At 46.7% G+C, this 138,152-nt stretch overlaps 2 protein-coding genes across 6 annotated transcripts; both read left to right on the forward strand.

Annotated features, from left to right (window-relative positions):
- The first annotated feature begins 9,597 nt into the window (after positions 1–9,597).
- ACVR1 (activin A receptor type 1) lies at positions 9,598–79,390 on the forward strand. Its single transcript, XM_059820694.1, has 10 exons — positions 9,598–9,609; positions 43,280–43,353; positions 52,526–52,792; positions 53,311–53,528; positions 59,816–59,915; positions 62,190–62,336; positions 64,860–65,135; positions 68,724–68,921; positions 75,332–75,462; positions 76,522–79,390. The coding sequence occupies exons 1-10, from the start codon at positions 9,602–9,604 to the stop codon at positions 76,654–76,656; spliced, it is 1,554 nt and encodes a 517-aa protein (XP_059676677.1). The 5' UTR covers positions 9,598–9,601; the 3' UTR covers positions 76,657–79,390.
- Positions 79,391–105,897: 26,507 nt separating this feature from the next.
- ACVR1C (activin A receptor type 1C) lies at positions 105,898–128,465 on the forward strand. Of its 5 annotated transcripts, XM_059820731.1 has the most exons (12): positions 105,898–105,907; positions 107,299–107,336; positions 108,604–108,613; positions 110,469–110,703; positions 111,419–111,429; positions 122,823–123,047; positions 125,664–125,894; positions 126,126–126,293; positions 126,824–126,980; positions 127,491–127,615; positions 127,881–128,011; positions 128,340–128,465. In XM_059820731.1, the coding sequence occupies exons 4-12, from the start codon at positions 110,546–110,548 to the stop codon at positions 128,463–128,465; spliced, it is 1,332 nt and encodes a 443-aa protein (XP_059676714.1). In that variant the 5' UTR covers positions 105,898–105,907; positions 107,299–107,336; positions 108,604–108,613; positions 110,469–110,545. The 5 variants fall into 5 exon arrangements, with proteins under 5 accessions (XP_059676714.1, XP_059676719.1, XP_059676720.1 ...); XM_059820732.1 differs by lacking the exons at positions 105,898–105,907; positions 107,299–107,336; positions 108,604–108,613; positions 111,419–111,429 and adding an exon at positions 122,400–122,406 and having other exon boundaries at positions 110,477–110,695; positions 122,802–123,047; XM_059820735.1 differs by lacking the exons at positions 105,898–105,907; positions 107,299–107,336; positions 108,604–108,613; positions 111,419–111,429 and having other exon boundaries at positions 110,477–110,699; positions 122,802–123,047.
- Positions 128,466–138,152: the final 9,687 nt, after the last annotated feature.

Consider the following 138,152-nt stretch of genomic DNA (forward strand, 5'->3'; position numbering starts at 1 on the left):
GCCTGTTGGTAAACGCCCAGCCTTCTCGCGTTTAGACCAGTTTCATTGCTTTGGGCAGTAACGCGTGTTCCTAAATGCCAGCACTGCTACGTTTGTGTCTTTGCAGAGCGATGGCTCTGGTGTCTTTTTCATGGAGGAGACAAGTCAAAGAAGGCAAAACTAAGGAAGATTGATGAAAGAGGCTCGTTCTGCCCATTTGTTCACCAGCAAAGGCGATGCACCCTGGCCGTGCCCCTGGGTTTAAGGTGCTCCCCTCCGCTGCCCTCCCGCCTGCTCAGCCCTACGCCTGGTACAACTCTGCTGGCTCATTTCCCGTCTCGGGGAATGAGAAAAAGGCAATTTAATTAAGTACGCTAGAGTGGACAGCCTACAAATCGATCCACGGAGGAGCCTGATTTCAGCACTCACAACTTCAGGGCAGTTTATACATGAGCTGTTAACTCCTCTAATTCCCAAATATCCAACTACACAGGATTATAATGTGGCAAGAGAGTCAGGCGTGCACGTAGGATATTTTCTGTGTAGCTGTTCTTTGGTTTCATATACCTCTCACTTTGCTAAAGTCTGAAAGCACTTCCTTTATTTGGCCAGCAATTGTGATTCTGTTATTTAGATGAGTCTCAGATTATCACCAAAGCTATAAAGTTCCCTTATTGCTCTGCAAAAAGAAGCCTAAACCAAATAAATCACGTTAAGGCCAGCAGAGTGAAGCATCCTTTTTACAGCGACAGGCTGGCTTTATTTCTTATTTCGTGCTGGCACTCCTATCTGCGGAAAGCAGCTGCTCTGGGGAGGAGATGTTATACAACTGTTTATGACTGCTCCCCGTCCCCTCCACCCGGCTCACCCAAGCACTATCTGTCTGCAGCTGAGCTATGGCCGCGACACTTTGCTGTGGACCACAGTATGTTTCAGCCATGTTTCATCATGCATGTGACAACTGTGCTCCCCAGAAAGGACCCTGCAGATTAGAATCCAGCTAGATCGCTTTGAGCTTGTCCAAGAGAGGAGGACATATGTCAGGCTGTAGCCTCATCCATGCCAGTCACAGAAGATCTGAAGAAATCTGGGACCTTCCAAAGTGCTTTATTTAAAATATAATGGTATCTCACAGCACACGCTGCCCTTAACTGCGTTAGGCTGTCTGCCCTGGGATATATTGACGGGTTATTTCTGTTATGTCCACTATTAACAGACGTTCTCCCTCTTTCCCTTTCCAGCTGTTCAGAAGCATCACAGCGAGCGGAATTCGGTTCCTTGTCCTGAGTCAGACGATGAATTACACGTCTTCCCTTCACCAGCTACTTAATCAGCTGTTGGAGAGGAAAATAAAAATGGTGCCTGGCTTTATGAGAATTGATTTATGAGAAATATCTTCATACTGAGGCTGCCACCCCTTTTAGCCTTTACTTCAGAGGAGCTGCGGAGGACCTACCCTTTGCTGCTCTGACCTCATGCCCCGTGCTTTGGAAGCATTTGAATCACGGTCTGTGCTTGGCAGATGTTGTGAAAGGGTGGGCCAAGACCTCACATCCAGTACCTCCTCTCACTCCTAGGTATAAATTTGGCGACTGCAGTCCGCTTCTCTTTCCTGCGTCTACTCTTTGAACGGAAGAGCACGTGTCAAGAGCTGCTCCGAAATACTCGGTCTGGTTTTCCAGCACAGAGCCTGGCCACGACCTCCAAGCAGAAGGCTGAAGAAATGTGTCACAGAGTGGGTCTGTAAGGGGCGGGGCAGGCGACAAGACCTTTGGGGGATTCCTTAGCCCACGGTGAGGTGGGAAGGTCTGAAAAAGGTGAGTGAGGGCAGAGGACACCGGTGGCCAAGACGGCTGCTGTCCGCCTGTTTGGCTCCTGCAGAGGCAAGGGCTCCCTTGATTCGACCCCAGAGCTTCAGACCGCAAGGAGACAGATCTGCAGCCTGGATCAAAAATCTGGCGGCTTAAAAAGGGGTTTTTTTTCTGTATTGTCTGACTGAGCCTTTGGGGTGTACACCTCAAGCTCCTTGCTGTGACCATGAGGATCCGACGCCTATCTTCTTATTCTTCACAGCCCCTGAGGTCCCCAGGGTGTCCAGGACCTGTGGCTTTGGGACAATCCCAAACCACTGCCGGGATGGGCCAGTGAGCGATGGCCAGGAGCCACCACCGTCCCTCGCCCGCTGCAGCGCGGCGGTGCCCAGCAGCACCTGCGCACGAGGGAGAAACACCTGCGCACGCAGTGCCCCAGTGCAGACTGCTCAAGACCAGATTTCAAAGCTCGGAGGTTATCAGAGCAAGGCATAAAACCGGCGCAGGAAGAAGAGACTCTTTGGTAATGTTTGATGTTGCTTTAGGCTTCTTCAAAAGCCAGGAACATCTTTATTAGACAACTGTGGGACCGAGGCATCGCTTTCTGCTTGCCTCTGTGCTTCTGCCCAGCTCCCCTCCTGCAATGCACCGGTGCTGGGGAGGCAGGAGCGTCTCGCTGGGCAGCCTGGCACTGCGGGCTGCATGGAGAGGTGAGGAGGGAGCGAGGGACGGGAGGCCACGTGCCAGCTCCACACGCGCAGACCGTGCCGTGCTTGCTCTCCGCCTTGCCTTTTCCAGGCGGTTTTTGCAGACTGACTGCCCGGGCTGCAGTGGGAGCGGTGGGAGCATTTAAATACATGCCCTGGCACACGCATTACTAAATCAGGCACATTAAAGCACTTTCTTTCGTTACTGCCTTTGATTGAAGTCGTGGCAGGCTGATGACTGCAACTTGTCCATCTCGTGCTTCCTCCTCAGCCCCATTGCATGGACCCATTGGACGAACCCTACCTCACCCTTCACGTGCCGGCACTTTCTGGGTGCCAGCAGCACCTGGAGCTGGCTCCGGCAGCGAGCCGAGGCCCCAGCCAGAGGCAGAGGCGACGACCGCTCTGAGCTCGCCGCCACCTCCCGCCCAGCCGGAACGTGGCGGTGCCGGCGAGCTTGACGCCCGCTGGCAGCGGGTGGGGGAAGCCCTGCAAGGCTATGCTCAGAGGCAGCTGCTGCCGCCACGCTGCTGCTGCGGGGTCCGGCAGCCCCTCACGCGCGGGCGTTACCCTGGGGGAGTGCAGGTGGTCCTTTCCTCTCCCTCCTGGCACCACGAGTGCGCCCGGGGCTCCAGTGCCACCTCGGGGTGTGCTGGTGCCGGCGGCGGTCACTGGTCACCCCCGGCGGCTCCCGCTCACCGGATGCCGCGCAGCCAGGGGCGACGGCCGTTTGCTGGCACGCACCCAGAGCGAGCGCAGAGAAGGGTTTGGGGAGCCTTCAGCTGGGCTTGGCAACGGGACATTAATAACATGTGTTACAAGCCCTGGAACTTAAATATTTTGCTGCTATAAATGTTAGCAACGAGAGATCTCGTTACATTTAAATGCCAGATGACAGAAGAAGAGGCCAAAAAAAGCACCCTCCCCAGCCAAGCGGGAAGAGAAGGGGGCGACTGCGCCAGCGGGGCCGTCGGGGCGCAGGGCTGGCACTGGGCGCGCTGGGGACACCCGTGCCAGGCAGGAGCAGGCGGGGGGACAGCCTGGCCGCGGGCCCTGGGCGCTGGGGGCGAAGGGGCCAGTGCGTCGCCCAGCAAAACCCCGCCGAGCTGTGCCGAGCGGGGCACTGAGCCGAGGCGTGCCAGCGCCCAGCGCCCGCAGAGACGTGCCAGTGGCTGCAGGGGAGAGCTCGCCCGTCTGACCGTCTTGGCGTTTGAAATGGTTTGAAATGGTAAAGAGCTTGCTGGCTTTTCCGCCCCGACCTCCTGCGCTCAGCCGTGTGCCCCCTGACTCCGTTGCGAGAGTTCTCATGGGCTGAAACTTGGCACGCAAGGTCTCCCACCCAGCTGGGGAGCAATTTTAATCATTTATTTTTTTGACATAATTTCAATAAATTCCAGTTGGCTGTTCCTAAATAACACCCAGAGCAGAAAGAAGTTGCACGGCCGTGTGAAGTGAATCTTTGCCGTTAGAGAACTTGAACACTTTTTGGTGGGTGTTTTGGTAAAAACAAAACGTTGCATGTGATCGGTTTGGAAAGCAAGGAGGACTAATTACAAGTGCTATTTTAAAAAACAGAATGAAAATGAGTTATGCTGCTAATGCTCAGATGCAAGAACATGGTTTGCTTAATATACTAATACTGTGTAATTTGTGTAAAACTGAATTAATAGCAATTATATGTTATTGTTAATTACTTGGAGTTGGTTCTCCTCTCCGTGCTCATATTGAATCACACCTGGCTCTCCGATGCACCGCAGTCCGTGGGATTTACGACGTAAAGGTGCACGTGCAATGCAAGGACTTGAACAAGGAGAAACAAAGAAGGTGCTTGGGGTCAGGCCCTTTCCCGAGCAGCTGGGACAGCGCGCCTGTCCTCCGTCCTGTCCTCCCACTAATTAAATCTCCTCAGAGGAATTAATGGGAGTTTTGCACGCACGCACTGGAACTGTTAGGACAGGCCTCGCTGGCTGTCTTCAGCAGCCCGAGCACGGCTCCTTTCGTGACTCACGCGCCTGACTCACAGACGCCTGATGAAATACATGTACTCTCAGTCAAATTTATCACAGCTAAATATTAAAACAAGCTCTTTAATTTCAAACCCAAGTACTTCCCGGGGTTTTCTCAGCAGCTGTACTCAGAATGACGCTGTTCTCTACACTTGGGAAGGGGCAGTGATGTAACCGTCGTTACAACTGAAAGATTTGCTTATTTGCATGTATATATATATATTTTTAGAAATTTCCCCAAGGCAAAAGAAAATAATTCATGACAAGCAGCAGCTTGGAAGGTCATCTGGATTATTATTTCTGTACCGCAGCTCACCTCCAACACATAAGCAAAGTCTTTATGTACTGATTGTAATAATGCTAAAAGAGTTTAAAACCTTAGCAATACTCCAAGTAATTATTAGGTAGGCTTTTTCATGTACGGCCTTATTTCATGCACTTGAACAAAAATATCTTCTACTGTCTATTTTAGAAGGAATAATAGTGCTGGTTTGTGGGGTTTTTTTGCTGAACAGGCCTCGCTGTTCAGCTCCATACTGACCCTGCGCCATCCCACTGGGCTTCTGCTGGCAGCGGTGCCCGTCCCGGCAGCCCGGACCCGGGCAGGTTCCTCCAGCCCTGCCTGCTCCTCTCCTGCGGCGGGAGGGGAACGGTGCTCACCACTCCCCAGCGTCGCTGCCGCGCTGCCGGCGAAGCCTCCCGCACCTTGCCCGCCGGGTCGTGTGGAGCTGCGTCGGCAAAGGAAAATTCCCACAAACTTTCTTGAAGCAGATATGCTTCGAGAGCGCCGAGTAATCTGGCTAATTTCTGCGTGTGCCAAGTCGGGGCCGCGCTCGTGAGAATGGCAAACCTCCCATGCAATTGAAAAGACACAGGAGTCTAAAGGGAGATCATTTTACTAAATGAGGTGACTGGTCGGGGGTCCAACCAACAACTCCTTAGTCTTCCAAAAATCTCCTCTATGTCATCTTTAAACTGTGTGAGCTGTTTCTACACTCACAAAGCATTGCTAAGGGGTCTTACTTGAAATTTCAGCTGCTCCAGAGAGAGGCAGAATTTATGACGTACAAAGGGGTTTCAGGTTAGCATGGTAATCATTTCAAAACAGAGGAGCCTGATTTTGCTATACTTGCTGTCTTGTTGGGAGGGTTTTCTACGTGGAAGGATGACAGGGCGAACCTGCTCTACAGCAAAAGGTGTGCTCTGCTTCCAATTGTTTTCTGGGGCCCACATGCTTCTAAAGAGCATGATATTTGCATTAACATTAATGGATTTATTCTAATGTCTGTGCGTGGCAATTTATGCGCATAGTACTCCTTTCACATGGACATGGCATTATTACACCTTGATTAATACAAACATTATCCAGGAAAAAGTTACAAGCTGTACGCTGGCATGGAAAGAGTAGCTACAGGAGGTACTCTGCCGTGAACTGGAGGACCCCAGATTTAATCATGCTCTGCTCCTTGCACAGCTGTGCAAAGTTAGCTACGTATGAATACGCTCATTATATCCATAACACCCTTCCTTGGGGGACTGTAAAATACTTGAAAAGCTAGGTGTTGTACTGTCCTCACTGTGCCATCACGGCAACTGAGGCACGGAGAGACGGCCCTGCAATCCTCCCCAAATCACTGGTCAGCAGCAGAACCAGTGGTCCTGATTCTGAGACACCCCTGCCAGCCATTAAACGAAACTCCTTGTCACGGTATTTGTTTTAGACTTCAGCCCTGTTTTTCTCCCCAAATAACGTTATTACAGATAAAATTCTACTTACAGCTGGGATTTCCTAGCAACACTTCTGATACTGATAGAAAAGATAACTGAAAAAAGCCTGCACCTTTTGGAAAGCAAATTTATTTGTAAGGATGCTTATGATGATGAATAAGAAGTGGTATTCAAAAGGACAGAAAAATAGTCATGTTTACAGAATTTGCTGAGATTACTTCACTAACCTAATTCTTCCCTCATCTTCACTATTAACTAAAAATCAGCTGCATGTAAGCGGTACATGATCCAGTTACATGAGGCTGTGGGCAGGAGCTGCTGAGTCCTAATTCCAGTTTCTAGCACTGGTTCCTTCTGTGGCTTTGAGCAAGCACTTAGCAACAGCTGTCCCTTAGCAAGCCATGTGTGGGTTACTTAGCAAATGAATTTCCAAAACTACGTTGTTCTACCAAAAGTGAAGTAGAAACTTTTTCATGCAAAGTGTTTCTAACCCGTGCAGTTTCTCATGTCGCTTGGAAATCCTGCAACCTGTCATTAGTTAAGAGATGGCTTTTAATCCAACAATGTCATCCTTTGTTATGAGCTCCATTAACCACGTGGGCTACTATTTTCCAAAGTGCTTTAGGCTGCAAATAAGCAGCTAGATTTTCAGAAGTGTTGGCTGTCAGCACCACCTGTGGAGCCTCAAGGGAAGCTTGGCATTTCTGGAAATTTAGCTGTTTACTTAGATTCTGTAAAATCACATTTAGATACCCAACCTTTAGTCTTCTCTTTTGGAAAACGGTCCTTGTTGGAGCTGTATTTTCTCCTGAGGAACACCTACACATGAGCTACTTGAATGTCACATTCAGTTATTTGGCAGTACGCTGTGGAAAATTACTGGCCTTGGACCGTTGAGCCAAATGTGGACCTATCTGTATTTTTAAGGGAATTAGTATTCTTTTCTCTGTTTAAAACATTCCTATTACTCATAATGAGTCAAATCCCGGCCCCATTCGGAGAGTGGTGCATAAATGGGATACGCATAAAGAAGCTTCTGAGGGAGCACTTCCCAAACCCGCCGCACCTGCCTTTTCTCACGGGAACCAGCATTCGCTTCCCACCCCGACACCACCGCTGTGATCATTACCCATATTGTCCCAGCCTGATGTATGCTACGTCTCCATGTCTTCTGTTTTCACTCCTCCCAGTCCCTCACTTCCTGTCTCACACATGCTCATGTCACTGCTTGGAAAGTGCGGTATGTGTGGAGAAAAAGAACAAAATACGTCCTCTGTCATATAGGAGACATGACTCTCCTCCGGCCTGAAATCTTTCCCTGCCGCCTCCATCCACAGCTGCAGGCGGCGGTTCAGCCAGCCTCAGGGTCTCGTTACCGTCACAAGAACACGGTTTGCTGTTGTCCTTGCGCAGCCCTTTGGTGTCTACCTCCCCTGGATCAGGAAGGAAACCTCTGCGGTTCGCCCACTGGTATGTGCTGTGGGTTGTTAAAGCCCGCTGGGCTCCACGTCCATCAGCAGCAGAGCTGTGCATGGTGGCGTTGCCTGGGAAAACAAACACGGTCTAGCTCAGCCGTAAGCGCAGAATGACGCTCCCGGGTGGCTGAGAGCGTACCACGGGGCGGTGATGGCAGCCCCATGTTGATTGCAGAGGGACATATAATAGCTGATAAAGTCCGAAGTCTTTGGGAACAAAGTGGACTGTTTCAGACAGGGTTTGATAAACGAGACCTGACAGAATGGTTTCACGCAGCCTGAGCTGTTGGTGTCGTGGGACTCGCCTTCCTCACTGCCTACTGAGCGCTCTGCCGTCGTGTCACTGTCTTGAGGCAACACGGAGCATCACAGGGAAGCCCTGTATCATGGGACTGAAGTCAGGAAGGTATGCGGAGCATCAGAAGGTCAATATTATTTGGGAATTTCTGATGTAGTCGGTCTGCTCAGAATTGTTCAGGCTTGTTTAAAACGTAGGTTTCCATGTCCTTAATTCACCACGTGATAATTTAAGTGCTCTGTTGATGGTACTTAGGTGCAATGATTCTGGAAATCTGCTTCATTATCCCCCTTAGAAAGAGGCCTGTGCTTTTTTGGGAACTTCCAGCGATGTTTACTTAGTGCACCTGGCACAGCGACCACGGCTCAACCCAAACCAATCAAACTAAGGGTGTTTATGTCATGGCAGCATTAACGTACCCTAAAGTGGTGCAAAACGTGCCCGTAGTCCAATTCTTGTTGCGTGCTTTTCTCTTCCTTCAGGTTTCATGTTCTTTAGAGCACGCCGAGGACTGGCGAGGACAGGACAAGAGGAACGGCCTCAGGTTGTGCCAGGGGAGGTTCAGGCTGGGTATCAGGAAAAATGTCTTTCCTGAGAGAGTGGAGAAGCACTGGAAGAGGCTGCCCAGGGAGGTGGTGGAGTCCCCATCCCTGGAGGTGTTCAAGGAAGGTGTGGACGTGGCACTGCAGGACATGGTTTAGTGGGCATGGTGGGGTTGGGGTGGTGGTTGGACTTGATGATCTTACAGGTCTTTTCCAGCCGTAGGGATTCTGTGGTTCCCTGACTGTGCCTAAGCGTGTGCCCGGCGACCTCCCCCGCGGCCCCTGTCCCAGGCTGCGCCGTTCCGGGGGCGGTGTGCTCCCCCCGCCCGGTGAGCGGGCCCGCCGCCTCCCCCCGCCAGCGAGGGCCTCCTGCCCCCCGCACAGCCGGGGGCGGCCTCCCCTCCGCCTGGGAGGAGGCGCGCGAGGCCCGGCGCTCAGGCCCGGCTCGGAGCGACCCCGTTACTGAGGGAGGAAGCCACCGGACCGTGCTGCCGGTGGGCACCGCGGGTGCTCCCCGTGCGGGGGTCGCAGCGTGGGCACCACCCTGCCTCTGGCAAGGGCACGGCGTTCCCCTCGCTGATGGCTAGTGCGGCTCACGTTGCCCCACGGGACCGGGACCGGGACCGGGACCGGGACCGGCGGTGCCGTTGGCGGAGGTTCCTCTTGGGCCAGCGGACTGTTCCCACGACAACCGAACCGCGCGCGCCCCCGCACCCGCCCGCACACGCTCGTGCCGCGGCCGGAGGGGCCCCGCGCGCCGCCGCCAGGGGGCGCCGCGCGGCGCCGCGCGGCGGGCGGAAGTGACGCAGCGGGCCGGGAGTGACGGCTGCCGGCGGCCATTGGCGGGGCGGGGCGCTGCCGCCGCCCCCGCCCCCGCCGCCCCGCCCGCCGCGCCGTCCCCTTTGTCAGCGCTCCGCCGCCGCTCGGCGCCGCGGGCATGCGGGCGGGCCGCGGGCAGGGCGAGCGCCGGGCCTAGAGCGCGGCGGCCGCGCCGCCCCCGCCGCCCATGGCCAGCCCGCCGCGGCCCTAGCGCGACCGCCGCCGCCGCCGCCGCGATGAGGAGGTGAGTGCAGCCGGGGCGGGGGCCGGGCCGGGGCGGGTGGCGCGGGAGGAGCCGCCGCCTTGGGCCGCGGCCCGCCGGCGGCGCCGGTGCCCGGCCGCGGGGAGCCGCAGCGTGGGAGCGGGGCTGGGGTCCCGGCGGCGGAGCCGGGGCCCTGCGCCGCGGCGGGGAGCGCCGCCAGCCGGGACGGGCGCTCCGGGCGAGGGGCTCTGCCCGCCCCTCCTGCCGCGGCCGGCCCTGTCCGTGCTCCGCCGGCCCAGCGCCTGCCTCCGCCGCGGTCCCTGCCCGGCGGGGGGGGCGGAGGAGGGCGCGTCGTAAAGTCCGGGAGGGGGGATTCCCGCGGAGGGGCGCGCCCCGGCACCGGGACGGTGAACTAACCGCTGGCGGGGAGCAGCGCTGGGGGCGCCGCGCTCCTCGGCGCCCGGCCCCCGCTTCGCCCTGCGCGGGGTCGCGCCTCAGCTGCGGGAAGGGGCGCGAGGGGCTCCGGGTCCCTGCGATGTCGCGAAGTGCGCGTGTAGCGGCGAGCGGTATCGCTCCGCTCTCCGGCGCAGGCGGCTGCCGCGCCTGCGGAGAGGGGCAGTGAGTGGGTCTCTTTTTTTTTAAACTACATAAAGTTAAGCAAATTGGAGGTGCAGAGCTGTGCCGCACCAGTTAAGCGTGACTGTGCTGGCGCTACTAACGTCGCTCTGCCGAGGGTCCGTGCTTTGATAGGAGAAAGCGAGTTACAGGCCAAAGTCCCTTGTGCGTGTTAGTCTGTTAAAGGCGCTTCTCCCTCCCTCTGCCAAATACGATGGCGTTTTGCACAGTGAGTCAGTAGGAGTCTGAATCGGCCTGCTTATTTACACTCCCGCAGCTCTGCATTTCAGGAGGAGACGACGGGGCCGTCGCCTGAACCCCTGTCGGGGCTCTGCTGGGGCAGGACGGTCACTAGCAGCCGCCGGTCGTTTCAGCCTCCTCGGATCTGCGCGTTGGCCTCGAGGCTTTTAAAACCACACGCTGGTCTGTGAAGTCTGGGGCGTGAATATAGTAGGGGAGGCTGCCTGGGCAGTCTTTCCAACTCTGTTAGTCTAGAAGAATGTGTTCCAGCAGTACTTCTACAGTAAACTGGGACTAAACCCGTTTATTTTCCCAAAATTGAGAGAGAAACTCTTCTTCAGCAGGTTTTGAAAGAGTAAGGGTTTATGTAGGTGTGCTGGAGGGACTAATTCATCAAAACGGTGTTGTTGCTGGTGGCATCACGGGGTGGAGACTTTCGCATTCTGGACTGAGCTGCAGAACTGGCACTTCAGTATAAAAACACACTTTTAGAAATGATGCATTGAGCTTTCAGAATTGAACAGGTTCTTTTCCCAAATCTCACGTGTTTTTATGGTATGCATTGAAGCTTATTTATCACGGATCTCAGCCTTTCATTTAAGAAAACTCCAGTGGCTGTAGCAGTTTGCTGTGGGCGATGACAGGTCTATTTTTAAATCTTCGGTTTTCTTTTGTTTCCTGCAAGAGGATCTTTACTATGATCCTTATACTTCAGAGAAATGGTAGTGACCTGGCATGCAGCAGATGCTTTGTAAATACTCTGCAAGTTCTGTCCTTGAAGGTCCAGTACTGTTTGAAGAGTACTGGGGTGCCTTGAAATTGAAATCCTGGATGTGGAAAGCTCTCAAGTGCATGTCTGGTTCCTTTGATGACCGTAACTTTTTTGGAGGAGGTGTTAGAGATCTGTTTTAGGGGAACAAAAAGTTCCTGTGTGCACTGTGCTCTCCCTGGGAGGTGTTAAGTGTGTGCAATGTTTTGAGAGGTTTGCTTTCCATCTCAGTATTTTGTTTGCTGGGATAAGACCTGCATTCCTCTGCTTTGTTTTGGGGGTGGGGGTGCTGTTCCTTGCCCAATGGCACAGGACCTGGGAGTAGTTACTGATTGTATGTAAATCTCTGTTTATTTGTTTTCTCCTGCTGCAATGGCAGGTGTGTTTCACTTTGTCTGCTTCTGTCTCCATTTCAGGACAAACCTTAAGGTCTGTTGCTGTGACTTGGATCACCCCTAACCGTTTCAGTTTGTAAATAATCAGCTTTTACAGGCCTAATTCATAGCTGGGCCAACACTAGAGAAGGTGAGGCTGTTATTTAAATGAAACAGCCTGGGGGAAGAAAACCATTGTATATTTTTAGTTTTAAGTCTTGTAACACATTTCAAAGTTGCAACCTGAGAAAGGGAAATCCTACTGACCTGGTACTGATGGTGTTTCCAGAGACCTCGACAGTCTCTGCGTAAGTTCCACTGCACAATAACTGTTGCTAAGTCACTTTCGCATGACTTACTTTTATATGTACATTAGGAAACTGGAAATATTTTGGTTGTGTAGCTGTTGAGATTGTTACTTAATGTTTATACTCTCTCTAGAGAATACTATGGCTGCTTTAGTTACTTAAAAAGTATTTGTGAAGACCTGAATGGTGCATGCAGAAGTTCAGCCTCACCCTCCACAGACTTAAGTCATAAAGTAACTTTAGCTGTATTATCTTCTGGAGCTTGCATTTTTAACATACTTTGAGACATGAGAAATTTTTTTATGCCTTAGTAGCTGGACATTTGATATTCTGATGATTGTTTACACTCTTCTGTATCAAGATATATTAAGTTGGTTGCATTTTTTTTTTCTGCTGAGGTGACCTGCTAAAGCCCACCTCTAACACCATTTAGAAAGGTTCTTCCGCAGGAGAATGCAAATGTGTTGAGGAGCTGAGGTGAAAGGGGAGGGCTAAATATAGCCATTTCCTGCAAAACTTACCCATTTTGAGGCTAGTTCTTCAAATGAAATTTATGTCTTCCCAAGCCTAGAGAGAGGATTTCTTTTCCTGCTTTACTCTTCACAGATAACACTGTAGCTGTGCACAGCCTGACTGCGGTCAGCAAGTCCCAGTGCAGGCGCAAGGGAAAACAAAGGGATTGGTGGCCGGGGCTGGGGAGAGGGGAGGGCGTGTGGCAATGTAACTTGACAAGGTATCTTTTGCCTGTCTTCAGTCTGTGTCCATCAGGGAAGCAATGGAGACTTGCATCATCTTGCCAAAACTGCCAGACATGGCGACAGCAAAAGCATCAAATAGCTTATTAGGGAGGGATGCAAATGAGTCTGGCAGAAGGATAAAAATAATTTAGAGAAACACCCTCTCTCTCTCTCAACCCCTGCTCTGTCCTTGCGTTGCTCTTTCACAAGCTGCATGCTTCTTGGGAAGGGAGAAAGCAGTGGGCTCTTTAGCAGCGAAGAAGCTCTTGGGGTAGGAAGAGAACATAGGCGGGAGAAGGAACATTAGTGGGGTGTTGTGGGTGGGCTGTGTTTGTGTGTGTTGTTGTTTTTTGGTTTTTTAGCCAGCTGGTACTCTGAAGTCATGCTTAAATTTGATGAAAGCCTGATGCTAAAATAGGCTCTAGGGACAGCCGTTGTAAAATAATTAGGCACCCTTTTAGCCCCCTCGTCCCTGCCAAAAAAAAAAGCTGCTTGAATTCACTTGCTTCTTAGGTATTTGAACTCTCATATGGGCATCTCCATATCTGCTCTTGTATCTTTTATCTCTTCTACTGTGTATAAACAGGTTAAAAACTTAGCCCGTTCACCTGTGCAGCTATATGGAGCTATACAAGATTACAGTGATGGTGTTGAATGCAGTAGGTTTTTCGAGTGATAATTGCTCTCTTCCAGCCTCCCTGTGTGTGAGAATTCATGGAGATCCATTGAGGTGGATTCAGGTTGGCCTTGATGAGGGTATGCATGTGTATTAGGGGATAGTTTATTTGCTTTGAGGCCTGAGGGTAGTCAAGACTGAGACAGTTTAAGAGCATGTTAGTTAGAAAGGTATCCAACTGTCTAAAACGCACCTTTTAAATGCTGCTGTAGACAAGTTCAGCGACTACACATGAAGGATGTAAGTCGTTTACATCTTTTACGTATCTGTGAAGTAAGGAATGATAGTATTTCTTAGCAGTGTTGGAAAGCTGAATTCACATAAGTTTACAAAGTGTTTTGGGATCACGAATTTAGAAAATGCTATTGACTATGAAAGGTACGGAATTCCACGGGAATGCTTTCAAGAAATTAATTTTTTCTTTGCTATGTTTGCAGCCAAAACCCAGTTTTAGACTAATGCTTTCAAAAGCATAAAAGTGTAGTCAAATAGCAGTAAGGAGTTGTAATGAAATAGTTGTCTTTGTTATATTGGACCATGAGTATGCACGTGACCCAGTTTCAGCAGATGGGTAATCCCTTCCTTAAAATGTGGTCTGTTGCAATTACGTGTGTACAGCTCAGTGTTGACAGGTTCCTATTTCAAAGTCATTTGCATTTGTAGATCTTACTGGTATTCAGTACGTGCTCTCAAAATTTTACTCTCATAGCAAGCTCTACAGTGAACTATGATTATAAAGTAGCATTGACTCTAGCCTTGGACGTTAATTCCGTGGGATGCTAACCATTTTCTAGAAGGAACATCAAGAGTGTGCCGATATTCCTAGTGGAATAAACACATCACTACTTCTTTATGTGAAAGAAAGTACTAATGTATTTTAGAAATGTTACGGTGTTCTTTGCTAGCAGTTCAGTTGCTGACTTTCCCCTGGAAGGCCAGAACTGATTCATCTGCCGGTGAATAGTCAACATCAGGTGCTGCATCATGGTCTTTGCCAGTTATTACATGATCCCGTCTTTAAACAGGGTTCTTTTGATCTGCTCTTTCATTTCGTGCTGAATTCATCCTGGTTGTCAGTGCTCCACCTTGTTTGCTGAACCAGTACTGGCCGTGAATATTGCTCTGTGGCATGGTGGCTGTGCCGGGCAGGCCAGGCAGTGTGCTGGATCCCTGGGCCTGCTGGACGGAGGATTCTGCCCAGTTCTGGTTAGAACACATTTTCCATTCTTTGTGCCTGCAAATTAGTGTGCCACCAGCTCTTAAACACCTCTAAAGCCCCCAAGATCAACGTCCCTCATCTCAAGTGACTGTGCTCTGTTCTGTTTAAGTACAAAGGCAGCATAAGCCTTTAAGCAATGAGGATAACTCATTGTCCTGCAGATCAGCAGTGTCTTTATGCTCAGGACCTGTTGTTTTAGTTTTACTTGGGGTTGGCTCAGTCTTGTTCTACAAAGCTTTGCGAGACAGTGTAGATGCAGCATGTCTAAATAAACTGACTCTCTTGCTGAGGAGAGAAAAGTTTGAAAGGAAATATTATAGAGGTCTTAAAGTCATGATTGAAATGCAAGTAAATGGGAAGTGATAATTTTACATTTGCTATGATGTAAGAAGTGGGGAATACCATGTGTAGTCAATAGTCAGCAGTTTTAAAATTAAAAAAAGGTAGTTTTTGTGTAGTGCCTGTTTAAGTTATAGAATGATTGCAGTGGGGTATTCAATTTTTTTTAAGAAAGGAATTGGGTATGTTCATAGGTCTGTGGTTGGACCATTAAATGTAGTGGTCCAGAAGCAGTTTTGGGCTTGGGAATTTACCTCTGACTGGGAAGCATGGGGTTGAGGGGCAGAGGAGGGTGGAAGAATAACCTTTGCATGCTATATCTTTATGCTGCTTCTCAAGCATCTGCTAGTAGCCTCTTCTGGAGTCCTGAAAAGGTAGCTAAACGGTTGCTCATCCACAGAAGTAATTTTTGTCAGTGCATCTCCCACTTTTGAAATGCTCCTGGCAGTGTTAAACCGTGTTACTGTTAGCTACCTGTAGTGCTTCTGAAAAGATGCATATGGAAGTGTCTGTAGCTCGTTGTAAATGAACTCAAGTCTATTTTAGGAAAAGGAAGACTACGGCTTGATTAGGAAAAGCTTATTAAAACAGAAGACCTCCAGTTTGGTGATTGTCCAAGGTAGACTTTGGACTCTTCAGCAGCCTTGTCTGAAATGAAGGATGGAGGTAGGAGATGGTGGAGGGGAACACCAAGGACTGTTATCTGGGCCTTTTTACAGAAGAGGAGACAATGCTGCAACTCCTAACCTTCTGTCCTAAGTACCTGGAACATTCCTTCTCAGCATGCTGAAGCCACAGGTTGTCCTCAGTTGAATGGAAACTGGTAGGAGGACCTCTTCCTCGTCTTCCAGAGCATTTGTAACTAGTTGTGCTCACTGGAGGTCAGGCATTTCTTGTTCTGACTACAAGCCTTACCTCTCTGCTAATAAGCTGCAGAAGAGAGGCCATCAAACACCTCTCCTAATTGCAGGTCTGCTGTTTGTCTGGCAAGTATCCTGTAACAGTAGGAGCAGGTTGGCAGCTTTTCGACAGCTGCCTTTGGCTGGGCGGATAGCTTGGAGGCTAGAAGTGGCTTCCTTTTGAAGTCCTGCAAGCTGCTGATCTCCGCTTTCATGCGTCGGTGTGCCTCAGCAGGCCCTTCCAACCTTCCTCTCCGAATGGCCTGGGGTTCCTGGCTGAGCAGTTTTAGGCAGTCGGTGCTGTGGTTGCGCAAGCCTTTTCACTGGCTACTAATGCCAGGAAAATAAGTAGTCGTGCTTGTCCCTCTCCATGTGCTGTTCTTTCTCCTGTTCTGACATCTCTGTGGCCATGTGGTGAACTGGGTGAGGCATTAATTTGCTTAAAACTTAGCCTGTCTTTGCCAGATTAGTTCTAACCCAGATTAATTCCTAGGGTTTTTTGTGCTGGTGCTAAGGAGGGATCTCTGAGGGTGTGAGTGGTTGGGCAGACATGGAGGACTGTGTGTGCTACCTTGACATGTTTGTGAAAACCGCTGCCTTACCTGAGTGCGTCACGGGTGTGTTGAGTTTGCTGGCTGTGACCAAGGCTGTGTGCAGAGTGCCTTGGCCTGGGTTGTCAGTGCCGGGGTGGACCTGGTGTGGTCCACTCCCCGGAAGAGTTCCTGCAGGTTTCTTTGCTGCCGGCTTGCTCTTGGCCCCGGTTGTTAAACCGGGGCGTGCTCGGACACACATTTCTGGAAGTTGTGCATGCCACGGCTTTTGTGCCATGGCTCTAACGCCTGCCTGTCCTTTCTTCTTATAAGGATTGTGACTAGCATGGCGGCCAGCCTGTGCTCGGTGAGACGCTGCGCACGATGGCAGATCTGCCTGCGTTACTTATCCCTTTAGGGGTGGATAATTTCCTACAGTGTCAGTTAGTATTGAATTGGAGGTAGAAGAGATGAGATCTAAATCTCCCTAGGAACAAATGTAAAATTAAACAAAATGCGTGTTTGTATTAGTCAGCCTAAACCAGACTGTGCTATTTAGGGCTCTCCATTGCAATAAAGTTGTCTCATGTGTTTGTGTGGGTGGACTGCAACAATTAAGTCTTTTTAAGGTTAAGGCTGAATCTTAAAAGAGAAAATAAAATTAAAAGATAATGGTTTGGTTTAGGAGAATAAATTAATTGTATCATGTTACGTTAGAGAAAAGACAGATGGTACCTTGCAGGTTTATTATTGGTAAAAATCATGTCCATGTTGCATGTTGAAACTCTTCTTGACTTCGTAAGCAGTCGTGTTTTTTTGTTTTCTTTAATCCGTTAAATTACACTCTTCACTGATGCTCGAGTGTAACTGCCTGTTGAAGCTGCAGTTCTGTGTAGCACCCTACTAAAACACTGATTTTGATTGCATGGGCTGGACAAATCCTAGGCTTTAAGCAATGAGGATAACTCATTGTCCTGCAGATCAGCAGTGTCTTTATGCTCAGGACCTGTTGTTTTAGTTTTACTTGGGGTTGGCTCAGTCTTGTTCTACAAAGCTTTGCGAGACAGTGTAGATGCAGCATGTCTAAATAAACTGACTCTCTTGCTGAGGAGAGAAAAGTTTGAAAGGAAATATTATAGAGGTCTTAAAGTCATGATTGAAATGCAAGTAAATGGGAAGTGATAATTTTGATGATTTGGCAATGGATTTTTATGTGGCAGTCAATCTTGTAGTATTATAATGTGTGCGACTCCTTATTTTCTGTTGTCAGCATGAAAAGATATATGACTTGTAGTGCACTAGTCTGAGTGTTAAATTAGCTAATTCATATCTACTTAGGAGTGGAATTAAAATAAGCTGTGTGTTTTAAAAAAAGCTATTTTCAATTTGACTTTTAAATACTGGCTCGAGTTAAATGATAATAAAGTATTTTAGATGTACTCTTAGCTCATGGAAAAAGTGTTGATGCTCATGAACTAAAAAAGAAACGGGGAGGTGTGCTTTTGGTGATTGTGATTACAATAGAAAAGTAAGGCTGAAATTCTTTTCTGGACATTCATTCTTGCTTATTGGGCATTGATCCAAGTAATTTTTATTCCACTTGACCTTTTTGGACTGAACTGTAAAACCTGTGTGCGTCCTGAGTCTAAAGGAAATCATGATGATAAAAGATGCTTGCATGTCAATTTTCACTCTGCCTGCTTTTCATCTCAAGAGTAACTAGGTGTAAATGTGGTGTGGAACCATCTCTGCCTATCTTGATTCAGGAGCTGTCCTCACTGAAGAGGTAGCATAGGGTCTTACTTTGATGCAGTTCTTCCTCTCTCTCAGGCAGAATCCTTTTGCTGCAGTTGAGAAGCCCTTTCTGTCCAGACTAGCTAACTGAACACAAGTCTGTGTAAGAGCAGAGGTACGTCTTTACTTTGTGGTTGTGATGAAGGTTAAATCATTTGAGTATTGGCTATCCTCCAACATCTTTGTGTAATTTGAACCCTTCTCCGTCCAGAAAGAAACATGGAAGTTATTTCAAGTCACTGGGATAGAAGAAAAAGCTCCACCTGAAAGATTGCAAAGAAACTTGGGATATGTTGCTGCTGCCTGCAAATTCCTGCATCATGCACGTGCAGCACCAGTAAAGGCACAGCTTGGAGCATGGCTGGTGGCTTCCTATTTTTCAAATGTGTCATAACTTGGTCTTTCCTCCATGTCTCTTCTCATGGATCCTGCCCCTTGGCTTTTGTTGTCGGGATTGTGCACTTGTTAAATTCTTGAACAACTCCTTGGCTTTGCTTTTACTAGCACTCTTAACTTCACATTAGTTAATTGTCAATTAGGCCTTTACAAATGTGCCAGAAATGCCATGTAGACCCTTCTGTGTGTGTTTGTGGACCCGGCGTGTTTGCATCAGCCTTTAGTAGAGACTAATCTAGGTGAGTAGCGTGTTCCAACTTGCCTAAACAATAGGGTGGCTTTTCTGTCTTTGTGTAGGCACTTTACACATTTGTAAGATTCATGTCCATATCTCTGAAGCAAACTTGTGCATAATTGTTCTGCAAAACCCATTCTAAAATCTGAAGCTATTTAGACCCTTCCCTCCATACACGTTCCTTATGATATAAATAATATTTTGAAGAATGAGTACATCAGTATGACTGTTCCTAAATTATGGAAATAAAAACCTAAGCACCGTTAAAGTACCGTTTGAAAGAAATACGGTATTTCCATGCCTTGTGCAAAAGTGGCATTTTTTAATGAGTGAAAAAGTCTTTGACTTCCTCTTTTTAGTTGGGATTTGATCCTGAATGTTGGTTAGACATTCAAGTAAAACATTTATTGGACTCTAGCGTACAACAACGTCCAGGATTTTGAGGGAACTTTATCTTCTCCATTAGGAAGGCCAAAATAACATTCAGTCAGGAGCCAGAAGACTGAACTCGCTTTTTATGCAGTTACTGGAGTCTCTGGTGACAAATCGGTGTTTCTGAGTCTGCAGTGCGGTTTTATGCCTTTCTTAACAAAGGGTCCGTTAGGAGTAAAACTCTCTTTATTCCCAGTCTGGTGATTTGCAAGACTTTGACGTGTAGATCAGTTATAATTATGTTGGTTTAGTTCCCAAAGTGGATGCTCTTTATTCTAAAAGAGGTCCTACTGCATGCAAGCAAGAGTATTGAAGGCCCTGAAATGTTAGCATTTGAATGGTTTTGGCTTAGCTTTAAAATAAATATCTACTGGATATAGAGCTCTGGGGAGTGGACTAAAGCAAATGGAAAAGGTGAATTAACTTGAAGTTGTTCCGCAAGGCTGGGTTAATAGAGCCACAGCCACAATGCAGTGGCAGATGAAGACAAAAAGGGATTTGGAGAGCTTGTTTATATTTTGAGGCTCTCCAGAAGTAAAGTAGATGCAATTCAGAGGCTACCGTTCCTCTGCACAGAGTCCTCTTGTCATTCTTGCTCTGCAGCATCAGTCCTTTTATAGCCTAAGTGAGTTTCCTGCGAGTGCCCACACTATTCCCACAAGGAATAGTGAGGAACATTCCTGGCTGTTTTCTGATGTAGGGAAGCCTTTAACGTGCAGCTTTTGAAAGGCTGCAGTGTTTGTCTCATGGTACTTGATGGTTCTTTTGAGATCTGGTTGAAGAAATCAGCAGGTTCCCCCTTTGAAGAGGGAGACCTACAGTTTTTCCTGGCTGTGATGGAAACTCGGGAAAGCGAAGCAAGTGTACTTCAGGCATGTGTGTGCCACAAGATGACCCAAAGCAAAACAAATTGGCAAACCCCCCTTTTTCTGGGGAGGGAAGGAGCCTAACTCGCAGCTTTCAGCTGCCTTCTGGTAGGAATGCTGGGGTTTGATAGTTTAGGGTGAGTGGAGAAGGCTCTTTTTTCCTGATGCTGCCTAGTTGAGAGTAGCACACGGTCCTTTCCCTGAAGAGTACTCTCTGTGCTCTTTTTGCTCCTGGAAGATTCGTAACAGGATGGACTTCTTTGTAGGACTATGTGATTGTGGGACTTCACAGCAGTTGGGGAAATTGGAAGACGTTGCGGGGCATCTGGGAGAGCAAAGGAGCCTCCTTCAACAAGCTTTGGAGGAGACCTGAGGGAATATTAGGCAAAGAGGACCACAGAATTTAGGTGTAGGTAACTGCCTGTAGAATTGAGACCGAAACCAGCCTGGAACTTGGAGAACCTATGTGACTTGCTTTGTGTAGGGTCTTCAGCTTGGAATTCCAATGCCTGCAAACTGGAAGCAGCCCTGGCACTGGGGTCACAAGGTTTACAGGGTGAAGAACCCATGTGCTGGGAGTGAAGGTCTCCTCTTCTGTCACGCCTCTTAAAGGAGAGTTCTGGAGAACTGAGATGGAGTTTGGTTCTCTTTACAGATACAAGTAATTGGTGGGGGTAGAAGGGAAAGAGGGACCCTCAGGCAGGCTTCATGGGACTCGTGTGTCACCATGAGAGGGGTTAATGGCAAAAGGCCAGGCATGTGGCTGAGTATCCATAACAAAATAAGTTATTGCTCATCAGCTGTTAATTGGTGCTGTTCAGCTCTGTGCATACACTTAGTGTTTTGTGAATATGGGTAAAACAGTAGCTGAAAACATTTCATTGAGATTTCAGGCGGTGTGTCTTGGTGTTCACCCCGCAGTTTCTGTGTCCTAGTCGATGCACTGGCTGCTACACCGTCGTACCGTGGTAAGGTTCTTGGTGGCAAGTCGGAAGAAATGTGATGGCATTGGATTGCATGATTGACTCGGGATTGTCTTACCTGAACATTTCCTAGTAGCATGTGTGACATCTCACAGGTGAGGACTGTGGTTTTTAACAGCTCTTTGTCAGTGGGAGGTGCGAGGGAGCTGCTCCGCATGGTGCGAAGGCTGGAGGCCTTGCAGTCCCCCTTGTGCGGACTGCGCTGGCCGTGACCCTCTGCAGGCTGAACTTCAGGGTCCCTGCTCAGTGAGCATCTGCTAAATTCTTGCATACTGACTAAGTGTGCATAGAAAAGGTTTCTTTCTAAAATGCTGACCAATGAACATGAAGAAAAAACCCAATCCCCAAACAAAACCGCAAACAGAAGTGAACAATTAGCTGTAAAATGCAATCTCCGAGGGTTTGGTGTGCCAATGGTGTGAAAGGATATGAAATGTATTTTTTTTCCCCTCAAAGTTCTGAAATATTCTTCCAAAAATGTTAAGGCTTTTTGACGTGATTGATCTTGTTTCGGTCCCACAGGTGTGTTTGGTTGTATGTGAAGTGAGGGATTCTTCTGAAAATGAACACGTTGCAGCTGTAAAAGTTGGTGCATAAACATGCAGCGTACTGAAAATGTGTTTAGCTCTTGAAGGTGCTTTAAGAACAGCTCCTCCAGTCTCTCTGTAGCTCGTCTTTTGGAGTTACAGCCTTCCTGTAACAAGAGCATAAATCATGGTTCATTTGTTAGTTTAACGTTTGTCTTAGCTTTATATTGATGGTTTGCTTGTCCTTTGTGTGGTGCTCCAGGTGGCTCTGCACAGAGGTGTGCAAGTGCCTTAGGGTGGCTTGTGTGCGCTCTGTCGGCACTGCTGAACATCCCAGGAGGGTGAAGACTGTCTCAGATTCAGTTCGTAATGGCATATTAATTAAAAAAATGAACGTTGGACAAGCCAAAAATGTCTGATTTAACACTCTCAATTTAAATATCACAGTTGTATGAAAAAGATGGCTCTTAAACGTGTTAGTTGACAACTTGATGCAGCCTATAGTTTTTACCCAGATTGTTCTTACAATTGCAGCCGATATGCACTCATCTTTGGTTCTAACAACTGAAGAAAAAAGTATACTTAGTATGTTATCATCTTTTTGGGTAATGATTATTGGTCAGGAAGGCTACAGAAGCAAACCAACACCAAATGAAAGAAATTTGGCTTGTATGACTAACCATGAGTTATAGCTTAGTATTAAAGTGGGTTTTCTCACATAGTAAAAAAAAAAAAGTAGTACATTGGGTTTTCTGACATAGTATTCGATTAGTTTCTTGAGACACCAAGGAAATAATTAAGTATCTGAATGTTAAAAGGAGATTCTGTTGATTCTCTGGTCTTGAAAGGCCACTTTCTTAAAAAACAAACCAACCTGCAAAAACATGTCTTCTCTGTTGCAAGTAATTTAAAATGTTTAAATAAAATTAACATAATAGAGATTTTCATGTAAAATACGCAAAAAAAAAAAGCATTTTATTTTACTCTGAACAGAGTTAAAAACTAGAAAGCTAAAACTTAGACCTCTGTGGAAGAATTTGAGGAAATAATGAGATTTTAATCCCTGAGCTGACCCACCTCTGAGGCGGTACTGAGGCTGAGGTCCTGAAGAAATAGACTTCACCTTTGCTGTTGTGTGTCTAAAGTATAAAAGTTAATTTTAACTTAAATGGTTGAACTGTTTTGGATTAACTTAACTTGTGTTTTTGTTTGCTTATTCTTTTTCATACAAGAACACAGTAAATGCTAAAAAAAGTTTATTAAACGCTCGCCCCAGCTGCATAATGAAGATGATTTAAAGGTGATTAAACACTCCCTCCCAATCTAAGACACTTCAGCAATTCCCGAAAACTTCTTCAAATCTTTCACTTCAAGATGGTATGCGGGCTGATAGGTGCTTGCTGCCGAAGGGGATGGGAGCAGGCAGGCGGCCGAGCACCCACCGCCGGGTACGGCGGCAGGCAGGCTGCGTGGGTGCTGGTCCCGCTGCCTGGCCGGGCGGGTGGCACCTCTGCCTGCGCTCCGCTGGCCGGGTGGATTCGGAGCTGGGAAGTCAGCTGGGGCTTCTGAAAGCAGGAAAGCGTGCTTCCTTCTGATCTGGGAACTGGGAAACGGGGCAATCTTATCCCCCCCACACCCCCAGGTCACCCAGACAAGATCAACTGGCTGGTTTTGGTGAATTTAGTTCAGTAACTGCAGGTACAGTGTGCTTTATCTAATAAAAGGGCTTAATAGCAAAACATTTTGATAATTTTTCTTGCATAATTAGCACAGTCAAGCTGTTGTAAGCGTGTTTTCCAATTAAAAGTAAACTTTTGAAATGTTCTATTTGTAGGAGAGTGAATAATCAAAATAAATGTATGGCTTTCTATTATGGTAGAACATGAACTATAAAATCAAGGGACCTGGGCTCCTGGGTGTTCAAGTAGAGGCATGGAGCTGCTTTGGTTAAGGCTTGGTTAATGAAATATGCCAAATGCAGTGTAAAGCAGACTGTCCAAAGCAGCTGTGACTTACGCTGCCCTTTCGTGTGAACTGCCGTTTGCGCTCCCTCCTTCCTGTGCTGTATGCTTCCTTCGCAGCATGCTTGCTCTGTTTCTCTCTCTCACTGTCTATTACTCCACACACTTCTTGCATCTCTTGCCTGAATTCTTGCTTGGGGTAAGCAAAGATTTGCAGCAGAAACTTTAAGGGCTGTCCCTCCCCATTACTGCAAGCCAGCACAGCATGCTGTCAGTAATGGTCAAAAGTCATCCTCTTCCCTTCCGTCCCCTGTTATTCTTAACAAGACTGCCTTTTTTCCCTGGGAAATGGTCTTTAAAGTCTGTATTTAGTTAGACTTAACAATATGTTCATTTGTGTTGGACAATAATTAACCTTTCTTTAGAAAAGAACAAAAAATAAGTGCAAAATCAGATGTAAAATTGGTTATTTAAATTGTGACTCAACGTGGTAATGTAAATCACCTTGATCAACTTTGAAGTATTTAAATACTTCCCTAAACCTGTGCAAATATAAAATGTGGTTTTGAAAATTTCAGAAAACCAAGCAAAATTCCAAACGGTATGGATTTTTCATTTTTTTAACCTTGAATTTTGCTTAGCTTTTTGAATCATTATGCTCACACAATTACTCAGTAGGGTTTATTTTGCATTTCTGTAGCTATTTTTTTCCTGGTGGTAGTCCAGAGAAACTTCCATCCCGTGCATCCATCCTGAGTGCAGAACTGTCTGTTCAAGCAAAGTGGCTGTAGCAGAAGGGGGAGTGTGGCTGTATTCAGGGGTGTTGGATATTCATTCTGTGGATTTATCCAGCGTGAGCTGAGAAGGGTTGGGGGTCTGAAGTGCTTTGAAATAGTGTCACTGTCATTTTATGCATTTCTAAGAATAAGATACTGAATTTGAGGGAGAAGACAGGAGGAAGGGGATGAAGATGGAGTGAAGTCTTAAAGCAGTGTGGAAGGTCCAAAGAAGCCTTTACCCGTCTATAAGAAAATTTCTCTAATGCCAGTGTGGCGTAACACAGCCCCTAGAGCTGTGGTGCAGAGAACTGGAGCAGTCTAGGAAGGATGGAAGTACTCTGTGTAGTGCTAAAGTAATTCTGGGCAGTGTTACTTGCCTGAAGCAGCTTGTGCAGACCGGCTGGATTTTCAGGTGGCCAGGGATTGTTTTCTCCTGGGGAGCCGTGCAGACCTGCAAAGATCCCTAGCTCATACAACCCTCCCTAGAATTGCTAGTTTGGCAACTCTGCCCCTAGGAAGTTTACCACAAAATTATTTTGAAGCTGTTTGATTTCTTTGCAGTCCTGCTTGTGGGAACCTCAGTGCTTTTGGGCTTTGTACCGTGGCTCAGCCTGCCTGCACTGAGCTGGCGCTGCTGCTGGTGCCCGGGTGGTGCGATGGCAGCGCAGGCTTTTGCACAGGTGATGACAGTGCTGTTCAAACATCTCTTACCCTCTTCTCCCCAGCTGGTGACAGGTGAGCTAAGGCTATGTTGATATGGTCAAATACCTACCATCGAGCAGAGCCTTTGCTCAGAATTCAGCAGTTTTTAGACAAGAACTGCCTTATGCTCTCTGGCTTGCATGTGATGCTAATATGAGATTGTCTACCTCTGGTCATACAGAGGTATAACTGTTGCAGGGCTTCAAAGAAAGAAAACACTCATGAGCGCAGCAGTGAGATGTATAGTTTAATCGCTGCTTGAGGAGAACTGGAAGGTAATGTACAGTTGCAAGTTCAGAAATACATGGCCCTCTAAACAGCTGCAGGTAAGAAGCCATCTCTTACAAGGGCTGTTATTTAAAGATCTGTTTTTAGTAGTTGTGTTTCTTGCAGCAGTGTTTTTATGTCTGTGGATCAGTGTTAACTTGTGTCCAGCAACACTTGTCTTCACCAAAACCCAGATGCTGTGTTGCTGAACGTTTAGTGTCATCGCTAAAGATCACAGCTGACTGGCACCCTGCCTGTGCCCGTCAGAACCTGATAGGAAAAAAGGGAACAAAAAAGGTGTTGATCCCAGCTAGAAAAAAGTAGTTTGAGGTCATGCACTGTGTGCAGTTATAAAAGCTACTTTAAAAATAAAAAAGTGTGAGGGTGGAAGAGGCAGTCAGTCGCCTCTCTCTTCCTACCCTTCTGCTGCTGAGGTGTCCTGAACAAGATTGACCCCTGTCAGCTACACGGCTGAAGGAGGAAGTATTTTGGGCACCGTGCATTATTGCCTCCCTTAACTTTGTTCTTTGACAGTAGCACGTGTTCAAGCTAATCCTTTTGTAAGCAAGGTGACAATGTTAAAAGATTATCTGCTATGTAGTATATGTGAAGTTCTTATAGTACAGGAGATAGCCAGAAGAGAAGGTACCCAGAAGGAGAGCGCATGGACTGGAAGGCGGATGTGAAGGTGAAGGATAGGAGAAATTCCAGGAAAGGGAGTGAAAATAATTACTTTGAAGGACTTGGAGTTAGTGAAAATGATCGTGGTGTTAGTAAGGGAACAGAAAAAGAGGAGAAATCAAAGTGCTTTTCTTAGTTAAATGATTTATGCCATGTAATTTTTGTAGGTAGCTAAATTTCAGTTTAATGCATTGTCATGAGCTAGGTGTTAAGAAAATGCTGCATTGCTCTTCTAATTCAGGAAAACTCTAGGCAGAGGGAACATTTTGTTTGGTTGTATAAATGGCTCTTTGTGGAAAACAAACCTGACCAACAAACAACTTCATGCAGAAGCAGTTCACTGGCTTGTTCGTTTCAAACTCTGCTAGCCCCGATCTAGATTATCTTTGCTCTGGGAATCCATGAGGAATATTAGATGATCTTTTCTGAAAACCACGAGCAGGACATGAAGGAAGTCCCTTCCATCAGGCAACAGTAAGACAGTTCAAGCCCAAAGCTCTAGTACAAATGAATGCAGTCTTACCCATGTCCATGGTGAATGTTACACAAACAAAAGGCAAATGGCTGTTGCACAAATCAGTAGGGACGACTTTCATTTTTACTAGCTCAAATTGTCAAGGAAGTTCATATTATTCAGTCAGTTCTGGGAGTTTTGTAGATGTTTTTGCAATTTCTGTGTTTATTCAGCCAACTGACATAGAAGAAGAATGTATTGAAAGCATTGATAAAGAATTCATTTATTCAGCTCTAATCTGCTTGTTTGCTCGCTGGTGCTTAGCTTTACGTGGAGCGCCAGGCTGCCTGCGGTGTGGGTTGGAGACCTGCAGTGGCACTGGGTGATGGCACGGTCCCGCTGTTAGCGGAGTTGGGTGTGCGGGGAAGCTGTTGCGATGTCGGTGCTTCTGAGTACCATCGCTTTTAGTTAATCCTCCTTTTCAAAAAGGAAATAGCTAATGGTGCCTTGGGAACAGGCAACAGCTGGGTGCAAAGCAAAAATCTGCTAAAACAGTAGTAATTTCTGAAGTGTTGCGTAAAGGGGTTTTTTGTATGTATTCAGTAGCAAATTACCATTTGAGCGTATGCTGTTGTTGCTTCACTGAAGTTGGCATGAGATGTCTATTTGAAGCTGATTGTCATTGCTATGAGACTTTGTTAAAACGGGTTGTTCAGTGTAGGGGTTGGCACTCTGTCCTTCCACTTGCAACACAATGGATTCTGTTTAACAGGAACTATTTTAATTGGTTTCCACTCTGTGTTGTGTTAGAACTCTGCTGCTAGATGTAGAAACCTGTGACGTATGTTTCATTTGTTCGTGAAAACATACACTTCATTCTGCTTTGGTCATCTAAATTCGTTTTATGTGATTGTCAGCTGAAAAACAACTGCATTTGGCAGCGCTTCAGCAGCAAGGCGGCTTCCTGCAGCCCAGGACTATAACTGTGTAATTTGTCGAGGGGGGTGGCCTGTGCATTACCAAATGAAAATTCCTTCTCTGACAGCACTCATCGCTTAGCAGACAGCAGCATGGCTGTCGGAAACAGCTGGCTCCGTGGGGAGGGACGGGAGGCAGCGCTGGCTCAACGCACCCACTGCTGCGAGGACCGAGGACGGGTTTCGCAGCGGGAGGCGGCTCTGGGCTCGGGCGCTGCCGGCGAGCGGCGGGTGGAAAACATGTCCGCTTTCCTGGGGAGCCCGGTTAGGCTGAAGGCCGCCGTGGCGGGGAGCTGTGCGTCGGGCTGGGAGCCAGGCCTTCGTCAAGGCTAGGTGTGCCGTCTGTCGGGGGGAGAAGGCAGGCTGGGGAGTGGGAGAGTATTTCTTCGGTGGTAAGCCTTCAGTTCGTAATTCTCTGCAGAGTGATTCTCTGCTGGTTAGAAAATAACCAGTAGTCATGACATCTGTTAATTAACTACGAAGAGTTAAATAAATGTTGTTGGAAAAACTAGTCTGTGTTTATTTGGCACTTCTTTCTCCACAAAAGGCTGGTGCTAGTTGGTACATGCTTGATTTCTGTGCGTGTCTACGGCATGGTTTTACGTTTTTTTTCACTGTATTGATTTTCGTGATTCATTGAACATGATCTAAGCAAAAAGCATACTTAAATGACACTGGAGACAGCTGTCTGTTAAAGCGGGACATTTATGTGTGCTGAAATGGCGCCATGTTTTTTTCCATTACTTTATCAAGTAACACACACCAGTAATATCTCTTTGTTTAATTTCCTTTTCTAGGTCACTGTTCTGTCACCTTTCTTTTGTTTAAAGAGCTATGGTAAATTTTTACTCTAAACTTTCGTATCAGTTTTGTTCCTGTTATTTTTCTGATAATCTTTCTTGCGGTTATTTTGAAGCGGAAAGGGCTTTACATTGTGTTTGGGAGTCTGTAAGAGGGACTCGGCTCTTCTCCCAGTAAGAGCTGTTTTGGAAGGTACATGTGGGAAATTTGGATAAAAGCAGAAACGTATAAAGCTCTGGAAGCTGATGTGTAGCTTTTTCCAGTTTTAATCTGTCTCTCTTCTTTGTATGGCAAGCTGAAGTTCCAGATGTTGTTTTGGCTTGGAGATAGTGAATGGGGGAAAAATAAGCATTCTTAATGTTAACAGAGTCAGACTGGCTGGTTCTGTACTGACAGGAAAATGGAGAGATAAAAACTCCATTAATGGTGCATGCGCTGCCTAAGTAGCCCATAAAACAATGCCGTCTTCACTGGAAATAAGTCCCAGATTGGCAATGATCAGTGCCAACTGCAAGAGGAGACAGCTGCAGAGGCTGAGAAGTATTAAAGTAAAACTAAACATTAACTTACGTGGATAGCAGTGGGGTTTTGTTCGGGTGTGCAAATCCCCCCCCTTTTTTTTCAGTTAAAAGTCAAGTCTTAGCTCCCTTTCTTCTCCAACCCCAACAGACATGTGAGAGTCCTGCTTGCTTACCTTCTGTAGCTGACCGTGGATGTTGGGCGGGTGCAAAGCTGGGGTGAAGGGATGTCAGTAAAACGTGTTTTCAGGGTCAGATGGCTTTATGGCTCTTAAGTACATCAGAGTTTTGTCTCAGAGCAGCAGTGTGGTTTTTGAAGCTCATCCCCCCCCGCCCCCGATGAGCTCCACTTCTTGCGAGTTGCTGAGCAGTTTGGGCATGCATGTGCTGGATTCCTTCTGGAGGAAACTAAGCTGAGAGCTCTGTCTCTGGTGTGTACCAAATGTGCTCCATCCCGAAATGTGGGCGTAAATGTCTTGGCCCCTCCTGGACGGCTTTGAGCCACGTGTGGTAGTGGCAGCTTTCAGTAAAGGGAGCAGGCTAAATCCACCCTGAAGTAAAACTGCTGAAAAGCTTGTTAGGTGTATATGTGGTGGCCAGGAATGCAATTTCCTGTACTGGTCTATAGGTTATATAATATAACGTGGAAAATGGATAGCCTATTATACATATTTAATATATAAATATGCTGTGTCCTGTGTCTTTTTCTGACGTGTTCCTCCTGTCATGCTTACTTCTAAAATGTATGAGCAGTTTATTTTTAAATGATTGCTGCAGTTCTGCTTATTTCCTCAATTTTTTTTCTTCATTTTCCCATTGTTGAGACTAGGAAATCGCGGTTTCTGGTCAGCAGCCTGCTTCCCCTGTTGCCTGTCCCTTCCAGTGTGTGGTTGTCCTTCAGGGTGTTTTTGACCTCAGTGAGCAGCTCTTGTAAGAACGCTCAGTTTGCTTGCCTTGTTTAATACTGTAAAGCTAAAAGTTAATAGTGCTGACACTGACTCATCTAAGTTACAGAGGGGCCAAGCTGTTAGAGCTCTTATGGTATCTGAAGTCTTGTCTGTTTGCTGCTTGGAATTGGGATAAACTTGTCCATGTCACAATTTGTATAACTTACTGAAACGAGGGTTTGGCTTTGTGTTTTGGGTAGGGAACCGGTGCATCTTGGTGTAACAGAGTAAGAGATACTTGGAGCGTGTACAGTCTTAGCCAGTTGGACGTGCATGTTAACATAGGCTAGGACTGTAATGATTTAACCCTTTTTGCCTTGTTTTTGCCACAGAGGTGGGAGTACGTGCCTGGAGCCGGCTGGCTGACCCGCCGTGGTTGCGTAAGCGTTGCTTGATGCCCCAGAAACGTGATCCTTAGAAATCCTACAGGACTGGGCTGTAGGAAGCGCTTCAGAATAAATGGGCTTGCTGGAGGAAGATACAAAGAAAATCTGGGTGTAAGAGACTTCTGCTGCCTACCTTTGTGCTGCTCTGCATTCCTTCGCTCGGCTGCCCGGAGGCAGCGGTGGGGTGTCTTGCTCATGTGGTTCATGATTCAAGCCAAGCCCAGATGTTTTCATGCCTAGTCTGGCCTATTTTCTGAGAATAATTTTGGATGCCTCAGTCCATTTTGTTGTGGTTTCCTTAGCGTCTAGTCCAGCTGAAGCTAAGATGATTCCTGACCTAATTGAATGCTCGCAGGCAGACATGGCAGCTACTGCTTTATCTCTGCAACCGTGTTCCTGCTGACTTCAGAGCACTCAGAATTAGATCCACACTGGTGAGAACCTGAGGTTGCTGTTTGTTGCTGTTTTTCTTTAAGTGGAAAGTTTTGTAGCGTGAAACTCAGAAGAGTCTACCTTGTGGCCAGGAGATAGGTGAGAACTCGACAGATTCCTGTGGAGGTAGATCTGGCCTTGCTGACTGATCTGGCTTTCCGTTTCCACTGAGCGGCAATAAGGACATGGAAACCTTTTCATACTGCCTGTTGCACCTCTTCATCAGTATTATCATCTGTGCTGACAGGTTGATGACAATAACTATCCAGGGCATCCAAAATTTAGTTCCTTGTGCCATTGACAATGCTGTTTGCCCCTTTTGTAGGAACAGTTTCCATAAAAGGTTATTTGTGGGAAGTATATTCACTCCTTTAACTTGTGCAATCTCATCTCGGAGGAGAATGGCTTTATGCCGAATACTTCCTGACATTGGAAAAAAGTGGCGTGTCACCTACTCTGTATGAACAAGTGCTGTCTTTTCTTGTATCCTATTCAGAATGGTCTCTTACGCCATCACTTCCCATTAGTGAGGAGGGCTCTTGACCCAAAGCATGTTTGGGCGCTTCCTTTTTCAGAAGCAGTTGGTGAAGGTTATCTTCGACTTGTTGTCTTCAGTCTGTTACATTGACAGTCAGGGCTGGATCCTCTCTGTGGAGGTGTTGAACCCTGGAAATCGCCGGTGGATGTATGTCATAAGCTCACTTTAATCAAGAGAGCGTGGCTTTGTTTCTACATGATCATAGATGAGTTGCTCTTAGGCGGTCCTTCATTCAGAGATCCAAAGCTAGACTGGTCTGTAAAGAGAGTTTTAGCTTGCATTTTACTTCACGTTTGCAGTTTGCTGCTAGGAGTATGCGTGAGGTCAGCCACGGTAATTTAGCTGTTAAATAGTAATTTGATTGACTGCTTTTGGCATCTGTAGCAGCAATTAAAACAAAAGTCTGGGTAAATATATGGAACAGTTTTCTGAAGATATACAAGTACAGTCAGGGTTGGCAGGGCCATGTGAGATGTGTGAATTTGAAAGCTTACAGCTAAATAGGTGGAAAGGGGCCACTTATAACAGCTCTGGAAAGAAGTGTTAGAATTGTGTATATTTGGAGTAAATTTGATGTGGGGAGAGGTGACAAGATGCCCGATTATTAGGCTGAGGGTTGCGTCGTATGGCAATGACAAATGTCAGTTGTGACTATGAAGGGGTAATTCTGTTACCAGGAGGGACACAGATGTTTGCCTCTGTGAGCAGATAGACATGGCTAAAACAGCAACTAAGGAATGTCAGGACAGAGTAATTTGGAAAGAAAGATCTCACGCTGTCTTAGCATACAGGTTTGAATGTTAGCTGGATTAGTGTTGGCAGGTGAGGCTGCCACAGGTATGACATGCGTGGAACAGAGACCTGCGGTGGTGAGAAAGGAGGACAGCTTGCGGGATGCATTCAGGGAGTTGGAGCAGAGCAAGAGGAAGGGAGCAAGACAGTCGTGGTGGAGGGTGAGATCAGAGGGCAAAGCTGTGGTGTGAACAGAGCACAAGTAACTCTGAGGTTAATGTCGCCGTTGTGGGGGTGGACAGAGATCTCACTGGAGAGTTCTAGGACGGAGGAAAAACCCCGACTGTTCTTCACCTTACTAGCTCCTTAAACTCGGCTTTGAGTTACATTCATCTCAGTGATGACTGACCTTCCGATGTTATGTTTCTAGATCTAATGAAGTTCTGTATGCCTCTGCAGGGTAGTGTCCAATTTGCATAATGTCAGTGGAAGAAGGGTTGCTGGGGCTGGGAAAGAACCCTGGGTAGTCCTGGGGCCAGTGTGCCTACCCGCTATGGCTTTGCTTTGAAGCAGAAAGGTGGACCACCATGCCTGTAATATAACTTGGTCTTGTCTGTAGTTCGTCTTTAAGAACAGAGTAATACGGCTCTGGCCTGTCCAAACAGGCGAGACCAAATTGTAGAACAATATTGTTAAAGTTCTGTGGCGGTGTAATATAATCGCTGAAGAATTTTACTTTCTTGTGCAGCAGGGTGTTTCCTTCTTTTCCAGATTGCTAATTGCATTCAGCTTTTTGGACTCCAAAGTAATAGTTAATGAAAGAATGTGATGAGATGAAAGGTCGTTCAGCAACGCGTGCCTATGGAGTGTTAGGAACTTTTGTTCTCAGTCTGATTGTTCTAAAAATATTTTGTTAATTTGTATTTGGCTTCCTTTGGCTCGCTGAAGTTTGGGAGCAGTTAAGCTTTAAGTGGTGCGCAAAACGAATTCCTGACTTTTCTGTGTCCCTTAACCTTTCCTACTTTGTAGCAAGCCATCACTCCTGAAGAATGCTGTTCTAATCCCGGCGTAATCCATGAGCAATGAGCCAGAGGTGTAAAGTCTGGCTCTCCCAGCATCCCTCCTCTCCTCCGTGCCCCTCGCCATCGAGCGGTGGTCACGCGTGGCGGGGCTGCGCCTGCCGTGCCGGCAGCCCTTCCCTCAGCAGAGACCCTCTGTGCATCGTGCCCTCCTGGCCTGCGCGTTTTGATAGATTTGGTGGCTTTATTTTAACAAGTGGCTGTGTGTTTGCTGTGTCACGTTGCAGTTACATTATTCTGCCAATGCAATGAAAAGCACTAAAAAAAGACGGTTTTTTAGCTAATTTTGATCAAAATACCACGCGTCACATTCTGGTTAGGATGCTCGGGCTGAGGGACGTAAGTAGAGTATTCTTGTAGTAACGTTATAGACCCTGTGAAAATAATTGTAGAGTTTCAGATTTACCCGGGCAGGCAAAATCCCGCTGGCATTATTGATGTGCAAATGAGGGTCTTACTGGTGCTGAAATACCGACACAGATAAGGGGTCACCCCGAGAGTCCTGCGGCTCCTTCAGCTCGCTCACTGAGTTTGGCTCTGAATGATCTGGCCTGATAACATCAGAGGCTGAAAATAAAAAGCATTTGCACCTCTTAAGGTCCCTGCATATGTGAAAACACAGAACTCGACTGTAATGAGACACTGCTTAATACATTTGTAGGAACTAGGCTACATTTTTATCTTTGAACAGGGCTTGCAGAGTGAGAGATGGTCTTTAAAGGCTGTTCGCATCAGGTAATCAGACCCTAGCTTCTCTACTAAAATTAAAAAAATAAATAAATCAGCAAACAAACCAAACAAAAAACCCCTACAAAAACATCCCAAGGTGAAGAAATGAGTATTTAAAATTTGTGTAAAGAAAAAACAGGGGAAAACCAGAAAAAAATTGAAAAACTTTGAGGGGAAAAATTAGGACTTTTGTAGGTGAGACTGAAGCTAAAGATTTGTTTTCAGAAATGTTTGTTTTGCGTTGGCTAGTGTTCTGCAAGAAACTTAACAGGCAATCTATGTAATATTTAAATAGTTAATAAAAAACATTTAAAAATCCTGATCTTACGTTAACAGCCATCTCGGGTTTTTGTTACGATTATAATGCAGTTCTCTTGAAGAGTTAAACAGACTGTAGGACAGGGCCATGTGGGGTACTCAGTATCTCAGTAGTGTACACAACCCGTGACACAGCCTTGGACTTCTGTAGGGCTTGACATAGGCGCAGTGGTTTTGATACCTGGTTTCAGTCCAACGTGATGATGTAACCTATTGACCATCTGGTAAAATTGCAGTGCAGAGAGATCTTCTGTCATCCTGTCTCACAGGCTGCCTTCTGAGACTTCCTGAGGTTGATTGGGGTGTTTAGGTTTTCAAGACCAAAACAGTATTTGAGGAGATACCAGTAGCTTTCCTGTAAATGGTCTCAGGAAATGGCAAGGACCAGCCTGCCAGGAGGGCTCTGCTGAACCAAGCCTCTATCAGGAGGGGCAGCTGGCAATTCCTTGATGAAAGGAAAGTGAAAGTGAGTAATAAAAATGGGAGCTTTGTTTTAGACTAAAAACAAAAAACCCCAGAGGAATGTTCTGATGAAAATATTTCTTGGCAGATTGTTAGGATTTTGCTCCAAAGTGTATTTTTTTTGGAGAGTTAGGGGGGCAATTGTTAAGACCCTGTTGTCTGTCTTGCCAGTTCTCTTGTAGGGACTGAAGGTGTGTTGTCGCTGTGATATTTTTTTTGGTTGGTTGGGTGTTTTGTGGGTTTTTTTCCCTTTAAAATCGACCTAAGATTTTGCTGCCGCTGAAGGGATGCCTGTCTCTGAGACCAGCCGTGTTCCCACCAGCTCTCCTGGGCTAGTACTGGCAACGCTGCACCTCTGGGCTGAGCCTCGCATGTTTAGTCGCAGTGAAGGCTAAACAGTGTGTGGTCTGATCAGTGGCCTGATCCGGCTTACCCCATGGCCTTGCAATCACTGCAGCCAAGAGGAGTGGTGCGAGCCTGCTTGGAGTGATGGCAGTGAGCTGACACGGTTGGACAGCCAGTTTTGGCACTGCTGTGTCTTAGATTGGTCCAAACTGGTTGTGAAACCACACCCTAATAAAACTTGACTCCGATCCTGTGTCAGACTACATGCCCTTTCTGTGCAGATATGAATTAAGCTCAGTGTTTCTGCCCATACTTCTGGTTTTGTCACCTGTCAAGACAGATGCGCCCAGGATGTGATACAAGTAGTGTTTGATAGGCAATTTTGAAACGTCTGCAAGCTGTGAAAGTGTGTTCCTCCCTGAGCTCCTTCCTCACATACTGCACAGATAAAATCTTTAATAAATAAAGTATTGCTAGCTGGATGAAAGCAGGCCAAGTCTCAAAGAGGTAGACTTTGAGTAAGTTTAAAAGTAGGTATCTGTTACTATGTGCATTTTGGGTTTGTGTGGTTATTTTTTCCTAAAGAATGCAGAAACAGCTTTTACAGGCAATTTCTGATAATTTGTCCGGTGAAAATATTTGTGTTTGGGTCTTATTCACAGCTGGTAGATAAATCCAGGTTTTCTGTTTAGATTAGGGGGACTTTATATCTTCATTGGAAGTTCTGCGCTGAGATCTGACAGCAGATACTGGCTTCTGAGAGAGAACAATTCTAGGGGAAAAAGTACCGTGTCTTGCAGCAGGATTTGTAAGGGTATTTTGCTTGCCTTTTATGCCCAAGGCCCCAGCACAAATTAAGGCGCCAGATGTTAAAGGAAATTGTCTCTGCTTTGTGTGGGCACTTGGAATGGCCTTAGCAAAGTGAGTGGTACCCAAGGTTGTCTATAATGCTGAATTGTTTCTATTAGGGAGAAGGTCCAAGAAGCTTTGTTGCAGCTGTGCAGTGGAGCTGCCTTCATGGCAATTACAGAATGCAGTGTTCCCCTCTGGTAGGAACTGTCTGTGTGCTGTGTAATAATACCTATGTAGCAATAAAATGTATGTAGTATGATAAAATAACGTATTTGTTTATATGTGAAATATGTGAGAAGCCACAGTAATTCATGTATATCTAACAGTGTCTTGAACTGATACCTACTCGATGCCTGAGGCATATATATTGTAAGATGAAGCTACTGCATGCTTGGCTGTTCACTTGACTTGTCTCATGAAACTGCTTGCAAATGCATATCTGTTAATTTGCCTGTATAAACAAAACCATGTGTAGTTGGTTCTTTGCACATGTGGAATTGCATACCTAACTTCCAAGATGCTCACAGCGATGACACGATCAGTGACCCACACGCAGTAACTTAGTGAGTGAGCATTTTTAAGAGATGTTGCTGTGTGCAGGCTCTGCAGAGGAAAGCTCTTCCATGGTGCAATGTTAATCCTCCTGATGAATTTATTTACCCTGCAAGGCAATAAATGATATGGAAGGATACACATGTGGCTTCAAAGGCACCAGGAAGTTGCAATATATATTGGGGTTTTCAGATCAATTTAAAAATGTCTGTGCTTACTTCAGCATTTGAGTAAGCCATCGGCCGTCGGGTTGCCTAACACACCCGTATTGATGCAATATCTACACACAACCTGAACTTTCACACTTGGGCTTTCTAATGACAAGCCTCTTCTGTCTCCTTCAACCATACTGAGATCTTCTGCTGCCCACACACAAGGTTGTGAGTCCACCTGCTCACCAGCTGACCTGCATGGGGAAGCTAGCACTATTTTTGGTCTCTTCTGTGCCCCTTGTGCATCCTGGGCCTTCAGCTGCTCTGCTTGTTCTCCGGGGATTACCCCTGTTCTGGGCACAAGAGAGGCCTGCCGTCCCCTCCGTTAGAGGAGAGGCTGTATGTGTGACTCGTGCCTTCCCCATCGCGCTCAGCAAGGGGCTGGTGGTGCTTCTGGTTCACTTCTTTGCCTAGGTGAGATTTTTTTTTTTCGCTTGGATAAGTGGTTGTGTTGTCCCTCTGTGTCGTCATGTGTCTGTCCCCCCATGCCGACGCTGTGAATGTTACTTATTTGTTGTCCCATGCTACGCCACTTCTGCAGTTGGTGTGTCAGCTGGAGCCTTTGGGTGACAGCATAGGCAATAAATGGACTCTTCCTTGCATATGCCAGGAGGGAGGCCGAACTAGATTTTATTTCTGTAAGTGAGGCTCGTGCTTTGTTACCTTTTCCTTTTCTTTTAAGAACCTAGGGAGCGGCTCTTCAGGGGCATATTCAGAGCTATTAACCTCATAAGGAGTAACTTTCATGACATTTTACATCGTATAGGTTGTTTTCTTCCTGGTGGTTTTTATTCTTACTCAGCAGTGTCATGATTTTGCTTTGTGTATGAGGAGTATAGGAGAACCAGTATCTTGCGCGCTTCACTCTCTTTTTGTGGTCACTTGAATCTGAGACGTTCAGCCTCTCGAGGTGGCGATCTTCTGCACATTTTCTTGCGCTGAAGTGTATTGATGTGTGCCTTGTGCACTCACAGGTGGATGCCAAATGGTGTTTGTGGCTGGCTTCCATCGTGCTGAATTTTGGCAAGAAAGTTTAGGCTTTAAGAAAGGAATACCCAAGGTTGCTGTTCTCTGACATTGGGAATGCCTTTGTGTGTGCGGTTCTGAGGACATTGGTTAGTTTGTGTGAGTTTCAATTAAAAAAGAAAGCTCTGAATTGTTGCTTTTAAATGCACATCTTTCCTTCTAAAGACACAGCTGTTGATGAATTTAGCTTGTGTGTGGCTAGTGTGGATGGTAGAATTACAATCTGGTATTATGGATGTTTTCTTTTGATACAAATCTGGTGAGGTACATGCAAAATATGTACAGCCCTTGGGCTCTTGGCAGGTTGCCGCCAGGACTGTCAGTGATAGTGTGGGTGCTCCTGATCTCATCAGAAAAGTCTGAACTCCTCTAATGGTTCGTGTTCCCATGTCTGTGTCATTGAGATGAAATGTAATCTTAAATTTCTTCACTAATTGGACTTGCCTCTTTGTCTGGCGCAGTCTTTGCTCTGTATCAGGGTGGTGGCAGTAGAGACTAAACGCAGTTTCCCAACAGCCGGTGCTGGTGTCGTGGTGTTTCATGTCCTCTTAACTCCTGGTTCTTCTCTCCCCTGTGGTGTGTTGCAGCAGTGCTCGTGACAGTCCCAGCTGTGGATCCGAGGTCTCCCTCACCCCCATGTTGCTGTCAGGTCGTAAAGGAATGATTTGGCAGGAGATGAATAGTTTTCTTAGGAAGAAAAGAGAAAGCAATTTATATTTGCTGCGAAAGTGGAAAAGGTATTGGTGTTTTCAGGATAGATTCTTTCAAGTGTTGGGACTTTATGAATACAAACCGTAAGAATTCTATAGCTTCTTTTCTCTAAAACACTTAATTGTGCATCTGTATGTTAAGCTGGGTATCCTAACCAAGTATTGTATCTGCCATGTGATATGCTTATTATTGTTCATTTAGGCCTCTGAAAACAGTTTAATTGATTCCTTCCTTGGAATCCAAAGCTGGCTTCTGAGTAGATACCGGCCTGCTCTGGAGCTAGGTTCACTTTGTCGTCTGCACTTCACAACAGGTTTGTTTGGAATTTGTTAGCTGCCTCTCTAAAAGAGACTTTTCCCTCGTGACCTATAGCAAGTTTCGGGTTTTCTAATTATATGCTTTTGTAGGAAGAAGTTAAAAGCAAATGATCTTCTTTCCACTCTACCTGGATGACACTTGCAGGTGCTGCATCCTGTCCAGCCCTGCCGTCCAGTGTCCGGCGTCCCCGTGCGCGGAGCGTGGCACGGAGTGCTCGTGTTGTGAATGCCCTCTAGTGTCTCCTGCCGCTGTCCCCGCTCTCCTGTGGGACGCGACGAAGCGTTGCAGCCAGCTAACTGAGGTGTCTGGAAAGGAAAATAAGTTTTGTGCATTATTGGCTGGTTGCTTTCCAGTTCCTCTTTCTTTACAAAGGGGAGGATTGGGACTTAATCCAGGTAAAAAGTGCTTGTGAATTCAAACAGCAGATAGTAATTTTATTAAAGAATGTTTTGTTCTTAATATTAAAACTTCTATTTTATTTCTCTCTAAACAAGTAGTAAGTGGAAGAGATGTGCTTGCTGGTGTCACTAGAACCAGATTTTGGTTCTTACAATGTGTATTATTAATTGCTTTTTAAAAAAAAGTCATTTTTTTAAGCAATGGATACAGGACTTTTAAACTTGTACCCTGCTGTGTCTGCAGCGTGCAACTGGGATAACCTGAAAGTGAAATAGAGCAAAAGCCTGGCTGCAGTGTTGTGTGTGGTTTTCGTGCCTTCACTTAAAAGGGTACTGTGGGAATGCAGATGACTCTGAAAACCAGAGCACTGTTTGGGAGCCGCAGGTCGCTGCGGCTCCATCCCTGCCCCAGCACCTGCGGTGGCTCTGAGTGGGGCCGGTGCCTGGTGGCAGCCCTGGAGAGGGGCTTCCTGGCCCCCCCAGCCCCGCGTCCCACAGCTGCCTTGCAAGTGGCGTGCTCTCCAGGCTTATTTTTAACTGCTGATTTAACAGGCGCGCGGCAGATATGGCGTACCCTGAGCAAAATGGCAACCAGCAAGGGATCGCGACACCTCTTCCAAGGCTCTGGCAGGATTTCAGCTGTCTAAACAGTGCGTCGGCCAGCACTGGGTAAGGACGTGGGCTGAGAGCAGACCTTGCCTGATCCCACCTGAAACGTTCCCTTCCCTTGGAGCAGGGATTAAGGACTTGATGTGGTCTTAATATAGTGAAGAGTTTTATTTGTCATTTTAAATTTTTAGAGTGGATGCACTTGCTCTCAAATAACTTTTGAAGGAAAAATCAGTATTTTGCAAAGGTCAGAGGCTCTCTCCCAACTCCTTCCCTCCTCTGGTCTCCCAACCCCAGCAGATCCAGTTGAGGCGGTGTAACTGGGCTGTGCCATGCTGAGGGCTGTGCAGGCAGCTTGCCAAAAGCCTGAGGGCTGTACCGAGTCTGCATATACACAGCACAGGATTTTAACTGGCGATAAGTACAGGCAGGGTGGGTTTTTTATAGGCTCTTGTAAGCATGCTCAGCACTTCTCAGCGGAAGCAGACAAAATATTCTTTGAGGCTTTTGGGAAAATGAATGTCTACAGGAACAAAGTTTCATAGAAGCAGGGCTTAAATTCTTAGTATTTGGCTTTTTTCTTTGAGAGGACCATGCATGCTGTGAAATGCATAAAGTCTGTTAATACTCAGATTTTGTTGTTGTTTGTGTTTGTAATAGGAAAAGCCTATTCATAAATGTAACCCTACCAAAGAGGCTTGCACAAACAGTCGCTTGCTAACACGGGGCTGAAGGCGGGCCATCCAGCAGACCTTTCCAAGGCACTGGGCAGGCCGTTCCTGGCCTGCGGGACCGGGATCCGGGCCGGAGCCGCCCCTGACCCAGCTCCTGTCCTCCCTGCTGGCGCTCGCCCGCTGAGTCACCGCGGGTGGCTTCACTTGGGCGGGCGTACCTCTCCTGCTCCTGGGAAGCCGGGCAGGGATGCCAGCCTCTTTTGTGCTAGGGATTTAAATGCATTTAACAGAAAAATTTGGTGTAACTTTGGGTGCATTACTCAATAAAGTCATCCTTGGGCTGTGTTGAAGAGGAACCTTGCACAGTGTTTTGGATGAGGGCTCAAGAATGACTGTTACTGTGGTTTCATGGCTTTTCTTCCTAATTTTGTCCCTATGGTGGCAAAAATCCTCCTATTTCTTGATGAACTGCTGTCTGTCTCAACCCATGCTGGCTTTGTCCTGAAGCACACATGTGGGCTGGGGATGTGGGGGCACGTGGAATCGGAGGATGAGGAGCTGATTTTAGCACCCCCAGTGTGTTGCAGCTCCCCTTCCTGAGATGGGAAGTAGTTGCCGCAGGCCAGCTCCCGTGGGAGGTTGTTTGCCTCTTCAGGGGGGTACAGTTTGGATTTCCTTCCTCCTCCCCCTGAGAAATACAGGGCAGGGGCGTGTGTGTGCGTATATTTCTTCTTTTTTGGGGGGGTAATTGAAATAAACTGTTTGAAAAGAGAACAAATAGGTACCTGCAACTTGCAGACTTTTCCTGGTTTCCATACTGTGGTCTGCTTCCTTTACCTTAAATTCCTTTGCTCTAGCCAGCGCACGTTTTTTGTGTTCAACCTCCTTCCCTGGCAGAGCTGAACCCCCCTCATGGCAGGTTCCTCGGCTGCTCCCCTGCTCCCGCCGGGTGTGCCAGGAGGAGGGGCTGAGAGGGCCCAGGGTGGGGGGACCTGCGGGTGGTGGGAGCGGGGATGGAGCCCCGCTGAGGGGAGGCTGCAGTGCGTGCGGGTCTCTGAGCCGGCCCGCAGCATCAGAGCCGGTGTGATGGCACCCCGCCAGCAGAAAACAACCCTTGTTGCTTTTTTAATTGGGCATGGAGGATGCAACCATGAATTACAGATCTGTAGAAAACCTGGCAACCGCTCTGTGTGTCGGCAGCATGCTACTGTTTAATGTCTTAACCCACTCCATCTTGTTAAATTCACTTTTGTCTCTGGTGAAGCCCTTTTCCTTGTGCTCGGTGTCCCCGCTGTCTGAGGGGCTCTCTGGGTGGACCGGCTGCCTGTCCCTGCCAGGCTCCCCCCGCTCCCCTCCGCTCAGCAGGCTCCAGGGCGGCTGGCTCGCCCCGCGCCGCTGCGGCTGCAGGCTGGCATCAGTAAAATCAAAGTCTTCTGCCTCTGCTCTTTGAACCATTGGTGTGTTGAAAGAAAGAGGGCACGTCTCATGAGCCACCTTTGTCTAGACTTGCAGAGTGTTACCCGGGTGTGATGCCGAGGAAAGCGCTGGTGTAAGCTCTTCAACCAAAGGAAGCGCGCGTGGTGGCTGAGGGGGACGGCATCGCTCCCGTGTCCTGCCGCCACCCCCACTTTGGAGCCCCCACTTTGGAGCAATGGACCGCTTTGGGCTGATCCGGAACATTAAGCTATTAATCGTTCCCTGGGATAGCTTGCTTCTACTTTAAACTTCCTATATTGGATTGCTCAATGATCATGCTATGTATGACTTTATTTCGTCGTGTTTGCGGCATAACTGTTGAAGGTTAAATATTGGCACATACTAAGAATGCATTGACGTGTATCACGAACAAGGAAGGCAAAGATACTTGGTGAATGGATGTTTGAAAGTGAGAGTTTCACTCCTGGAGGTTAAGTGGTGAGTGCTGCCTGATCTGTCCTGTGAGGGTGAAAACTCTGAATACTTGGGTTCAGAAATATTTAATCATCTTAACTGATGATGAAGCAATTACTGAAATGTTTCTTATATTCTGCAAAACAAATCCACGTCAGAAAATACAGAAGTAAATGGCTTGGCTTTCATCACCAAGCACTTAAGCCGCCTACTAATCATTTGAAAAGGCAGCAACAGAAGATATCTGGAAGAAAAATGGCAATACCAAATTTATTTTCAAGTTTCATCTGCTTCACTAGAATTAAATCTGAAAAACGAAGACAAACACTTACACATAAGAAAATGGTAATGACTCAGTGCCTTGGTCAAGGAGAGTAACTTTGTTTTGCATATACTTGCTGCTGCTTTTGACTGAAATTTTGTGGCCTGTGATTAGGCCAGAGAGTCTCTATAGGAACTGAGTAGCACAGGACAGACGAGCCCTTCAGAGTCATCCAGCCCTGCTTGTTGGGTTAAACCCCAGTGAAGATTGGTTGTAGTTAATATCTATTCCTTGGTAATAGTGATGATTTAAATGCAGAGTTTAAGAAACTGTGAAAAGTTCCTTTCAGAAGCCTGTTAAGCAATTCTTATTTCATAGTAAAAAGTGGAGCTCTTACTTCATTGCAAAGACCAAGTATCCTTGGGAAAGGTTTGAAACACACATGAGAATTCACTCCTTTATTTACTGTTTTAGAGGGAGCAGGTGCCTCTACTGATATGCTGGAAACAGCCTGAGTTTTCATGTAAGATGTAGTTACCTGTCTTCAACAGCAGGGAAATGAAGCTGGGCCACTGAAAGGAAAACCCTTGGAAAAGCAGCTTAAACTGGGAAATTGCTCTTCTGAGAGTGGTCTCTCCCTTAAATATATCTTGCTCTTTTTCTTGCCATCTAGCAATGCTTTCTGCTGGTTAAAGAAAGTTATTCAGAGTCTTCTGGCTGAGATCTTTTCTGTTTCCCCTCAAAGCCCAAATAATACACAATTTTATGGGCCGCCTTTTCAGTTCACAGTAGTTTAACTTCTTGATACCTGGTTGAGAGATCGTATCTTCTATTTTGCATGCCTGCTTGGTGCTGGAAGGGTTTGTGTTTTCCTACTACATGCTTCTAAATACGTGCTGTAGTTACACACAGTGTTTTCTATGACTCTAAAAAAAGAAACCAACCATATTTAAGAAATTGCTGTAAACTATGAATTTTATAAATGAAGGAAATTACTTAGGAAACAAGACACAGTAAAAAGGAGACCAATCAACCTTGGTGGTTGTGTGTTTTGTATAAGGAATTGATGAAAGATGTTGCTAAACACTGATTTTGGGGTGGTTACATTTTAAGACAACAGTGAAAGTGTACACAGCTCTCATGCCTCTTCTCTTTCTGCAGCTCTGCAATGGTAGATGGAGTTATGATTCTTCCCGTGCTGATCGTGATGGCGTTTCCCTCCCCGAGTTGGCAAGGTGAGTGAGGTGTGTGGCGGTGCAGTAGCAGTCGGCTGCTGGAGGAGCCGGGTTCCAGTGCCGGCTCGGCTGCTGGAGCCGCCTGGCACCGCTCTGTGGCACCCTGCTCGCTTCACGAGCTGACAGCATGAGCGATTCCTCTTGAGAATGAGGGGTTTGCTTTTCCATTTCAAGTTGCTTCTAACGATATCCATTGCCCGTTTACATGTAAAATTTATAGCATGTGTGATTGACATAGGTCTTGCCAGGGCCTGGGAGGGAAGTGGGAAACCTTACTTAATGTCAAATTATTGAGCTATGTAACGAGTATGCCTTTCTAGCCCATGGGCTGAGGTGCAGTTCTTGCTTGCATTCTTAAAAGCGAATTTTTTTCTCTGGGAAAACTCTTTGGAGTATTTAGTACGGTGTTAGGTAACTTTTCCATGATTGCTCCAGTAAGGTCTTTGGATATGGAAAATTACTTTCTCATAAATCATCTAGGCAGTTGTGTGCACATAAAGTTTTTATGACACACAGTGCATTTAAGATTTGTCTCAGCAAAATCAGAGAAGGGTATTTCCACTGCCATGGAGAGGCAGGAATGTTCATTTGAAGGTCTTCTGGTTGTTTTGGGAGATGACCTCCTGAAAGATGCGTACTTGCTACTTTGCAAACAGCCTTTTAAAAATGTTGAGTAAAGGTTTTCTGTGAGTAAGTTGGTTTTCTCAGTTCTAAATTTTAAGTGACTTGAGAAGTATCTAGTGTTTGTTATGGCATATCTATGTTCTTCTGTATTTACCATGTGAAATCTCTTTTCTGAAATACTCTGCTGAAATGCATTTATTTTCAAATGTTGATGCAAATAATATAAGGCAGAGTATATTAAATAGAATGTTAGAATGGATGATGGAAGGTGAAGACTTAAAATGCTCAGAGGTCTAGTGGTTGACTTTAGTCATGTCTGAATAGGAAATTGAGACAAAATTTAAAAAGGGAGGAACGCTGGGCAAATGTTAGTGGAAAAACATTAAACTGCCAATGTTACTGATACAGTATTATCTTGAAACAAAGTTTGGTAGCAGTTATCACACTATACCTTCTTACCACTCTTGAAGTGCAGCTATCTGCTTCTTGAAAATGTGTTTTCAGCTTTTGGAGCTGCTTATATTAAAAATCTTAAAAGTTAAACCACCTGCCTTTCACATCCTTAACATGAAGAACTGCCTGCTAGTCCAACCTATAGAGCAGTATTGTCAACCCACCCTACCCGTCCAAAGCTACCCTACAGGTGGTCAAATCTTAGTTATTTGACCTGACTCCACTTAAAAAAGGAAAGTAAGTTCTAGGGCTTGGAATGTATCTTTTTGTTAAAAAGATGCCAATAAGTCATCAGCAAGAGGAGAGTTACTAAATCCATGCCAAGACATTTTCTTTCTTTCCCTGGCTGGCTGTGATACTAAGACTGGAGGTACAGGATTGTGCCTCATCGGGGAGCAAAGGCAGAGCTGGACCAGATGTGCTGCTGGAATGGGCTTTGGACAGAGTTTGTGTGGGGGCAGGAGCGTGCGAGCAGAGATGTGCAGATGTTGTGTTCTTGCTGTCCGTCTGCCTGTGCCAACTGGACATCTATGAGGAACAGTTTCCTGTTCACGACATGGAACTGCTGTGCTGAGGGAGAGCTTGCCCAATACTACTTTGTCTTTGGGCCTGCATTTCTCTCCCACGGTGATAGAGCTCCTGTGAAAGACTTTGCAGAAGAGACGTGACAATCTTACTTTGCTTTTCTTGCTTTATTCCTTCCCTTCTCCTCCCCTCGTACTTTCTTTTTCTGTGAGCAACTACTTGTCTAATACACTTAAATAATAGTGCTCTTCCCTCTTTTCATGTTTGCTAGTAGTAATGCTGTTCTGTTTCCTTTCTAAATAGTTTCCTACTTCCAAGCTGGTGGTAGAGGAGTATTTGGGGAGGCAGAAGTACCTAGTGGACCCCTCAGCAAGTTTTCATTTACATCTCTTCACCAAGGTTTTGGCTGCTTCACCAACCAGACACGTAGTGGCGATGGGAGAACCCACCACTTTGTTCCTTGAGCGTCTAAGTGCTGCTCGGTGCTTACGAGCCAGCAGCCTACGCTGGGGCTAAGGTGGTAAGACCAGAAGCGCAGACTTGTGTTTGGAGTGTTTTTCAAGGAGGAGTGCACCTCTGGAGATCCTTTGAGGGAGTGGAAGTTGATCCTCTGCTGCCTGCTGACAGGCCATGGAGATGGGTCTGGTGTACCCTGTCCAGCATGCTTTCCCACGTGCTTTTTCTGAATTTTTAAAAAAGTTGATGTTTTGGGGGAGAACAGTTACATGATCTTCCCTTTGCACAAAATAACAAAAAAAAGCACAAAGCTTTCTGATATTCCCCCCCTGCCCCGTATTTTATCACAGGTCAGTCCATTTCCTTTCACTGGGATTTGTACTAGTTCTATTTTTTTGCATTTTTGATGAGTGAAAAATCTGGTCATATCTGTGGGTAGCATTCAGGGGCAGACTGACTATTTCTGCATTGCTACTAGGCTTCAGAAGATGAGATCAAACATGATTTAAAAAAAAAAGCAACCCCACAACCCAACCCAAAAAAACCCCAAACCACTGTGTAGAATTCTAACTGCAGAAACATGTCTCTTCCCTACTTGAGTGTCCGGAACATCCTTTTATTCTGAAGGTTTATTACAGCACTTACTTGTGCGTTACTACTTTATTAGCCCTGTGAAGTGGGGAAAGAGGCTTTTCTTCATTTCCCAAGAAGCTAAACCCTGACTAAATAATGTAATGCCCATGCTTGAGAGCGTGAGCTTTTTCACTTACTGGCGACCGTGCACAAATGCCATTTCCTGATCCCAATGGCAATGTTTGGAGCACGGGGCACGAAATGCTGCCGAAGCTTCTGCCCTCTCTAGTGACTGGCGGAAGGCGTCCGGGCTGTGTTCTGGCTGGAGCGGCTTCCCCACCAAACACAGCCTCCCTCCTGGCCGTGAGAGCTGGGCGGGCTGGAAAGGGTCTTGTGTCACACCATGGCCAGGAAGCGTTTGGGAGCTCCTGAAACTCCAGAAACTGCTGTCCAGCCTGCTGGAGCTGGCTCTGGGAGCAGCCTAACCCCCTCTCCAGCAGCTGGGCTGGGGGGAGGCTGCCCTTCTGCGGAGCCGGGCACCTCTGCCTGGCCTTGGAGCTCTCTGACCGACTGTCAGTGTCACCTGTGCATTTTCTGGTTTAGGGTTTGTTTTTCAATGTGGAGAACAATAATAAGGCTAAACAGCTGTTTCTTAGTGCTGGAAAAATTCAAAGGCTTCTGTTAAATTAATAAATCCTATATAAAATAAATGATTACAGGCTGCCCAGGGAGGTGGTGGAGTCCCCATCCCTGGGGGTGTTTAAAAGACGCGTGGATGAGGCGCTTAGGGACATGGTTTAGTGGTGGACTTGGCAGGGTTAGGTTAATGGTTGGACTTGAATGATCTTAAAGGTCCTCTCCAACCTAAATGATTCTGTGATTATTATTATGGCTGTTGTATAATGCTTGTTACTGTATGCATTGAGAAAGAGAAAATAAAACTCTGAATGGAGCAGTCATCTCTACAAGCTTATTGTTTTCTGTTTCCCTGAAATGGCTAAGAATTGTAAAGAGAAGCTAACCACCAAAAAAGACCTGTCTAAGGTACGATTAAATGGACTCTAAAGAGATTTTAATTTTTCCAAGTCTGCTTTCCTTCATGTTCAATTCATTATGATATGGAGCCCTAGCAGATCCCACCTCTTCCCCCAATCCTAGGAATTTAAAATGGAAAAGAATATTGCCGCTTTTAAATATTTTGACCTTTGAGTGTGAAGTCCCTTTCGTTTTACTAGGGATTTCAGCAACTCCGTGGCTTCCAAGAACTCTGAAATAAGCTTCACCTTTCTGGTTTGATTTCAAGGTTTTCCACTTGAAAAGAGCGATCCCGCTCAGCCGGCGCTCCCACCCAAAGTGGAGCAGCAAGCCTACCAAGGGGGTAACAACCGTAGTACGGCTCCGGGGGGTCTCAGCTTGGAAAGCGGGAGCTCGGTGGCTCTGCGGGCTGGGATCGGCCGCGCGTGCCCGAGGTTAGCCGATGACTGCAGTGTCTGTGCATGTTCAGTATGCGGCCACGGAGGCACGGCGCCTTCCTGCTGCGCAGCTGTGGGCTGGGCTGGAGGAGAGCTCCCAGACGGATCTTCTCTGCCCTCTCCCTTGTGACCGAAGGTGTCACTCCTTTGTGCTCTGCCTGTCTCTGCGGTAAAGGGGAATCGGTTAGATGGAATTGTGCCTCTTAAACTTAGGCTGTTATAAAGTCATGTCTTGGTGAGTGAGGGACTAGTTTGTTTAAGGCTTGTTTACCTCTGTCCATCCTTGGCCACCTGGCTTTTTATTCCAGCCATATATTAAGAGGTCTTGTGTCACACAGGTTATCCCTCTGAACACTTGCTCGTGTGCATGCGCTAAATGTACATCTTATTACACAGTTATACTATATGAGTTTTTATCTGCAAGGTGAAATTTTGAAAAGGAGGATATGCAGTAGTGGTGCCCTGCTGGAAGGAAATGATATGATACTGTTAAAGCCCTTCTTTAAAAGGTCCACGTAATATAGAGTCTGTGTCTTGAGAAAGAAAATTGAGACTCTTAGGGCATATATGTCTTTACTTTTTTATGCTTTTTAAAAATCACTTTAATTCAATATTTGCTGACCGCATCACACAGTTAACATAAGCATTTTTTTCAAGTCAAGGTAGTTGAAGAAACTGTGTGGCTGTACTGCCAATAAGAAAAAGTGGCCAAGTGCCTGTTGTACTGGCTGTTTCTATGCAAAATGAATCACAGTTCTAAATGTGAAGAGATCACCTCAAAATTAAAGTGTGTTACCAGGAACATATGTAGGGTATTTCTCCTTGAAGAGAAGTTTGATATTTTTTTTGAAACAGTTAACGATGTTTATAGTCTGGAAATTGGATATAAAATATGAAATAAAACTGTCTAGGTTGAAAACTGGTTGTGTGAAATGAACTTCACATAGAAGTAAATAACTTGTCTGTTTCCTTGCATCTGTACATTTCTGTCGTTAAGGGGCGTTCTCAGAGTCTTGCGGTTTGGTGTCCTGTGGATCCAGGTCGGGGCGGCTGGGGCTGCATGCCTGTGCGCAGCGTAACGTGTCCTCTGCAGACACCAAGAGGGTTAAATGCTGGACCTTCCAGTTTGCTGATTGAAATGTGGAGTGTCTTGGTTCTTGTTCTGTTGAAACACCTAGATGATGAGAGTCAGCACTCTTAATTGTTGACTTTCACAAAGTGAATAAGCAAACAAAATAAAGGAGCTTCCATTTTGATGCTTTCGTAATAATGAACTAATGACTGGTTAATGAGAAGTTAGTGCAAATATCTGTATTTTTGTGTGGCGAGTCAGATTTTTGTGTGTGTATGTCTGTGCACAATATATATGGGCCAGAGTCTCTGTATTACAAAACAAAAAATATACGCAGTGAACATGTTTAGGTAATGGAAGTATTTTTAAGCTGGGCTTCTTGCCTGCGTGTGTTGCCTGGCTGCTACATACGTAGTCCGCCTGATAGCCTTCCACGCCTGGAGCTGTTGTTGAGTAGATACTTAACCTCTGAACGTGTGTGTTTGGGGGAGGTGATCTGCTTCAGCCATAACCTCTTGATTGCAACTGGCCTGTGGCATTTGCTGGTCACGTCTGTCCCACAGACTTGCTCGCGCAGCCGTGCTCATGAGAGCTATGGACGAGCGTCGCCCAGCCCAGCTCTGCCTCTGCGGTGGATTCACTGTATGCCAACAAAACAGTGCTTTGCAGGTGGAGCTGGCTTCACTGTGGGGAAATACAGCTAGAATATCTAGCCCTTCATAGCTGGCTTTGTGCACGGGGAGGGTGCTTTGTGGGCACAGTACAGTGTTGAGCTTGTGTGTGTTCACTGAAGCATCGCCCCGTCTGTATGCTCTCCGACTTCTGGCCTGCAGCTCTGTCTTAGCTGGTGGCCTGCAGAGGCGGGAGTGGGAGGACACGGTCAGTGCTTTGGCTGCTTCTGCAACCTCAATAAGCCTTCCTCGTTGGGTAAAGCTCAGCCGAGGTTTTTTTTTTTTGAGTGCTGCACTGCAGGAGCCATTATTGAGGAAAGGGCTGGCTGGCACATTGTAGTATACCATGGAGTGGAAAACCAACTAAGTAAAGAAAGGAGCAGTTTGGGCATAAAGAATAGTAACAGCCATGAATGAGAGTGTTTCCATTTCCAACCCAGGAGTTCTTCACCAGAAATCTTTCATTTTTACAGCAGATAATTCACACAATCACTAAGGTTGGAAAAGACCTGTCAGATCATCAAGTCCAACCACCACCCCAACCCCACCATGCCCACTAAACCATGTCCCACAGTGCCACGTCCACACCTTCCTTGAACACCTCCAGGGATGGGGACTCCACCACCTCCCTGGGCAGCCTCTTCCAGTGCTTCACCACTCTCTCAGGAAAGACATTTTTCCTAATATCCAGCCTGAACCTCCCCTGGCGCAACTTGAGGCCATTTCCTCTTGTCCTGTCACTCGTCACTTGGGAGAAGAGACCAACACCCACCTCCCCACAACCCCCTTTCAGGCAGTTGTAGAGAGCGATGAGGTCTCCCCTCAGCCTCCTCTTCTCCAGACTGAACACCCCCAGCTCCCTAAGCCGCTCCTCATCACACTTGTGCTCCAGACCCCTCACCAGCTCCGTCGCCCTTCTCTGGACACGCTCCAGCACCTCAATGTCCTTCTGGTAGTGAGGGGCCCAACACTGAACACAGCATTCGAGGTGCGGCCTCACCAGCGCCGAGTACAGGGGCACTGCATTGGTCTGTGGACACATCAGGATCTGCAGCAGTTCACATGTATCTAGTGTTACTCTGTCTTTGTGCTCTATTAGATGGATCTGCAGCCTGTGTGTCATGTTAGATCGCTCACCCTGCCTTCAGACTAGAGCCATCTTTTTGCGACTCCAAACATGCTACCTGTCTTTTCAATGCCTTAGTTCATAGCTTGTAAGAGATGTCAGGTTTGCTCTGCGTGGGCTGATTAACAGCCCTGTGCCTGCGCAGTCGCTTCCTGGCCCGATTTGGGATTGCAGAGCTCCTCCAAGAGGTGGCACAGGAGGGGAGGTGGTTTTCTGCCAGAACTGCTGCTCTGGCTTGGGTGAGGTTTGTTCAGTCTTGAAGGGTCCTTGGGTCAAGAGGGAAGCATTAGGCTGGATCAGGCTGCAAGCCAGAAGAATTTTCCTTGTGGACTTAGTATGGCTCTCGGATAGTAGCTGCTATACGGAGTAGGACGACTAAGCTATTTCTGCTATTACTTAATAGCTGAACTGGCTGTTACTGCAGCCTGCAAACCCCCTCAGCTTTGTCCTCACAGACCAGCGTTGTGTCAATGACAACAGAAATGTCTCGCTCACAGGGAGGTACTGAAATCCTTGCTGATAAAGGGCTGTCTGGGGAAGGCTGTCCTTACCAGAGGTACGGATCTTGTACTCTTTTAGGCAGGTCGTGACCATGCCTCGGGAGGACGTCCCTTGTAGGTCTCTGGCTTTGGCTGCCTTCGGCAGTTCCAGCCAGACAACCGAGATTAAGGGCTTGTGTGTTACAATACCAGTTGTGTTTTACTGTTGGTGTTGTGGGAGGAGAAGGAACAGAGCTTTGATTGTAGGAATCTTCAGCGTAATTTTTTTTCCTGTTTTAAAAAAGTTCTACAAAATTAATGAAGTTATTACTTGGTACGTGTATGACTGGGACTGTGTATACCAGTACTTGAAATCAATGTGACAGACGCTGTCTGATTTCAGGATTCTTTCTCTAATTTAGTTTTTGTTAGTGGTTCAAAAATGGAAAATTATATTTGTGTATTTGTTCATTGTGGGAGGAGGGGAGGAAAGCAAAGCGGAAAACAGAGTTATATTCCCAGTGGGCAGACTCTAATGATAGGCTTGAAAAAGTTCAACACATGGTATGCTCAGCTGCTATTTTAGGAGCATCCACTGTATTTGTGGCTAGAAATTTTTCTTGTGTGTTAGAACTGAAAAAGAGAATGTAAATATGACTTAAGTTGCCATAAACATGTGTGTGGTGTAGGCACGGGATGTGTGTAACAGGGAGCAGTGACTTGTTCTGCCCTTCACAGCTGTGCCTCTTTTCTCAGCCATCTGTGAGTGCACATGGCTGTTTACCACCACAGGCACCTGTAGTTTCCAGGAAACTGAAGAGCTTCCAGTGTTCTCCGTTAGGTAGTCAAGAGCAGTGTCCTCTCCTGCAGAGACCGGAGTGACCCAGTGCTGTGTGTTTAACGGCACGTGCCATTGCTGAAAGCTGCAGTGTGTAAGGCTCTGTGCAGAGAGAGTGGGTTGTTCTCAGCTAGGGATCTCCGGACACTTGGCTGAGAATACTTAGAAGTTGAGTTTCCTACTCTATACAGTCTTGTAAAAGTTCTTCCTTTTGCTTAGCCAAAGCACCTGGAGTTGGAAGGGAGGTGTGGTACCTGCTGACAGTGTGTGCTGCTGCTCGCTTTACTCTTAATCCATGGTTATTCAGAGTCACAAGGTACTCCTCAAAGGCTCATCTTCATGGGAAAGTTGGTCCAGATTTACTTTTCAAGCAAGCTAGTTAAACTCGCTAAATCTTCTGTAGCTGTGTCCACTGTAAATTTAAATTACCTTAATTTGATTTAGTTAGTCATTTCCAGAATGCTTGAGAATAACTATTTCCATATAGAAATATAATGTGGTTTAGCAAATGTTTTAAATTTACGCTGTTAGGTTTTTTCTTCTGCTGAGCATCCCTGTGTAGGTAACACTCCCATGTCGTATACCCGCAGTGGTGTTTGTGCGAGAGGTGATGTAAAATGTCACTGAACTCTCGAAATTTGAGTACTTGGAGTGGGCAGATATGACTGGTATTTCTTTGATGGTGCAAGCTCATATCTTTGTCTTGCTGAGACGGCTAAATTAGTATCGTTAGCTCCTACTTGGTGGTTCTTCAGCACTAGCTGCACCTAATATTTCTTCCCTTAAACAGAAGGTTTTATTGTCTAGTGATTTCGTTATCTCTATATAACTGAAGCTATTAAGAACACTATGGTGTTTTTTCCTCAACTCTCTCCTTTTACAGATGATGAACTGAAGCTAAATATAGTCCACTACGAATGTGTGTGTGAAGGCATGTCCTGTGGGAATGGAGATCGTTGCCAAGGCCAGCAATGTTTTGCTTCCCTGAGCATTAATGACGGTGCTAAGGTTTACCAGAAAGGCTGCTTCCAAGTCTACGAACAAGGGAAAATGACGTGCAAAACACCTCCGTCTCCTGACCAAGCTGTCGAGTGCTGCCAAGGATACCTGTGCAACATGAATATCACTGCACAGTTGCCTTCTTCTAAAGGTGAGAGGTTAATGAATAAATAGTGAATTTCGAGAAAGAAAAAAGGTTTGGCTTTCATCTGATGTGATGGGAGTGAGATGGCTTCAGTGCTAGCGAAAGTAAGGGTTTAATCAACACAGTAAGGCCTTTTCTACTTTGTTCCCCACCCCGGGGCTCCCTGGCACACATCTGATGTCCACAGGTTGAATGATCTGTATTGCTGGATGAATGATCTGTATTGCTGGATGAATGATAGGGGTTAAAGTGCGTGGTCAGGTTCAGGATTGAGTTACGCCTGTGAGCGAACTGCGCAGTTGCAGGTGGGGTTTGTTCTGAAGGGACGGGGTTGTTCTGACAGCTCTGCAGGGAGTCCCTGCGGTAGCAGCCTTTGTGTAAGTGCACACTCAGAGCTCTGGCTGTGTCACGGCCTCTCTTTCAGACCAGGTAGCTGCCAAGTTAAATGTTTAAAGACTTTCTCTGGGGATTGGCAAACTTACATTTTTCTCTCTTTTTTTTTTTCCTCCCCTCTCCTTTCCAAGGGCAAACCTTCCAAGGAGAAGCTGCAGGTTACAGCATGGAAACACTAATCGTTGTTATACTGGCTCCTGTGATAGTGTTGATAGTTTTTTCTGCAGTAGCTGTGCTGATCATTCGGAGAATACAGAAAAACCATATGGAGAGGCTCAATTCTAGAGATGCAGAATATGGCACAATTGAGGGACTCATTGCATCAAATGTTGGAGACAGCACGTTGGCAGTAAGTAACCTGCGTGCACGGTGAAAACTTGTGCAAGCTTTCTTCACTTTTGAACTCCCCTCTTGTACCCTCCAGAGAAGGCCACGTGAATAACAGGACCTTCTGCTGCCAGGGGATGCCACTTAGCGTCGGGACTTCTGTGGTGACATTCCTATGCTCACAAAGCCATAGTTAAAATGAAATTTAACCAAAAGCTATCTCCTTTGACCTGGGGAATTTCTATAAACTGTAGTCAAACTGCTTATGTTCCTAGAAGCAATGTCTAAACAGCAAAACAGAGTATGCCTGGTTGTTGGGTAGCCTGAAGCGATATGAAAGGTGGGAAAATATGCTGCATCTTTGCTACATGAAAGACAGCCTGAAAGGTTGGAAAGATGTGATGCTAGGGGAAGAAGAAAATACAGATATTTTTAGCTTCTAAAAACTTCAAAGCTGACTCCCATGGTCTTAGTAGAAGGACTCTTGGATGACTAGGAAATTAGTGAAATTTTGTTGACAGAAGAGCGGTAGCAATTTTAAGAAATAAGAAGTGCTTACTCAAAATTCAGTTTTTAAAATATGTTGTTCTTCACGCAGTCTCTGGAAAATAAAATGATGTGGGGAAGCATTTCCTTTTTAAAGACTTAATGTGTTTTACCCTTTCACTTAAGGCCAGGAAAAAAGCGTTCCCAGCAGCTTTCTGATGCTTTATCGAAACTGAGCAAGAAAGGCTTCAGAAGCAGCTTGAGTGTTTGTTTCTGAAACCAATGCAAAGAGAAGTCTTCTCCTCCTTGCACTTCTAAGATAAAATATCTTCAACATTAAGAGGTTGGAAAATGTTTTCCATTTTGGTGCTTTCCCGCTATAATGTGTTTTCACTGCAGGGTTGAAAAGTGGTCTAAAACACAAATGTTTTTAATGATATGCTACTAAATACATTGACTGGGTATTTTCTTTCCGTGTTTTGGACTGTGTTTCTCTCTGTAGTAGAGAGAAGCTGAAATGGGTATTTCTTTAAGTGACGAATAACCTTTGATATCTTCCTTAGAAACTGGTGGTTACCACCAACTAGGGAAGCAGTTTTGACTATGTCCAAAAAAACCTCCCCAGAAATGGTTGCACCTCCTCACCTGAAAGTTGACAACTGCTTTGCAGGCCCAGCTATGGGAACTTACTAAAAGAAAGATCTGTGGGACCACTGAAAAAAGGGAACTAGTTTTGGGAGCTGGAAACTATTTCTTGCATTTCTTTTGTTTTGAGGCAGAGATGTTTCTATAAAATACTGCTGTGTATAAGTGCTGCAAGAGTCACATGGAAAACCCTTTCATTCACAAGACAGAATGTCCTGACAAGTAAGTGTTCAGGGTTTGAGATGGCCAATAAGTGATACCATTGGAGCAGGGAAGATTCTTTAGTCAGTTTTAACCTATTCTTCCTTAATCAGACTCCTGGTCACCTGGATGCCCCAATATGCAGCCTATGTGGGGAGCGAGTAAGTAAACCAATGCTTCAGCCAGGAAGAAGAGCCTGGTTCTCTTAAGGGGGTGGGGAGTATGTTGGAGACATGCAACATGGCAAGTGGTAAGGAGGGGATGGATAGGAATCAGTTGTTTGCCTTTTGCAGTACAATAAGAGGGGGAGGCATCAAAATAAGCAAGTAAGAGCAAGGACAAAAATAGGGAAGGTGGTTCTTAACACACTGGTAATTGAATCAGTGGAACTCCTCGTCCGATGAGTTTTCTAGATGCTCCAGGTTTGTATACATTCAGAGAGCAACAGGATGAGAAGACTGTATATTGTTAAACACATTAAGAAAAAAAATATATCCAGCTAAGGAAGTCCCTGAGCTGCATGTGCTTGGAGGCTGAAAGAGCGTTAGAGGAAAGTACCATGTATGCTGAAGTATTCCCTTATTCGCTTCTATTTCACTGCACTTCTTCAGATACTGATCTAGAGGGACCTTAAGGTGGCCACTCTGATAAGAGTTTTGCTTTTAAATGCTAGCTTCCTTGGTAAGATGGAGCAATGGAAATTGCCTCCCTCTTAGAGCTTGAGATGTCCAGGCACTTCATGTGACTGCAGGATCAAGTGTGGTGCAAACTGCAGCAGCTTTCTACTACTGCCCTGCTGTTTTGCTTCAGCTTGGCCCTATATAAACTATGCGTAGTAATCTTTTTTTTTAATGCCTTTGGCTCTCTTTAATTAGCCCACGAGGCTTGATTCTGTGTTACTGTTTTTAAAACTGCCAGTTTTGGTATGTTCACCACGAACTAGGCATGTGTGTAACTGGTTATCTGTCTCTAAGCACTGACTTCCAGCTTTTACCAGCTAGTATCTCTTATCAGTGCAAGACCATTCCCATTCCATTTGCAAACCTTTTGCACTTCAAGTCATTTAATGTTACTTGGAAACTGTGATAACACCGGAGAAGAATATATCAAAATTCTTTTAAAAAGAAATTGGAGAAGTTGCTAACTGTAAAGGCTTGGTCTAATGGAGCTGTTTTGTTCTCAGCTGTCAGATGCTCTTAGCTTTATGATTGCAGTGCCTCTGGTGTCTCTTGAGTGTTGGTGTTGTAAAAAAAAAAAAATTGATAGTTCCTTGTTTCTAAATGTTCATCTAAATAGTAAGTCTTTTTAAATTCCAGATTTCTCTTCTCCATTGTGTGTTTTAAATCGCTGGTTTTGTTACACATTAGATTAGTTTACATTCAGGATTAGTCTCCATAGTGTAGCAAATGTTTAAAGTCCTAAGCTTCCTAATGGGAAGTGCAAAGAGCTGTGGCCTCTTCAAGTCTGCTGCAGATAAGTTTGGGTTGGTTGTTTTTTCCCCCTCTTGATACAAGTAGGAAAGAAAATGAGCTCTCAGTTTGTATTAAAAAGCAAAATAGCAGTCTCCTGTCATTCTTAGATTATCTTTTTCTGAGCACTCATTAGAAAAAATGGTTAGGAGAAAATGAGATTCCATTTGATCTGGTTAAAGCCCAGCAGCACAGTTTGCTGGAAATATTAGAAAGTTGATTATGCTTATACTTTTTTTATCCTATTTTCCTTTGTTAAAGAAAAAAAAGTCCAGTAATACAGTTATTCATGCTTTGAACTAGTACGGAAGTCCTAGCCATAAAAGTAGCTGGGTATTAGCATTTTAAAAGGCTAATAGGATTTTAACATTCAATTAGAATCTCACTCATTTTTTTTATAAGCTTACAGTTTAAAGTCTGGTTTACATGCACTAAAAATACTAGAAACTGATAAACTTTTAAGAAAAACGTGTTATGGAAAATTTTCTGGAGTATCAATGACATATCTAGTGTAGGTGATACAGGTAATACTCCTATCACCTTGTTTATTTTAAAACTGTTTTCAGTTATAAATAACTGTACCAAACTTGAATAGTTTGGGCCAAAAACTTCCCATGACTGTTATCTACCACAGATTTTTTTTTTTGAGGAACTGTTCATCTAGTGTGGCTCAGTCACTTTAGAAAAGGAATAAATTATTTGGGCGTTGTCTTTTAAAGAAGTTCTGATTTGGGGCAGGGACTTGAAATTTATCAGAGAAACCCCTGTGGTGCCAGACGTGCTTGTCGCCATTCTTCTCGGGGCTCTCTGTCTTGAGCCGCTTCAAAAGCTGATGGTTTAAAAGGTCTGTTCACAGGCATGCGAGTCCGTTCCCCGGTGGGCTGGACGCTGCGTGGTGCTCCACGTGGAGACAGGGCATGTTTCTTCCCGAGCCGAGGCACCTTTGTGATGTTTCTGGCCGTAGGGCGGAGGTGGAGAAGAGGAGGGCGTGCAGCACTTGTGCCTCTCGGGATGGGCAGCGGTGGGGGAGGCGGTCACTGACCACACGGGGCCAAGGGAATAGTGACAGCAAGGGCAGAAACGGGAGCTGGGGCGGGAGATGGGCAAGGTGCCTATGGCAAAGGAGAAAGGGAAGGAAGGTTGGAACAAAGATGGAGGGAGGAGATGAAATGTAGCGGAGGTAAAGGACAGAAAACTGGATGGAGGGCAGAATGAGGGATGAGCAAAGAGCCTGTACTGGAGAACTGCTACTCCCAAACTATCTCAATTTTCTGTGTAATGCATGTGAAATAATCTCTAACCAAAGCATGGATCTCTCCCCGTCTCTTCCCTGCTGAGGGTAACAGGCTTCTGCAACTAGCAGTTCTTGCTGTGCTGCAGAGGATGTAGCTACAACTCTCGATCTGGCAGATTACCTGCGTAACGGAAAAGGGTTGCATGATTTGGCTTCTCTTCACTGTTACTAAATTAATTTTTAGCACTTATTTTTGGGATTCGATTGCTAAACCAGAGGTGTCTGGTGACATTAAGGTGCCGTGTGGTTTTTAGGGCATCTGTGTGAGACTGAGACGTATGATACAGGACCTGTTGGATGCCTGTTCTCTGGGGTGGTGTCTGCAGGTCAGTGAGATAGACTAGAACATCCCAAATAGCACTGGGTGTAGTTCACCAGCAGTTCCCCAGTGGTTCCCACTGTGTCAAAAGCAAGGTGGGGCACACAGGAGCAAGGAAGCGAAGATTGCTGCAGCAGCCTTCCTCCTCCTCTGTTGCAGCTGAAGCTCTGCTTTGCAGGGGCGCGTAGTTTCATAAATTCATGCTCGCACTCAAAAGCAGGGAGGATGGTGCATGGGCGATGGGGGTCTTGAGCTGCTGTGCAAATCCGCCCGCTGGTTCGGCCCTTCCAGAAGGGTTCAGTTTCGGGGTGCTCGCCCGCTCCACCTGCCGGAGCGTGCTCCGGCGGCGGGGGGAGCTTGTTGGGAAAGCACAGCAGCGAAGCAAGCCTCCAGCTTGGTGAAGTCAGTGGCCTTACACATGCGATTAAAAGTTGAAGGAAAACACTTGACAACTAAGTGATGCTTTTCCCTTACTGACAGATCACGCTGCTTCTACGGCTCCCAACGGCACAACTTGCTGGCGCGGGACGGTGCGGGTGTCCTAGGTGGCCGTGCCATCGGGTTGTGCGGACGCTGGCAGGGCAGGCGCATGTGCTGGTGGGCAGCAGTGTCGGCAGCTGGCTCGTCCCTGCGGGCGGGTGCCTCTCTGGTCCGGGTGCCCCTGAGGCATCCCTGGCTGTGAGCCCCGTGCTGTGAGCTGTGTGCTGTAGCCTCTCCCCTCTGCTTACGCGGACCCAAAAGACACACGTCTGTAGGTTGTTTTTCAGGAAAACTGACACCCCTCCGCATACTTTCAGGCAAAATGGTTAGCTGAGCACAAATTGTGTGCAGGCCACTGATTAAAAAGGTGTTGAAAAAGCAAGTTGTATTACAGGACTGTGTTTTATCTGTCTTACCACTTCAATTAGAAACTGTCAGCTGTGGCTGTTTCTGGAGTCTGTTTACAGTAATAAAAAAAAGTTGAAAGTTCTGAATGTCTCTTTCTAATGCACGTTTATTCATAGGGAATTGTAAAATAGATTTTGATAGTATCTGATACCAGATCAGCGGGGCTAGGACATGACCCTAGCTCTAATCAGTGAAAACACATTTGTGTTGCTGTGCCCTCCTAGTCATCTTTACTAGGAAGAAACAACAGGTAACTGAAAAAATGGGCAAAGTCTGTGTGAATGTTCAAAAGTAAATACTGTTTTTCTTTTTGCTAAACTGTGTAGGGACGAAGGCCTTGGGTATAGGAGAAATTGGAGAAAGTAAGTTTATTTCTTATTGAGGCAGCTCAAATTATTGGAAGACATAGAAAATTTGGGGGAGGAAAGTTGATATTAACCTTTTTGAAACAGGTGACAGATACAGAATTGAGAGAGCATAAGCTAAGTAGAAGAACAAAGTGCTGAAAAAGGGTGGAATTTCGCCACAGAGGATAGCTCGTCGGCTATGAGTGAGCTTCCAGGTTCACAGGCAGTAAATTTATTGTCACTTATGTATTAAACAAAATTATTTATTAACCAAAATGATACTGTAATGCCAAATAAAAGATGCAGGCAGAATAAGAAATCTGAGGATGAAATGATGCTTGTTTGCTGTTTTTTGGTGTGTGTAAGATTTCCAACAGAAAGTGATTATGCATAAGTTACGGCTCCCCTACCAGTCTCTTCTATGCATGGGATGCTCTTTGAGTAGTAAAATCTTGCGAAGAGCATTCTCTGTCCATCTGTACGGTGATGGCAACAGTGTGTCTTGATCCTAAGTAATCAAATGGCATCACCAGAGCTGTTGAGATACCAATGACATTTAACTTAACCTATCCTGTCAAGTGGTGTACCTTTGTGTACTTAAACAGGGAAAAACATGCAGTTTCTCATAGGTTATAAACTTCTGCTTTTCCTTTTGAACAGGATTTGTTGGATCATTCCTGCACATCTGGAAGTGGTTCTGGACTTCCTTTCTTGGTGCAAAGAACGGTGGCTCGCCAGATCACACTTGTAGAGTGTGTAGGTTAGTATAAGTCCTGTTCGTGTCTAGTGCCAGGTCTTGGTAACAAATGCAGAGAGAATGCTTTATCTCCCATCCTAATTATCTGGTTTTCCTCAGTTGCTTATATAATATATGAAACTTTTCAGGCTTCAGCTTACAGAACATACTTGGTTTTGCTAAGTGAAGGGAAAAAATTCCTTTCAGATCTATGCAGAAAGGGGCAAATATCATCTGTGCTTTATGATTGGAAAAAATTTAAGCTTTGTTTAGTAAGGTGATGTTAGAAAATACAAACTAGGCTTGTTTGGGTACTTCGTAAGTGAAATAAACTATGTTTTTAGAAAAGCAAGCTCAATTTCAAGTTTGAAACTGTCAAACTGTAAAACAAACATTAGTTCATTAAATGGTGTTCAATTAGAAAGCTTTAGAATTAGAAAAGGATCATCTGGATTTGAGATCTGGAGTTGAAGCATCAAGCAAAGTGGCATTTTAAAAATGTCATTCTGTGCCATTAGAATGGTAGCACAAATATTTTGTAGCTTACTTGCTCTGCACTGTTGCTTTGGGACTGTGCAGGCAATGATGTACTGTTGCTGCTCTTTTCCCCCTAAAGGACAGACTCTCTCTAGTAATTCTTCCCTAAAACTCTTCCGGGTCTTTATTTTTTTTTTTCAGGACTTTAGTGTTTTAATGTTAATGATCCATTAAATTTTTCTTCAGCATATATATATAATTAATTGAATAGTGTTACATTTGCATTTAGTAATTTTATGAAGCATTTGGGTCAAAGTTATCCTGAGGCAGAGACATTGAGCCAAGATGCCATACTGGCACTAAAGAGGTGAGGAAGGCATGATAACGACTGATTATTTTAGAAAAAAAGACTGTTTTAAAAATGTTCTATGCCTCTTCTTCAGTGATTTGAACTCAGAACAGGTTAACACCTTCCTGTAAGTCACTAGAAGTGTTAACTCATCAGGGTGTTAAATCAAGCCCCCGACTAAAACAGATGAATCTCTGAATCCGTAGGGACTGGGCCTACATTTTACCAGTGTTTCTTTGCTTCTGGCTTATAGTATGTATTGAGTAGGCACAAATGTTCACGCTTGTATTAAATCCAAGTGTAGATCCTCTGATGCTCTGCATTTTCTCAGAAACTGTAGAGTATGATATGCATGATGATTTTTGCCTGTAATATAGAAATACCTTTTTGTGCATGTATATACGCGTGAATAAGTGTGTGTCTGGAAGTACGCCTGCTCCCAGGTTAACTCAGGCTGGCGTTGTTTCCAGAGACCATGTGTTTTAGCCTGTGTGGCAGAACCAGATGAAAGTGTTTGTGCGGGAAGTCTTTTCTGGGTGACAGCATTGAGGCATTAGTGCTGGGTATCTCTCTTCATTTGGTTATACCTGCTACTGAGTCATACGTGCCTCTAAAGAACGCTGAACGGCAGAGCAACGAAGGGCAGAATTTGGAGATTTATAGTTGTCAAATCTAGCACAATTCATTGCGTGAAGCCTGAGGCTATCGTATTCAGGCTGCAATGAAAATGGCAACGATCAGAACTTTTCCAGTGTGCCCTGTCCAGGATGCTGCTTTGCTGTTGGGCACTTGATAATTTCATACATTCTTCTAAGCTATTTGGGTAAAAAGCTTGGCATGCAGACAGTGTGCCCTAATCTCCACAGGACAGGGATGGGTTTTTTGGGTTTCTGGTTTTTTTGTGGGTTTTTCTCTATCCTTCTTTATTTGCGGGTGGGGTTTTGTGATTTTCTGTGGTTTGTTTTTCTTAAATTGTCATTCTGCATTTTGTGTGTCTGGCTGTACTGGGTGTTCTTGCAAGGGCTGATGATGTAATAGAAATGTAAGGGCTGTATCCCCAGCATTATATAGCCTTCCTGTCCTCCTAACTTCAGAATTCATAGGCTTATTTGTATGGTGTACACTGACCTTGTAGTATGTTGCCTAATTTGCTTAAGCTGCAAAAGCGCTTTCATTGCTGGTAGTTGAATAATTACACCTGCCCAGTACAAACACTCTGTATACTGTACCAGTGTGCGAGGAGGAGAGATCCATACTCTCAGAGCTTGCACTTGAAACAAAGAGGAAAAGTTAAGGGACAGTGGAGCACAGCGTGACTGTAAATTGGTAAAAAGTGTATGCAGGTGTGATGAAACTACGTCAGTGTGATGTTTGGGCCATAACTGTTGAGTTTCCATCCTATTAGCTAATCCTGTCCTGCCCTGTGAAGATGGTTAGTTGACAACTTTTACTGTGTTTTTTTCCCCCGCCAGGAAAGGGCCGTTATGGAGAAGTTTGGAGGGGTCAGTGGCAAGGAGAAAATGTTGCTGTGAAGATCTTCTCTTCTAGGGATGAAAAATCCTGGTTCAGGGAGACTGAATTGTACAACACTGTATTGCTGCGGCATGAAAATATTTTAGGTACGTAGAACAACCATATTCATGTTTCCTAGTGTTGCTGGCGTAAAGGTGAGTTAACTGAACAGTTCACTTGCAAAGCACTGCAGATTTGCCAGATATCTTGCAATCTTTGAGATTAGGCTCTTGTGTTTGTGATAAATAGTTGAAGGGAAATTCTAAGGGGGAGACTTGCAGGAGGGTGCTGAAGTCTGAGTCTCAACTGGAGAAAGTGTTGTAGCTACCGTGACTCGTTGCCCTCCTGCAGAAATATTCTAGCAAGAAGCAGTCAACCAGGTTAATCAATTGTCGGCCGCACAGTGTGTGGAGAAGAATGGAGGTGCCACAGGCCCGCATGCTAAGAATTCAGCCTTGCAGCTCATGTTGCAGGGCAGCCACATGGCAAATGAACATCGTGCAAGTGTATCTAGGGTTTTTTTATAACTTTAGTATGCCTGGGAGAAATAGAGGGAGAAAAAGTGAGGAGGAGTCTATAATGAGATTTAAATATTTGAATACTTTTCCTTGTGCCTGAATAAACTGCAGCATGAATTATCATCTTCTTCTGTTTAACTGTTCTGCTCAGGGTCATACTAAGCTCCTTTGGTGTTTAAACTTCAACTATAGTTGCCCCTTTATGATGTATCTCATTTCCCTGTAAATATGAAAGCACGATGATTTTGAACCTTCTGCATCCCTTGTACCTTGTGTGCTCGGTTCTGAGAGCTTAGAAAATGGCTTTTTTGTGTTGTGAGCCGTGGCTGCAGCTTAAGCAGCCCTTTTGATTCGTAGTAGATGTGACCTTCTTTCACTGGTGTGCCACCTTTACAAATAAAAGTAGCAGCATGTTTTCTGTGTGCTGACATTACCTCGCCCACAATCTGTCTGTCTTCAATCAGTTTTACTTGGGCTCCTTCTTCTTGTTTCCTGTCAGATAATATTCCTTGGCTCTATAGCTCACCCTGCTAGACGTTTGTCTAATGTTTCCTGAAGCAGTTCCTTTGTTACTACAAAAAGAATTTAGTGGCCTCCCGAAACGTGAATTATTGAACTTTCCTTCCCGAGAGAGCAAGTAACTTAGCTGAAATTACATTACACATTTCCCATGTTCCCCTGTCTGTGTTTAGTCTTTCTTGATAACTGTCAAATTTGTTGGCTATTTTATAGAATTTTTTTAGATGCAGTATTAAACAGTATCACAGATTACAAAAGTATCACATTGTGCAGAAATCTGACTTCAGGAGAGAAAATAGTGGGTGTTCTTTCTGACAAATGTCGTATGTGGGCTTTTAATAAACATGATTTGTTCCTCTAACTTCGGAATAAAACTTTTGTTGCTTCCCAGCTAAAGCTGTTGAAGTCAACAGTGGGCTGATACACAGCAGATTCAGAGGTAACAGGAGGGGAGCTACTCCTGAATTTTGGGTTCAGTTTTAACACACCACATTTCTGAAAGCAGTTCTTGAAGCTCATGATTTTTTTAAGAGAAATTTTTCTCTGTTCTTTTGTAGAAAGTCATTGTGAAATACAGCTATGATGCATAAAGGTGCTCTGTCTTACTTCACCATGGAAGTTGCACACCAGTTGAACTGTCTAGTATTTAAAGTAGAAGAATTACTATTCTTTGGGTTTTGGTATGCTAATCTTCTGATGCTGCCACACTGTCCTTAGCCATCTGCCACTTTTTATATCCCGTGGCTCCATTGCGAGCTGGTGAACAGTTAAGATCAGGCATTTGGAGCCTACAGCAGTTTAGAGCAGTCCCATAGGTCTGATAATTTCTCAAGCTGCGGCAATCCCTCTGCAGCTTTTTAAGCCATCGGAGATCATTGGAGAGCAAGCTGTTGCTGTGCTGAGATGTGCTTTTTTGAATCGGTATTTGGTCAGAAGGGTGTGACACTCCCTGTGGGGACAGCAAGCTTTTGACATGTCAAGGTTGATTGTTGAAGTGCTCCGAATAGGCTTACCTTGGATGTAAATGTGAAGCTGGCACAACAGTGTCCGGTTATTGGGATGTGATACGTACATAAAACACATGTAACCCTTTTCTCAGCAGCCTGCCCTGGCTGCTTGTTGTCCTTTAAAAATGGAAATGATTACTGAGGACTTACCTGTTTGAGGTATTGCTTCTCTGCAGTGTAATCCTGTTATGTGGAGAGCAGCAGATGTGCTACAACCTGGTGGTCTTTTTGTTTGACTGGAAACTTCCACACCCCCAAGTCCTTCAAAAAGAAGGAAAAAAACCCCAACCAGTTTACTTCTCAAAGCATGTGGTCCTAGCAAGTAGTTGTATTTTGTCAGTCTCAGCAAACACATAGATACATTCTTGTGAATCGACTTGAGTTAGAGTTCCAGAACGTGTCGGCTCTTTTTTCATCACAGTAATAACCGGCAGTCTGTTTTCAGGGCAGTACAATTGTGGAAGAGTTTTAATTAAACAGAGTTTTAAACTGTAAGAGGGGCCTTGTAGTACTGATTCTTTTCTTGGGGGAGTCTTGAAGGAGCTCTGTCATCTTATGTTGTCGTTTCTCCTTTTTTTCTTTCTAGGTTTTATTGCATCTGATATGACTTCCAGAAACTCTAGTACCCAGCTGTGGTTAATTACCCACTACCATGAAATGGGGTCCCTGTATGACTACCTACAGCTCACTACTCTGGACACGGTCAGCTGCCTGCGCATAGTGCTGTCCATAGCTAGCGGTCTTGCGCATTTGCACATAGAGATCTTTGGAACGCAGGGGAAGCCTGCCATTTCTCACCGGGACTTGAAGAGCAAAAACATCCTCGTGAAGAAGAACGGGCAGTGCTGCATAGCGGATCTAGGTGGGTTTGTTTCGGTGCTCATATGCTCGGCGCATCCCTGCGGGAATCGAATACTCGGGATAACTCCAGCCGCCGAAGTCTTGGGCGCACCTTAGAGTGACCTGCCGCTCGGCTGCGCGGGCGCGGCCCGGCGCTTTGGGACAGCCGCTAGGTGGCGCTTGCCACCCAAGAATGCGGCGCCCTGCGGGGGGCACCTCGCGTGCCGGGGGGGGGGGCGGGGGGGGGGGGGCACCTCGCGTGCCGGGGAGGGGGGGGCACCTCGCGTGCCGGGCTTGCTCGGGTGTTCCCTGTGGGAGCCACGCACGGTGCGGAGGGCAGCAGTCACGAGGCCTCAGCTCGTTTCCGAGCTAATAAGCGCCCTTCTGCCGGTAGTCGAGAGCTGTGCGCTCACTGTCCCGAGCGCCGTGGGTCCCTCCAGGCTTGAGCCTGCTGCCAGGTAGTTCAGTGAGCCCAAAATGGGCTTCCCCGTGACCAGCTGGGTTTAGACGTTAAGCTGAGATGCTGAGAAGCTGAGAAATGGTTGCAGCAGTATGGCTTGTTCACACCTTGGGAGTATGTCTGACTATTTTTTCCTTTTCTTTGAAGACAAGGGAGAAAATAGCGGTAGAACAACAGTATTGGGGAGCCATTGGCTAGAAAACAAGTGTATTGGGAGATGGGATTTTTTTTTTTCCCCCCAATAATAATTCCACGGCATAGTTCCTATCACTTCTGCCTGAGGGACATGAGACACGCACAGGGAAAAGATGAAAGCCGCACACCTGGGCCTATCTAAATTTGCAGAGGGAATAGTATAAAAAATGGAGCAGTAAGTTGAAAATGCCAAACTTCAGAGACTGGCTTTTCAGTGAATTTGTAGTTCACGCTGAGGAGGGGGAGCACATACTGGCATTGATTGACATCACACTAATAAAGTGAAATCTACTACATTATTTATCTAGAGGCTTCAGAGAGTTGAGAGATTTTCTGAGAGAGCACAGCAATAAACATTTCCCAGTTAGCTATTTTACCACCATAAAACCTATTTTTTTAAACATGAAATCCTCAGGCATGTATCTGATGTGTTATTTGTTTGTTCCTTATCTGTAAAGGAGAGTTACCAAAGGGTTTGTTGCTTCTGCCATATGTTCATGCCCTTTTTTCTGTATAGTTTTGTCTTTTTTCCTCCTCTGGTCTCCTTTGTTTCAACACATGCATCATACAAGAAAAATGGCACTTAGACTGCTAAGTATGAGCAGATGGAAAGATTCACTAGAGCTGCCCAGGGCTAAGCTGGACTTCTTGGGTTCTGTCAGTCACACCAGGTTCTGGACTTGCAATGTACCTGTTAAGAATAGATGTCAACTCTAAAAACAGAGAGGAATAAAATAGCTTTGATGCATATTGTGCAGTTGTCTGTTTTGCCGGCAGCCTGGGTGCCACACGCCTGAACCGCAGTGTGCTTGGTGTCTGTGGCCATTCAGTCCTGGTCCTTCTGGCTGGCACAACTGCAAGGGCTTTGTGAATTGGCCGCTTGTCCTTCAGCAAGCGTGCTGGAAACTAGTATCTCGAATGGCAACCTGAGTATCCCGAGTTGGAGTTACAAATCTGGCTGTTTCAAATATGTTCTAGCTAAGCAGAAGCTATGTGATAAAGTCCAAGGATGGATGTCAATCTTGCTTCAATCTGTCAGCACTGTGGAAAAGTTCTACCCTTCTAAAGCAATTCACGTGCATGGTAATAGGCCGTAGTTGAGCAACTTCATAAGCATTATTCTGCTGCTCTATACAAAAAGAAGAAAAAGCCCAACGCTCCTCTTACTCCTTCCTTCCCCTTGCCTGTCCATATAGAGCAGTGAACATCCGTTTGAAACAAACACTGGTATTTGTAAGGAGAGTGCAAAGAATGCTAGCAAAAAGTATTTGCTCAATGTCTGTTTCTAGCAGATACTCCGGTATACTAAAGAGGATTTTTTGGTGTCTTGAAAACCAGTGTGTTTCATCAATTTGTATTCCTGTCAAGCTTTTTCTCTTTTTCCCTTTTTAAAAAAGAATTATTATCTTACAGTAAGAGCTTCTCTGACAAGCACTTATGCACCCGTAAGTTAAATGTGCATTGAGATCTCCTGAGGTGAAAAGAAACTGAAGCAGGGCAATATCTGCTTCCTGACTCTCATAAACAGCACAGATGCCACCATGATGAGAACCTGATTACAACATTGTTGTCCTCTGACCTTATTGCAACACTTTCTTAGCGTGTAGTGTGTGGGATGCTGACTTGCATCCCTCAGCCTTCAACCTTTGGCCTCTCAATCTATTGAATCTGTTTTGCCCAATTTGAATGGAGTGTTACGATTTTTATCAAAGCGTTCTCCAAAGTCTTGACGTCTTCAGAATTTGCCAGGAAATTTGTTTTCTAACCTTTGTTTCCAATGTGCAACTCTTTAAGAATATTATAATCCATACATATTGTATAATATAGAAACAAATACATAAATGTATAACTGTGTGTATGTCCTTTGTGTGTGTGTGTGTATATATATGACAAAAAATATTTCTATCTGGAGGGCAGGCTTTCCAAATTATCATCTTAGCAGTCATGGGGTTAGTAGATGGTATCTTTCTAGAGGTGCCGTAAGCATTTTCTTGGCAGCTTGAAATTACTTGAAGTGCATTTAAATTGTAGGAAAGTGTTTCCAAATTTTTGTTACAGTGAAGTACAGACTGTTTTTTGGAAAGGAAAAAAAAATTTAATGATCTGGTGATAAGTTAATCTTTTGTTGGACTGAGTTAAAAAGCTTTTTAAGTTTAATCTGAAATAAACTCATGTTAAATGTAAATAGTATATGTTATTCTTGCAAGTGTTGTTGAGGAAATTAGGGAGAGTTTGCGTCGTCTTTTCTATTGCTTAGTTATGTCATGCACATGTTGCTGTTCAATTTGCAGTGCTCTCTGTTTACCATGGCAAAACGAGTACTCTGTGTGTTTCCAAATTTACAGTAATTTAGTCCCTCACATAATGTTCTTTGCTTAAATGTTTAGTAATTAGTAGAAACCAGGTAGAGTGGTTTTGACTGGCTCACTTTAGATCAGCTTGAGGATGTTTGTTTTTCAAGCTACTGCAGATATGGTGTTTTTTATTTTCCAGCTTTATTTTTTAACCTGTGTGTATTCCTCATGCAGTGTTTTTCTTCTCTCTTCCCCACAGTTTGGATATATCCACCTACCCAAAAGTTCTATAAATAAATTTGAATGCTGTATGAAATTGTTTTCTTCTAAGTAACAGATGCTTGGCCTTCTGCGTATACGTGCCTAGAGTGCTGGTGACATCCAGTGGCTGCAAAACACTTAATGACAACATTTTGCAACAGTGCAATAACATGCTTAATGGTAATCCCTGAGGAGATAATTGGTCTAAGTCTAGGGACACAGAGGCTGTTTTTGATAGCTAGTTTGGAGCTGACCCAGTTGGTCTTTGGACAGTTGGACTCTCAGCTCCTTCTTTTTAAGAAGCTGTCTGATGTGTGTCACTGCTCACATGTAATTTTAAATGTATGCTGCTATAGTTTTAAAGGGGACTTAACAGTGATATTTTTTTTCTGCCCTTTAGGCCTTGCGGTAATGCACTCCCAAAGCACGAACCAGTTGGACGTGGGGAACAATCCCCGTGTGGGTACCAAACGCTACATGGCTCCAGAAGTCTTGGATGAAACTATCCAGGCAGACTGCTTTGACTCGTATAAAAGGGTCGATATCTGGGCTTTTGGGCTGGTCCTCTGGGAAGTAGCTAGACGCATGGTTAGCAACGGTAAGTATTTGGGACTCCTTTCCTTGTTTTTAGAAGGGGTTAAGCAAATGGTAATTCACGGCAAAGCATCTGCCACCAAAATGCATAGGATGCACAGTAAAATACTGGACCTCCAAAGTATTTTGATTCCTGACACTTTTCTGCCTGTGTTGAAGTTGTTAGTATGTTGGGTATAACGGCTGAGTATTGTTGTCATTTCTGTGAAGGTAGAGAAGAAAGAGGGTCCCCAGCTACATCCTAAATTGTGATGAGAAATAATTCATGCCAAATAAATTTTCAAACCAAAGTTAAGGTTTTAGATCATAAAGTCTCTAAACTTTTTCCGTGTGTCATTAAACTATAGTGAATACTTTTAGGTGGCTGTTTCTCATGACACTATCTAAGGCACAGAAGGAAAATATGTAGGAAGTAAAGAAGTGATCAGAATTCAGGGATGCTCTTGCTTTACCAAGTTAAATGCACTCAAAGCAGGACTTGGTCGAAGTACAGTTCTGCTTGGGAAAAGTGCCACTGCAATCCTGTTTTGTAGCACAGTGTTGCTTCATGTTTCCTTGGCAAGGGAGTCTGAATTTAAGAACTTTTAAGCTGGGTATCTGTTGGTGTGATTTATTGTGCTTGTTAATTCAGAAGCCCTCTCTGACTTCTGGACCTCTGGTTGTGCTTTCTGGACCCAAGTGGACAGGAGGAGGCAGAAGACGCCCTTCAGGCATGTCTGCAGACACTGGCAGTGATGGATTGTTAATCGCCACGTGTTTAGATCTGAGGAAACTCTGAATAGTCGTATGCATTTACTGGCTCTGTGTCTGTCTGATCTATTCCAACTAAATCCAAATCTGGGGTTCTGTAACTGACATCAGACAACGGGTTTATCATCCTCAGGAAAAGATGACTAGTTGTTTGTTTGCTGCAGTACCTCTGAGCTCTGATGGTAAGCTGGAACCCTGCAGGGCTGGTGCCAGCCAGGGTGCCTGCCAGCTTAGGATCCAAGTATGAACTAGTTCGAAGGGGGCATGGCCAGAACGATAGGCAGTAGTCAGAGTGGCTCAAACTGAAGAACTGAGGGCTTTTTTTGCTGGGAGCTATTGCAAGTCAGAATTTGAGGGAAGACTTTGGAGGAAAGGATTAAGATAGCTTTAGACATTCTCAAAAAGCAGCTGTTGAGAGCCGAAGGAAGGAGTGTGGGAAGCTTTGTGGAGAGAGGAGCAGTGAGTGGACAAAGGTAGGCTGCAATAAGATACAGCAGTGAAGGCTTGTGGTAGCTAGTACAGAATAACAAAGCCTGGCTCAAATTCTAGTGGAAGTTAAAGTATTTGCCTTATTTCTCGTCCATTATCTCCCCTCCATTCCCTGACCTCAGTGGAAATTTGTCCAAATGGTGTAAGCACTGGACTACGGGGAGTGGGGAGAGAGGACAGGCAAATGTGCAGCAGCTCTAGAAGCAAATATTGTTATTATGTTTAAAGTGCAGGACTTCTTCTAAATATGAACCTTTTACTCCATCTGTTACCTGTTGGTGGCCAAAATAATTTACTGAGTTAAAAAAAAAAAAGTATTGCTCCCTTGTTCAGGATAATTCTCAGCACAGCAGCCACAGGCAGCTAGTTGTCTCCAGAAACACTGCAGTGAGGCTTGTTATGAGAAAGCTGCTGGAAGGTGGCACTTCTGAGATCTGCAGACCTTCTAAGCTTGCAGTGAGATTCCCTGGGGCCTGGAGCACTGTGCAAAGCCACTGTCTTCTCTAGGATACTTACGGGGTGCTTAAACAAAGCTGACTTGGAGGTAGCAAAATGCATCAGGTACGGGTGGGTAATTTAGGTTTCCTTGTAAGCACGAGAGCTTGCTTTGATAGCTCTGCAGAGAACCAAAATGGGCATTTCTCTGTGATCAAGAGAGCAGGGTAGTCTCTGTGGGTGGACAGCTGTTCTGGTGCAGTTTAACTTGCAGGGTCCATAGCGAGCAGCTCCTGTCTTGCTGGAAGCCGTTGGCAGTCATGGGACTGACTGCAGGAGCAGAAGGGAGCTTCCAGAGGCTCTCTGTGGGGTGGCCAGAGCTGAGCTCATGACCTCGCCTTCCTTCTCCCTTCACTGTCAGAGGAGTTACTTGAAGACGTATGCAGCAAAAGGAATAGGTATTGTTCTGATACAAGAACATACGTCAGCCGAATCGCAAAGTGTGATGATGATCTCAGGTGAAGGTGTATGTGGTTAATTAGAGAAAAGAGGAAAGTCTTCTAAATGCGTGGTGTTAGTTTTTCTTAGGATGTACTCTGTTTATTGGCAATTGTACGTCGTAGGCAATTATGAAGACTTGCTCATTGCATTGCCCAATATTTGGAGACCTCTGGGTTGCAGTTCATGTCAGTGTGAGTGCCTTGAGAATTTAAGCTGTAACCTCATTGTTTTCAGTGCAGTTTTATGTTCTGCACTTTGTCTGTCTCAGCAATCTGTGAGCACTGTAGTTTACCAGTTGCCATAATATGATGGGCTAGCTGGGCAGGGGCTGATTAATGCACTGTGCAAGAGGTGATGCTCGCTGCGATGGGAAGGGAAGCCAGCGCATAGAGGAGGCAGTCAGTCTTCCTCCGCACTGCCTGCCGAGGGACCGTGCTCGTAGCTGTGGGTGACGGGACCAGCAGCGCTTACAGGGGTGCTTGCTTACGCACAGGCACCGTGTAGAGTATTGTCTGTTTGAACGTAGCCATTGGCCTATGTGATGACGAAACTTCATGTTTAAGCTTTTGATAAGTTTGATTTTATTGCCAGTCTTGAATTTTGATTAGTTCACCTGGAATCTGTCTTGCCACAGTGCTCTTTTGGAGGCTGGTAATCCTTTGTAGAATATTAGATGTCTTTTTCTCTTTGTATATGAATATATGTTTATACTTGTATAAAAATACACACAGTCTTACCTAGTTACCCCTTGCAATGAGAAGACCACAAAATGGTATCTATTATTTAAATATTCCTGTGCTGAAGTTTTGAAACATATGTATTGCTGCAGTAACTGCGGTTCACAGACAACTTACCTGAGCTACTTTTAAACTACTTTAGTAGTTTACTTTAGAGCTCAGATTGTGCTGGTAGCTTCACCAAGATGGTATGAAACTCATCATGGACTACAGACCTACCGAAGACAGCCAGTAAATATTCAGTAATTTGATTCAGGCTGAGCTCAGTGGCACTGTGGAAGCACTTTTCACAGTAATACAGATACGTCATGACATTGGTCACGTCAATAAAGTCTTACGTTTAAGACGGTGTTACTAATTCTGCAGTACTTATTTCCAGTTGCTCAGTATTTCTGGCTGTGGACATAAGTAATTACATTTCCTTGCACTGGTTGGAAATGCAGTAAACATTTTTTCTCAAATCCAAGTGTTTAGCTGTGTGGAAATCATTACTTCATCAGGTGGTCACTCAGATAACCCTGTTTGATTTGTAGTAAGACTCTGGCACTGGGACTGAGCATGCTGAGGTCAAGGTAGCTTGCTCGTGTGAACTGGGTGATGGTGTGTCTTAGGTGGGCTAGAGGCACTTGTCAGTTACGTGTGCTAGACATTTTTGCTGCTATCCCATGCTGATGGACACTTGTCATCTCATTTCCTGGGTGGAAATGCAGAGTCTATTCCAGTGAGTCAGCCTGGTTTAGTACTTCAGTTCATGGAGACTCTGAAGTTATATCAGACTTATTAGTCAGATTACTTTTTAAAATTTATTTTAAAATTTTAAAATATGGGGGTTTTTACTTTTTTAAATTTTTTTTTTAAAAGCTTATCTAATGGTCCTCAAGGTGACACAGTGATTCTCAGTACTTTTTCCTCCTTATACTAAGCCACAACAGAAATGTGGTAGGAAACTCCTTTGCCACAACCAAGAGTACTTGTGTATTGTCTTTGTACAGTAGCAGGAGCCACTCAGCATTTCTCTCTGTACTGGAAAAATATAATTTAAACCCCCAAATCAGTATTTTACTCTCTTTAAATAGTCTAGCGCTTGTTCCTTGTAGAGTGGTTGTTCACTGCTTTTGAATGTGCTCCCTTCCTAGTGTACAGTGCCTTGCATCTTTCCTCACCTGGTACCTGGCACTTAGTTCTGTTCCTTGTGAATCTTCATTATCATTCCCAGTATTGTGATCTTGTTTGATTTTAATAGTAACACCAGAAGCTGAAAGACGTTTACTGCTCAAAGGCATCCCTGGCGTGTGATCATCATTACATCTACAAGGCTCTGTCTGTTGCTTAGGCGTTTGTGTAGCTCTTGCTTTCCTCCAACGGTTAGATTTGTGCATGCATAGGACAAGCTGATGTTAAAGTAATGAAGAATAAAGGTGAAGAAAACGCTACTGTGTGTGTGAGTTCTAGTTGATTTGAGTAGCAAAAAGCCAGCAACCCTGGGGAGAAAAAAATACAGTATCTTGTACATTACAGAAGTCGCCTTACAAGTGTCCAGAAAGCAGCAAGCTGTAGGTTGTTCTGAACGACGCTCCGGTCTCCCTCGTAGCGAGCGGCTGGCTCGCTTTCCTGGGGCAGCGGGCGAGGGAAGCGTGTCACAGTTCAGTGACGGTTTTGCGAGCAGAGCGGTGTGGGCTAGAGGTTGCAGTGGCTCACTGGCACCGCTGACCGGCAGCTGCCGAGCCAGCGGTGGTCTCAGGGGGTCTGTGACGTTTGGCTGTGGTAGATCGGAGTACTCTAGAATCACTCTATTGGAGTAAAGGCTAGACCCAGTTCATTTCGTGTTTATTACTATATGTCTTATCTGAAATAGCCAGTTAGATACCCTATACTTTGGAAAAAACACATGAAAATATAAATTAGAGCCAGACTCTCTCTTTTAGTGATAAAGTTCATCTGTAATACCCTAATGACCCTGGAAACGTTTTCAGAGCCACATGACGTAGCTCTGAAGCTCTGCATTTGACTCATATAAAGCTACTGCTCAATCTGAAACGGAAGTATAGACGATGTGGATACACAAGAGGTTTTTTCTGTTCTTGAGTTACCACAATAAACTTTATTCTGTGTTCTGGGAGGAAGCAGGAGGAGTGTAAAAACAAGAGTTCAGCCCTGTAGGCGATGTTTGGTATATGCAATTACGAATTGCTCGAAGGAGGAGGGTGGGTGATGCATCTTTACGCAGCATGTAATACAGTCTGTCCTTCTGCATCCATGTCAGAATACCATAGGGCAAACCCAGCAGTCTGCTAGTTACTTTGTTATGGTAACCTGCTTGGGTAGCCAGATCTTTTAACTGCCCTACTGTTCTCTAAGGGAGCTGTCATTTCCTGCAAACCATTTCCCTTTTTGACTAGTCGTCACAAATAGGGATTTACAGATTTTTACAGAGGATCTATGGGATTTTGATCTTCATCTCCAATAGAACAAGAAAACTAAATCCCAACCTCTGTAGCAAAGTTTGAGAACCTCTTTTCAACTTCAGCGTATCTAAAGCAACAGAAATGCCCCTGGATTTCACGTACGTCTGACTGTGGGATAGCTGCCAGTCTGCTAAAAAGCAGTTTTAAGATTGATCTGCCGATGTTTCTACTGTACATAGAGGGCCTCATTCACTTGGTGTTTTTCCATGCTGCTGACCCAAATGCCTTTGAACACTAGTTTTTAATTTGGCTTCCTAAGAAAGCTGAGCTCCCTATAGATCATTTGTGAGCTTAATCCCCTGATGAAACAGCAGTGCTGCATGCATGCCTTAAAGAGTAGGCAAAAGGCTTTTTAGCCTGCCAGTTCTATGTAAGCTGGGTGACAAGTTGTGAGAGCACACACAAACTCGTTTTTCAACGCAGAACCCTAGAAGATGCATTCAGACACTGGGGTGCCACAGGCTCTCAGGTGTTTGGCTTTGTGATGGCATCTGGTGCCAATTACCCTAGGTATTTTACTATTTTAATAATGAGAAATAAAATTACTTGAAGCAGCAGTGTGAGGGTCTGTAGATGCTGACATGCTTATGGGACTCTTTCAGGAATCATAAAACCACGCAAAGTGTATGGTAAGCCTATTATAAACCACAATGCAGACCTTACATTTTCTACATTTGCTAGTAGAAATCCCAGTTTTGTGGTAGTCAGTAAACCTCCATGCATTATAAAAGATGGCCTTTTGGCAAGGGAATTTATTTCTCATCATTTCAGCTCAAGCATCTGCAAAATGGATATAGTTCTTTCTTTGTGGAATTGTAGTATGAGCGAATTACTTAACATTTTGGGTAGAAAAAGCTGTTCCTATGATAGTAAGTGCTGTTCTGTTGTTTAATGGCTGCTTGACACTGTGGTGTTAACTTTTAAAAGATTTTTGTGCTGCTTAGATGGCTGGGTCATCTGCTTTCTCTTTCTGTGCAGAAATGCTGTTTCACTGATACAGTCATTAAATAATGCCTCTCTTGTTTGTGTCTCACTAGGTATTGTGGAAGACTATAAACCACCATTTTATGACTTGGTTCCAAATGATCCCAGTTTTGAAGACATGAGAAAAGTGGTCTGTGTAGATCAGCAAAGGCCGAACATTCCCAACAGATGGTTCTCAGACCCTGTAAGTGGATGTACCTGTGGGTAGTTTGCAGAAGATGAGAGCTGACCTTTCTTCTTTTGAAATAGTCATGAAAGTTATTTTCAGTTATCACTTGAAACTGAAATGATCACAATGTGACTTGTGAGGAGCATTACCTGTACAGATTTCGGAAGCGTGCTGGTGCAGACCTTTATCTTGGAGCAGGAGGGAAATGCAGTGAGCAAACTTAAGACTTAAGTCTGAGCTATTCACAGATTAGCCTTTTAGTAGCACGATTTAACAATAACTATTTTAAAGCTGCTCTTCCTATGTTGTTGTTAGCTTTCCAAGGGGAAATTTCTTTAAGGGCAAGGTAGCCTGTGTAGGCCTTTCTGTGGCTTATAAGCATGCAGATTTGGAACAGAATTTTGGGGTCTCTCCTGCCTACAGGATAAGAGACTCTTCGTCTTTTTGAAAGGCTAGTGCTGGTGTTTATTTTTCTTCATCAGAATCAGTCTGGACTCTCCAGGTTGACCAGCTATTTTGTTCCTTATTACTGAAGCTATGGAGGTTGGTTTGAATCTGTACAGCTGGCTAGGGCCGGCAAGGACCAGAGGTCCCAGCTATAAGGTTTCGGTTGTAGAGCCGTGACCTGTGCTGCCGCACCAGCTGGCTGTGAATCCCAGCCATTTAAAGCTGTGCTGGACACGACGAAATCACGGACAGAAAATCTGTACCTTCTCTGGCTTCCTTCACTGATCTTGCAGGAGTCAGCTTCATTGAAAAGAGATTCTGTTAGTGTTTTCTTAATTAGGAAAAAAACCGTAATGCCATTGTTTAAAATTACACTAGCTTGTCACGCCAGTCAGCCCAGTTATTCTCTTGGTTTAACCACTTGATCAAACTTGGGGTTTTTTCAACGTGTGAAAGCTGTATATTTGATAGATAGCAGTAAACTCTCTGTAGACTCTGAAAATTGAGTATTAATCAGGCAATAAAACCTTATTGTGTTAGTGCTTAACCCAATCGAGTGCTTTCTTCTTGGCTTGTGATTTGTGTACTTACATGCGTGTTTTGGGGTTTTTTTAATTCTTTTTGCAGACATTAACATCTCTTGCCAAGCTGATGAAAGAATGCTGGTATCAAAACCCGTCAGCGAGACTAACAGCCCTGCGAATCAAAAAGACTTTGACCAAAATTGATAATTCCTTAGATAAACTGAAAGCTGACTGTTGACCTTCTTCTCGTGGTGCTCTCCTGATAGGAAGGCATTTGTCTGGTTCAGAAGTAGTCTGGCCAGACAGTTTATACGATTGGTCCCCATGTGGCTACTTATAGAGGCAGAAGTTCTTACCAAGCCATCTGTTTGGGAGACATCGGAACCATATGGACTTTGCTCAGTGACTACAATGGGCATTTCACAAATGGTCAAGCTACAAGGACTCACGCTGGATGTACTGTTGCAAAGGTAGTGGCCTGAAGGAAGACAGAGAAATCCTAAGACAAGATCAGGGCATTAAATAACAGCTTTGAACAGCTTTTTTCTTTTTTTTAATTCTCCTAATCACTCCCAGGTGAATACATGGAAGTGGTAAATTTTAATCAGCAATATTGCCTGTGCTTCTCTTCTTTATTGCACTAGGAATTCTTTGCATTCCTTACTTGCACTGTCACTGTTAATTTTAATGACATGACTTGCCAAAAATATGATTGGCTGTATACTACATTGATCTATGCCTGAGTAATAGGAAATTAATTTGGTAAACTGAAAATGTAACTGTCAGATTTTAGCTGCATTTTACATGTGTACTGATGTTTACAATAATGCTGAACATTAGGAATTTCTCGTTTATACAAAACTTGCAAATTATTTATTACTAGTGCACTTGCCAGTTTTTTAAACTGTAAAATAAGTGCATAAAGTTAAAGCTTATTTTTATGTGGCCTCTTTCATGATTTCTTACACAGATGTTTTTGTAACACAATATAACCTGAAACATAAATTGTTTTCTGTATTACCATATTACAACTCGATAGTCACGTTTTAAGTGCTTCACATTTGTAGGTGTGTGGTCTGTAACATATTTTCAGTTCAAATATGGAACATATATATAGCCATTACCCACATGACACTGTGTCTAGTATCTTACTGATCTAGAAAAGGAAAGCAATGGAGGAATTAACTAGAATTTTAGGTCATGAATGCTGTGGGGAAAATGCATTTTATTTCTTCTGAGCTATATAATATGCATTTAAACTCTGCCAGAAAAATAACTATTTTGTTTTAATCTACTTTTTCTATTTAGTAGTTATTTGTATAAATTAAATAGAATGTTTTCAAGTCAAACAAAAGAGTGTTTTAGTTCTCTTAATGCCTACTAGTAACAAAGGTATACTAATGCAGCAGCGGGTATCTCCAGGCATACGCTCGCAGGTGAATAGAGCTGGTCCAGGTCGATACTGGGTGGAACACCAAGGTACGAGGCTGCTCACAGTTGTTTGTCTGGCTGTGTTTTTCCTGTACTGAACTGAATCCCAAAATAGTACAGCAGGGAACTGGTGTCCTCTCTTCGGTTGTGACACCAGCCGTGTCCATGCAAACCACCTAGAGCATGGCTTGCAGAGGAGGTGCGTTATCCCCAGCCTCAGGGGGAGTAATTCAGCTTTGCACCCAGAGAACTGTTTTCTCTGCTTGTGCCTTTGATACTGCATTCTTAACTGTTATGCCAAGCGGAAGAGTAACTAGGAAGTGACAGTGCCCTTTCATCCGTGGAAAAGAACTCCTTTATTCATGCGCTTGAAATCCTCCTGGTTATCTAAGGACCTGGATAGTAATTAGCCATTCGGATGTGTTTCCTTTCTGGGTTAAAAAATTTCTCTGAGTTTCCCTTCTGTGATTTAAGTCTGCCAGATTCTGCTTTCCTGTTTCTCTTAATTTTTCCTTCTCAGCCCCAGTCTTCCTTGTCCTGCTCCGGCCAAGGGGCATGCCTTTCTTTTTCTACATTTCTAGTGCAGCAGTAACAGCCAAGTTTGCTGGGTGGTTACTGCATGGCCTGAGAGACTGCATAGTACAATGGCTCTGCAGAGCAGATTGAATTGATAGCATTTGCTAGGTCTCTTAATTAAACTTGATGGAATCTGAGCAGATCCAGTGCTGCAAAAAACGTAGGAAAAGCAGGATCTGATTAGTTTTTATTGTTAGTTTTTAATAGGAAGTCAAAGGCTCAGTTGCCTGAATGTATTCCGGTTTGCTTTAAACTGGTTTGTGTATGTGGTGCATGCTGGGCTAACTGTTAAATAACTGCAGCCCAGGAGGCTCAGTGTTTCAGCAGGGACTCGAGTGACTTGGTCTGTTGGGCTGAAGATGCTATAGGAATGGAAGTAACTAGTGACAGTTACAACTGCAAAATGAGTAGCTGTGTTGGCGAGGATTTTCTGATACCGAGTATGGCCTGAAGTTCTTTAGTTCTAGGTGCCTGGTGCGCACAGGTATATCTTTCTTCTGCGTGTATTCATGTGATGGAAGGGGCATCAGTACTTAAAACAAATGGGAAGTGAGGCAACCTGCTGTGGGGGTCCCAGGCTGCTGCAGTGCCCAGTGAGGACAGCTGGGGACGGCCGGACAGTGGAGGGCGAGAGGAGAGGAGCTCTGCAGACAGACAGGGACAGAGCCAGAGGGGAAAGTTCAGTTTAAAGTGGCTGGTTAGGTTTTCTACTTCGAGTTTTCACACCTCCAGCATTTTCCAGTACAGATGTTGGAGGAGAGGGACAATCTGTCACGCTGATGATTAATAACAGTTCTGGCCATGTTGGCTGAATTTGCGGTGCCTTTCTCAAACGCTAACATACTGAGTCACAGCATCTTACTAGGTATTAGGGAAGATGGTCATGTTAAATACTTGATCCATCTCTTCTTTGCTCTGTAGCGTCTTCTGAAAAGTACTGTGTCCGTAGAACAACAACGTGATTTCAGGTTGAAAACACTCTATAGTGGTTTACTTTGCTGTCTATGAAGATCTGAATTTTCTAACCGCAGCATTGGGTACCGGTCTGTTATCTGTGCTAGCACTAGTTGGGATCCCGCAGGATGTGGGGCCTGCAGCAAGGAAGCACACAGTTTTCCAGGGGACTCCTCCAGGGCCGGGCTCTGGCAACCACTGGCCTCTTCCGAGTGTGGATATGGACTTGACTGAGGAACTTTAGCATGAATTAAAACTGGACTCTTGGCTCTCCCTGTCTATAAAACAGGGATAACCAACTAAAGGATAAAAACACCCCAGTAATATCCTGTTTATCCTGTGTTAGGTAAAGATTGTCCAGGCAAGCTGCTGGCAGGGTAACAAAGTCTGTCCAATGCTAGGACTCCTAGGCACTCATCGATGTGCTAGGCAAGGTCATTTTAATCGGTGCTGCTGCTAGGAGCTTCCTTTTGCATGTCAAGACATCCAGGGATTTTAAACAAAATTCACATTCATGCTCTGCCAATGAAGTATTTTTGGTCCAGGCTTTGACTGAACTATTGGAAATGTTAACTAATTTTTTTTTTTTTAAATTAGGTGACTATTGGCAAACTTGAATCAAGAAAATTGAGTGGAAGAAAATCATAAGAAGTAATTTCTTAATTTCTTATCCCTTGACTTAGGGATAAGTCATTCAGCACTGTGCTCTTCTAATGTATAGTTGCTACTGAGGGTAGTCAGGGTCCACGCTTTCAAAAAATAGCAGAAATAGCAGCGTTCTGAACAGTGCTCTTGGGAACTGGAGGGTGGTGCACTGGGAGCACAGAAGGGAAAGCTCAGTGATAGCCAGTGGAGGATTATCTGCGGTCTGTGTTATTTAACCTCATTTTCAAGCGTCCGGACAGTCATAGGAGAAAATTTGTTGCTGCTTTTCCCCTCAAGGTGTCAAGGCTTGGGCAGTGGGGGTGAGTTTCCGAGTGATGTGTGTGAAGATAACACCCCCACCCTCCCACGCTATTTTTCCAGCATATTTATTAATCAATGTTCCTCTAGTACCCCCATAAAATCTAATCTTCTAAAGAGATTTGGAATGCTTATATATAATCTGCTGCATTAAGGGCGTCACTGCATTTATTACTATGGAGATGGCACAAGCAGTTCCATACTTGAATTATTCATGTGTCTGGCAGATTTGCACTGTACGCAGCCAATATGGATCTGGGGTGTTGTCGTTCGAGCAGTGCCTGGCCATATATCAGAGCCCTAGTAAGAGGAGGCCCTGGATGTAAAAATAAATGAAACGATGCATCAGCGCGTGAGTAGCACGGTCCGTCTGCTTCGGCTATCCTGGTGATCAGTATGACCACCTGCCAGTTTCAGGAGGAAGGCTAGGCAAAAACCAGAGATACTTCAGATTTGGGGGGAAGGTTGTTGCTTTTTGTGTGTATTTCCCTTTTTCATGTGCAGAAGGCTTGTTTATTATCGGTTAGGAATGTGTCACTCTTTGACAGGTTCCTGGGGACAGCTGCCTGAAGCAGACCGTGGCTAGGGACTTGTGTTGGTGTTGCTGTAGTGAAGTCACTGAAGGCTTCCTCCCACTTGTCTGTAACTTTCCTTCTGGGCCTTTGGTGCTGGAATTTTCCGTGAAAATCCATATCAAGCCCTCAAGAATTTATTTACCTGGATTAAACTGTTTTGACAGGGGCAGGGACAAGGAGGAATTATCTTCCCTACAGGGCAAAATGTCTGCTGTGCAGAAAGATTGGCCTTGGTGTAGTGGTTGGCATCAGAGAAGGGAAACAAAGATGTTACAGGTGCTGTTCCATTGATACAGAGAGAACATACATCTCTCTCAAACACAGAATACGTTTTTACATTTTAAAGCTAAGATTTGTGTGGGAAAAGTAACATTTTATCAAATGTAAAGTTAATGATGTACTGTGACAGATGCTGTCATCTGGGAATAGCGCATTTGCTTTGCCCCCAGTTGGAAGGAAAAAAGCTCACCACGCTTCTAGTGCCTGAACCAAGAAACCATGCCAAGACACAAGCCAAAGCATGCCAGGAAAAGCAAGGCGCAGCCGCATGCGGTTTACGTCAGTCTTGGCCCGTCGCGGTGGAAGAGAGGCTGCGAGAGGGACCTCTGGTACTCATGGAGGAGAAGCTGGGACCTTCCCTGTAGAAACTGCAGTTGCTCACTGGTTATGGACTCATCTCGATACCTCCAGATCCTGCGTGGTGGAGAGCCCTGTGAAGCCTGCAGAAGGGATCTTCCAAGGGGTTTGGGACATCTGCTCGCTGGGTCAACCTGTTCTGTACCAGCCAGACTGCTCAGAGGTCCAGGAACCTGGTCCTCTTGGGGATGGTGGCCTGTAACACAAAACACCAAAGTGCCTGCCAGCTGTCAGACTTGGGAGACTTAGTTGTTGGGTTGGTTTTGTTTTTTTTTTAAAAAAAGTGTCCCCCTTTCCACCACAATCGTTGCCGTGTGTTGCTCTGTGCGTAGTGGCGTTTGTCCCAGCAACATGTCTCAACCTGGGGGCGTAGCCCTGGCGGAGCAGCACGAGAGCTGGTGTACGTGTCCTGTCCTCCAGCCTGGGGGAGCTCCTCAGGACTGTCTTTATACTTACAGATGTAATAAATATCTCTGCTTGTTCTTGACCAAAACGTTCCTGCCTTGTATGGGTGGCTGGGTGGACAGTGCTGTGCAGCCCCCAGGGCTGTGCTTCCCCCCCGCCCTGGCGCGAGGCAGGGTTACACCAGGCGGGAGGCAGAGAGAGGCGGCTGCTCTGCTGGAGGGGACACGGCCCAGCGCTTGCTGCGGGGCGCGGGACGAGCGATGACCCCGGACGGAGAGCAGGGACGAATCCTGCAGCGGCCACTGACCGAAAAAGCCGCTCCATCCTCCTCCCTGCTGGGCAGTGCCTGTTGGTGGGGCTTCAGTGCATGCTTCAAAGCATGCTGAGGGTTTTGTACAGGGGTTTTTCATCTTTGAGCTGTGTGACTGATGAAGCAGCTGGTCTGCAGATGATGTGAGGTGGATTTTAAAAAGTACCTATCATCAATAATTACTAATTTGTCTTTCCTACTGCAGTCCCCACCGAAACGCTGACCACCTTTTCCAGTGGAACAACTGAGGGTTTCACTGTCACAGACGCCCTGAATTCCTAAAATCAACAACGTTCAGATACTAACATCAGTTTTAGCACCTCCACGTGTTTCTTACTATGCTAAAATCTGTTCCTTTCAGAAAATGAAAAGCTGATGAGCTGATGCTGCATTCAGCTTCAATACCTGTATTTTTCTTCTTCCTGTAGGCACCTTGGAAAGCTTAAATTTTTTTTTTTGGTGGCTTTCAGAGCGTATGGAATGAGCCAGCACACTCTGACCTGATTAACTCTGGTGAGGCAGTACTTTTTAGGAAAGAGAGGAAGAGGCAAAGAGTGCACTGGTTACAGTACTGCACTGCTGTCAGGTCAGTTCCTCAGTTAATGCGGCACTTTACGGTTCCTTCTTTCTACTGGTTTAAAGACATTGGAGTGCCTTAGTGGAGTAAGGCTGCAATTTTCATCTCTTGTCAGTCTAGAAATGAAAAATCAAGTTCTAACCTTGGGAGTTACTTGAGGATTTTACCTGGTTTCTGTGTTTTTTCTAATCACTTAACTGCAGCAAGAGCTTTTAAACATGCTGTGACAACTCACCAGGGCGTGGGACGTCTGATGGCCGTGCTGCTGGTCGGGCTCAGTGTGCCGATGTGCCTTTGGTCCGGGCCTTTGTGTGCACAACCCCGGGAGCTTCATTGTCGCTGCCGGCAATGGGGCGAATGTCACAGGTTACGGGTTTTCTCGATGGAAATGGTTATGGGGTGTCTGCAGCAGTAGGAAGTCCTGCTGAGCGCTCTGCTAGTTCGCACCCATGGAGGCCAGCCGGCGGGGTCTTGTCGGGTGCTGCGCTACTCGTTGAAGTAAGCTGGGATGATGGCCTGGAGCACTGAGCCTCCCGCCGGGCCCTGGGGAGGCCATGGGGGTGGGCACCGGCACGCTTCCCTGCCTCTGGAAGTGCTGCCGCTGAAGCGTGCCTGCTCCCTCCCCGCTCCAGCGGTTTCACTGGGACACGCGTGCGGCAGCCGAGGGCTGTGACACTTCTGTGTATTGACTGCTGGGCTGGGCGCCTCACGCCCTTCGCAGAGCTGCGCAAGTGTCCGTCCTGCCCCGCTCCCCTCCGCAGCCCCTTCCCGGCCCGCTCCATCCCTCCTCTGGGCCGGCCGCCTGTGTGCTGGAGGCCCGTTTGCCGCTGTTTCTGTCTCCCGGGGGAGACCTGCTGGGGCTTTCTGTCTTCCCTGTTCCCAAACTCCCCTTCTGCGTCCGCTCCTCCCTCGCTGGTCCTGGGAGTTGTCCCTGTGGAGGGACAACTTCTTCCCAAGGGCCTTGCCCACCTTCCTCTCGTCTCCGCGAACCGCTCTTTTTCCGTTCGGGCTCAGAGGAAAGCTGTGTGCCAGCTATGGAGAGCTGTGCCAGAAGGAAATGGGCCTTAGCTAGCCCGGGGGCTGTTTTGTTAGAAGGCATTAAAACCTGCAGTCAACTTGTTCTTTTGATCTTTAAAAGGTCACGGCACACTGGGCTGAAGCTTGGTGGCCTTTGCTAACTGACTTAGGGACTTTGTATCACAGCAATCTCTTCCCCCCATAGGGCTCTGCAGCAACCTTCTGAATTTTTCACCACCCAAAAAACCCCCTACCCCAAATATCATAAATACTTTAGACTCAAGGAGTAGATCTCTTTCCATTCTTGGACCGTTCTCCTGGAAAACCTGGAGCCTTAAAATGCGACACCTACCAAAGGTGGTGGGGGGATCGTGAACTGTTGGATGCTAGCCAGGAATTTCAGTCTAAAATTTGCAAAAATAGCTACCACATTACATTGTCTACCTCCAATAAAGAGAACGTATCTTTAACACAAGTGCTAAACAGGAGGAAATTGGAAGGTCTAAAGGGCAGTTTACAAGAACAGCAGAACTGCTAGCAAAGGGAAGCTTGCCGTAACTCAGTGTACAAAGAAGCTGCGAAATAAGGAGGGGAAAATAATGCCTTTTGTCTGCCCATTTATCCTTGTTTGATGATTTACTCTATGTGGATCTCGCGATCTCTAACGCATGGAGTTAAAAATAGCTTAATATTTGTCATACGCTTGAGCTGTTCAAGAAACACGGAACCCAAACAACAGTGTTCTCTGACAGGAGTTCAAGCTGTAGACAACGTGAGCCCTCAACTGTATAGCAACTGATCGATCGCGTGGCTGGAGTTCAAATGATTGTGTTTCCACTTACATTGAAAACAAGCTGAAAACTGACAGATTTACTATGTCAAGTCTCTTGTAACGAGATTCTGTATGAGTTTAAAATACATGACGACCCACCTTCATTAGGAGAAGGAACATTGATGACAATAAAAAACAAAGGTGGCATTTTTTGCTGTTTCTAATCGCTCACTGAAATGAGATAATCTTAAATTGTGTTTTCTCTGCAAGCACCTTCTTAAATTGCCTGAGAAACTTCACAGAATTCAGTATTTTTAGTGCCCTCTGCTCTGTTTTATAAGGATTTCAAATGAAAATGGAAGCCTTTAGGGAAAGGGCTCTGGCCCTTTCCTCTACTCCTACCCTTTGTTCCTTTGGCCAAAGGAACTGCTGGATGGTTCAGTTTTCCTTTTGCTGTTCCTGGCAAATCTCCCCTCATCTCGCTGCCCCAGGAGATGGTTCCAAAATGGGCCACCAGGAACTCCCCATGGAAAACACGCTGAATAAGCCCTGGTGCCCGATACACCCCGGCCCGATCCAGAGCCCAGGGTTATCGTGACGGAGCGATGGGAAGGCTGAATACGTGCGTTCTTGTCCACACCAGTGCAGAAATGTCTGGCGAGGACAGCGTTTCAGGAACATCTCTAGCAACTGTCCTCCTCCAAGCAGTGGTCTCTCCGCTTGCACTCTTCGCTGGTGATTAACGGATGGAAGGTCAAGTCCTTGCTGTGTGCGGTCAGGCACGAAGCAGCGCACAAGCCGAAAAGCTGCCCTGGGCTTAGTTTATGCTTCACACTTAATGCTGCAGAAAGCAACAAAGAGGATCCAGGACCGAGCGCCCGAGTCCTGCTCGGGCTCTGCCTGCCGGGCTCTGCTGCCGTCTCCCCTGCAGCAACCGCTGCCTCGGCACCGGCAGCATTGCGAGGAGGAGGAGGAGGAGGAGAAAGCCAGAGTGGGTGAGGAGGAGGTGGCAGCGGCAGCGCTGGGAGAGCGAGAGAGGAGGACACTGCCAGTCATCCCAAGAACAGAGGGACGGAGTGGAGGGGGCAGTCCCATTAGAGAATTAACTTTTTAATTACACTACTGCTCACTCTTTGGACACTTCTTATGTCTGAATGATGCTAAAATGTTCCGAGAAGTTCCATTATTACCCTCCTTATCAAAAAGGCACCCACTCAGATTAATATGAACTTTTCAATAGATTTACGAGCTACTGTTCAATAGATCTCAGAGCTATAGAAAGCGGGGGGGGTGGGGGGTGTAAAAAATTGTAAAATGGTTCTTGGAACAGTTCAGGAATTTTTTGACTGTTTTTCTAATTGCTGTGGTCAACAATACAATGTTTTTGCAGGAACATATCATTCTGATGGCAATTTTTGGAAGGTTTCACAGCATTTCTGGATGAACAGAGTGGGAGACAGACAGACTGCGAGACAGCTCCGTAGGTAGGACACTGACCTGGGACGCAGAGGACCAAGGTGAGTGGTAACTACTGACCTGCTGGCCATTCTGGGATGTCTATGGATTTCGTTTTGTTTTGCTTGCACAAAATTTCAATAGGTCTTAGTTTTGTCCTGATGTGGAGCAAAACAAATTACAAAACAAAATTCTTGTCTTCCAGCCAGCCCTAGAAGTACTTCCAGTTGGCAAATGTTTTTATGGTGTTACCCACTTCCAAAGACTCTTAAATCCCCAGGATACACTATTTCTGTCCTACTATGAACCATGCCATGCAAACATCTAACTTGGGAGCACAATTGCCTCACCGTAGCCTCAAAGTGTGGTGGGGTTTTTTTACCCCCATCCCTTGTTTTGTTGTTCTTTTGTTTTTCACTGGCATTTGGTGTGTCAAAGGCCTGATGAAGGTTAGAGACAAAGGGTGAAAGATCAGTGGTCATGGATAACCGGGGACCCAAACCTGCACATCACTGAATGCTCTAGAAACAGAGATGTGAGTAACTGGCTCTGCTCCCCCTCTCTGCCCTTAAATGTGCTTTTTAGTCATTCCTGAAGTGCTGTTTCAACCAGTGCTCCACTAATACAGACTTCTGCCTCAGCCCAGATGTTTTCAGCAGGAGCTGCTTCTAGTGCCGGCATGAGCGAACGCCGGCCGACAGCGTTGGGAGGCAGCAGGAGCAGGGAGGGCACTCGCTGCTTTTCGTTCTTACTTCTACACTGATAAAAATATACATAGACAATTCTACTTTTAAATTACAGAAGTTGAATTTAAATTCAGGTTGCTGTATTTTCTACTCTTGCTGCATCTCAAACAGTTCAGCAAATTCATGGCTGTAGAGGTAAGCAACATTGGTAATCTTTGGAAAAAAAAAAAAAACGAAAAAAAGGCCAATGTTCACAGCACGAGCTTTGTGAAGAGGCATTTAAGCATATATGCTGCTGCTTTAGCAAGGGGCTTTATTCTGTATTGTAGTAACCTTAGGTACTTCCTAAATGGTGGCTGGGTAGAGGGCTGGAGGCAAACAAATACAGTGAACGAAGTGGAAAGAAGGGAGTATGAATGGGTTTGGTGGTTTGGGTTTTTTTGTTTGTTTGTTTTAAACTGAGTTTCAAAACAACTTTAAAATGTAATTCTGTATCAGTGATAGTTATAATGCCATTTGTTTACATGAAACCTATTGAAGGCGGAGGTTAAAAATCCGACAGACAATTTGAAATGTGTTGTTCCACGTTTCGCAGATGTCGTATAATATGGAATATAATAGCATATGAAGTGCCCAGACAATTAGTTTTTAATGGCCTAGATGGAAACAAAAGGTCTCAAGCGTGTTTTGAAGACACACAGCGTTATAAGTATTAAATCACATGAAGGGAGCCTTGTTTAAAAATAGATAACATGGACAGCATTGCCGTGTGAGGTATGAAGAAGCTGGCTAAAGCATTTGACCTGATAGGTATGATACAGCAATATGATTGGTATTCTGACATACTACTTTTCTTTCATAAATACAAATATAAATGAGCAGGTAAATGGAAAAATTTGTCAGAGATTTAAATATACCACCAGTATCCGTATTTTAAGCAACATGGTTTGATTTGTGTCAACAAGCCTTAAAATTTCTAATAGATATGTATTGAGGTCCCAAATAAAATACTCCAGCTTTGGCATGCAAGTATCTGCAACATTGCTTTTCATAAACAAGTCTTCAATCATTGGAATTATTCAGTCTATCAGTCCGTTACCCTACTAGGATTCTCATACATATACACACATGCATATCTCTCTCTCTCTCGCAGGATCACAGAACGATAGGGGTTGGAATCCTGGAGGCGGGAAGGTTTCACTTCATCTTCTTCAATTTTGGGCAAGCTTGCGCAGCTCAAGAATTGTCCTGTGTTCACTCCTCTGTGAAATAACTGGAGGATAGGATTATCCTGGTTGGGGATAAGACCTCTGAAGTCAGAACAACTGCACTTGCATGCATTTACGGTTTTTCCTTCAGCTCTGCTGCTCTTTAGTCATCTCACTGCAGCAGCAGCAGCTACTGTTCCTGTGGCGACAGACCACACACTAGTGTGATTTCCTTTGTTGGGTGCGAATAATCCCATGTGATTTCCATGTCAGCTGCTGGCTTTGTATGGCAAGAGGACAAGGGTGGAAATTCAGAGATTCCTTGCAGCCTAAATACAAAGGGAATATTGCAAACAAGGATAAAAGTGGGCTGGATTTAAAAGCCGGCACTAGACAATGATAGAGCGTCACTCGCACCACCCCACACCCGCAAATCCCTGAGCAAGCCGGAGAAACCCTTCTTCCACACCTGAACAAGGTACTCCGTGAGAATGATGGTTCCGGTTTTTAAACTGACTTGTTCGGTTTATAATAGTGTGATACAGAGTTAGTCATGTAGTTCCTCATCAGTAATAAACGATGCAACCATACTACAGTTGGAAAACGATCTTGTGATCTTTGTGCATCGTCTCAGCCTGACGTTTTTGGTTAGATTTGGTCCAAACAAGAAATAAAGTTATTGATAGAGGTTGCCATCGGCTTTGTAAAGGAGAAGTCATGTAGAACTTGTTAGCTGAATAACATACCAAAACTCTGTCATAATAAGCCACTTCGTACTCTTATCTCTGTGACTAAGAGTGCCACAACCAAAACCACTGACTGGTTGCAAATAATTTCTATATAATAATAATAATAACATATATAAAAATAATTTTATTCTCTATGGGTTTCTAGGGTGCCCACTCTATATACATGTTTGCTTGAAAATGTATTCTAGACCAGCCCTCATTTTTTTGGAAGGACTAGAGATTTGATTAGACTTGTCTATCTAACAACATATTAATTGTAGGCAGCACTTCTTGGACTACATCTATTTAAGTACAAGATGCCTCTTGGTATCAATGAGTAAAGATAAACTCGTGCACGTATGTTATTAGGGATGGCGCGGAAGGGGGGAATAGGAAGGAAGGGATTAAGGTTGCTACAATACATAATTAAAATGGCAGAGTTATGGTGGGAGAATTTCATCATTTCAATATTTATATATTATGGATTCTTAAGAAAAAAATGCAGTTATGATAGTGAGTGTGAGAAGGAAAGGATATGTTAAAAAAAACCTAAACACCCCAACCCGAAAGCCAGGGTGTAGAACAAAATGATGCTTGAAAAAACCCTCAGTATGTGTATTATTCAAGGAATAATGTAGATGCAGTTAAAAAACTGTTATGATGGGGAAGTGGGGGACAGGAACAGAAAATTACAGACGGAAATCTTCAAGAACATTTAAATGAAAACTATGGTTCTGCATTGTCCTATTTAGATGATTTAGTAGCTGCTCTGTATGTGTGTGATGGAAGTGCGGGAGTTAACAGTACCAAATCTCTGCTAGAAGTACGCCCAATACAAATCCATGTCATTTGTTGTAAGTGGTATGTAGAAGACAAGTGTTTTTAGCTCTTTATAACCCAAGCTCCCATTGACTTCCATGCAAGGTCAGGCACTTCGCCTTTCTGAAAATCAAACTAAGAAACATTAACATTCACAAATTTTACTTAATAGAAACCATGGTACACTAAGGACAAACTGATTGGGACAAATGGAGTCTGATTTTTGGCGTTGCTGATAAGATCACGGAGCATGGCTCTTCCGTTGTGTGCCGCGCTTCAGGGAAATTACCAAAGCGAGCAACCCAGACGGTTAACAATGGGACAGGAAAAAAAGGAGAGGGTAGTAGTAATTAGGAGTTGATAATTAGCGTTCCCTTTCTCCCTTCAGGGCCATGCTCCTAGGATGGGAAGGAATCTGTAGATGTGCGTTAGCCGCACCAGGGGAGGTGGTGGGAGCCGGCGGAGGCTGCGGGCGAGCGCCTGTCCCCGAGGGAGGTCTGGGGGACGCAGCAGCACAGGGTCCCGCTGGCGCGGGTCACGGGACACCCCCGGCTCTTCCCCGGGCAAATCTAGGGGGTCCCTAGGCTTTGTGCACCAGTGTTGCTTAACAAATCCGTTCCAGCTGCAGGCAGTGGTGTCGAGGACCCCTGTGCAATTCAGGGACAACCCGATTCACCCACACCTGCACCGATGAAGCCTGTTTGCTCTCTGTGTTCCTCCATCTCTGGCTGAGACTTTGGCTTTTAGCTTTGGTGCGGTTCTGTCACCTACTCTAATGTTGTTCCTGGGAATTGTATAAGGGGTGCAGGCGGCGGCTGCCAGCCTCCAGCGCATCCAGCACGTGGGTGCACTGAGCCGTGGTGCTCCAGAAGAGAAAGCCACGCAAAACCACTCGCTGTACGCAAGACCGTCAGTGGGCGATCAGACAGGCTTCCAAACACAGTGAGCTTGTACACCAGCCGTATCGGGGTCATGCTGAAATATGTTGCGGAAATTACACCCGGTCACGCTGAGTATGTATGTTTTTACAGCTTTCATCGGTCCTCTTCAGCATTCAGGTACCAACTGTAATGTTCTCATCGTTAGGGAAGAGACGAGTTTGGCTCTATCACCTGCTTGGAAGTAAGTTTACACAACGGGTTTTCCCAAGGCTATAAGATATAGAGAAAGGATACATACAGAGCAAGGATATACAGTAAATCACTTGGCTCTGCTCCGTTGTTACACTGGAAGGGAGAAAGTATGGAATATTCTTCCTGCTGTACCCCTTTAACACGTGTAATGAAAATAGAAAATTTCAGAACAAAAGCCTTTCCCATTTATTTATGTAGTGAGATAAAAAGTACGTTTGGGGATGCTATTAAAATAAATAACTAACCTTTTTTTCATCAGAAATGTTTATTTAAAAACAGAATAGACGTTTTATTGAGGACTATTTTTTTTCAAGTATGTGTGCTGCAGACTTTCTATAAATTTTGATTCTTGTTCTTGACAAGCACAGGAGATACTGTTTTCTTCACTTCTGTAAAATGTGAGCAAATGTGTTCTACAGATTTTTTTTTAACTGAAGAATAACCTTAACTACGTTAATTACATAATTCTATGTCTTCCTTCAAACAAAAAAGCAGAAGTAATAATTACATGCTAGAACCAGAGATGAGTCTGAAGGAGATATATTTACACTTTCTAGTAGCACCGAGCAAATAAAGTAAATTATTTCTAAGTCTTCAAAAGGAAGGAAAGAAAACATGAATTTGCCAAGAACAGTGTTACATTTATCTAATTTTGTCAGAAAGATGAGCAGTAGCTAGAGGTTGGTGAGGATTTTGACATTCTCTCGTGGCATTCCCATGAGCAAGCTAGGATCTACGTGAAAGTACTATATGGCTTAACAGGTATTTGGCAAGCCGTAGTCAGAGGGCGGTTACTAACTCTTGCAACTCCTTCCCTTCTGAAAGCATATTTTTTCCTCTATTATTCTATTACTTTGACACCCAAACCTGCATTTTTTTTCTTATTAGATCTTGGCGTGTATTTTCTAATGGCTCTCCATTATTTATAAAGCAGTAAGGTATATAATGTGCTGCTGTGTTGTATTTCAGTATGGTATTACATATACCTATAGTCTTTGCTGCGAAATAGTCAACGTGTTGGACTTAACTGTAATAAGATGTTGTACTTCCCATTGCATTTAACTGATGATGGGGTGACATGGAAGTCCTGAATACCTTTCCTGGATATAGTAGGATGACAACTAAAACAATAAAAAAGTTGTAGAAGAGCAGCTTTTTTTGGTCTTATTTAATGGCTGCTCAATCCTAGACTACTTGGATTTCATCTTGGCTGTATTCGTATCTTGGTACGGGTTAATTCATTTTCTGTCTAAACCCATTTAGTCAAATGATTTTTGGTTGTGAAAGAGTAATGCAGAAGCACAGGTCAAATAGTATTAATTTGAGAGAAATAGTTTGTAATATTAAGTTGAGATAAACGCATGATAAAATTCACAGAACAAACCCACAACACTGAAACAAACAAAAAACCATGCTGAGTTGGGTTTGCTGGATTGTGAGTTGGATCTTTTTAAGCGGGCAGCCCTTGTCCTTCGGGTCAGCACACTGAGCAAAGACTGGTGCTCTCAGCAGAGAGAAAGGGAGGAGAAGACCACGCGTCTCTGCAGCCTGGGGGGACAAAGGGATGCTGGAGCTTTTGTCCCTGTAGCCCAGGTAACGTCCCTTTGGCCCACGTCTGAGCACACACGTAGCTGGTAAGGAAGGCAGTCGTACTCACACAGAATCACAAAGGTTGGAAAAGACCTGTAAGATCATCAAGTCCAACCACCACCCCAACCCCACCATGCCCACTAAACCATGTCCCGCAGTGCCACGTCCACACGTTCCTCGAACACCTCCAGGGATGGGGACTCCACCACCTCCCTGGGCAGCCTCTTCCAGTGCTTCTCCACTCTCTCAGGAAAGACATTTTTCCTAATATCCAGCCTGAACCTCCCCTGGCGCAACTTGAGGCCGTTTCCTCTTGTCCTACCGTTTCTCACTTGGGAGAAGAGACCAACACCCACCTCCCCACAACCCCCTTTCAGGCAGTTGTAGAGAGCGATGAGGTCTCCCCTCAGCCTCCTCTTCTCCAGACTGAACACCCCCAGCTCCCTCAGCCGCTCCTCATCAGACTTGTGCTCCAGACCCCTCACCAGCTCCGTCGCCCTTCTCTGGACACGCTCCAGCACCTCAATGTCCTTCTTGGAGTAAGGGGCCCAAAACTGAACACAGGATTCGAGGTGCAGCCTCACAGGGGCACGATCACCACGATCTCTTCCTTTCTTACTCCCTGGAACGCACCACCCTTGGATGCACCTTTCATACGAGAGCGCAGCGAGCCCTCAGCCGCGCCAGCCGTCGGCTGGTCCGGGCTCTTTGCCGGGAGCCGGAATAGCATTTTGAGTTGCAGAGGGAATCAAGCCCAGCTTTCTCGCTTCCCAGGTGAAGGCTTCCATCGCTGCTTTTATTTCTACACTGGGCACTCCTCCTCTGGGATATTTTAAAAGAATTTAGTTAGGTCTGCTTAGTTTTCCAAAAGTGGGTTATGAAGGAGGGAGGATTCAAGGCTCTGGATCCCAAGTCAGTAGGGATGCCTCACTGCAGGGCCTGAGCTCCGAGGGATGGAGCAGGAGCATCAGCGTGCCCATGCACTCTGCATTTACTATCAGCAAGTTTTCATTCAGGTTATTCGGGTCTCCATTCCGCAGCATCAGACTCTTCAGTGGGCAGAGTCCTAAGTTAATTTGCTTGTGTTAGCAGCATTGGAATGCACTGAATTCCCAAATCCCAGGACCTTGCTGAAACTCCTTAAGGATAGTTGCCTCAGAAAAGGCATTCGGAACAACGCTAGCTGAAATGGGGCGTGGAAGCAGCCCGGTGAGTGAGTCCCAGGGGCGGCTCGGCTGCGATCCCACAGCGGGGAGACAGCTGGGATTAGGAGCTAGTCAAGACCTTGTGAATATGGCCAGTGCTGTAACCCGGAATAAATACTTAAGGAAAATTACATCAATAAAATCAACAGATGGTGATGATTTCTTTTTTTTTTTTTTCCAGGATTTGAATACGATTACGGAACCTCTGCCAGCGCATTCGGAAATCTCAGGTAGAACAAGGTAGGCTGCAAAAAGCTGATTTGACAAATGTCTCCAACTTCACTATTTGAAAAACTGGAAAAAGATCACTGCTAGGAATTACTGTCTAGGGAAGTGTAAAAGGCTTTATTATTATTATGACATATCTATTAAGTATTACATGGCAGTAATAAAAATCTAGAGATGTATCTAACAATGTGCGGGGAAGGGGGGTCTTGCCAGGATTTTTGCTTTAGAACAAATAGGGAGAAATGGAGCACGTGCAACCCCTTCCCAAAGACACTGCGGGCTCCCCGCCTGCTCCTCTAACGCTTCTAGAATAGGCTTGGTTGTACCTTGATTTAAATGGAGTAGATGTTTATGATGAGACCCGTAAGTTCTACTGCGGCCTGTGGGTTCGAGTGGGAGGAGGGCTTTAAGACATGTCACGGTGCTCTGCAGCGTCCTGAGGGGCTGTGGGCCGCGTGCCCGGGCAGGGCCGCCTGGGGCCTGGGGTCCCGCGAGGGCGCCGGTCCTGCGGCCGTGAAGAAACGGGGCAAAGAGCTCGGAGTGGTGCTGTTCGGGGAAATCCGGCAGAGCCTGCGGAAGCAACCACGGGGGCAACGCCGAAAACCCACTTCAAGCCCGCGGAGGAGAAGTCGGCGTTTTCTCGGGGCTGGTCTCAGGGCTCCTGCGGCGAGAAGGGCCCGCGGGCTCTCCCGGTGCACCGGGCGATGATGCAGCCGGGGCCCGCTCCGGGCCGCCCCGTTCCGCCGCCGCCGGCCCGCGGGAGGAGGGCGGCGGGCGCGCAGCTCCGGAGCGGGGCGAGGGGCTCCCGAGCGCCCCCCCCCCCCCCGCCTCCTCCACTCCCCGGCGGGGGCAAAACCTGCCGCTGCCCTTCCGCGCGGGCGGGGGCAGCCCCGGGCTCTCAGCGCGGCCGCCCGCCTCCCCCTCCGCACCCCGCCCCGAGGCGCCCGCCGGCCCCCGGGCGCTCCCGGGAGGAGGCAGCGCCTCGGCCGGCAGCCCGCGGGCGGGCAGGGCGGCGGCGGCGGCGGCCGCGGGCCCGGGCGCTGCGGGGGCTCCCGGGCGGGGCGGGCCCGGCGCCGTCCCCCGCCCCGGCAGCGCGGGCGGCGCAGCCCCTCGGGCCCTGCCCGGGCGGGGAAGGTGAGTGCGGGCGGGCGGAGCCGGGCGGGGCCCCTCCCCGCACCGCTATAGCTGCCGGCGGCGGCGGGGACGCGGCGGGGCCGGCGACCGGCAGCAGGAGCAGCAGCAGGATCCGGCCCCGGCCCCGCCGCCGGTGCGCGGCCATGTGGCGGGTGGCGCTGCCGCTGCTGAGCGCCGCCGTCTCGCTGTGCGCAGGTAGGGCGGGCGGGAGGCGGGGGCAGCTCCACCACCGCGCCGGGACCCCCCTTCCCGCGGGACCCCCCTTCCCGCGGGACCCCTCTTCCCGCGGGATCCCTTTCCCGCGGGACCCCCTTTCCCGCGGGACCCCCTTTCCCGCGGGATCCCTTTCCCGCGGGACCCCCTTTCCCGCGGGACCCCCGGCGCTCCGGCAGCTGTGCCCCCGCCCGGCCGGGGTCAGCGTTGTTTCTCGGGAGGTTAAGGAGCTTAATGCGTTTAATTATCATCATCATCTATACGCCAGAAACAGGTCAGCTGGGACTTAGGGGAGCCCGAAGCTGGTTCCAGCCACACCGTTTGGGTACCGCTCTCAAAAGTTCTCCATCCGCTGGGTTTTGAGAAGCGATGCCTGAGAGGTCTCGCCCCAGGGGTGTTTGGGCGTGCACCCAAAGCTCTGCCGGACGGTTCCTTGGTGCTGGGAGACACCTGCTCGGGCCGGGTGCTCTCGGTCATGGTGAGCGGCCCCAGCGGCTGCCTGTGCTGGGCGGCGTGCCCCGACCCGTCCCGTCCCATCGCACCGCGGACGGGACAAGGTTCACGACCCGCTGGAGGGTTTTGGGCAGGGGTGCGAAACAGGCGGCGTCTGGGTTCTTCTGGTACAGGTTCTGCTCTTGCACGGCAGGCGGTATGAAACGTTCGTTCCCCACAATCTTTCCTTTAAAAACTAAACCTATGCTCTCAAGTAATGCTCTGTAAACCAGCGCTTACCTCCGAGGTGAAGTAAGGCAGCGTAGAACAGAACATTTTAAATTTTTTCTATTAGATTTACTCCAATTTACTTTTCTCTGCGTTCTCACCACAGGGCTTTCTTGGTGTGATGCTCATTATGCTCTTGCAGAGAGGGGTGGTCACAGCCCCAAGCTGAAAGGAAGGACTCTGCCCACTCCCGCATGAAAGTGCTCCTGTATCTTTTGGGAAAGGAGGAGTAACAAAGCTCAGCTGTTGACATTTGAAGTACTTCTCTATAGCATTATATACCTAGTAAATCTTTGTTACCTTCAAGGGGTGTCAAACCTGATCTCTCTAAGCTCTTCTCTTTTTTTTGTCTAGATTTTTATTATTTATGTTTGGAAGTGAACCACAGAACTAGGCAACCCCATGCCACTCTTGTTTTTCCCTGGTGTGCTTGAATTGAAGCATCACCAGCACTGTGGCCATTACCACTTCCCTCTGGAGACCAATACACTAACGAATCTCCTCCGTGCTTTGTTCTCTTAAGCTGCAATAGTACCATCCTCTGCTTTTCTTACCCATTAGTTATCTTTTCAGAGTCCAGATCAGGTATGGTGCGTGTGCGTATGGTCCAGGATAAGCAGGCATCCTCTTCACCCTTACAGCTCTTTCGAGGGGTCGCCACGGGGAGTTACACGTACCTAGAAAGGGTCTTCGGGTCTCGAGTAGCAGTTGCTGTTGAGTGCCAAGTTGTAGCTGTGCATCTGCTTGATCAGCTCTACATCTGCTCATACTCCACCTCAAACCTGTCTGATTAAGGCACCCGACTAAGCATGCTCTGGTAAACTTTTTCCCCCCTATTCTCTCTCATGCAAGTTTGAAGGTGCTGTGCTGGGCAATGGAGGTCTCCTGAGGAACTTCCATGGTGCCCCACTATTCAGGAATATTTATAGGATTAAGAGGAAAAGTATTTTGCTACTGACATGGTGAACGGTCCTGCTGCTTCCTATCTGCTTACCTCACGTGGGCCGCTAAAAATCGCTTCGCCTGCCGCGTCTCCTACCACCTTTGTTCTACCTTGCCTCCATCTTGTTGTATCAAATTCTTTGCATACTCTTCTGTACTCTTCGCAGCATTATTTTGGGGGACGTAAAGAGTACTCAGTGTGCTGTAGGGTCTCTAAATACACAGGAGTTGAGGGTGTGGATTGCAGCAAGGAAACGTGTTACTATACGTGGTGGTGGCACGTCAGCCTCTCGTAGCGCTCAGCACCGAATTGACTTGTTTTGTATTTCTTAAGAGAGCCTTTAGGCAAGCTCTAAGTTTGTGAGAGTTTGTTTCCCATGTAAATGCATTTTAATCCTCCAAAAAGCAAGCCACAAAACCTACAAGCTGTCCCTGATGCGTGGCAGAGTTGCCTGCAGGTACAGTAAAGCAGGTAGGTGTGAAATGGATCTTCTCCGTACCTGTGCCAGTGCCATCGGTCTGTAGCTGAAAGCAGAGTGGAGCGCACACGGCCGAGCAGCTACTGCTTAACAATGAGAAGCAAAATAGATTGCGATTGAAAACTGCTGCGTAAGGATAAATGCATGAAAATAGCATAAAATTGGACTCTTGCTACATGAGTGGTGCTGTATTCAAACAACTTTGTCATCTTTTCCGTACTGTAAAATATCCTTGTATTGAGTGCTTTTTGGTGTGTGTGGGTTTTGTTTTTTTTTTTTTTTTTTAGGTTGGACTTGATGATCTTACAGGTCTTTTCCAACCTTAGTGATTCTGTGATTCTGTGATAAACAGTCGTTGAAAACACCCTGTGAATGTTAAGTCTGAATTTTTAGAACGCTCCGTTTATTTCAGTGTTTCCTATAGAATATAAACTTGGAATAAAAGTCTGAGGTACATAACACACATGGTGATGGCTGTTGCCTGCATGCAAAGCTGTGAACCAGCCACGGCACGTCCGTGTAAGTGTGTGTCGCTGGCAGGTCCAGAGAGCCGCATTCTGCAAAAAGCATCTTTGTTCCAGCTTATTAATTTGGTTTGCTTAGTCCTTATTAACTGGCAATATTGAAAAGCCTATGTGTTGTCAAGCACCAAAAATAGCGTGTCCTTGGAAAGAAGTACTGCAATAGCAAAGCAGTTGCACTTCACTAAACAATTTAATTCACTGCTATGTAACAAATTATCGGTATGATGCTATCTTCTCATTTCTGTGGGTCACTGAAGCTCGGTTTTCCTAGCTTTTAGTAAAAAGCTTTAATAAAAAAAAAAGCTTTAATGAAACAACGTGGATAAGAACTATAAGCACTTAATGGCCCGACTCCGTGAACTACCCGGGTGTCTGCCAGTAATTCGCACAGATGAAAGACCGTGTGTGGGGTGAGTGGGTGTAATTTAATTCTGCTTTTTTGGAGTAGGCTCCAGATCCTTATCAGTTGCTTGCAAATGATTATTCTGGGCTTTAACCTGGCCGGGATATTTCGTCACTTTTGAAGAGCACTGCTGGAACGAGAGCGGTACGGTTGTCCTCCGCGCGCGCTGTGCTGCAGTGCAGCCGTCCCTCTCTCGGGGCGGGAGCGAGCTGTCGGAGGTGCCTCTCGATTCAGCCGGATTTGTGTTGGAGCATCTGCTGAAGTCTGTCCTGAGTTCTGGGTTACGGCATTGAGACGTCAGAGCTTTCAGCAAAAATCCCTGGAAAAAGGGGTCCCAGACATAATGCTGAAGCCCCTCAGAGCTGTAGTCTATTACCACATTCTTCTCCCTGTCAGGTGCTGGGAGGGGGAGGCTCACCGCTTTTTTCCATGCTTATTTTCGTAGGCTAGAAATTCAGCTTTTGCCTGGCTGTGAAGGTTCTGATAACCTGGTAATTAAGGGAAGCGCGACATGAAAGCGTTGAGCAGCGAGCAGATGGCAGGGAAGAGATACTTAGGTAATAACTCCATCCCAGTTCAAACACACAATTTCCTCTCTCTACCTCAAGTGCTCTTAGGCTCTGAATTACCCCAAATTGTCTCTAGCCATCGTGCAGAAAACAAAGTCCTAACTGAAGCCCAAGTTGGATGCCTGAACTTAGATGCTGTGAATACCGGTTGAGGGTATCCCCCCCTCAACGGGTATTCACAGCATCTAAATACCCCCACACCCGCAGCAGCTCTGGACATGTGTAGATGAATCCGGGCGTGGGCAAGTTGCTCTGATGGAGCTCGGCAGGTTTTGTCGCTCTAGCACACGTCCTGTGCTGTCCTGAGGGCTTTCGGTGATGCTGTAATCCCGGTGTCCCCCCAGATGCGAGAATTCTTCCGTTGCCTTAGTGCCGAAGCTGCGCCGAAGGACGTAACCGTGGCTGTGCTTCTGCCCGCGCCAGCCTTCATTCAGAGGCGGCTACGTTTCACTGCTGGGGTAGCCTCCGGAGTGCTTTTTTCCAGAACAAAGGGTCTTTGCAGGTTAAGTTTTTCTTACAGAAGGGAACAGTTCAGTTGGGAGGGACCTACAACGATCACCTAGTCCAACTGCCGGTACGCAGTTGGCATTTTATCTTTCTGTTCTTGGTTCACCTTAAGTTTGGCGGTGGCAAAAATAAGTACATTAAAAGGTCAATGTTTTCCTGATTCCACGTTTACCAGGAAGCTGATTCGAGGTAACCAGAGCAGTGTTTGCAGAACTCGCGTCCCCCTCACTTCTCCAGCGGTACGTTTTCGGACTGACACGCAATGGGGCAGAACCAGTGACAGTTCAGTAAAAGGGGGCATTTTTGGTTGCCAAGTGTTGTTTTGAAACACTTTGCTGCTCTTAATACAGTAATTCTAAACCATTCAAATTTTCATCTTCCAAGTCAAAATTCATTCTTCAGTAGTACCTACTTTTTGTGAAAAAGGCTATGTTTGACTAGAGGGGAACTGTGTGGCCATAGAAAAGACAGTCTGTGTGATTTCCTGGATGTGAAATACCTTGTCAGGCTGTTTTCAGGTGTTGGCTGTATTCAGCTTTCAGCGCTAGGGATTCTTTTTTACGCAAGCCATTTCAGACTTGGAGTCAGTAAATGTGGTCAGTACCGTGTTATCACAGCCACCTCCCCATGGAATTTGTACCCTCATTCCCACACTGGATCCTCCGTCAGTGCCTTATAGACTGAGACCAGCAGATTCTTCCTCAGCTTTACGTATATGCTGCACTTCATAAAATTCTTGCACGCGTGGTGTTTTGCCGCATAGCTTACCTTTCATAAAGCATAACTTTTCAAAGGATACCTCGCCTATCTGAAGCTAATGAGAAATTAGTAAATGTCCTTTGACAGCTTATTCCAGCAAAAATAATTTCTCCGGGTTTTGTTGCCCTTTCCCTGCTCAGTCAATATTAATTTAAATGCCTGGCCTCAGTTTCTGTCTACTGGTTTTTTGTCACGGTTGCTGAGCTTTTCTGGAACGGGGATTTTGAGTACCCAGTATCTGCCTCTAAAATTAAGGTTCTTGTCGTACATGATAATAAAATCACTTTCCATACATATTTTTAAGAAATGAAAGCCCTGGAACTATTTAATGTCTCTCATTCTAAGACATTTTCTTCAGTTCTGGAATAATTACTTTTCCTCTCTTCTCTACAGCTTTCTAGTTTCTGCCTAGCTTGGTATCAGTCCTTTTGCAGTATGTCTGTATAGTGAGCTATTAATCTACGGTTACTGCTACTATTTTTTTTTCCCCAGCCCTCTCCGGAGAGGGAACTTCTCTGTATTTTTCATAGTAGTCCAAAAAGAAAAATTTTTTAAGACCTGTCATTGCTCAAGATTCTGGTTTCCTCTTCTGACAAAATGTGTTAGAGAGAATAAATTTGATAGCGACGCGGTATCCCTTCCCTGAGCGTGGCTGACTGTAGGAGACCGGGCCCTCTCCGCCTGCGCAAATGGACGCGGTGCGCTGGGAGGGCATACGCATTCCCTGCTGCACGTAAGGACTGGCAGAGTTTCAGTCGATATTTGCCAGTTAGTTCTTCTCTCCTCCGGGCTTGGCCATGCTCCTGGCTGTGTGTGGGAGGCAGAAGGGTGGTCTCGGCAGCCCCGACCACCGCTGCTCCTCGGGCAGATGCTCGAGGATGGACGGTTGGACGCAACGCGAGTTCAGAAGGCGCTTTCTGAACTCTTCCAGCTCTCAGCAGCTTGCGGGTTAAAGGCTCTCAGTCCGAAGATGTGTTTGTATCATTACGCGTGGCAGTTTCTATCAACCTCTGGTACGTTAAGGTGGATTTGTCCAATGACTTTTTGAATACACTAATGCTTTATCCTAAGTGGTGGCGATAATACCAACACCCAATGCTGTTGGGGAAGGTGGTGAGGCAGCGAGAGAAAGGGGAGCGCTTCTTCTTGCTTATTGTGAATTTGTGGTCAATAACGTCTGTGCTGCCCGAGAGCTTTCCAGTTAGTGGGGAATGGTGAGTAGCTGATGCCATTTGTCTTCTCAGTACGATGTATGATTTCTTTATAAAGCTTTCATATCTCCCTAAAATTGCCTTTGACATGAAAGAGCCCAGTTTCTTAATCTATGTCCAGTCCCCCTTCCCGTCCATCCCGTAACTCCTTCTCCTTCTTCTGTGCCCTTTTGAAGTGGGTGATGGGAACCGATCCCAAATGGCTGAACAGGGTGTTGGATCTCCTCCTGGTTTCTCCTGATTGTGCCCCCTCCCTGAGCTGAGCTGGTGTTCTCCAGAGCTCCCCAGAAAGGCACAGCCGTCTCCGTTCCAAGGGGCGATAGCTAACGTTGGGCTGGTTACTGCACGTACGCAGCTGAAGTTGTTTTTTCTCCTGTATGATTTTACTCTCCTCTGGCCTTGATCCCTCAGCATGGCGAGATTCCTTTGTGATGCTCCAAAGTCAGTTCTACTTTCTCTATCCTCGGCGAATCTTATTGCTTTATTATCGATTCCCCTTTCCAGATCGCTGGAGCACACAGCGCACGTTTCTGTGTGACTCTGCAGATAACAGCCTCTCACTGCAAAAGCTGATGGTTCCCTTTTATCTCAGCTGCTACCAGACAAACGGGCTGACCTCCGGTTAAGATTGAAACAGCTCTGCCTTGCGGCAGCGCAGTTTCTTTGCCTGTGGTCTGTTACCAGCAGCACGTGGACTCGGGCAGAGAATGCCTGCCGAGGGGCTGTGCCAGACCCGCACCGACCCTGTGGCACCTTTACCAGCACCTACTCCGGTCTTCATTCTTGCTCATCACGAGCGACGGACCGGACAACGGGAAACGGACAGTCTGTAGTTTCTGGGGTCTCCTTTGAGCCCCCTTTTTACACTGGTGGAGCTTTTGCCACCTGGCAGCCTCCCGAGAGCGAGGCGGACGGGTCGGCTGGTGGGTTGGGTCTGGGTATGGGTCCGGCAGTGCTGTAACGCCTCCTCCCGCGCGCGTCCTCGCGCTGAGTCGGTGCCTGAGCGTGACTCAGGCTCAGTGCCACATGCAGTGCCTACGCTGACATGAGCCCCAGATCTCTTAATTTGGGAACAAAATTAAAGTATATCTGGAAACACACAACACAGAATGACTGTACAGGTCGAGGATGGCGATGTTCTGGATATTCAGCCTTCCTTCCCATCATGATTAAAGACAATTAATTGCTCTAAGGCCACTTAGATATTTGCTTTCCATTTTAATTTTGAAATGCTGTACTGCCCTGTGGTCGCAAGAAGAAACTGCTAACTATTGTGGGCAGCGCTGCATTATGACTTAATGGAAGATTAATGCCTTGTTAATCTGTAGAGTAAAAAGTCTGTGTTGAAATGTAGAACGTTGCGTGGTTCATAAGAGATAGCAAGTCTGGGCTTTTTTTTCTGTTTTTTAGTATATTCTTTTAGTCCTACACTATTAGACAGCTTATGCCTATTTATACGCTCAATTCTTTCCATTTAACTTTTGAGGTTGCACTATGTCTATCTACTTGTTTTAATTGTTAGCTGCTTTCATTAAGCTGGCGTCTAAACTCATTCTTCCATCTGTTGTTCACATGAAGTATCATTCTTGTTCCTTAGTTATCTAGTGATTCACATATTTGAGGCTGACACTTGAGGAAAACCTGATGGAAGCCTAAAAAAAAAAGTTCTATTGTGCATCTTTGTCTTGGTTCGTTGTGAATCGGATGCTGGTTCAGTTCTTCCTGCTATGTAAGTTAATTGTAGAGCGTGGTTGCCTGTACTGTGCGCTTTCTTATGGTTGCATTGAAAACTAAAAAGAAAAAAATGTTGCTTTTTATGTAAGTCAAGTCAGTTATTTTCTGCTCTGAAGAGCAAGTCATTCTGTCCTTGATTCATAGTGGGTCTCATCCAAGAGATTGGTATATAGTCTCAACTCCCATTGCAATAACAGCAGAAAAAAAAATCCTTGAAAACTACTTGTAGTTCCTTGTGGTCTCTATATCTAAAAGTTGCTTTCCTTGTGCATCTAACAATGATTTGTGAACCAACTTCCCAGTTGCCTCGGTTGGCTGTTGGTTTCTGCTGTTGTTCACTTGGGTCTTGCCAAGTGCCACGCTTCTCCCTGGAAGACAAGAGGGACCGCGCACCTCTGTCTGCAACGTGTCTTCGTAACTGCTGTCCCCACGGAAGGGAACCCACGGCGCGTCCTCTTCCACTCTGCCCCCAGCCCTGCCTTGGGCTGTGCAGCCGGTCACGGCAGGACAACGTGCTCGTGGTCATTTTGGGGGTGCGGTGCTTTGGGGAGATTCAGGACAGATTTGTTACTGGCTGCTGGAGAATTACACGCTCAGAGAGCTGTAGCCGTTGGTAACCAAGTTCGGATGCCTCGCATAGCTCTCTGAGGCCATGGCATATTTCAGTTGTTCACTTTCTCCTGATTTCTCAACCAGAGAATGCAACGTTTTAAGGGAGATGTTGTTGTGCTTGAGTAAATAGAGGAGTCGTATTCGTTACTGGATTAAAGAGTGCCTTATTTTGAAACTTTGGGAGCACGTTTCCCTCCTGCCTCTTTGATCCTTTTCCTTTTAACTGCTTCACAATCACCTTATTCCACTTCTCTGGTTTCCACAGCGGTGGAAGTCCCGACTGTCCCTCTGCGACGGTGACGTTGCCAGGACCCTCCCTGGGAACGGAGCTGGAGAAGTGCGGTGTGCCTTCCCCAGGGAGGGAACAAGCATTTCTTGTGCATGTAGGGACTTGCAGAATTTCGGTCAATAATTGCAAATTCTTCCTCTTCCTTCGTGCCGTAGAACGGCTACTTGGGAGGGGAGGCGTGGTTCAAAGGTGGTGTTGGCTTGAACGTTGCGAGAGGCAGAGGAAGATCTTTTGTCATCACGCTGTTATCCCTCTGGTCTGTGAACTGGAGGGAACATCTTGCCAGCTTCTCTGGGACAGCAGTGGAGTCAAATTAGAGCAGAAGCTGTGCAGATGTGTAACATGGAAGCTTCAAATATGTTGCCAGATTGTAGAACTGGATATGGACAATTTTTTCCATAAAAAGAAGAGGATAATAGAGGAAGTTTTTGTGAATAAACTGTAGCAGCCCTGGGACATGCCTAGTGGATCAGCACAGGTAAGTGGCAAACTCTGGCGAGTCCCACGTCCCTGAGGATGTCAGCGGGGATGGCGGTACAGGCTCGGCAGAGTTTGAGTGATTGTACGAGTGTCTGCGAGGAGCTACGTGCGTGGCACCGTATGCGAACGCGATGCTGGGGGCGAGCTGAGAGCGGATGCGGTTTGCCGTGTCCCCCTCTTCAGCGGGACCGGGAGCAGGAGAAGCACGGATTTTCCCAAGGGCATGTTCACAAGGGCCCAGGCTCCTCTTCTCCCGATTCCACTGAGGTGAGGCAGCTGAAATAGCGCAGGTGCAGGGAAGTTGTACTTTTATGGTTATATTTTAAGATGATCTTTATGGTCTTGGAACAAAGGACTCTTGACGTACATAAATGGTCTTGGAACAAAGGTCAGGTACTTGTAGCTGTTTTGAGTTTTCTATCCTTTCTTCTAAATGAGAAATTAGCCAGTACCACAGGCAGATATCTGGGGAACCTTGGGCTTCTGTTTTTGTAGAACTATATTTAAAGTGGTCTCTGTAAGTCTTCTGGGAAGAGAGAGTCTCATCTTGCCCACAACTCAAAACTCTGATCTTGTCTTGGAATACATTTTGCTGCACTGTTTTCCTGTTTTTGGTTTTTTTTTCTGCGTAAGGGCTTGAAATTTGTCAGCATTTAACCTTGGGTGAGCGACGGTTTGAAATACGAGGCTGGAGGAGGGCAGGTTTCACCTCTCGATAGGACCCCCGTGAATCTTGTTAGCAACAAGGATGTGTGAAGTCTTCAGTCTTGCCGAGCAGTCTGTTACTCCCAGCTCTCACGGTGTTGTCCATTTGATGTCCGCCACGCATCACCTGACAGCCCGAATTTGTTCCAGCCCCGAGTGTCTCGGTTTAGGAAGACTTGGCTGGAGCAGCTGATCTCGGATGCAGGCTAGCGCAGGGCTGTTTGGAAGTAATGGAGAGCGGAGAAACCTCTCCCCGGCGCTGTCATCACGGTGCTTCCCCTGTCTCGGCACTGAGCGCGGCCGCCGAGCAGGGAGAGGACGAAGCCTTGGCTGAGCGATGGGGAAGAGTCTGACGGAGCCGGGACTGAGAGGGTGTGGGGGCTAATGCTGCAGCTGGCAGCCCCATAGGAAAGAAAGCGGGACCAAGGGCAGGGGAGGAAAGCAGGAACTGGGAGAGGGCGAAGGGGGAGATGTGTGGACTGGGAGGATGCGTCGGTGAGGCGTTGGGAGCTGGTGAGGTATAAACAGCGAGTGTGACCCACCTTGGGAGGAGCGGAGGCGGTCAGAGGATGCAGCGGAGGGGAGCTGTGGCTGCTCCTGGGGCGAGCTCCTGGGATCAGGTGGCGGTGGGAGTCTGGAGCTGCCTAACGATGGAGGAGCAGGAACTGGGATGGGGTGAGAGTCAGGACCAGAATAGGACAGCGGGACGGAGCTGGGTTGAGAAGCACAGACTGAAGGCTTTGTACCTGCTAGGGCAGTGGTTCTCAGCCTCTTTAAAAGGAATGATTAAAAAAGGCAACGGTTCAAGTGTGGTAGGACAAACGTACATTGAAATTTTTTTTAGGATGTAATGTTTTTGGGTGTGGACAAGTTTTTCTTCATGTGCTCTTCTGCCTCTTCCAAACTGAACATAGTGTTCCCGTCAGAAGTTTGTGTGCCTGTCCCACGTGACTTCTGTGAGCTCGCTATTTCCGAAGGAGGAGAGGGAATCCTTGTTGAGGCATCTTGGTCTCCAGGACTTTCTAGTCTCCAGTGGCCATGACAATTCTCTGGGAGTATGGAGTTCAACATGCTCCTGTCCCTCCTCCTCCCAGCTTGTCATCAGGTGGCTGAATGCTTTCGCTTTCAGAAGCAATAGTAACGTGGTTGGGTTGTATTGAGAATTGTGACCGAAACTTTATTTTTGGTCTTCTTTGTGTAATGGTTTCTCGCAGAAACAACTCTGTGGGGAACAGGGCTGATTTCCATAGGTCTGTGAACTTGCAGTTGTGGGCAGTAGGCTGGACAAGTCGGTTTTGAGCAAAACTCTTGGAACTAAAAGGAAAAATGGGGTTCCAGTCTTTCTATCAGTGATGTAGAAAGAAGAAAGGACACCCAGCAGAGTAAAGCACTCTCTGAATACAACAGTAGAAAATACCCATCTTCAAGCGGTGGCACCCCTTGCTTTCCCTGCCAAGCGAGCCGACCGTCAGCCCTGTCTGCCAGCACGGCGTCCAGCCAGCTCTGCTTAGAAATAGGCTAGAAGTGGTGCAAGGCCCCTTTCGTTCCGGAAATAAGGGGCTGTCTTAGCTTGGTGACAGTGACGTTACAGAGCCCCTTAGCCCTCCTCTTCTCCCCCTGTGTTCACGGTGCTCAGAGCAATACCCTTGGAGCCGTTCAGGGCTTGCAGTGACAGTTTTGATCAGCTCCTCTCTCAGGCAATCTGCAAAATACCAGAATATGGATAAAACTGTCAGTTATCTACTGTGGATGACGTCGTAAAGACCGTTTCCCATTTTATTTTTAGGCCGCGAGAAGGGGGAGAAAAACAGCGTAATGACGTGTCTGAAACACTGAAGTTTGCGACAGTCTTATATTCATTTCCTGAAGTAATGCTTTTATTTTGCAGTATTGGTGATGATGTGTCTGTTTTTCTTCTGCTAGATCTCTTATTTATTTGGATCTGATGAGTCTTGCTCCTGGCATCTCCTCTAGGAGTACGGTAATGTCTTTAAGGAAGAGGTTCACCTGTTCTGTTGCTGGGTGATTGATCGTGCTCGCTCCCTGTACTGAGGGAAAGCCAAAGCAGACAGACAGCGATATGGTTCCTAGCGTACCCTGCATCCAGGATAAACATGAACATATGGTGCCAAGGAAGTTTGTTGCAGGCCTGAGCTGAAGATAAACACTACAAGCTGTTATTTCAGAAGGGTAGCACAGGATGAAGATTGTAAAGAAAACAAATAGTGTCACAGAAACAGAAATCAGATTCCCACTGACGTCTGTCAGGACTTCTCCGCTCCTCCGGAGACTCTGAGATGAGAGTCCCTGCCGCTCCTGCCACGTGGTGAGCGCTGCTGCAGCCGTTGGTCATCGCATCTTCCTCCTCAGCCGTGGCCATGGGACACAATAAATTACACCGAGAGCCGGGGCACTCTCGTGTAAACAAACCTTTTGCTGGTTGTCAGCTTGGGGTGATGGCAGAGGCTGGTTTAGGTCTGGGATTGATCAGGGAAAGGCATTGGAGAGAAACGCGGCGGCTGTTGGAGTACACTGGCTTGTTGGGGGCTAGCTTGTGGTCAGAAGAAAGCTCTTCTGTTCCTGGTGGCCATCCTAGTCATCTCATGATTTTACTTTGTAGATGTCTGTTATCTTTAAGTAAAAGAAACAGCTCCCCCCATTCCCAAAGAAGCAGAATGGATTTATGGATAAAATGACTTTTTTTTATATGCCGTAGCTCCCATAAGTAGAGCAGTGTTCAATCTTGCAGAGTTGTAACTGACCCAGGAAGGTGTACAGAATGCCTTTTGGGGACCCTGTGGTGGGGTAGGAACTGTTTAAGTCAAAGGTTGAAGAGGTCAAGTCTCTGTACCCTAAAATGAGGGATTTTTACAGAAGCAAAATAATCATACAAAGTACAGTGAAGGAAGGGTTTCCTGTAGAAAATGCTTTCGACCCAAGATTAAGATGTCTTGGTTATCGTATTGCTGCTAACACGGGCTCCTAAACTTGGCATGAAGCAAGCAAAAATTGTTTATTATGAAGTGGGTGAAGAAAGCAAGGAAGGCAAAAAAACTTATTGTCAGCATCTGGTGTTTCACTGAGATGATGTGGCTTTGGTTTCCTCCTCTTCTTCCAAGAGTCAATAAAGCCTGTAAAATGTAGTGGTTATTAAACGTGTTTCTGTTTGATTGGATAAAACATAAAGATATGGTTAAAAACATGCGAAGTTTAGAACGCATTGGACTTTTGCACCAAAAGAAGTTGGGCAGCTGTTTGTGTGCATCCGGGGAACTACAGGCCTGTCAGCCTGACCTCGGTGCCGGGGAAGGTTATGGAGAGGCTCATCTTGAGGGCGCTCACGGGACACGTGCAGGTTACCCAAGGGATCAGGCCCAGCCAGCACGGGTTCATGAAAGGCAGGTCCTGCTTGACCAACCTGATCTCCTTCTATGACCAGGTGACCTGCCTAGTGGATGAGGGGAAGGCTGTTGATGTTGTCTACCTGGACTTCAGCAAAGCCTTTGACACTGTTCCCCACAGTATTCTCCTAGAGAAGCTGGCGGCCCGTGGTTTAGACAGGTACACTCTTCGCTGGGTAAAAAACTGGCTGGATGGCCGAGCCCAGAGGGTTGTGGTGAATGGGGTGAAATCCAGCTGGCGGCCGGTCACAAGCGGAGTCCCCCAGGGCTCGGTTTTGGGACCGGTCTTGTTTAATGTCTTCATTGATGATCTGGATGAGGGGATAGAGTGCTCCCTCAGCAAGTTTGCAGACGACACCAAGTTGGGAGGGAGTGTTGATCTGCTTGAAGGTAGGAAGGCTCTGCAGAGGGATCTGGACAGGCTGGATCAATGGGCTGAGGCCAACCGGATGAAGTTCAATAAGGCCAAGTGCCGGGTTCTACACTTCGGCCACAACAACCCCAGGCAACGCTACAGGCTTGGGGATGAGTGGCTGGAAAGTTCCCCCGCAGAAAAGGACCTGGGGGTGTTGATCGACAGCCGGCTGAATATGAGCCAGCAGTGTGCCCAGGTGGCCAAGAAGGCCAACGGCATCCTGGCCTGTATCAGAAATGGTGTGGCAGCAGGAGCAGGGAGGGGATCGTGCCCCTGTACTTGGAGCTGGTGAGGCCGCACCTCGAATACTGTGTTCAGTTTTGGGCCCCTCACTCCAAGAAGGACATTGAGGTGCTGGAGCGTGTCCAGAGAAGGGCGACGGAGCTGGTGAGGGGTCTGGAGCACAAGTCTGATGAGGAGCGGCTGAGGGAGCTGGGGGTGTTCAGTCTGGAGAAGAGGAGGCTGAGGGGAGACCTTATCGCTCTCTACAACTGCCTGAAAGGGGGTTGTGGGGAGGTGGGTGTTGGTCTCTTTCCCAAGTGACTAGTGACAGGACTAGAGGAAATGGCCTCAAGTTGCGACAGGGGAGGTTCAGGCTAGACATTAGGAAAAAGTTCTTCACTGAGAGAGTGGTGAAACACTGGAATAGGCTGCCCAGGGAGGTGGTAGAGTCACCCTCCCTGGAGGTATTCAAGGAGCGTGTGGATGTGGCATTGTGGGATGTAGCTTGATGGACATGGTGCTGTGTGGTGTTGGGTGGGTTGTGGCTTGTTATTGTTGTTGTGTGGCGTGGGTTTTGTGGTGGTTTTTTTTTTTTTTTTTTTTTTTTTTTTTTTTTTTTCCCCCAGGTTGGACTCGATGATCTTACAGGTCTTTTCCAACCGTACTGATTCTGTGATTCTGTGATTCTGTGAAAAAGGTGCATCATCTCCGAAGACAGGTGGAGGAAAAGTCCGTAGTTACTGCCCGCGTCCGTCTGTAGGGCGTAGGGTGTGCGTGCCGGGACGTTGCATCTCGGCAATTCCTCAGACTCATTGCTCTAACCCAGTTGGCTCTGGCAAGGCGTGCGTATTGCTAGCGTGGGGCGGGTGGCTGGCACCGGTGAGGGATGGCCGTGTTTTGGGAAGTCACGCAGCTACCTAAACAGCGGCTGTTGATATTATTTAAAATTCAGTACATAATGAACGTAGCTGTGAGCTGTGTCTAAATATACATCTCGAGATGGAGCACATGCCCGTGTGTTTGTCCTGCGTGGTGTTTGAGGCGTTGTCTGGAGTCTGTGGGAGCTGAGAACATAAACCTGAAGGCTTGAACTTCTGTCTCCCCCCCTTGGCAAAAGGCAGCTTTCACAGAAACGTCTTCTTGGGGTGGTCAGTCTTCACCACGCAAGACAGATGCTATACGCTTTCCTGTGACCAAAGACTGCCTGGTTTAAAAACTTGTCATCTGGGGGTGTTGGGGGCCTGTGCTGTCAGGGGCTCCCGGGACCGGCTTCCTCCTGCAGCCCAGGAGCCCCTTCACCGGCACAGGCGACGGCCCCGGCACGGGACCTGCGCTGGAGCTCCCGCGGGGTGCTCGTGGTGAACCGGCCAACCTTGGCCGGCTGGCAGGGCAAGCTGGCATGGTTGCCGTGGGGGTCAGTCTTCCCGGGGTCTTCTCACGAAAGCTGGAAACCTCTTTTTCAGGTCTGAAGTGTGTGTGCCAGCTGTGCGAGCACACCAACTTCACCTGCCAGACGGAGGGTGCCTGCTGGGCCTCCGTCATGCTGACCAACGGGCGGGAGGAGGTGATCAAGTCCTGCGTCTCCCTCCCGGAGCTGAACGCGCAGGTCTTCTGCCACAGTTCCAAGAACATCACAAAGACCGAGTGCTGCTACACCGACTTCTGCAACAACATCACCCTCCGCCTGCCCGTCGGTAAGTGCCGTCCAAGTGCAAAATGCTGCTCAAACGCTTGTGTGGCAGCTTGAGAGTGCAGAAATTCTGTGCAGAGGACACGACCGTGAGGCCAGCTAACGGGGATTTTAAAGGCGGTCTGTCAAACAGTAGCTGGTTTTTTCCCAACTTGTTTCAGACAGGAAAATCTGAACTGCAACCTTGTTTGGGGAAAAGTGAATTTCTTGCCTCTCCTAAAGATGTTCCAAATGCTGTCTTGGATATCCCACGAGGCATTAACCGTGAAGGTCAAAGGAAGTGTCTGAAGGAAACAGACTGGTAACCTCACAGGTTTTATAGGCTGGAATATCTTAAGGGAGTTTGTGACTTGAATTTCGCGTTAGTCTAGAAGTTAGGAAGTGATGTCTGATGTACTGGGGACTTCCCACGGGACACAGATCAGCAACGTATAGCAGCTGTGAATTAGCAGTTGTGAGGAGCTGAGAGCTGTTAACTGGTGCATCACGAGGAGCTAATGAAGACCTTGCAATGGCTGAAGGTTTACAGTCTCAAACATCTCTGCACACAATTTAGAAGACCTGCTTTAGATGGCTCGGGTAAGAATTTGGACTAGAGAGGTTTGGAAAGAAGGCAGTTAGTCGTAGGTGCTGACTGTGAATTGTGTCTAGGAAATGCAACCCCATGTTTTCGGACAGACGAGCGTCTGGGTCGGCGGTGGGGTTTGACCTGTGATGGGGCAGTCCCCCGGCGCGTGAGGAGCCGCTCTCCTCGTTGTCCCTGGCCGGTCTGCGTCACCGAGTGCCATACCTTTGCGATCCGGATTGACGAGCAATTACTGCGGCTTATGTTGGCGCGCCCGTGCATTAGAAGCAGGGGCTTGCAGGGGCTGTGTTGTGGTCAGGAAGGCAGATGTGTCCTCTCTGTTGATACGGGTGACACAGCGCATAGGGTCTTCTGCTGGGGGGCGAGAGGGGTAAAGGACACCAAGTCATTGCTGGGGGACGTCTTTGGCTGATGCCGTTTCAGCAATCTTGTTTGTCTGTCTTGAACTTTGGGGTTCTGCAGTTCATTTTAGCAGCTTGTAAGGCAGCTTTTCTTCGGTGTTAGATCGGTATCATTGATTCTTGCCCAGCAGGGACAAGAAAGTGTAAGATTCCTGGTCCCAATTAGAGGGAGGAAAAAGATTTGCACTTCCAGGAGCTCTGTGTATTACACAGCTGGTGCAGTACTTCAGTCTGCCAGACTCAAAACAGTGTAATGAAGTAGATTCAGTGCTTTTTAAAAAGAAATATTTATACTATTTTCAGGTTTAATTATTTGACTCTTCTTTCGAACGTTTGTGTTTAATCCAGGCTTTGTTTAATTATTTATTTGTTAATTTGTGTTTAATTACAGCTTTTGAAAAAGCTGTAAAATACGCTACTACATCAGATGATACCTTTCTATATGCTTAAACCAGTGAGAGACGCTGCAGGTAAGAAAGATGCAAATTAATACATAACTTGCATTTAAGCTGCTATCCTACAGCACTGAACAGAATTTAAAAGGCTGTTACTGGAAGCACTTGCTATATCATATGAGATGCAGGAGGGCAGACCATGGGGGAGTTGCTGCGGTAGCCTTGGGGACCGTCATCGCCTGGTGCGGGCGGGCAGGTGCCGGACGCTGCCAGAGGAAGGGCTGTTCCCACCAGCCTCTCCGGAGGAGCCAGCCGGGGTAGAAGCTTGACAGCTGGGAGGTCTGTACCCCGGTGCCTAATCTCACCTGTTGCGTGGGGCCGGAATGAGGATTATTTAAGTATTTTTCTTTCAGTTGACAACAGAAGGGAGATACTAATAGTGGTCATGCTCTAGAAAGGTAGAAATAAAATACCATGATTTTTTTTTCCCCCCAAGTTGGGATGCTGGAATCTTGGGAGAAAACTGCTATTTATAGAGGAGCGGTGGAGGCACGTCTGTCGTCCTAGCGCTTGAATGGGTTGTTGCAAAACCTCCGGTTTCATATTTCAGTACCAGAGAAAATTACTTACTTAATTTTTAGCCTGAGCCCTTTGCTCTAAACATTTGGGGGAATTCATGTCGGTCGAAAATTTAACAGCGCCAATGTTATTTGTTTGCTGGTCATTTCTGACGGCCCTTCTCCGTGTAATTCATATTGTAGGAAAGCTTCATTTGGGCCTCAGTAAAAATAGACTTTCTAAGGGGTATTGCTGAGTGCGTAGGTGCGGGAGCCGGGCTGCACGAGCCGGGGCTGTCCCGGGCTGCCTCGGCAGCACCCGCGCCCTTTGCTGCAGGAGGTCTCGAGCTGGAGGCGTACCTGCCGCGCCGGCGGCCGTGGGCTCTGCCATGGGGAAACCAGTTTGAATGCCGTTGCCTAGGCTGCCTTTGTCGGGGCATTCCTGTGCTTAGGAAATGGCTGTTTCCAAAGAGTTTTTAGGCAACTCCTTGCTCAGCTTGCATTTTTTCCTTCTTTCACTTCTGGTCTCATATGGCACTCAGAAGCCCAAATCTAGATCTTGGGTTCGTCTCTGACTGAGGGCAAGAAATCTAAAGTGGAGGCACCGTAGCAAGTAACCAAACTGTCCATTGGTCTGACAAAACATGGAGGCAGTTCTAGGTTTAGTAATTAGTCCGTTATCTTACTGACAGTGCGAAAGGTTTTTTTTCCACCACTGAGTACGAGCTGGGCCAGGATTCACGTGGCCGGGACTTGCTGTGCTTGGACTGTGCTGGTGCAAGGCCCCAGGTGGGATTGCTTGGCCCAGAGGTCCGTGTGTAATGTCACCTCTTCCTCCGGCATGTCACTGTGTACCAGTGTACGGCTTGTTTTGTGTCGGTTGGTTGTCCCTTGCCAGCCGTGGTGGGTAACTCAGTAAGCCACTGGGTCTGTTTATTAGTGCCTAACTTAGCACGCGGGCTCACTGGTCTTTAAAATATACCTGCTTTGTCAAGGGACTTATTTAAGCCAACCCACCTCCCACCACCCTCTCTTAAAAGAGTAATAATACATGCAGTTTGACACTTGGTACAGACATCTTGATATGGAAGTTCTTTCCACCTTCTGTCCATCCTACCTTATGTCTGTCCGTCCTACCTTATGTCTGTCCGTCCTTCCTTCCGTCCTTCCTTCCTTCCGTCCTTCCTACCTTCCGTCCTTCCTACCTTCCGTCCTTCCTACCTCCATTACGCAGGTTCTAGTTTAAAAGTAGAGCATGTGGATATGAAAGGCTTCCCTTCAGGCAGGCGCGAGTCTCACGGAGGAGGAGCAGCCTTAAGAAGGAGCAGTGTGGTGCGCATCCCTGCAGATGAGGCGGGAGCCTGGGGGGGCTTGTCCCTGCCCGAGACCGCGGCTGCCGCCAGCCGGGTCACCAGCCTGTCCTGCAGCTCTTCTTCATGCCCACCTGCTTCGCCTCCACTCTGTTGGAAGTGTACCAAGAGTGACTGGAAGACAGCTGAATGACTTGCAGCATGAGGATCTCTGAGGGCAGAAAGCGATTTGTTTTGATTGCCTGTGCGTGAATTTCCATAGTAAAACTGCAGATGGCATTGCGTGCCTCCGTCAGCAGCGGAGCTCCTCACTCCTGGGGGAGAGGAGGTGGTTCTTGTTTTGAGTTTTTTTTTTTACAGTGTCTGAAAATACGCGTCTTGAAGGACAGATTCAACCTGGATATCTGCTTTTTATATGCTGCTTGTTGTTGGCAGGGATTCCATTACAGTACTTTGCATTCACAGGGGCTAAGTTTCAGAGCGCAGGACTAGTTTGCAGTAGTTGGGGTTTTTCTGTGTTACCCTGAATTCATTTCCAGTTTTCTACTGTTTTAACTGGGATACTTTCTGCCCCAGCGGGTGACTCGAGGTGACCTTCCCCTGTCAGCGGGATGTCCTAACAGGCTGCAGAAAACGACCTGCATGCCCTTCCGCCATGGACCTTTCTGTGAATCTCTCTCTGTAGGAGAAATTGCCTCTGGGCACCTCAGCGTGTGACAGGCTATTTTGAGGAGTTGCTAATAAGATCTAGAAGACTTCTTCCAGTTGTAGACCTGTGTCTCACAGGATTTTCAGGCCATATTTCAGATCTGGAGGACAGTGCTTGGGGTCTCTGCCCCCAGCCCACTTGTGAGCGGGGTTTACCCCTCTCGCAAGCCTGTTCGTGGGTGACAGACCTTTACCTCCAGCCCTGGAGCAGACTGCTGGAGCTTCTTATAACCCCTCGCTTACATTTGGCTATGGTGGAGGGTGGTGTTTGGCCCCAGGAAGAGCAAGTGCAGGCTCGGGAACTTGTTTCCCATCCCTTCTCCGAAGCAGGGAAGTTGGTGTTGGCCTCAGTTACCTCCGCAGGTGGAGGCAGTGACTCCGCAGCTGTTGAGCAGCAGCCTGAAGGCTCAGCAGCTTTACACTTCTGACCAGATAGAGTTACGAGGGCTTTCTTGAGCTCTGGTGTCTTTGTTTGCATGTCTATAGATGCGTGGGGAAAAGTTCATGCTGCCACTCGTTCTAACCTCTTGATCTCGAAACACCCAGCGACGCTGGATATTGAGTCTCCGTCTTTACCCATGCTGAAAATTGGGGCTGGATGGGTGCAGGTGGGTTTGCAAATTTGTCGGAGGATTCTGGGCTTTCTGACCAGGCTGCTTTCAGAGGCCGGCTAAAGAAAACATCAGCCTCTCTGAGAAAAAACGCGGGGATGTGTTCAGTGTGTACAGCCGCACATCTGTGAGTTGGTGGGAAACTTCGGCACAGCAAAGAATTCTCTGGTGTTAGGGTTTTTCCTTCAGGAGCACCCCTGTCATTCCAGCGAAAGGCAGCACATGGCATGAACGGTCTCCCCTCTGCTCCGTTTTGGGTGATCTGGCACAGCAGCATCTCTAGAACTTGAGCTAAAAAGCGTACGATTTCTGTTCTGTATTTGCATAATGGAAACCGAGTCAGAGGAGAAAGGAGGCTTTATGGAAGAAGAATAAGGTGATAGTGGGATTAACAAACTGTATAATCAGTAATTTCCAGCTCTCTTCTTTATTCCTATTGCCCAAACTGTACAAAGGCACAAATGGCCCTCATATCACCTACAGTGGCACACGCTGGGATGAAAGAAAGGGAAATAAAATATAAGTCCTAAGACAAAAATCCCTTCAGTATATTCGTATTGCCAAGAGAGATGAATGGTACCAATTAGACTAATTGTTGGGCAAGATTCTCATATTTTGTTGGGGTTTTTTTAATATCATCTGTAGGTTTTGCATGAACAAATAATTACCGTTCATTTACCTGTTTGAAAGTGCCTAAAGACATTAAAGCTCCTTTAGGAGAATGGTATACATAGATATGTTAGTGTTAAAGAAGTCAGACACTACTGTACCACAAGTTTTAACAGGTACGTATTAATCCAGAAAATGAGAAAAATCAGCCTTCAACCAATAACTTTCTGAATAAACCCCCTTGTTTCCATACAAATTGTAAGGGAAATCCCTTTTTAATTGTTTACGGACCTTGAGAGCTTCCCCAGGTCCCGAAGGGTGGAGAGACGCGCGGGCTGTGCCGCAGGGCACGGTTCTGGGCAAGGCTCTGCCTTTCCCTCTCCTTTGCTTTTGGTGTTCCTCGACTGTTACTGAACAGCGTGAAAAGGTCTGACTTTGTCTTCCCAGCGCAGATTCGGTCCAAGAATAGAGTTAGAAGGAAGGTCCGGACAATGAGTGAAGAGGCAGACGGCGATTCTTCGCACTACCTCTCCTAAAATGTTAGTGACGGATAAAAACAGGGAGGATGGGGAATGGGGCAAAAAACAAAGAGGAGGGGAAATATTTTGGGGTTTTTTTCCTCTCTTCTGTGTTTCCTCTTAACTGATGGTTTCTGAAAGCCGCTGCTAGAGTTCAGCGGCCAACATTTAACAGTTCGTGTTACTGCTCTGCTGCAAAACAGTAACAGAAGCTTCATTTAGCTGACTGTTGCCTGTTTTGGTTTTTAATGAAAAAGATGAGCTTGCCTGCTGTGGCACGGACAGCTTCGGGTGGAGGTCAGGACTCAAAAAAAAAAAAAAAAAAGTGGGGAGGAAGAGCTGCTGGTGACCAAGTTCCATCGGGAACTAGTGCCTTCCAGCCTTCTAGGGGTGGGCTGAGCCTGGTCAGGGGGCTCTGGAGAAGACGGATCGTAGGCCAGCGTGGGAAGTGCTTCAGTCGGGTAACAGCTGCCCTGAACGCATCAGCCTCTAAAGTACGGACCTTCTCTTTCTGGCTGTTGGGACGCTAGCTGTCTGTGACCCAAAACACGGGCTGTCAGCTTGGGTTGTAGCGGTGCAGAGCTGTTCAGAGACCGAAACAGCTGCATGAGATGCACCAAACGTGTTCGCTCTTCGTGTTGGCACAGCTCAGTGCTGCACCACTGGTGCAGTTCCTGGGATAATCCCCCCGTTGGACCAACCTCCTGAGGTTCTCCTCAACAAAATCCCTGTGGGCAGAGCTCCAGCCTGTCGTAGCTGCTCTGTGGATGTCTCCCTCTGCAAATATTTCACATCCTTTTGTTTATCTTGGCCATCCCAGATCTGTGTTCCCTGGAGGGATAGGTAAGAATACTGCCACGCGAGGAGAAGGCAGGGCTGGAGACAGGGGAGGGTGGAAATAGCAATTCCGATAATGCGTCCGTTTATCTCGTAGCTGCGTCCCTGGTAGGTTTGCTTGAACTTCTTGATCCTTGAGCAGACTTTTTCCAGCTGATTTGTGAACATCCTGAAAGGGGTGATGGGGTCTGTAGTCGTGGTGGAAGCTGGAGAAACTTAATTTTGGACTCTAGACCAAATTGTGTACTTTTGAAATGGTTTAAAAGTATTCTGTATGTCTGACTAGAGCCCCCCTTTAGATGCAATATATTTTCTTACTATATTGGGAAGAATACATAATTTTTTCCCCCAAGTAGCTTAGGAACTTAAACATGCATAGTTTAGGGCTTTTAGAAGTCTTAAGGTGCCTGTTATATGTCAAAAGCAAGGCAAATGTTGTGTGTGAGAATATCTTTTCCACTGGAGGGAAAAAAGTCCTTCCTTGTTTTTTTTTTTTTGTTGCCTAAAAGTGCACTTTTGTTTACACAACTTGGAATATAACTATACCATATTGTGAAATTGCTGAATATTGCCAGATGTGCTATTTCTGTTTCATACAAGGCAACATGTCTTCAGCTTCTATTCTTGATTAGTAAGTCATTGAATAGTACATTCCAAATCAGATTGCAACATGTTATGATTAACGGTGTTGGTTTGATGGTTTTAGGTAGTCATGAGGGATTTTTCTTATTTTCCAGAGAGTTTAACATTGCACAACTGCTGTAAACATTACCACACTTACTTGGTGATGTCGCCTTTAATGACTGTTTGTACCTTGCGTGTCGTGTATTTTGCACTTGTGCTGTTTGTCACTCCTCCTGCCTGTGGTTTGTGCTGTGGGAAGCCCCAGGGATCCCCGAGGGGCTGCAGGACGCTGTGCTGCAAGGGGTCAGGACTGAAGATGGTCTACGACCAACTGTAAAGCAGAAATCACAGCGCTGGTACTTCTCAAGCCTCCCGCCTGGGCTCCGTGAAGAACTGGAAAGGCTTTGAGTAGCTGCCACCAGCCTTGATCCACACTTTGACTTTGGTACAGCCGGTAGACTAAAGGATGACAAAGGAGGTGTCCGGTTGACTTCTTCCAAGAAACTTCTCTAGACAGTCAGGATCTCTTCGTTTCCCAGGAACTCGGCGGAGACCTCGTGCAAACTGGCCCGGACACCTCAGCTTCCAGCGTCACTGCTGAGTTGCCTTCCGCACTTGAGCTCTCTCAACTTCGCAGCATCTCGGAGGAGACCTGTAAGCATCACTGAACCTGATTTTATTCTGAACAGCTGTCACTGCATAAGTCATAAAGCTGGTGTCTGTTTGTCTTCCTGATGCTGGGTGTGAGAGAGCCTCTGAATTTTGCTTCTACTTTGCTCTGACGTCTCCTTCTGCAGCCCCAGAATGGCCTTGAGCGTCCTTGTCGCTGTGCTCCCTCCTCCTGCGTCAGCCAAGCTTTCTCCTGCTCCTTGCCCCAGAGTGTCAAAAGGAGCCTGCTGTGCTCACTGTGCCCCTGCTAGACCTGCCGCTTGCTCCTGCTGCCCCGCTGCTTGCCTGCCTCCCAAAATGCCGTATGGGAGGGAAGTACCGCTAAAAATTAAGTTCTGATGCAGTTCTCTCACAAAGCCTGCACTGCAGTTCTTTAACGATACAAACTGTGCTCCTATTCGTTTTCAGTAAAAATGTGTCAGACCACTTTTCTCTTAAAATTCAAGACATTTTTTTCTGATAAAAATGGTTTTGTTGCCTTTTTTTAAAGATGTTCTGAGCATTTTTTTTATGAGCCCCTTAAAATTCTGCTGTAAAACCTGTTTCGGCGGTTTACAATGTACAAACAGTGCACTGCAAGTCACAAATTGCCATGTCCCAGAAGCCTGAACCGCATCGTTGTCTCCCTTGATTCTGCTGGCAAATCTGTGAACTGAACCTAGATTTGCAGAATGTACAACAAGGTAGTGTAGACATAGCCAGAACGGTAATATGGCTTTAATATTAAAACCCCTTCAAAAATGGGTACTTTCTTTTCGGTTCATCGTGAGGCAGGAGCGTGTCCTGCAATGAAAAGAGCGCGTGGGGAAGTGCACGTTCTCCACTTGCCTTGCTCCGTGCCGCAATGCTTTGTGCTTGTTGTCATCACCCAGTTGCTCCATTAGCTGCCGGTCTGAAATGACGGCCTGTGCCGTCTCTCCGATTGCAGGGTGAGATGTTACGGCAGCGATGGGATGTGCAGCTGGTTCAGGAACAGCTGAGAAAAGCTAAGCAAAGTAATTTATTGTGCCCGTAGCAAACTTGGCTTTTCTCCTGTTCAAAGTATCTCTAGGGCCGCTTCCCAGTTTCAGGAGATCCTGGAGAGTTTTATGTCTATTCACGGGTATGTATATAATTTTAAGATAAAAAGAAAGCCGGCAGTAAGTGTTACTCCTTTTTGCCTGTACAGGTTTGTCACCTGTAACATCCGGACTGCAAGGAAACAGGCTTGAAAGTCAAGAAAGAGAGGACAAACCTGGAGATTTTGAAGAAGTTGCTTCTGGGAAGAGTGGTGCTCTGGAACGGAGGGAGCTGCGAAAAAAGAGGGAAGAGAAGGAAGGAGCTGGAAGGACCGGGAGGGGGATTCAGGACAGCAGCGAACGTGCGGTGCGAGAAGGGACCCGGCAGCGGACCGCGCGATAACGAAGTGGAGCGGCTCTCCAGCAGACGACGATGTGGGTGTACGTGAGGCTCAGGCAGGAGCGGGAGAGGCGGGTGAAGGCTGTCCCGCCAGGACCACTGCTTGCTCTCCGCCCGCCTCTTGGTGTCTGACACGCGCAGCGGCCGCAGGCTCTGTACCTGCTTAAGACCACTCGCTGCTGGGAGCAGGTGCTTCCCAGTAGGACGGCTTGGCACTGCTGCTTGCAGCCGGGAGAATCACCGCTCCGGTTCAGGGCACAGAGTTGGCGTGTCAGTCTGCGAAGACGACCTTCTGCATCTCTCTTCCCGCTGGCTCGGCTGTTGCTCTTGAAAGCTTCCTGAATATTTTCCTTTTGATGCTGTTTGCACTGGCCTAAAACCAATAAAGTTTTGTATTTTGTCCATTCCATGTTACGTTGTTTGGTGGGAAGAACTGACATTTTATAGTAAGTATCCCGTGCGTGTTTGTCTTTACCATCCCCTGCCCATACGTAATGAATCCGCTAAGCTCTGCGAGTGAGGACGTTGATTCAGGTGATGCACTGGGAGTGCTGTGTTTCGAACAGCCAGGGGACAACTCCTCGCCCCGACGCACCGTGCCAGCTACGTGCCCTGCTGCGTCGTGTGGCAGTCCTCCTCTGCAGCCTTCGGCATGCACAAAGCCGGCACCTCGCAGCTGTACGCAGCGGCTCAGCCGCGCGGTCCTGCGCGGCAGGAGCGGCTCTGCAAGGCGCAGCGCCGAAGTTCGCCGGAGAGCGGATGCGTACCTACTGCTCTTCATACCTGCTTCAGGGGAAGTCGCTGCCGAGTGGAAACATAATTAAAAACAGCGTAGGAAATCGCAGTGTATCGGTTAACAAGCAGCAGTTGCAAGGAGGAATCCTGCTTGCAGATCCTCTTACCAATCTACCAGATAACCCCTTGAGCGCCCTGTTGAAGTCTGTTAAAGGAAAAGCCCATGGGCAAGCCACAACAACTTCGCTTTCAGGATGGTTTGAATTGTGCGCTGTGAATAGACATGGGGCCTCCTGTTGTTAACATTTCATCTTCTCACTTAGTTCAAGTGTGTAGTGCTAGAACGTAAGGAAGAGAAGAAGAAGGAAGAAGTTAACTTTGCACAGCTAACTTTGCTCCTGGCTCTCTTGAACGATGGAGCGCGTGGCTTGACAAGGTCGTGTGACGAAGAAGTACTTCTATTGTAGTATTACCCGGAGGAAAGTAACAGTCGATGCTGAGGGCCATCAGGCTGCTTCTTCAGGGACTCCGAGTCACTGAAGTGACTCTCAAAATTCAGATTGCAGTGTACACATTGCTTGGCGTTTGCCTAAAGGGAGAGAGGGGCTTTTTGTTTTCTAGAACGGCTAAGGGGTGACTTTGCATGGTGTGGAGTTCATGATTCTTAAATCTTCTGTAGCCTTTCGATCCACTGTTTGGTACTTGTGATTCTGAGTTTTGAGGGGCCTTTTTGGGTCATGTTTCTGTTATGTGGGGTTTTTTTTTGGGGGGGGGGAGTGTTGATTTATGTTTTTGGTGGGGTTTGGGGTTTTTTTAAGCTTATTAAGAGTTTTGGAGGCATTAAGGGATTTGTGTTTGTGTATGCGTGTGCAGGTAAATACCTTAGTAATGTATTCCTGTAGCTTCTTGATATGTTTTTTACCCCTATAGTTTTAAAATGGAAAATGATCTAGGACAGTCCCGTTTCTTGACTCGCATGAAGTAAAGCTTCATGAACGCAAGTTCTGAGAGTGTTCTGTCTTAGAAATCCTTTTAATGCCTCATTTACTATGCATTAAGTGTTAGGAGAAGCTGGTGAGGGGTCTGGAGCACAAGTCTGATGAGGAGCGGCTGAGGGAGCTGGGGGTGTTCAGTCTGGAGAAGAGGAGGTGAGGGGAGACCTCATCGCTCTCTACAACTGCCTGAAAGGGGGTTGTGGGGAGGTGGGTGTTGGTCTCTTCTCCCAAGTGACAAGTGACAGGACAAGAGGAAACGGCCTCAAGTTGCGCCAGGGGAGGTTCAGGCTGGATATCAGGAAAAGTTTCTTTCCTGAGAGAGTGGTGAAGCACTGGAAGAGGCTGCCCAGGGAGGTGGTGGAGTCCCCATCCCTGGAGGCGTTCAAGGAAGATGTGGACGTGGCACTGTGGGACATGGTTTAGTGGGCATGGTGGGGTTGGGGTGGTGGTTGGACTTGATGATCTTACAGGTCTTTTACAACCGTAGTGATTGTGTGAGATAGTTTTCTCCAAGGATTTGTTTTCAGCAGGGACAGTATGCTGAGAAATTTGTACACAATCATGGGAGGGGCACTGCGCCCATCAGTTGTAAAGCCGATAAGGTGTCTCTCGCTGAATGCAGATAATATGTGCACGGAGCTGTTGCCTGTGCTACAGTGTGTGAATGTGAGTTGCTGGCTTTCGGGGGTGGTGGTCACGCTGGTGCAGCCCTGTGCGCCAGGCTGCGTCTCGGCTGGGATCCTGCGGTGAGCTCGCTGGTCCCGTCTCTCGGTCTTCTGCAGCGGGGCGGTGGGGGATCAGCTAACTGCAGAGGAATGGCATTTCACCAACGCGGACAGATTAAAACCGCGTACTCTGTAGGGTCCGTCTGAAGACCTCCACTGGGGTTTCCTTGAGGAGCTGGTGGTGGGGCGATCCGGCTGAGAGGGTGGTGTTCAGTGGCGATCGCAGTGCTAACGTCAGCCCAGGCTACCTGCAAAAAAGGCGGTGGGGGGAAGCCTCCGTAACCTGCAGAAATGTGGTCTGTCTCGCTGCTGCCAGTCCTGGTCAGGACGATGTCGAAAGTCATTAAATCTTAATATCACATTGCTCCGCAGCCCTTCGCTGACCATCTTTTTCCCTCTACCCTGCTCTCCCTTGTGTCTTCCCAAAGCATCGGAGTCTTCCAGCAGAGCCAGTGCGGGACCCGTGGTGCTGGCGGTGACGGTGGCGGTGCCGGTCTGCATCCTCTCCCTCGCGGCGGTGCTGGTGGCGTGCGTCTGCCAGGGCCGGCGCTGCGCCCGCAGCAGGGCGAAGCAGCCCAACGTGGAGGAGCCCCTCTCCGAGTGCAACCTGGTGAACTCCGGGAAGACGCTGAAGGATCTCATCTATGACATGACCACCTCCGGCTCTGGCTCTGGTACGTGGGGGGCGGCCAGCTGCCCTGCCCGCCGCCCTGGCCGGGCGCAGGCTGTGGGTGGGGGTGTCACCCGGAGGCTCCTATGCCGGTGACAAGTTTTATGTCATGGGAGGTTTTGTGCTGACACAGTGACCGGTGCGCTTGGCCACACCGTACAGCGGCACTAGGGCTTTATTTGCTCTTTTTCTGTCACATTGCAGAAGTTTGATTCTTTGTTTGAATGGAAGACTTAAAAAAGTTAATTCAGAACTCGGTTTCAAGCGTGAAACAAAACATTGCTGGCTGATGTGGCATAGCTGATAATAAAAGGTACTAAATTTAACTGAATGAGTCAGGATGCCACTCCTGAGATTTTTATTGCAGTGCCAAAATAATGTTACTCCAAATTCTTGTTTTGAGCAGAACGCCAACCTTTTTAATATTTTTCCCATTTCTAATATCCTGTCTGCTGTGATGCCTCCATCGCGACTGAGAACTTGTTAAATCAAAGAAATGCAAAAACAAGGTGGGAATTCAAAAATTCCAGCGCATCAGGCTGGTGGCATGTCTGCTGTGTATGGCCCCACTTTCTGTAACTAGAATTTTTATTTACCTGAAGAATATGTGAATCAAGCTTAATTTTATTTATAAGTGAAAATTTATAAATGGTGCTTAATTTACTTTATTTTCCATGAACGACATACCTTTCAGGATTAATTTATTGTACTTCCCCAATGTTTTTTCACAGATACAATGAGTAAACGTTGCCTTTATTTACCCTGACGTTTTAGCTGTTCATAGACGCCCCTGAGCTAATAACAGGGCTTTGTTTGCGCTGACCCCCGCGGAGGCAGACAGAGCCTCACGTGCAGCGGCGCGGTGTGTTCTGATTTCAGCCCAAGAGCGGGTCCGCTCCTCACTGCCTCCAGGCGACGCGGGGGTTGGCTGCAGGCGGCCAGGACAAGCCCCTGCAAAGGCAGCAGCAGCTACAAGGTGCGAGGGCTCTGTCAAGGAAACCGGAGGGACAATTTGAATAAATTTGAATAAGCTGACCTTCAAACCATCATTTTTCTTGCCGATTATTTTGCTCTGTTAAAAGCAAGGTTGTCTTGATTTAAAAAAAAAAATAAAAAATCTTTGGTTTGAGTCCCAGACAAACGCAGTATCAAACCAAAGGAGGCAGGGGTTTATGGCTAGCAAAACAAAATGAAACTGCTATGAGAATTTATTTTTCTTGTGGAAAATTTCAGCCGGAACAGATCAACTAATGGACTGCGAAACAAAAACTAGAGTCCATATCAAACCAACTTAAGTAGTTCAGGGCCGCTTTTTTATTTTTATTGGGTTTTTTAGGTTTTTCTAAATTTATTTGGGAGTAGGGAGGTAGAGTTTGGGGAAAGAAAGGTACCTGCATCATACAGGTCTCCTGGCTTTGCTGAAAAATACCCCCGTGTAGCGGTTTACTGAGAACAGTGGGAGGGGAAGAGGGAGCTGATTTTGGGCAGGGCTGGTGGACGTGGCGTGGCAGAGCTGGGGGCTGGAGCCCCCAAGGCTGCCGAGGACATGGCAGGCGGTGCCCGGCGTGGGACCCCCCCCGGCATGGGGACTGGCGGGGCCGAGGTCCAGCCCCGGCATTTGCCAGTGCACGATTATTGCAGTCGGATGTGGCTTTTTACCCATCGCCACGGCCCGTCTTTTTCCCTTCTCGCACAGGAGAGCAAAGCTGGGCCGATTGTGCGGGCCAGCCACGGCCTACACGCCGGCTTTTCACACCTCATCTGTTTCCGTCCCCCACCCCCTCATCGGAAGGGTGTGTAATTCCCATTGTGACCCAGACTGGGTTACGGCTCTTGAAGGAATCCGTGGAGCTTGTCCCCAGTGCAGGGGACTTCCCCGGTGTCCCTTGGCAGGCTGGCCGTCACTGGCACGCACCAGAGCCTGATGCTCTGGTCTCCAGTCTGCGCGGAGCTGGTGGGAGGGAGAGCTCGCGCCCAACCCGCTTCAGGACTGAGATTGTCCGCCGTGTCTCGTGACAGACACGATGTACACTCATCCGGCAAGTAACGTTAAAAAATATGATCGTGGGAGATTTTCACAGAATCACTACGGTTGGAAAAGACCTGTCAGATCATCAAGTCCAACCACCACCCCAACCCCACCATGCCCACTAAACCATGTCCCGCAGTGCCACGTCCACACATTCCTTGAACACCTCCAGGGATGGGGACTCCACCACCTCCCTGGGCAGCCTCTGCCAGTGCTTCACCGCTCTCTCAGGAAAGACATTTTTCCTAATATCCAGCCTGAACCTCCCCTGGCACAACTTGAGGCCGTTTCCTCTTGTCCTGTCACTTGTCACTTGGGAGAAGAGACCAACACCCCCCTCCCCACAACCCCCTTTCAGGCAGTTGTAGAGAGCGATGAGGTCTCCCCTCAGCCTCCTCTTCTCCAGACTGAACAACCCCAGCTCCCTCAGCTGCTCCTCATAAGGCTTTTGGTTGGGAGAGGATTTTCCCTTGGTGCTCTTAAAGAGTGCAGTCATGAGTACCACTCCCTGGAAAATCTCTAACTTTGTGATGTAAAAATACTGGGTAAAAATACTATTTCACAAACATCCATCTCTTCTCTTTAAACTAGGTTTACCTCTGCTCGTACAAAGAACAATCGCAAGGACAATCGTCCTGCAGGAAATTGTAGGAAAAGGCCGATTTGGCGAAGTCTGGCGTGGAAAATGGTGCGGGGAAGACGTAGCTGTGAAAATCTTCTCCTCCAGAGACGAACGGTCCTGGTTTCGGGAGGCAGAAATTTATCAGACGGTGATGCTGAGACATGAAAACATCCTGGGCTTTATTGCTGCCGATAACAAGGGTACGCTGCGAGTCACGCGTGAAACCCCGGGTGTTTGTCTCAAAAGTGCTTTCGCTGCCCCCGCTCCCATCTGAAATACCGCTTTGAACCTCGCGGCTGTCCTGAGCTCCTTCCCGGTGGGGCGGCCGGCAAACTTGCTCCTTTGCGTGCCTGAACCGGCCAGAAAACGGGGCAGGCTTTTCCTGGCTAATTTTTTTCATAAATCTGAATAACCTTGCTTCCTCCGGGTAGATAACGGGACGTGGACTCAGCTCTGGCTTGTCTCCGAGTACCACGAGCAGGGGTCCCTGTTTGACTACCTGAACAGAGGCACGGTGACGGTGGAGGGCATGGTCAAGCTGGCACTGTCGGTGGCCAGCGGCCTGGCGCACCTCCACATGGAGATCGTCGGCACGCAAGGCAAGTGCTTCCCTTCCGCTTGACCTTCCAGTATTTTAAGGAACTTCAGTGTTTGCAAAAATGTTTAAGGGTGGCATGGTAGAGCAAAGCATTTTACAAACTTGTGCTGCGAGAAACAGTATTAGCATAAGCGGTACCATATAAACATAGAATAGGAACAAAATCTCCCCGCTTTCACTCTCTGTGCCTCCTTCCACGTCTTTAAGTGGATGTCTGTGGGAGCAGCTGTGCTAAAGGGAAGTGCTAATGAAGGATTTTCTGAATTAATTCGGAGGGTGAACTTACAGTTCCTCGTTTTGTTGTTTATTCCCGAAATGCAGATATTGGAACAAAAATGCCCTCAAGGTTTTTTTTTAAGTTGATGGCATTTAGCAGAGCTTTAGTTGGTACAAAATAGGCTTCAGTGGTTTTTTTTTTTTACAGGGTACAGTAACAAAGTTGAATAAAAGTGTTTTTGCTTCCTTGCTGGTTACATTAAAATTCGTACTCTTGTTACCAAAATTGACGGCGCTTTCTCCTCCCGTGAACAGGCAAGCCAGCGATTGCGCACCGAGATCTGAAATCGAAAAACATCCTAGTGAAGAGGAACGAAAGCTGCGCCATCGCGGACCTGGGCCTGGCGGTGAAGCACGACTCGGTGCTGAACACCATCGACATTCCCCAGAACCCCAGGGTGGGGACCAGGAGGTGGGTGAGTGCGGGCTGCTGACCGCCGGCCCGCTCGCCCCGCGGGGACGGCTTCTCTCAGCCTCTCGGCCCTTTCCTCCATCCGTGACTCTCCCTCTCTGCTTTTGGCATCTGTCGAGTGTTGGCAACAGGCCCGGACCCTCCATCCCAGCTGGGCAGGTGTGGAAGGCGGACGCCAGCCCTGGCCTGGGACGAAGCTCGCCGCCCCGTGCGGAGCGTGGCTCTGCGGCGCGGACGTGGCGTGTCGGTCACCCCGTGTGCTTCTGGGCATAGTCAGGGCATCGCTCCGAGCGCCGTGAGGAGTCACGGCAGTGTGTGCGGGTGTAGGCAGCCGCAGCGTTAAATTCATCACCCAAGCCAACTTTCTTGCTTTCACTCGGAATCGCTGTCCGAAGCAGTTTCCCGTTTTCCCAGTCGGACCGGCTGCTGCCTGGCCCTGGCACGCAGCAGCACAGCTGCGGTCTTTTGCACAGACTCCCTCTAGCCAACTGACCCGCGTGTCCTTTAAAGGTATATGGCTCCTGAGATACTGGATGATGCGATGAACATGAACATCTTCGAGTCCTTCAAGCGCGCAGACATATACTCTCTGGGGCTGGTATACTGGGAGGTAGCCCGAAGGTGCTCCATTGGAGGTGAGGTTTCTGCCCTTTTCATTTCGCAATCCAGACCGCCTTTATCTTAAATAAACTAAAAGCAATTAAAGGATCCGTGTCCCTGCCCCTGCACTCAGTTATCTTGGCAGTGTGTGGCGGTAGAAGCCTGTTGTGGAGCGGTCGTTCAAGGTGGCCCCAGATGTTCCTCTGTTCTCTCTCATTGCCTGTAAACCCAAACGATTAGAGTTGATTCTGGAGCAGCTACATTGGATTTTGTGTTACCTACGCACGAAATCTTTCCTAGGAATCACTGAGGAATACCAGTTGCCTTACTATGACGTTGTGCCTTCTGATCCTTCGATAGAAGATATGAGAAGGGTAGTTTGTGAGCAGAAGCTCAGGCCAAATATTCCAAACCAGTGGCAAAGCTGTGAGGTAAAAGCAGTTTTCTAGTTTGTTACAAAGCATATTTAAACTAAGACAGAGTTTTTCAGTGGGACAAAGGGAGCTCGATGTCCGGCCTCTCCTGAATTTAAATGTGTTTCAGATGTCTAGCTCTTCTTTGGCTCCCAGATCAATACGGAGAAAACTGTCTTTGCACCAAATGCTGAACTCTCTGGAATATAGGTCTTAATTTATGACGTTGCTGTTGTATTACCGTTTGAGAGCGCTATATTTTATCTTCCAGTATTGCACTTAAAAAATTAAAAGCAGGGGGTGGCGGTTTTGTTCTTGACCCGTCCTCTTAATTTCTGATTTGCAGGCGCTGCGAGTAATGGGCAGGATAATGCGCGAATGCTGGTACGCCAACGGCGCCGCGCGGCTGACCGCGCTGCGCGTTAAGAAGACGATTTCGCAGCTCTGTGTGCAGGAGGACTCCAAAGCCTGACGGAGCTCCCTGGAGGAAGAGAGGGCAATGAATTCTTCTGTTCATCTTTTAACATGTGATATTATTTTTATTTTTGGTCTACCTCACATAACGTGGTTCAGTATTTAAGTGCCCAAACCAGAGCACTGACCTCTAGCTTCGTATTTGGCCACTGGAAGGGGCAGCTTCTGACTCGTGGTTCGTGTTTTATCCAGCAAGTCAACGACTTGCTTTGGTTTTCTAAAGTAAGTTAGGCAGCAGGCTAATCGCAGAAAGGAGCTTAAAACACCACGACAGTCTAACAATGCCTTCCGCTATTGCGCTTTCTATCCTAGTCAAACCCCAGACGTATTGGAAATAGCTGGTATTGGCTAAAGCCTGTTTGCAGGAGAAACCACATGTTTTACCCTCAAAGCAAGTAAGAGACCAAATTCATTCCAGCTTTTTGCATATTTTTACGCAGGAATCTGAAGAGGGGCTGTCAGTAAAATGTATTTTTAAATACTATATTTACCTAAGCGAATAAAAAAAGATGAGAATTCCACTAAGCATGTATCTTGTGAACAAAGTATCCAGTCAGCTTTTTATTAACCTTTATTTTTATTGTCTTGATTTCACATACACTATTACAGTTAGGATTTGGAGTTATTTTACTCTATTCATTTGTTCATTGAACATATCGACCAAGGGACAATTTTTCTCTTTAATAGTTAGTAGGAAAAAGAATAGAGGCAGTGCTTTTCCGATAGATACGTAGGGATGGAATGGGAGAAATTCTACCTAAATTGAGAAAGTATATGTCTTTAAACAACGTCTTGCCAATCTGTCACTGGTAGTGTTTTTTTAGTGCTTTTTGATGCTTTAGGGGGGACTTGAACAAAATTAATTCTTGGAAAACAATCGAAACCTGGCAGAAAGGTTCGTTTCTTGTTGCAGTGATGTACCGCGCAGCCCACCTCGCTGTGGCGGAGGATTTGGGGACACTCACACGACCGGCAACCGCTGCTGTGGCCTTCAGGAGCGGCAGAGCTCCTGCTGAGGCTGTATGCTGGAGCAGTGCCCGTCACTTCGGGAGGTGAATGTGCTTTCTGCCACCCTGGTTTTTGGCACTTAAAATTGATGTTTCAAATGTACTTGCGCTCTGAACTGGATCGCTGTTTGCTGTTGTCTGTCACGGCCTAGGGACCTGCTGAAATGTAAATTTAAAGCGCTGACGTCCTTGCGTGAAGCCAATACAGCCCATTCAGGGGTTTCATATGGATTTCTGTAATAGCACCGGGTCGGTGAAAAGTATTAACATCTCTAATCGTATTTCCATAATACTGCAAGCTATAAGAAGTGGGGTGTTTTTTCAAAATCCACTGATGTTCTGGCATTTTGTGAATTCTGCCCCACTCCATGGTCCACATATTTGAATATAGTATTCTAATATTTTTAATAGCCAAAATTATACACTTCATAATAATACGTTTCTTTAAATGTTTCTAAATCTAGGCGGTCCGTGGAAATTAAGCCCAGAGATGTCTCCAGAGTAACAAAGCTTTGCAAAAATTCGATGTAGCAGACGCAGCTCTGTGGAAGTAAGCTGTTAGCTAAATACGGTATTTAAGATCAATCTTTGACATGGAACCTCTTGAACTGGGGCTCTTACGTGGAAGAATGGGTTAAACTTTTACTGAGTGGGGTGGTCAGTAGTATCAGTACTCCATGTTTCATCCTGACGCACACACTCTAGGACATTATGGACTCTTTATGGATGTTAATTGCCCCGTAAATAGGCTCTAATGCAATTTACCTGTTTGCATAACTTCTAGTCCCTCCTGCTTGTGCTAAAAAATGCAAGTCTTTGCAGGTCTGTGAGCTGAATGGTGGAGAATATTTCTACTAGATTGCTAGTAGGTTTTTCTCCAGTATGCTTTCTCAGCTACAATCACAGTCATCTTAATAGATGTAATTGTTACGTGCTTCAACTGCATAAACTACACCAGGGAGCTCAACAGATGTGTACTTTCTAAGCTGTTTGAGGGGTGATTGTTGCAACTGTGTGATCCAAAGTGTGATGCTTACTTGAGTATCAAAAGATTTGCAAACATAAGATCCAGCATTTGTTCTTGTAGAACGTAACTTGAAAAAAATCCTTATGTTAAAAAGGACCAATCAAAGATTTATTTTTTTAAGCGGGAAAAGGTTTTATCCATTGAAATCAGCTTGTAGTGAATTTGCAGAATAAGGTGTCTGAAATCAATGGTAGGGGAGTAAAAGTAATTTTAAATAGTATGCTGATATAGGCCTGTTTCTTCAAAAGTATTTAAACTGTGCACGTGAGATGAACTTTGCAGAATTGCTTTAGCACTCGGGAAGGTGCCCAAAAGGAAACGGTCCGTCTTTCCAGGGCTCCCGGCACTTACAGACCCAGTTAGCTCTTCTCCTGAGAAAAAAGAATCAAATGTTTGTACAACAACCGGAGTAGTGTGTTAAAATGCGCATTAAAACCGGTGCTTTAGAACAATTAACAACAAGGAGAACACATCAAAGAGTGAAGTCTGCTGAAGGGACAGAGCAGTCTTGCAGGGTGACCTACCGGTATGGGGTACCCGTGCACAACTGGCCTGAGGAACTCCAGAAATGGCTCCAGCGTATTTCCGAACGTCTGCTCCTCGCAGCGTGATGCAGTTGCCCAGTCGCAGCACTGCCTACCCGTGCTGGAGTTGTAAATCACGAAACACAGAGAGTTGTTTAAAATAACACTGAAGTAAGTGAAGGAAATAATTTTAGAACAAAAAGGACTGTAGTTTCAAAAGGAGAATGCAACAGGATCAAGTTCATCCCAAGTACACCCGCCCCTACGCCGGCGGCCGCTGCGGTCTCTGCTGTTGTTAGCAGTACGGTTCGTGGTTGAGCAGGTTCGTGGTTGTTCGGGGGGAGCGGAGGGAAGAGTGGTCTTCGCTGAGCGGTGTGAAGGAACCGTCTCGATAGCAAAACGTGTGATGATTGCAGCAGTCTTGATGCATTAAGACTCACTAGTGAAAACTTGATCGGTTGCCGTACAAAATGCAAGATGACCGAGGGACACCATTAGCTTCTTTTACACCACTTTTAAAACATGTTAATATTTTTGCCAAAAATGGAGGCATTCTTCATGGGGAGAGTGATCCGAATGCTCTCTAGGAATTTTTCTTCCATTTTAAATTCAATCCTATGCACTTTTTATCTATATTATCCTTTGAAACTATCTGTGCCCTTGAAGTCTATCTGATAACTGCTCCTGGGGCTTCTTTCCCTTTGAATTGGATTGCACGGTGGAGGAATTTGGTGTCTCTGCAGAAGCTCCTCTGGGTCAGGAACTGCGCTGGACTAAAGTGGTGCTGTGAAATTAAAAAAAGTGCTTTTTGGCGTCAGGCGCTTCGGTGACCTGCACTCAGGGTAGAGCTAGGAGGTGCTTACAGGAGGGTTTACTGGGTAACGGGGTAGTGAACCAGCGATCGGGGACGGTGCTGCCTGCTCCTGGCTGCAGATCCGGCGCTCCTCCCACTGCGCTGCTGGCAGCTGCTTGGGTGTTGCTTGAAGCCCTCCCCTGCTCCGGGGACCGAGGTGCGGTCTGGGCGCATCGCGTCTACTGAAATACATGTGGTCTCCACCTTCGTGAGGCGCGTGGGGCTGTTACAGTGGCCTTACGCCACAGCACGCCTGGTTTTTATTTACACCGTGGTGTAATGAAATCGGGCAGGATGTGCAGAGGGGAGCTCGCCGGCACAAGCTTTGCCCTGGCTTTTCACTTCGCTCAACATTTTTGCACTGGTTTTCTTTTTTCTTCTGTTGTTGAGAGGTAAATGGACGTTCTAGCAAACTAGAGTTAAACATAACCGAGCCAAGGGGCTGATGTTGTGGTGCTGGGCTTTAAGATGTTTGCAAAATGTACGCTCCTTTTCGGAAAAAAACCCCAAACCCCCTTGTTTTAGTGGCCTTTTCCCTCAATGTAGATTTGTCCTATTCAAATTTAAGAACAGAGGTTATGCTGAGACACTTCTTTGTGGTTGTAGGGAGGCTTAGGTTTCTTGAGAGGCTACTAATGTTCCTGCTAATCTTCCTTTAAAGCACAAGTTCTTAAGCTCATAAAAATTTTCAAGCTCAAGGATGCTCAAGACCAGTCACCACATGTAGCCTCTCCTAATTGATGCTTCTAATTTGGGGGAGTTACTAATTTTTTAAATTCGCTTCTAATAACATTCTAAAACTTAATGCATGGAATATGAACTGAAAGGGAAAGTTATTTAACATTTTCTCTAGCACCTGATTTTTTTTTTGTTTCCTTAACTGCTCCCCCCAAATACCCCTTGAGAAATTCAAGCTGTAATCTCTTTTGCACTTTGCTATTTTTATAGTCATTTGCACTTAACCAAGATCATTCCCTCATGTAACCCTGTAATGAATCCTATAATATTCTGGTCATTGTTATGTCACTTCTTTTATTAGTAAGAGATTCAGGAATTATAAGTAAATTTGTTTAGAAATACGTCTAGTCCCTACAACCAGTCTTAACATTGAACGGAGCAAGATCTTGCGGTCCCTGTCTGCCTGGATCTCCTGATGGGCTCAAGGATGTCCCCAGCGCATCCTTGCTAATGGGAAGGAAGTTTTTGTGTTTCATTCGTTGCTGTTGAGAACGGTGTCTTAGGAACTGCCTCACCGCTACGTGGACGTGTTTAGCACCGGGACTTCTGTCTGTGGCAGGTAGTGCTTCCGAAGGGCTCCCACCCGTGCGGTAGGTTTCGCTGTGAGGAGGGGTAGGAAGACGCTCTGTCGCATTGTTCTCAGTCTACAGACACAAATGCGCGAGCACGTTTTTGTGTAGTGGTGCCTGTTGGTGAAGACGATGGCTCAAAGATTCCTGCCGTGGTTCCTTGGCCTGTGCGCAGAGCCCCGTGCCACCGCGCGTGGGTGCTACCGGCAGCAGCACCGGCAGTGAGTCTTCTCCTGTGAATCGGACCCCTGGTACCGTGGCAGCGCGAGCTGCCTATCGGTGATTCCAAACGGTGCGGCAGGGATCATCCTACGTGCCGTGGTACCCGATCTGTGTGAAGCTTTTAGGGAAAGACGTCCGTGCTCTGTTTTAACAGGCAGCACCATTTATGAATGTATGGGAAAATAAGCATTAAGAGGTAGAATATATTTCTACAGAATATAAGAAATGTGCAATAAGTTGTAACCAAAGGCTCTGAACGTATTTTTGGCATAAATAGACTGAATGTATTTTGAATGTAGCTATTACATTTGTGTCTAAAACTGCTGTAGTTTTCAGTCCCTGAAGAGAAACGTGTAGTGTTTTGTCAAACTACAAACTAGTTTCTGAGTTGCCTGCTTTTTGAAGAAGCATTAATACTTTATCTGGAAGTACTGTAATATTTTAGAAGTTAGCATAGCAGTACAATGCTAAAATTCAACCTTCGTATTGTGAAATACCTAATCTAGTGTACACTGCAGCGAGTTATTTTTAAAACTGTTGCTCAAGTTATTGCTTGATAATGCAGCTGCCCTGGATGTAAATAGTTGGTTTAAATGTTGTATTTTGTATGCATATTTTACATACCGGTATACTTTCAGAAAAACGTGGCGATTTTAATAAATTAAGCACACTCTGTCGTTGTGTTCCCGTGAAGTGTAAAACTATTTTTTTTATGTTGGTTTTGCGAGGGGAAGAGGGTTGAGGGCTGTTTCAGGTAACTTGTAGACATTGGAGGTTTCAAACATGAACCAAAGCTCTTCTGCCAGCGCCTGCCCCCCAGTCCCTCACCCGGCTGGGCAGGGGGATGCCCACCGAGCACAGGGCTCTTGGATCTCGGGAGAGAGTGGGAAAGGACAAGTTCCTGCAGGCCTCCGCTTCCTCAGCCTCCCATTGCTGCTGCCGACCGATGCGCTGCCAAATGGGGAGTAAGTCGTGTCTGGAGGAGCGCCCGCGCCACAGCGGCATCCCGCCTGCTTTCCGGGTGCCTGTGCCGGTGGAGAGCGATGGTGCAGGAGCCCTGCCTCGCCGTTCCTGCGGGCACGTGCTCTTCCTGCTGGAGAGCGGACAAAACATCCAGCTTCTGCTTATGGCTCTGACGAAAGGTAAAGGAGATGAACAGCTAGTAAGCACCGGTGCCGAACCGGGGCATTCCTTGTACCCTTGTGCCTCCCTGTCTGGGAAACGGTGCTGGAGAGCAGCCTTCCTGAGATAAGGGGTTGACGTCTTGTACCTGTGGGGAGGAGAGCCTGCTCTCGGCCTTGGCACATTGTTCTTGCTCCTGCGCTGTTGTGAGCTCTGGCTGAGCTCCCTTTCGTACAAGAGTCCCTGGATCCCACTCTTCCAGCTATTTAGGTTTTCAGTGGTGTAAATCTGATTGAGACCCGCTCACGTACAGGACTTCAATTCTGAATTCTTTGCTTGCTTGAAATTCCCCCTAACGTAACCATAACCTAGGGATTTAAGTCAGGCTTCATCCAAATTTGAGGCATGTCAAAATGAACCCCCCCACTACTACCGAAGAGTATCGAGACTTCCATGGCTTTTGAAGGATACTGTGGGCTTTTATTTTTTTTTTCTTAAAAGGACCATTGTGTTATAGGCAATTACTTGTGAGTTTGGTCCTTCTGCAACAGAGAGTGGGATCGTAAGTGCGCTCTCACTTTCTGGCACCTGGACATTTCAAGAACATTTTAATTGCCGGGTCTGATGCCGGCTATGAAGCGCAGGTTCTGGTTGCCGCAAGGCAAGCGGCGGCTCTGGAGCGGGTCCCCAGCCCAAGGGCCGCAGCCTGCGGCTCGTCCGCGAGTGTCGGCTGCCATCCCCTGGCCAGCGCCGCGCCGGGCGGGTGTCCAGCGCCGGGGAGAGCAAAATGCTGCACTCCGGCAGCCTGAGAAAGTCCAGCTTCCACGGAGATCCCCGTTCCCAGCACGCGTGGAAGGAGGAGCGGCTCGCCCCTGTGAGCTCCATGGGTGCTTTCCTGCGCGGGTGCTGGCCCCGTCCACTGCATCCCAGCTCAGCGGCAGGCTTGGTGCTTGGCACGCCACGTGGGGAGAGGTGTTTGTGAGAAACTGCTCGGTGCCAGATTTGGGTCTAAAAGAGAAAGGGCTAATTCTTCATTTTCCTGTTACTAGGTAAACCAGCTCCACGGGAGTCGTTGGTGCAAACCTGGTCAGAAAGGAGAAGAGCCAGCTCACGAGACCCTGAAGGTACAGGTTCACGTCATAGAGGATGGCTCCTTGCTCATTCTTTCTGCTCCGGTAATGTGAGTGTGGGCAGAATCCCTGCAGGCATCTCAGCCTTAGGAGGATGGATGCTTCGGAAGCGGGCAGCTTTGCATGAGCTCTGCTCCTAGGAAAGCTTCCCACCATTTTCTGTGCATTTTAGAGTTGGTTATCAGTGAACTGAAACGTAAAGCCTTGCTGAGACACAAACCGCTGCTCTTTTATTCGTAAGGATGCCCCTCCCCTCCGAGCTCTGTAGCCGGTGTTTCCTGTCTCTGTTTATCGCGCCGTGCGCTGAATTCATAGAAAAGCAGACTAGAAACTGCTGTAACTTAGCGTGCAGTACAGAGAGGCCCTGTTTTGTAATGGAAATTGTTTATAAAGCTTAAAGATTTCTGTGACTTTCCTGAGCGGCTGAAGGGGGGTGTTAGACGTGCGCTGATTGGTATGAAGAGCTTGCATGCGTGCGCACAGAGGAGAGAGTGCGCGTCCGCACAGGACCTGCCAAGCACCCGCCCAGTCGCTGCCTGGGGGATGCACAGTTTATTTCACAGCTATGGGAATGGCACAATCCTGCTGGCAAATGACCGTGGATTTTGGAAAGCTGTAGCATCTAGTTTTCTTTCAAATATTTTATTAACTCTTCCCTGGGCCTGCTGGACTGCGGGGATTTAGGAAGTGTGTGGGTTCACGAGAGCCCAGGAAGTGTGTAGGTAGTCCGTAAAGAAAATAAAAAGGAGAAGAAAATAGCAAAAATAGCCAATCTCTAGTCAACAGGCTGCAGCATTATTATGCTGCAGAGGCAGGATCCCTTCCTCTTTCGTTAAGTGTTTGATCGCCTCTTAATTATTTGGTATCAATTTAATTGCGCTCTTTGTCATTGCCCAGGCGTCCTGTGGCTGCAACGGTCTGGGTGGTAGGACACCATTTTATGAACCTGCCTCACAGTTAGAGGACTGGCCTTTCTTTGGAGACTCACAGCAGGGGACTATATTTTAAGGTTCTGTCAGTTTAATATTAAAGAATTTACTTTAGATACTGCTGTCCCTAATACCAGCCTGAGTATAGGATCTGGCATATGACTAGAGTCTGGGCTCAAAGTAAGCGTAAAGGAAACTGAAAGAAGCTGGGATTTTTCCTTGTGATGTATTTATAAAGTTTTTTCTTTGCAAATGACTTTCCAAAGCATTGCAATGGACTTTGTGTTTGTTCGGAATACTTTAACAAGCACATGTTCCCGACCTGGTATATGTCCTACAAATGCATTATTCTCCTATTTCATGCTAAGCCTTTCAATAAAGCATCTGAGGGGAAGGAAGGAGTGCTTTCTGCACCCCAAAGGTGAGGGTTATCGACTCGCTGAAAGACTTACTTCAACTTGCTCACTGCTGGGAACGTTTGCCAGAGCCCCAGGTGCCCCCAGCAGTCCGGGAATACCCTCCGGAGAAGCACCCTTGTTTCACAGCACCGCCCCAACAGTAGCCCCCACCTTTGCTGTTTGGAAATCTGTTTGCAGTGGAACAGGGAACAAATCACCGGGGGTAAAAATCGGTGCGCTGACACCTTGGGCCCTCTCCCGGGTGAAGGGACCGCTGTGGTGGGAGCAGAGTGTGGGGAAACAGCCCCCAAAAGCCCCCCGGTGCTGGCTGGGGTGGCGATGGCACAGACCGGCAACCAGCTTTGGGTTTAATGAGATTTACGCGACTGGTCTCGTTCTCCTCCGGGCCGCACTGCAATAGCTGAGAAGCTGTCACTTGCAGAACTGCACTGCTGGAGCGGTTCGGTCCAGCCGGTGTCTCGGTACCAGCAAGGTTATGGGAAAGTTTAACATGAAATTGGTACTCAGCTCAGTTGTCACAGTGTGGGGGCAAATGTAATACTAAAGCCTACTTTCTTTTCAACCTTGTGAGATTATTTTGAAGAACAAATAAGATGGACACAGAAGAAAATTATCTTTTAATGAGACATACAAATGGGATGCTACAACTCAGGGGGTACTGCAGTTGTCTGAGGATCTTCTGTTACGGACAAGCAGTTATATATATTCTTGTGTATACGTGCAGCTGAGTGCCCTTTACCTGCTCCTTAGAGGAGGTCTAGCTGCTAAGCTGTGTGCCCCAAATCTACTCCAGTCATAGGTAGCAGAATTCCCCTTTAACGCAACAGTTTTGCTACGAAACGTATTGACCTACATTTGGTTCGGTATCACAAAGCTGGCGTTCTTCCTGAAACACCCGCCGAAGGGTGCCCAGGACACGGCTCCAGTGAAATCCTGGCGTGGCGGAGGGTCGCCACCACCTTGGGGCACCCCCAGATGCCTGCGAGCAACCGACCGCACGGCTTGCGGGATCCTTCGCTACCACGGAGCGGCACAGCTCTTCGGCCCTCGCCGGGAGGACACCGAGCTCTGCGTGAAATGGCACACAAACGGCTTATCTCTGCGTCTCCTTGTATAAAACCTCCCTGTAAGTGTGTGCACACACA

This window comes from Gavia stellata, chromosome 8 (genome assembly GCF_030936135.1).
Source record: "Gavia stellata isolate bGavSte3 chromosome 8, bGavSte3.hap2, whole genome shotgun sequence".
In the NCBI taxonomy this organism is placed as follows: domain Eukaryota; kingdom Metazoa; phylum Chordata; class Aves; order Gaviiformes; family Gaviidae; genus Gavia; species Gavia stellata.

What these genes read in the sequence shown, in the direction of transcription:
- ACVR1 (XM_059820694.1), top strand. An exon ending in TCCCTCCCCGAGTTGGCAAG is followed by an intron (nt 43,354 to 52,525) that starts GTGAGTGAGGTG and finishes CTCCTTTTACAG; the next exon opens with ATGATGAACTGAAGCTAAAT. An exon ending in TTGGAGACAGCACGTTGGCA is followed by an intron (nt 53,529 to 59,815) that starts GTAAGTAACCTG and finishes CCTTTTGAACAG; the next exon opens with GATTTGTTGGATCATTCCTG.
- ACVR1C (XM_059820732.1), top strand. Translation starts at nt 110,546, where the DNA reads ATGCTGACCAACGGGCGGGAGGAGGTGATCAAGTCCTGCGTCTCCCTC. An exon ending in TATTGCTGCCGATAACAAGG is followed by an intron (nt 125,895 to 126,125) that starts GTACGCTGCGAG and finishes TCCTCCGGGTAG; the next exon opens with ATAACGGGACGTGGACTCAG. An exon ending in GGAGATCGTCGGCACGCAAG is followed by an intron (nt 126,294 to 126,823) that starts GCAAGTGCTTCC and finishes TCCCGTGAACAG; the next exon opens with GCAAGCCAGCGATTGCGCAC.